Here is a 121,896-nt window from a genome sequence, read left to right as displayed (position 1 = left end):
GTTTTGAACTTCACGTTTAAGAATGTTTCTTATTAACAATTACCAGTTAGATTTCAGTTCTGCAGCACTCTGCACACCACACCGAGTCACATTTGCTGCAATTTAATGTTCTGTACTTTAGACTTGTTATTCACGTATTTTTTATATTTGTGTGTGGTGTATGAAAAAATTCCTGTGTTGTCTACTTAATATTCAGCTGATTACCAACATGTAAGAGATCTTTCTTTACAATACACCATGCCTTTTTCAGCACTCTTTTGGGGTGTAGATTTGTAACTAGAACAATCTATTCCTTGGTATGCAGGGTAAATTCTATCCTCACATGTATAGAAACACTATAAATATATTATATTAAACTTTAAAATTAATGCAAGTTGTGTGATCAACATAATAATAAAAGATATTACAGAAGAAATTGCTGCAATGAAATTAAGAGTGCAGAAGGAAAAGTAATTTTGTAGACATGTACACTTTTACCCACATACTTCTGCCTTTGTAAATGTTGGATATTATTTGTCAACTGCTAATATTTGAGAATTTTGCAGCTCAGGTTTACAATATGAACAGAATGTGAAAACAGATTCACAAAACACCAAATACTGGCGAAACAGCAATCAGAATACAGTCATTCGGAGTTTTACAGTTATTTATTGCAATATTTTTTTTCTTTTTTTTTTATACAGTGGTAAAATGTTTCAATGCATTCATTACAACTGAATTTACAAATATATTTCAATTTTTATGACATAACTGCATATATTTATAATATAATATATATATATAATTTGTATATGTATGTACAGATCACATTATTCAAAAACAATCTTACACTAGTTTGCATTTTTACATTTTTGTTATGTACAAGAGGCACAGCTAGCCCATAAATTACACACAATGCATCCAAGTACCAACGATACAACAAACTGCTGCATGACATATATATAAATGGAAGTTAATATCAATAACAATTATTGCCAGTCCCTTCTCATACAGTTTCACAATCAACAATTTAAATTATAAAACACAATACTTTTTTTGTTTTGTACAGTACACCAAGCAACACTTTACAATGGACTTAAATAATTTTTAATAAATAAATAGAATCTATAACTAAAACAAGGTTTTGATCTATATCACACATACATGTTACATGGACTAAACAGTAGTCTGTGATGCATCTACTGAATCAAAATTACGTTACCAAAAGGCACGGCACTAGAACGATCAGCTCATAATGGCCTGTTATATCTGTGGCACTGATGTATGTAGTTCATTTTGTATGAGTGTGGAGATGTTAACAACACAAATTGTGGACTGCCATTCAGTGAATTTGTACAGAAATTTTACACTGCAACAATAAATTACTATTTCATACAATAATTCATAGTATCACAAAATTCAGAGCCATACTTGATTACAAAATAAAATTCAAAATAATAAATGTCAAATATTTTTCGTACAAACTACTATTGTACGATTTAAAAATAATGTATTTTTTCAGCAGAATAGTAAAAATGCCATTGTTAAACTGCCTAGGCATAATAAAACTGTACGAAATAACACAGTTAAAAAATAAGAAATACATTTTACAATAATCTTTAATCACAGGGGAGACAAAAGAGCAATTCTACGCCTTCAATGGTTATCTAAAGTAATCCACTGAACTTTACACCTTCTAGATGACAAACAATAAAAATAATCAAAATGGACAGTTTTCCATTTCCACCTACTTATAGACACACACAGGTTTTTCGGGTTCTCTGGAACATGGTTGGTACTGGATGCACACATTTTCAGTTGGCATTGAAACAAAAATAGAATAAAAAAGTGACTGACATTTCATATGCCGTGGTAACTGATACTTTACATTTACACAAACATTTGTACAGCATCTTTAATATATTACAATACAATGGGGTTCAAAAGGACGTGATCATTCCCCCGAGCTATCGATCATGGAAGCAATTTTAATCGAATTGCTGTGAATCACACAACTTCAAAAAGACACACTTTCCATGAATGGAGTAGGGTGCAGCTCTTTGAAAATTTTAGGAACTGTTCCTACCCTTTGAGCGCACAGCATGTAGAAGCCGCCAGTACAAGTAAGAGCGCAGGTGACGTGGGTATGTGTGACAAGACTCACCAGGAGAAAACGCCTGTACCAGCTTGTGCCGTGAGGGTCACTTCTCAGTCGAACATTCAGCTTGTTTCTGATATGGAGCATAATCCAGACGATACTGGCCTGAAAATAAGAAGGAGGTGTAAATATTATCGTCAGAAATGTCACGATGGAAACAATGCTGCCTCCTGTGGTTTCTTGCATCTTCTTTTCACTTAATTTAGAATTAAAAATTTTGACTTTATGCATTTTTAATTAAAAATGGTTGCATCACCTCTGCTATAAATAATGGATGAGTCAGTTGAGGAAACTCTGCATCACGTATTTTGTACATTTATGTTCTGTTACTAACTGCAGGGCCATATTTTTACTTGGTGTTGTGTCATCTTTCATAATCATCACTCAGTGTATTTCACTTACTGAAAATATTTTGAAAAACTTCAGGCAACACTGTCTTTGCATTTGCTCTGTTATAGTTTTCTACATGATCAGGGTTAAATAGCTGTAACAGATAATGAAATCATAACTATTGCCCCTCTATTATGTTCTGTCACCACATGTATGTTATGGCTTCAATAAGGTATTCATTAGTTCTTGAGGAATATTTTGCCATTTCCTGAGACAGACAGTCTTCAGTTTCATTTGGACAATGTGTGGATCACACACAACTTAGGGCCTATGTGACCAGCCCCTCCTTTCCAACCAATTCCCCTTTCATAGCTGAGGCAGGGCTTTTAAGTGTTTTTACCTAATATACTAAGAATTTTGCGTCCTGAAGGTAAGTCATGGTCATCCGTTTATCGCCTGGGAAGGTAAAGATCAATTCTGCATATGTATTCTCTGTGTTTCTAGAATGTATACTATGAAAACAACCAAGGGACACAAAAGTTTTGGTTTTCTTATGTCTGAAACCACCACATTGCATAGACAGGTTACAAAGTTATCCAAATCAGAGTCATAATCTTACTAAGCATACTGGACAAAAAATTAGTCACTTCCAGGAGATGTCACACACTGTGACAATGTCTCTAGCTAATTTCATTGATTTTCTTCAGGTATGCTATATTGAGCTGAAGCCACTCACTTACTGACGATTAGATACTGCACAGTGACCAAAATGTGGAAATGCCGATTGCTGCATTTCACCCGCTATTTGAAATAGTTCCAGGTATTTTCTACAGGAGTAATAAGGTCATGTGATTTAAGTTGGCCCGTTGAGGTGTGGTAGGGTGTTTGGGTTTTCATCAAATCAGGCAGGAACATATATGTGCAGTAGTTGTCATCCCAAAAGATGGCATTATCCACAGCATGATCAGCACAATGATGTGGAAGAAACGGCAATACCAGATCATCAAGAACGCTGAAATAAGACCTCGGTTAGCGCGCAAGGCAAGCTGAATGATTGGACCCATGTCATGGCACGAAAAAGACCCCTAAAACGTCACAAAAGCACCTTTGGCCTGAACTACACTCTCCACACATTGTGGGTTAAGCAGCTCATTGGGCCATCGGTGCACTCACCAGTCTCACATCATCTGAAAAGGAGGCAAAATTGTGACTCATAGGACCACACCACATACCTCCAGTCACGTACTGCCAGATTATGTATTGATTTGCCCACTGCAGATGTGCAGCTTTATGTGCCTCTGTGATTAATGGCCTTCCTTGAGATACCCATCACCAAATGTCTACTGATTGCTGTCACCTTCATAATGTTCACTTGGAAATTAGCTGAGGTGGACTTGCATTCAACAACAGCACCAATGCCTGATGGGTTTGAAATCAAGTGTCACTTATAAGATGTGACACTCCTTTCCTGTCCCGGTAAGTTTGCATCTTTTTATGACCACTGTTCTGACACTGTTTTACATGACTGCCAGGGTTACAGTGTCCCTCGTAGACATGTTGGATGGTCTGCATTGATACAACAACAAATCTGCCAATTTAATGGGCACATCTCAACAACATTCTTTCAGGGTCACCCATATTACTGGATTGATTCCATAAGGGTGGATGCTCAAACTTGGAAAAAAATTCCCCGAGAATTGTCTTGTGACAGCCAGAGCGACAGCACCAGCAGCAGCGAGTAGTGTTTGTATAAAGCGTTTATTTTACATTTTGTTTACGACTTTCCACTAAGGAAGGGATTCTATTTGTGTTTATCTGCTCTGCATAGTAACTAACAGTTCTTGATAAAACTTTACGTAGTTTTCGTGTTAGATTTCTTAGTGTTTTCTTGATCGTTTAGAACAGAAAGCGCCCTAAAACCGTCTTTTGTTTGTTTCGCGGCCGTTAGCCACTAGTCACCTGAATCAGCAGTTGTCTTGTGACAGCCAGAGCGACAGCACCAGCAGCAGCGAGTAGTGTTTGTATAAAGCGTTTATTTTGCATTTTGTTTACGACCTTCCACTAAGGAAGGGGTTCTATTTGTGTTTATCTGCTCTGCATAGTAACTAACAGTTCTTGATAAAACTTTACGTAGTTTTCGTGTTAGATTTCTTAGTGTTTTCTTGATCGTTTAGAACAGAAAGCGCCCTAAAACCGTCTTTTGTTTGTTTCGCGGCCGTTAGCCACTAGTCACCTGAATCAGCAGTTGTCTTGTGACAGCCAGAGCGACAGCACCAGCAGCAGCGAGTAGTGTTTGTATAAAGCGTTTATTTTGCATTTTGTTTACGACCTTCCACTAAGGAAGGGGTTCTATTTGTGTTTATCTGCTCTGCATAGTAACTAACAGTTCTTGATAAAACTTTACGTAGTTTTCGTGTTAGATTTCTTAGTGTTTTCTTGATCGTTTAGAACAGAAAGCGCCCTAAAACCGTCTTTTGTTTGTTTCGCGGCCGTTAGCCACTGGTCACCTGAATCAGCAGTTGTCTTGTGACAGCCAGAGCGACAGCACCAGCAGCAGCGAGTAGTGTTTGTATAAAGCGTTTATTTTGCATTTTGTTTACGACCTTCCACTAAGGAAGGGATTCTATTTGTGTTTATCTGCCCTGCATAGTAACTAACAGTTCTTGATAAAACTTTACGTAGTTTTCGTGTTAGATTTCTTAGTGTTTTCTTGATCGTTTAGAACAGAAAGCGCCCTAAAACCGTCTTTTGTTTGTTTCGCGGCCGTTAGCCACTAGTCACTTGAATCAGCAGTTGTCTTGTGACAGCCAGAGCGACAGCACCAGCAGCAGCGAGTACTGTTTGTATAAAGCGTTTTTGTACTTATTTGCTGCGCTTAGCTTTTAAATAGTTTTTCTGGGAAAACCTAGCGTAGTTTTCGCGTCTCGTATTTCAGTGAGTGTTTCTTGATTATCAGAGTAGCTCATCAGAAGATTATCTTGGGAATTTGTCACCGTATAGAGTAGGGTAAACATAGTCATGTGTAGGGGCTGTGGTTGTTGTGAGCGGACGCAAGGAGAATTGGCCACTCTTCGGGGGCAGGTGGAGGCTATGTCTGTTAGGCTCATCGAGCTCGAGGCGCAGGCGTCGGCTCGTAGTGGCGTTGGGGCAACTGTGGTGAGACCTATGCCTACTTCGGTGGCCTTGGAATCACATGGAACCCCCGATGTCGCTGCGTCTTCCGGCAGTGAGCATCTTACCGGTCAGCCATCACTCCAGGGTGAATGGCGGACAGTGGTGGGCTCGCGCGTGCCTGGCCGAAAGGCGAAGGTGGGATCTGGCCGCGTGGCGGCTGCCTTACCCCTTTCCAACAGGTACGGGGTGCTTCCTAGTGGTGATGACATCGTTTCCGAGCCACCACAGGGTGCCTCGCCTGTTGGGCCAGTGGCCGATTCTCCGGCAAGGTCCCGACAGTCACAGAGGGCGGGCCTATTAGTTATAGGGAGCTCCAACGTTAGGCGGGTTATGGAGCCCCTCAGGAAAATAGCGGGTAGGTCGGGGAAGAATGCCAGTGTGCACTCGGTGTGCTTGCCGGGGGGTCTCGTCCGTAATGTGGAGGAGGCCCTTCCGGCAGCTATTGAACGCACTGGGTGTGACCGGCTGCAGATAGTAGCACATGTCGGAACGAATGACGCCTGCCGCTTGGGTTCTGAGGCCATCCTTGGTTCCTTCCGGCGGCTGGCTGATTTGGTGAAGACAACCAGCATCGCACGCGGAGTGCAAGCTGAGCTTAATATCTGCAGCATAGTGCCCAGAGTCGATCGCGGTCCTCTGGTTTGGAGCCGTGTGGAGGGTCTAAACCAGAGGCTCAGACGACTCTGCGACTATAATGGTTGCAAATTCATCGACCTCCGTTATTGGGTGGAGAACTGTAGGGCCCCCCTAGACAGGTCAGGCGTGCACTACACACCGGAAGCAGCTACTAGGGTAGCAGAGTACGTGTGGCGTGCACACGGGGTTTTTTAGGTTAGAGGGACCCCCCCTTGGGCGAAACGATAAAATACCTGACGGCTTACCAGAGAGGACATTATCATCGTTGATAAAGAATGTCCGTCCTCAGAGACCAAAAACAGGAAAAGTTAACGTAATATTGGTAAACTGCAGGAGTATCCAGGGCAAGGTTCCTGAATTAGTATCTCTTATTGAAGGAAATAGTGCGCATATAGTATTAGGAACGGAAAGTTGGTTAAAACCGGAAGTGAACAGTAATGAAATCCTAGACACAGAATGGAATATATACCGCAAGGATAGGATAAACGCCAATGGTGGAGGAGTATTTATAGCAGTAAAGAATTCAATAATATCCAGTGAAGTTATTAGCGAATGCGAATGTGAAATAATCTGGGTTAAGTTAAGTATCAAAGGTGGGTCAGATATGATAGTCGGATGCTTCTATAGACCACCTGCATCAGCAACCGTAGTAGTTGAGCGCCTCAGAGAGAACCTGCAGAACGTCGTGAAGAAGTTTCGTGATCATACTATTGTAATAGGGGGAGACTTCAATCTACCAGGTATAGAATGGGATAGTCACACAATCAGAACTGGAGCCAGGGACAGAGACTCTTGTGACATTATCCTGACTGCCTTGTCCGAGAATTACTTCGAGCAGATAGTTAGAGAACCAACTCGTGAAGCTAACGTTTTAGACCTCATAGCAACAAATAGACCGGAACTTTTCGACTCTGTGAATGTAGAAGAGGGTATCAGTGATCATAAGTCAGTGGTTGCATCAATGACTACAAGTGTAATAAGAAATGCCAAGAAAGGAAGGAAAATATATTTGCTTAACAAGAGTGATAGGGCACAAATCGCAGAATATCTGAGTGACCACCATCAAACGTTCATTTCTGAGGAAGAGGATGTGGAACAAAAATGGAAAAAATTCAGAAACATCGTCCAGTACGCCTTAGATAAGTTTGTACCGACTAAGGTCCAAAGCGAGGGGAAAGATCCACCGTGGTATAACAATCATGTACGAAAGGTACTACGGAAACAAAGAAAGCTTCATCATAGGTTTAAGAGTAGTCGAATCATAGCTGATAAGGAAAAGCTGAACGAAGCGAAAAACAGCGTAAAGAGAGCAATGAGAGAAGCATTCCACGAATTCGAACATAAAACATTGGCAAACAATCTAAACAAGAACCCTAAAAAGTTTTGGTCATATGTAAAATCGGTAAGCGGATCTAAATCCCCTATTCAGTCACTCGTTGACCACGATGGAACCGAAACAGAGGACGACCGAAGAAAGGCAGAAATACTGAATTCAGTGTTCCGAAACTGTTTCACTGCGGAAAATCGTAACACGGTCCCTGACTTCAGCCGTCGCACGGACTCCAAAATGGAAAATATTGAAATAAACGATATCGGAATTGAAAAACAACTGCTATCACTTAGTAGCGGAAAAGCATCCGGACCAGACGAGATACCCTTAAGATTCTACAGTGATTATGCTAAAGAACTTGCCCCCTTTCTATCAGCAATTTATCGTAGATCGCTGGAAGAACGTAAAGTACCTAGCGACTGGAAGAAAGCGCAGGTCGTTCCCATTTTCAAGAAGGGTCATAAATTAGATGCGAATAATTATAGGCCTATTTCGCTTACGTCAATCTGTTGTAGAATAATGGAACATGTTTTGTGTTCTCGTATTATGACGTTCTTAGATAATACAAATCTCCTTCATCATAACCAACATGGATTCCGCAAACAGAGATCATGTGAAACTCAGCTCGCCCTATTTGCCCAAGAAATTCACAGTGCCGTAGACACTGGCGAGCAGATTGATGCCGTATTCCTGGACTTCAGGAAGGCATTTGATACGGTTCCGCACTTACGTTTAGTGAAAAAAATACGAGCTTACGGAATATCGGACCAGGTTTGTGATTGGATTCAGGATTTCCTAGAAGAAAGAACACAACATGTCATTCTTAACGGTTCAAAATCTGCAGATGTAGAGGTAATTTCGGGAGTACCGCAGGGAAGCGTGATAGGACCTTTATTGTTTACAATATACATAAATGACTTAGTTGACAACATCGGTAGCTCCGTGAGGCTATTTGCAGATGACACGGTTGTCTACAAGAAAGTAGCAACATCAGAAGACTCGTACGTACTCCAGGAGGACCTGCAGAGGATTAATGCATGGTGCGACAGCTGGCAGCTTTCCCTAAACGTAGATAAATGTAATATAATGCGCATACATAGGGGCAGAAATCCATTCCAGTACGATTATGCCATAGGTGGTAAATCATTGGAAGCGGTAACGACCGTAAAATACTTAGGAGTTACTATCTGGAGCGATCTGAAGTGGAATGATCACATAAAACAAATAGTGGGAAAAGCAGGCGCCAGGTTGAGATTCATAGGAAGAATTCTAAGAAAATGTGACTCATCGACGAAAGAAGTAGCTTACAAAACGCTTGTTCGTCCGATTCTTGAGTATTGCTCATCAGTATGGGACCCTTACCAGGTTGGATTAATAGAAGAGATAGACATGATCCAGCGAAAAGCAGCGCGATTCGTCATGGGGACATTTAGTCAGCGCGAGAGCGTTACGGAGATGCTGAACAAGCTCCAGTGGCAGACACTTCAAGAAAGGCGTTACGCAATACGGAGAGGTTTATTATCGAAATTACGAGAGAGCACATTCCGGGAAGAGATGGGCAACATATTACTACCGCCCACATATATCTCGCGTAATGATCACAACGAAAAGATCCGAGAAATTAGAGCAAATACGGAGACTTACAAGCAGTCGTTCTTTCCACGCACAATTCGTGAATGGAACACGGAAGGGGGGATCAGATAGTGGTACAATAAGTACCCTCCGCCACACACCGTAAGGTGGCTCGCGGAGTATAGATGTAGATGTAGATGTAGATGTAGAATTCCAGGTCTGAGGAGGAAGTCAGTGTTTGAAACTTCGTGAGGAGATTCTGCCGCAATGAAAAACACCTTTGTTTCAATGATGTCCACCCAAATCCTGTATCATTTCGGTGACACTCTCTCTCATATTTCGCGATAATACAAAATGTGTTACCCTTCTTTGGACTTTCTCAATGTACTCCGTCAATCCTATCAGGTAAGGATCCCACACAACGCAGCAGTATTCGCAACGAGGACGGACAAGCTTAGTGTAGGCAGTCTCTTTACTAAATCTGTTACATTTTGTAAGTGTCCTACCAATGAAACACAGTCTTTGATTAGCATTCCCCACAACATTTTCCACGTGTTCCTTCTCATTTAAGTTGTTTGTAATTGTAGTTCCTACGTATTTAGTTCAATTTACAGCCTTTAGATTTGACTGATCTATCATGTAATGAAAGTTTAACAGATTCCTTTTAGCACTCATGTGGAAACAGTTTGGCAATTTGTTTTGATCTTCTGATGACTTTACTAGTCGATGAATGACAGTGTCATCTGCATAAAACCTAAGATGGCTGCTCAGATTGTCTCCTAAATCGTTTATATAGATAAGGAACAGCAAGGGCCTATAACACTACCTTGGGGACAACACAAATCACTTCTGTTTTACTCAATCACTTTCCGTCAATTACTATGAAATGTGACCTCTCTGACAGGAAATCACGAATCCAGTCACATAACTGAGATGATATTCCATAAGCACGCAATTTCACTACAAGCTGCTTGTGTGGTACAGTGTCAAAAGTGTTCTGGAAATTTAGGAATACAGAATATGTCAATAGCATTTAACACTCAGACACTGAAAAATCTGATTCAGACACACCACCTGATTGTGAAGACAATGAGACCTCTTCTGTGTGTCTCAAAAAGCTGGAAGAAAAGAATCGGATTCAATTTCATGGAGAAAAGCACATTATGCACATAGGAAGAGGGGCAAACACAACCTCATATGATGTCTCCCAGGCGCAGTCAGAAAGATAAAAGAGTCATAGACCATTCTCGAAAGATGGCTCTATTTATCTGATGACAGCATATTAGAAATGGTTGTAATGTTCACTAACCAATATACGATGGAATCCAACATGATTATTCACATGACAGAGACGCTAAAAAGAGTGAAAAAACTGAGATAAAAGCATTTATTGATGTCCTCTATATTGCTGGACCTTATATGGCAAGCAATGTGAACGTGTGAGATTTATGAGCTGGTTATGCATTTGGGATTGAGATATTCTGTCTCACCATGGGTGTCAATAGGTTTTGCTTCTTAATTCAAACTCCTAGAATTCTATGACCGCCAAACCAGAGAAGAGCAAAACGTGCGCAATCACCTTTCCCTTATCACGAAGATTTTTGAAAAATTCATCGAGAACTGTCACTAGAGTTATCAACTGGGAGAAGAAGTCGTCACTGATGACAAATTGGAGACTTTTAGGTGAAGGTGAGACTTTATTCAATATATATGTTCCAAGCCAGCTAAATATGGGGTTAAATGCTTCCTGCCATTGATTCCAGCATTATACATGCAACATGGAAATTTATGCAAGCAAGCAACATGATGGCCCTTTCTAGGTTAGTAATAGATCTTTGGATGTTGTTCAATGCCTGATTGCCACTCTTACTAAATCAGGTTGTAATATAACAGCTGGCAACCAGTTCAGTGATTTTACTCTCCTTCACACCTTATCAACAAAATATAGCCTGTCCTATGTGGGGATTTTGAAAAAGAACAAATGGCAAATTCCAAAAGAAATGAAAGATCTGAGACAGAGTGGCATTCTCCAGCATTTTTGCTTTCAATAAAGAAGGCACTATGGTTTCATATGTGCCATACGACAAAATAATAAAAAGAACATGCTCTTGATTTCCAGGATACATTTTGATGGAGCAATTGATGAAAGAAGTGGGAAGAAAAGAAACCCAGAACTGATTATGTATTATAATAAACAAACTTGTTGTGGACATGGTTGACAAATGGGTTCTGCTTACAGTACCCAAGAGGCACAAAAAGGTGGCCAATGTTAGTGTTTTCCACCATTCTAAATGTAGCAGGTCTCAAGAGTCAAGTCATTTGCCTGGGGAATGGACAAAACATTCCATCTTGCCGAGTTTTCCTTGGTGAGCTGGGTAAAGAGCTCATAGTCACTGGATTAGGCGATCATAACTCCCACACTTGCCACGCGATACAGACTTACATATTTGAAAACTACTTCCTTAAGGTAAAATACCACAAACTTTGAGCACCTCTGCAACAACTTATACTGAAGCCCGTAAACAAAAGCGAATGACAGAACTCACCAAATATACATGGGAAGGATGCGGCCAATATTTACGGCTACAACACTGTGACTATTTTTGTGTCGATGGTTGTAAAATCGATCATAACAGTAATGAAAGTCATTTAGAGTGACATTTTGTAAAAGGAAGGGTTGTTGGGAACATTTTTTGTTTGTTTGTTTGTTTGTTTTCTACTAGTCCTAGTCAGGTTTAACTCTTTTGATTGAATCTCTGTAAACTAGTTTATACAAAAAGTTTATACATAGTTTACTTAATAAAAAAACATTCTTAATTTGATATTGTATACGTACTTTTTCAACTGGGAAATGCGAAACATTACTTTTTTCAGTTAACAAAATTTGTATCTTATGGAAACGAGGTGTGTACCGGTGTCTGACCAGGTGACACGTGTAAAGTATTGTAAACACACTTCAAACTTTAAAAGTTGTGATTTATAAAACTCAATAAAATTCTGTTTCAATGCTATGTCAAAAATAAAGGATGTCCTCAGTTTTTATGAAATTCCCTGAGATTTCCCTGATTTTTCCAGGTAAAATTTAATTCTCTGAGAATTCTGGGTTTTCCAGAGGAATTGCCATCCTACGATAAAACCACTGTGATTCAGGTCAGTGGTGGAAAGTCACATGATGCCTGGCATGGTTTCCATACCATCTGCAGCTCTTAAAAAGCACCAATGTGTTCTTTTAAGACTTCCCTCACCCTCTAATCTGGCTAGCATCACTGTCATAGGTTATCAGTCACTCACGAAAAATGTAAGTGAAATACAATGCAAACAGGATTGGCGTGTCACTGGACTTGGTATACAGAATGGGTACTGAGTTATTTGAGCCCAGTGTAATGTACTCACAATAAACCAGTGATCATCTTTCAGTGGTTCAGAAGTTAGTTTTGCCCCAGTCATTTTAAGGCAGAAAAAACTTGTGAGTAAAGCACCAGGTGTCTCACAGTCCTGTGAAAACTTATGTCAGCACTCACTTAAGTCAGCCTAGTTATTTTAGCATTTGAATCAAGGTCACAAGGTCCATCAATTTTTTTAAAAAGTAAGAATAGTATTTTGTCTGAACTTCAGCTAAACCAATACTGTCATATCATTTTGTCAGCTCATAACTCCTCAACTGCAACACAATTGACTACAACAGAATAACTGACAGAAGTGAAAAACAACCCACACAAAATGGGACAACTGAGAGAGCTCTTTGAAATGGGTGAGATACTGTTCAAAATGAAGAAATATTTTTCCATTTAAATAGCCTATTATGGCAAGTAAGCAATGAACTTCAAGTAGCAACAGTCTATGAAAACTCTATTTGTCAAGCAGTACTACAGTGTCACCAAGATCAAACCTACACCAATCAAAAAAACATACTGACAACCAAAACTAAAGTGTATACTGGAAAATGTCTTCAATTACGATAGAGTTTAATATTTTTAGTGAAATGCTTTGCTTCAAACATATTCTACAAACTGATACTTTGACCTCGAATCAAGAATTCGGGCACATACTATTTCCAATAACTTTCTTTGTAACACAGTACCTGTCAGATGCCAGTACAGGAGGTACCACAGTTTTTCTGAAAGTAGATGGCAATTTAAGTTTGTCCTTGGGCATAAATCAACATGAATTATTCCATAATCAATATGGATGCCATTGTATACTGATCTGGTAACATATTTATTTTAGTATTAGATGTCTCATTTTGTTGTTTCCATCACTAGTGGTCAGCACAAGAGGATGACTTTTTCCGTATATTAATATGTTCTCTGTCCTTCACAGGCTCAACTAGCACTTGTCCTTGTGGAGGCTGTGATCCTTCAACACACAGAGGTAACAAATGGAGGCAACTGTGTATTGTTTCTCTGTATCTTTCAAATCTTAGTTCCTTAAAATGCGTCCTGATCACTTGATCGTTTACTACAATGATAAAAAGCTTTGGGAATAAAAAAGGGCTTGATGGTTCATTAAGGGCATTATTTAGTTTCAGGGAGCAGAAGGGATAGTGTGTGTTCACCGCACAATAGTAAGGTCTTTAGTGTGTGGACGAAAATAGTAGGAGACAAGGGGCACAGTAATAGAAAATAACAATAGAAATTAAAAGCAACAAAACTGCTGCAACCTTGTGTGTACCCACACTGAAGCACGAAAATATGGTATCATGTCAAGATTACAACTTAGACTAAATAAGGACAAAGATGTAGAAGATGTTAAAACAACATAGCAGCTGACTGTGGCTGGCTGACACCAGGAAGAAAAAAGATGAGCCAACAACTCCACAACACACTTTCAGTGAACAGTTATTCCCATGAAGCACTGTATGTGTTTTACTGTTTGGTGACTACTACTTCACTTCTTTTTCTGTTTACCTTTTCTCTTTAAAGTGAAATACATTAACTCATTTGTTCAAGATTTCGCGCTACCTATTACAGTTATAAAAGTTTCAATAAAGTGCAATTATTACCAGTATCAAAATAGTAGAGGTGTGGATGGGTATTCTGTGTAATGTGAAACAGGTTAATTTATGTGTTACTGGGTGAAAGTGCATATTCATATGTTGAAGGAAATTCAGTGTCTTAATCAGTGACCAAAGCAAAAACAATTTATTGATGAAAATAAAATTCTGTAAATTTTAAGGAGAGCATGTTGAGATGTTCCGGTTTCAAGCTTTTTAGTAACAGCATAATTGACACTAACATAACAAAATTTCACAAGTGATCAGCCTATGGCTGCTTGAGAAGATGACTGTAAATGGTGTTAATTGAAATTGCCATTAACATACATATCACTGGATATCACTGCTGAACTCTGATTCAGTACAGTGTGGATTATAATATTCACTTCCATAAGTCAGCTTGTTATGTAAGAATCCCAGGTTAGGAGTCAGCCTTTGCTTCTCATCCTGCCTGGTAGCCTCCCCTGACCTGAAGTTCTGGGTAACTTTTCCACAGCTTCCCTATTTCCTAAACCTCACTAGCCCTTTTCCTTCATCCCTATTCCTTACCCTCAACCCTTCTGCCAAAAGAAGGAATCACTGGCTTCAAAAGCTTGCACATTTCCATAGCTTTTGTGTTTTTTCTCCTGCCATAATTTGAGGAGAAGATCTTTTTATCCATCCAATTATATGTTGAAAAATGGATTATTTTTGTTAACGACACATAAGTTTTATTCAATTTGATCTCTACTATTCCACTGTTGTCCCATAAACTTCCACTCTGAGAGAAGCAGGTGAAGATGTAGAAGGTGAAAACGGCATGCGCGCGCGCGCGTGCACACAGACAGACACACACACGCGCCCGCGCACGCACGCACGCACGCACACACACACACACACACACACACACACACACACACACACACACACACACGAAAGAGTTGAAAAATGTATATGGACATGATATATAGTGCTGTGAATCAGTGAGCATATGTAAAAAGATTTCTTAATTAATGTGACAGCTCCTTGCCTAAAGATAGAGGAAGAGAAATGTTGAAAGGCGTGGAGGAGAAAGGCAAAAGGAGTGATTATCTTTACTAGTAATAGACAAGAAAATCTAAATGAAAGGCGAGTCAGTATGTTGTCATTTCCACTCCCTGTTTACCAACTCAGATTTAACAAAATACTAAAATCAAATGGCTCTAAGCACTCTGGGATTTAACAGTTAAGGTCATCAGTCCACTAAACTTAGAACTACTTAAACCTAACCAACCTAAGGACATCTCACACATCCATGCCCAAGGCAGGATTCGAACCTGCGACCGTAGCAGCTGCGTGGTTCCGGACTGAAGTGCCTAGAACCGCTCGGCCACCGTGGCCGGCAACAAAATGCCAATTACCAATTTTTTAACATTCAACAGGTAACACAATGAACACAAGTGTAACGGATTAATGTTGAATCTTATGGTATCGTGCAACTTGAGTGAATAATGTAATTGCTACCTGTCACTCAACAATGATGGATAGAGAAATAAGAAGCTTATTCATTTAATTCGACAGAAAAAAAAAACACACTCACTAAGCAGTGGAAGGAGAACACACACAAAAGAATGTTCTTTTATGTGTGTGTTCACCTGCTGCTATTTGGGGGGGGGGGGGGGGGGGGGGTAGTTTTTCATATGTCCAATTACATTACATTGTCATACATTGATTATCTGCATCGTTAAACTTATTCATTTGTGATTCAATAGAATGTAATAAATTTATAACAGTGTTTACAATATTTATAAGGGTGTAGCTAGTATTTTTGTAAATGACACACATGCAACAAGGCCCACTCTAGCTTATCACTGAAGCCAATTTAGAAACTTCATATGAAAACCTAAAGTAATGAGCTAGTTTGGTAACCAATGTGGAGGAATGCTGAAGAATGGGAAGCAGATAACAGAAAAGTTGTAACTTATGGCCACCACTGAGTACTTCAAATAAGTCTATAAAGCAGAAATACAAACTAACTGAACTTTATATATTTATGACCATCATTTATCTTCAGGATGCATAAATTCAGTATTGCAGATAGGCACATATACATGAAGTTAATTACACTCCGCACACATTTTAGAGAGATTTATTGCTGCTACTGGGTACTCGATTAATTCTCGCTGTTTGTTCGACAAAAACCACGTTTATTTTAAAAGAATGGCATAAAACAATTTACTTGTAGTAGTGTCCTTCATCAGCTGTAATCTTTTTCCAATTTTCAGGTAACAAATGGATTCTGCAATAAAAATAATGAAGTTTTTTGAGGTGATCCACTCATGAAGCCAGTTTTTGAGATAATTAAAAGATGTGAAGTGTTGTTCATAAAGGCCCTGTTGCATGGACCAAAACAAATGGTAATCAGAAGGGGTGGTGTCTGTTATATTTTGTGGGTGGAGTAAGACATCCCGTTAAAGTCCACTCAAGGTTTCCTTCACTTGGTTTGTAACATGTGGTTTGGCACTTATGAAACAGAATGAATTTGTCATGTCTCGGAGCATATTGTTGGTACCTGTATTTATGTGTGTGAATCAAATTGAGTAACTGTGCCTGAAAGCATTCAAGCTTTAAACATTTACCATACGTAGCGACATATGGTACACCACACCGACCAGGACATATTTTGTCACTGATTCTCATCTTTTTCTTTGAATCGTTGAAACAGTCTCTGCATGTTATTTCGACAGAGCATGTTCTCCATATGCTTCCACTAGCAAACAATGACGCTCCGCAGCAGATATTTTGTGAGAAGTTGAAGGTATCAAAGAAGTATGTTCATTTCACTCCACTCTAAAGTGACACACAGATCTGAAAGCCTAATGTTTCTACTGTTAAGTTGGTTTTGTGTAGCTGTCTGCTAGGCTGCCCTTATACAACTACTGCCCTCTCTTTGTCAACAGCGAGAATAAATTCAAGCTCTCAATACTACAGCTATTGTACCAAAGAGAGGACAACTGATTATACTTACTTGGTTTAGTTATCTCCTCTATCGTAGCCTCTTTGCAGTCAGCTGCATGGTGGTTTTGGCTTCCACAGTTGTAACAGGATACTTTGGGTGGTGGCATGACACTGGAGTACACAACTGGAGTTGGAAGAAACGTTGTGGGGTGTGGTGGAGGAGGTGGCGGCGTCTGAGGTCCATGATACTGATACACCAGCTCACCATTGTGCGAGAATGGAAATGTCGGTCTTAATGAGTAGCTGCTGAATCCTGGGAACACAGTTCCAGACCTGTGAAGACCTGCAAAGTGGCCAGTTGGCACAAAACCGGCAGTTGTTGCACCAGCAGCTGGCTGGTAGGGCACAGCACCAGTCGTTGCATCTGGCACTCTTGATGCACCATTTGGGAGGTACTGCGGACTAGTGCTGGGAGGGTATGGAGCCACATGAACAACATCTGCAGCAGTGACTGCTGGTACAGTGAAGACTTTGCGACTATCCTGTAGAGGCGGCTGCCCAGGTTGCTGCTGAGGTGGCTGCTGCTGTTGCTGGGGCTGTTGCTGCTGCTGCTGCTGCTGTTGTTGTTGTTGAGGCTGCTGTTGTGGTTGTTGTTGCTGCGGACCTATACTGACTCCGCTTCCATCACTGGGACGTGGCTGTCTTGCACCAGGCAGTCCTTTTTCAGGCACAACGGCACTTGGTCCACGGCCTCTGGGTAACGTTTGTAAACCAGGGGGATTTGAGGTTTTACCGCGTCCAACACCTCCTGGCCTTCGGCCACCCACAGGTCCCGTAACCACAGGAACTATTTCAGGCATATCTGTTTTGTCTGACTCTACAAGCTGAGGCCTTCGTTGATCCTTTTCAGAACGGTCTTCACAACCAGGACTCCACCTTTCTGCAACTCCCACATCTTTGCTTGGATAACCTGTGAACAATGCATTCCCTGAAATAGCCAAGAAAAATGAATATATTTGCATGAAGATACATTATAGCACAAGTTTAAAGGTAAAGCAAGGAGAAAATGCTTAACTATAGACAGCTGATGTAGATCATTTGATAAGAAGCTGTTTTTGTTGGGCCTCTGTCTCATTCAACAACTTAACAGAACATGTCTAACTAGGGACCACCTGAAAAATTCGCATTTGTAATAAATGCAAATAGGGATGGGAATTCTGCCTCAAAATGTGAATTTATGTAATAAATCCTATTTCACAGTGAACTGTATCCAGACGAACTATTTTATCAGAGAGTCTGAAATAGGTTATATTCTGTATCTAAATATCGAAAAAGTAACCAATTTTCATATACTGGTATTACACAACACCTGCAAAGCCCAATTTGGAAAGAGAATGTGTGTAAGAACCCATCTGCAAAATAAAGAGGTGCACCTATGAACGAAAGCAATGACGTATCAGTGCGCTCCTAACTTATGCTCTGGCCACACATCAAACAGTGGATGGTTGAATTGTCTCTTTAGGATACACACTGTGTATGGCAATGTAGGATTCAGCTGTTGGACTTAATGTTTTACAACAATGAAACTTGCACATTCAGTCACGGGGTTTTAGTGTGAATTTCACAATACCAGGGAGGCTCAGTGGTCCATGTGTCAATTCTGCTCTTGCAGACATAGAGAATATGGGTGTAACCTGGCTGATCTGTGATAGGGAGGTGGTGCTTGTTCCTACTGCACAGCTCCTCATGTATCATGCATTCAAAGTTCTCGTTTGTTAACACTTGTGGTCACCTTTTTACGTTGTACTGTCTCCATTATAACAACCACACCAAGAGTCTTCCTGTGAAGTGGAACTATCATTATTTTCGGTTCTACTTCCACTCTAATCATATTTTCGGTTCTATTTGTATCTTTGCAAAGTGTGGGTCGCATGGCCCACGAAAGGTTTCTGAAATATGGCTTCTATGCAACATATTCAAACTCAATGTTCTGCAGATTTTGTAATTATCAAACTGGGTATATAATGCTACCTGCCTACATTACAACCTGGGTAGCATTATATTAATTCTCTCCCTTTCAGAGCTAATGAAAGTGACTTCATTTACCATTCATTATTGTGATTCTTCTTATTTAAGATTGGACATGAGCAGCACTTGTTTTCTTTGAATTTAAAGTAAGTTTTACACATGATGCAAACTGGATCTATTCAAAGTAAGGCTCACAGCACATGTGGAACTATCTGCTTGTGTCTGTATATGTGTGGATGGATATGTGTGTGTGCGCGCGAGTGTATACCCGTCCTTTTCCCCCCCCTTAAGGTAAGTCTTTCCACTCCCGGGATTGGAATGACTCCTTACCCTCTCCCTTAAACCCCACTTCCTTTCATCTTTCCCTCTCCTTCCCTCTTTCCTGATGAGGCAACAGTTTGAATTTTGGTAAGTCACATCATCTTTGTATATATATATATATATATATATATATATATATATATATATATATATATATATATATCTAAAAAAGAAAGATGATGAAACTTACCAAACAAAAGCGCTGGCAGGTCGATAGACACACAAACCTGCCAGCGCTTTTGTTTGGTAAGTTTCATCATCTTTCTTTTTAGATATATTTTTCCCACGTGGAACTATTCATATATATATATATATATATATATAGTTATAATAGAGGGAAACATATATATATATATATATATATATATATATAGTTATAATAGAGGGAAACATTCCACGTAGGAAATATATATCTAAAAACAAAGATGATGTGACTTACCAAATGAAAGTGCTGGCAGGTCGACAGACACACAAACAAACACAAACATACACACAAAATTCTAGCTTTCGCAACCAACGGTTGCCTCGTCAGGAAAGAGGGAAGGAGAGGGAAAGATGAAAGGATTTGGGTTTTAAGGGAGAGGGTAAGGAGTCATTCCAATCCCGGGAGCGGAAAGACTTACCTTAGGGGAAAAAAGGACGGGTATACACTCGCACACACACACATATCCATCCACACATATACAGACACAAGCAGACATATTTAAAGACAAAGGAGAATTATATCTTAGGGTCTACTGATAGTGTTTTGGATAGCCCTTGGCCTAGCGATCATTTGTGTTGGAAGAATAGGCATACTGTGTCTATCCCACAACACGAAGTCAACATGCAAACATTACAGAGTTCCTCCAGCCCAGGTAAATTGTGAAAATTTGCTGGTTCTTTTGCAATATGTCTGGTCTAGGGTGGGCCTTAGATGGATTATAAAAGCAACATTTGTTCATCAGCACTTACTGAGCCGCCCCCAAAAAAAGAACATGATTTCTGGGTATCAAAAGTACCAATTTGTGCTGGTGGCCACTTCCATAATTTCTATTCATGGCAAATCACTGATATCTTTACTATATGTACTCATTATCTTCGGAAATTTTGAAACTTTTTCCAGCATCATAACCCATTACTGAAATCCAAAGATTCAAAAGTTACCATACTTATGCACATAATATCTGCATGAGGCATAAATGTAGTTTTCACTGGCACAGTGAACACATGTCGAGAGTTCTGGAGCCATCGCAAGGTTCTGATGTCACTGAACTATGTTTTTAGTGACTGTTTTTTAACCAATAAAATTTTGTGGCACAAGGCCTCTGTATAACGGGCACTTTATGTCTATAAAGGATTTTTTGGCCTGAAAATTACTCGACAGTGCCACCTGGCAGCATAAGCACCATACAAAAATGATTTTGCTGTACGAAATTCTTTGTACCTGCAAATTAAACATTGCATATTGTGGTGTACTGTAGGTGTAGCCTAAATATGTTGTGCATTTTTATGTAAAACAGTGTGACATGAACTTGCGTTGGATGGGAGATGATTTTGTTTTAACCTTATAGTATGCATACTTATTTATTGTTTGTGTCTTCAGAGTATGTAAATGTGTTTATGTATATAAATAAACTGTTAAAACTTTACTGATCTACAGAATTCATTTTATATAAGCAACATATCCCACTGTAGAACACAAAAGAAGAGAACCAGCAGAAAACTGCTCCTGTTGAAGTACAAAAAAGGTGATTATGCTCCTCTTTAAAAGACTCTTGACAGTGGGGGACCAGCTGCCTCAATCCTCATTCCTCACCAAAAATTTTGGCATGTGAACATATAACATATTCACACTTTTTTGCACTAAAATAGAGTAGCAGAGAGACAGTGACAGAGGAAGAGAGAGGAGACAGTGATGGTGGGGTGGTAGAGAGAAAGTGGCAGAGAGAGAGAGAGAGAGAGAGAGAGAGAGAGAGAGAGAGAGGGAGAGAGAGAGAGAGGGAGAGAGGGAGAGAGAGAGAGAGGGAGAGAGGGAGAGAGAGAGAGAGAGAGAGAGAGAGAGAGAGAGAGAGAGGGGGAGAGAGAGAGAGAGAGGGGGAGAGGGAGAGGGGGAGGGGGAGGGGGAGGGGGAGGGAGAGGGGGAGGGGGAGGGGAGGGAGAGGGGGAGGGAGAGAGGGAGGGAGAGAGGGAGGGAGAGGGAGAGAGGGAGGGAGAGGGAGAGAGGGAGGGAGAGGGAGAGAGGGAGGGAGAGGGAGAGAGGGAGGGAGAGGGAGAGAGGGAGGGAGAGGGAGAGAGGGAGGGAGAGGGAGAGAGGGAGAGAGGGAGGGAGAGGGAGAGAGGGAGGGAGAGGGAGAGAGGGAGGGAGAGGGAGAGAGGGAGGGAGAGGGAGAGAGGGAGTGAGAATGGAAATTAAAAAGAGAAAAAAAGATAAGTGGAGACCATATATAGGTTTCCCAATCAAGACATCGAAACCCACAGCAAGGAATCCCCAAGGACATATGTGGAGAGGAGCAACTGTGGTTGAAGAGAAAGACAGCAGACTGCAAGTGACAAATAAAGAGACTGTGGCAAGAGGAGAGAAAAAGAATGGGACACAGACAATGGCAGTGGGAAAAAGAGACAATGAAAGTGGCAGAAAGGAGACAGTGGTAAGGAAGAGTGAGTGAGTGAGTGAGGTGATATATATATATATATATATGAAGACTTCGACAGCAGGAGAAAAAACAGGAGAAAAATGAGATAGTGGGAGAAAGACATGTATAGACAGTGGCGGTGAGAGAGAGAGATGCTGAGTGTGAAGTCTTCATTAAAAAGAGAGACTAGGTACAAGGATTTAGAATTTTCTATGTTGAAAGAAGGTAAATATGTTTGCATGCCAGAATTTTTGGTGAGGAAGGTGGAATGAGGACTGAGGGCAGCTGATTCTCCATTTTCCTGTCAGAGCGTTTTAAAGAGGAGTACATTTGTATTGTTTGTGCTCTAACATGAAATTTTTTCAGCTGGTTATTTTATTCACAACCACTGTTTTTTTTCCAAAACAGATGCTAATTTTACCAACAGCAAATGCCACATTTCCAGGTCCCCAGTCATAACATAACCGGACATTTATATAAGAAACAGACTAATAGAATCTTAAACTATGAAATTCAAGAATGAAAACAACACCAAAACATACAGCACAAGAGGTTACTTAATTTTACATATCTTAATAATGAGCAAGGAGATGGGAAGGTATTAGTCACTGCATGATTAGTTGAGACAACCAACAAGAGGTCCAACCTGTACCTTCCTTACATTAATCATTTATCCTAGCCTTAAGTTTGTCTTAGTGATTTGCAATTAGTGTGGCACAATAAAAAGAACCACCCATTTGTTGCACTGAATCATGGCAATATTAATTGGAGTCATACTCTTACTCCTGTGTAGTAAACAGTTTCCTTGGCAAAAATCTTCCACTTGGATTTGAAAACCTATGGCTTGTTGCTTTGCAAACAGTCTAAGTTTTATGGAAGTCTGCTCAAAATGTATACTTATCAATGCTGTACATTTTTTTAAACAGTATTTTGGGATATGTTCAAAATAAAAACACTTCCTCTGCTATGTGTTCTCTGAAAGTATTCTGCTTTTCCATTTAAAGAGTTCACATTGTCTACCATCAATCCTGCAAGAATGATGGAGGGGGAGGGGGGCAAATTTTAACAAATTTTGGTTACAATCTTTTCACATGAAACATTAATATCTGCAATATATTCTCGATTATTCGGGGTAATGTGGGGGAGAAGATGCAGAATAATCAAAAAACACAAAAAACTGAGATTTTTCGAACATGTATTTGGGACGATGTCCACTGGATGGGTAGTAGCGACAGCATCAGGAACTGACGTCTGCATGTGCTCAGGCACAGCCCAGCACCTTTGCCTTCAGGCCCTTGTCCACAGACAATGAACTTCCAAAAATAATTTCTGCAAACACTTGCTGAGATGTTTACATTATAACAAAAACATACGCAACTTTGCTTCTGCAAGTTGCTTGGGCAAGTTAATTTCAGCAACTTGCCGCAAGTATCTTCAGAAGCGTTTCCACTAGAGACATGTCGTGAGATCAGCAAGTGGATGTTTACAGTGTTGTATTGAACAAAAATTATGACAAAAATCAACAAGTTAGGAAAAGAAGAAATATTTGGGTGAGGAAATTGATACAGAGGAGTACATATTTATCAAGAAACACTACTGAATGAATTAAAAGCCAGAGGACTTCGCTCAGATTAAAAACTGCCATAAGCAATTTTTTAAAATCTCTTTCTGTTGTACAATAGAATATTTGAAACCAGGATAGAAAAATGCTGCAAGCTGTGTTACCAAGAGGTTTACCTTTTAATCATTCTTCATCTTTTGAAGACAGTATTTTTACTTTTATTACAAATCTAATGCATTCATAAACAGGACACAAAAATGCTGTGAGCTAGATGATTAACAGATGGACTTTTAATTCCTCTTCAAATTTTGCAAACATTACTTATTATAAGCATAACACATTTATGTTTATGCCAAAATTAAAAATAAGCTAAAATATACAGACATCTCCACCACCATTCTACTTTCCCCTCTGGTGAAACAAAGTAGTCAGTAAATTTTATCGCACTTCCTTTGGCCGATGGTGGCCAAGTATGCATGTTTATGAGTTCCCATGGTACACACTTTCAGTTTGTTTCTGTCTTTCTTCTTTTTGACAATGACATTGTTACGCCGGTATTGAACACACAAAATTTCCGTAAGTTTGAGAAAACTTCCAGCAACTTGCAAGTTCAGCAAGAACTTACAGTAATGTGCAAGAAACTGCTTCCACTATTCTGCAAGTACATGGAACCTGTGGAGTTTACTTGCTAGTGGACTTATGCCAAGCCAGTTCCAGCTATATTATTTGAAAACAGCTGGAAGAAGAAAGTGTTAACCTCCAATTTCGGAAGGATTGGTTGGGTCACATTTTCTGTCATATGCTCACAGCAGCCGGCGACCCACTCTGCTGGTCCCCGTGTGCATGACACGTTTTTTTCCTTTCTTTTTTTAGATGCACAAGCAATCCGCAAATTGAAATAATCAGTACACAAGTAACTGGGAGTACACTGTGTGTGTGTGTGTGTGTGTGTGTGTGTGTGTGTGTGTGTGTGTGTGTGTGTGTGTGTGTGTGTGTTAATCAGTACTATTAGTAACCATAGTATGTTGGACAACTTGCAAATTTTAATCAGAGTTCTTAGCAGTAAACAAAAGGTCAAATTTTACATCTCAGCTAAACACTTTTGTTGAAATACACCTCTACCATGAGGAAGTTTTCAATAGAGAATGGGATGCCTTTCAACACCTACATAAAATCAGTTCTTGTAATTTTTAAATCAACTAAAAATATATTTGTCATATAATAAGCTTATAATGTACCTATGGATACAAGTGAATTTTTCTTCATCTTGCCCTACAATTCGACTATGTTGTTATTTCCTGCACACTACCTACAGGTTCAAAATCTAGTATTTGGTCCTTAAATTGGTGTAATTTTTAATTTGTTATCTCACAATCTGATTTATCTTGTCAGAGAGCTTCAGTATCACAATATACATCCAATATATCTTACCTTGCAGCCTTACATTTAATTATTTTGTTTATTTTTTCCAGATTACATTTCCTTTAAAATATCTTTTTGTTTTCCCCCCAATATTTTAAAGGTTTCCACGTTTCAATTCATTATTTTTTATGTTCATATTACTGATTTTCCTCTTTTTTGTCTCTCAGTTTTACTTTTTACTGCTACCTTTTTCATGCATCCTCCACTTGTGTTTGTCTATGATTCTTCATTTTTTCTGCTATAGGTCTAGGACTGTAGCTCAGAATAGATGGATTTTCATTGCTGGAGCGAAATTCACATTCAACTGCATCATTCAGTTCTCCATGCAAAGAACCAGCTACAACCATATAAATGAATAGCTTGATTATAATAACCAAAAACTAATGTGGCAGTTTGTTTAAATTTTCAGAAGGTTAGCTGTTGATACCAGCTTATGAAATCTTTGACCCAGCCAGTTCCAGCTATTTTATTTGAAACTGCTGGAAGAAGAAAGTGTTAGTTAATCTTCAATTTCGAAAGGATTAGTCGGCTCACATTTTCTGTCATACTCTGGAAAGCCTCACATGCAGTTAACAAGTAGTTCCACCAACCCCTTTGCAAACCAACTCCTTTGTATGCTTGAGCATAGCTGTTTTGCATATTGATATACAACCTGTCATATTTGTAAATAAGTAAGTCGATAGTTATATTTTTAATAATGTAATCCTATAGCTTTCATTTTTCATCTGCACTGAAAACCTGCTGACTTGTGTACTTTTAATGGTAACAATCTGGTAACCTTGGTGTCCAATTACTACCACTCATCTTAATATCCACTACATTAATGTTTCATAATATGTTATATAAAAATAGCACATCCCACACAGATCTGCAGCTGTTATAAGTGACATGACATCTTTTAATGTTTTCACGACCTTTGCAATTTTTTTCTCATTTGCTTATAGTTTAATACTCTTCTTTTTGCTAGTTCATTCTGTGTTAACCACAGAAAATAACTTACTTTGCACCTATGATTCCATATTCTAATATACTGTTTCCAAAATAAATTATCTGGATGGGGTAGGGGTACATTTCAAATGTGTAGAAGTGGTTTCAGGTGGTTTATAGTAAACTCAGATGCAGAGTCTCTGAAGGAATTCGGTTAAATCATATTTATCTCAATTAATATTAAGTAACAAAAATGAGTAGCAATCCTTTTATGCATAATAATGGAGAGGAACTCATTGTCAGTTATCATTCTGTTGTGGAAGCTGATTGTGTACCTGTTGAGCAATTAAGCAGATGTTCCAGTGGTGTGATGTTCGAACTGTGCCACCAGGTGATATGAGCCCTTCTCTTCTCCTGTGATTTCAGTGCAACAACTGCCAACTGTGTGTGTGTGTGTGTGTGTGTGTGTGTGTGTGTGTGTTGTGTGTGTGTGTGTGTGTGAGCGCGCGCACGCGTCAAAATGTTGACCCTGTCACAGCAAAAGTCACAGAACTTGACTATGAATGGACATAATTTTTCCCTTTGCTTTAGGCTATTAATTGGCCTTTTCATTCCATACACGTGAGCTGCAGCTTTATAATGTCTATATATAAGGAGAAGATCAGTGAGCAGGAGGATAAATCAAATCAAGATGACCTCCAGTCCACCTCTTCAGCAAGCTCTAAGAAACTGGTGACTGTCCGAGATTGAGACACTTGTTTTATGTGTCACAACAATCAGCAATGAGCATAACTGCTGCTGCTCCTGCTGCTGCTGCTGATGATGATGATGATGACGACGTCTAGATATGAGTTTAAAATACATTCTGTAGGTACAAACTAAATTATATGGTTTGAAATGTGTATGGGCACTTTTCAGACGATACAAGTATGAATAATAGATTTGTGAATGTGAGATTTGCAATAAGGGCTAATCCACTCTACAAATTGAGTCAAACTACAGCTTAGCTAAATTTTGAACTACATTCTTATTAAAATGACCAGTAGTTCACATCTTATGTCATATAAGTTAATCACTCAAACTGCATCTTTTTATGATTAGTTTTAGCCATTAACTTATTTTGATTTGCTGCATGTCTTATTCCATCAATTTCTGCTTAGTAGTTGACATTGCAATAGTTACATGAACAGAAAACCATGTTTATCAAGCTTAAGGAACAAAAAATAATAGCACGTGTTTCAAGATCTGGTAAAGGCACAAGCGGTCAGTATCAATGTCGAGTCAAATATGCAAGAGTCATGAAAGGACGGAAACGGATATACAGGTGGTGAAATAAGACCTTTCGCAATTAAGGAGAGAATATGCATTCTAAGGCAATGAGAAAGCACAATAGGTACAATGTACACAAACACTTCCTATGTAGGGGTTTCTTTGCTTCTATATCTACCTCAAATCTCTCTGAATTTCAATACTGAGAAAGCTCCACGCAGTTCAGCTTGCAAACTGTAAATACTAAACTAGAAAAATGGAAGTTGTCCAATTACATAAAGAAGTAAGTAATTAAGTTTGCAGCCATTTTGTATGTATTACAAAAATAAAAAGAGATAGTAGCTTACTGCGATCCCAGTGAGGTGCATTAGGTGCTGATGGTGTGTCAGGTGGTGAATGCCCATTGCTAGAGCTGTCAGATGTCCCACCACCACTACTACCACCAGATCGGCCATGTCCATCTTCAAGGACCAAAGTCTGCAATTTATGAGCCATGCAGTACATAGGCCCTGGATGATGCTGATGCAGTTGTTGTTGCTGAAACCTTGCTGTCGACGTCATTGGCACAAAACATGTCAGGCAAGGAGATGGACCATGCACCAATGGTTGAGGAGGATACATCACAGGAGCTCCTTCCCATCGTCTTAATGCATGTTGGTGTTGATGTTGCTGTTGTGGTGGCAGCTGGTGTTGTGGTGGTTGCTGCACACCTTTCCGTTCCCCAGGTACCTGTTCAAGAATGCATCAACAAGTGAGAAAACCATATGATAGATGATCGAAGTGATGGATGACCTAGCAAATTCCAGCGATTAAGTCATTTGACTCAGTTATGTATGCTTGTGAAGATCAAGAAAATGTACATTGATATTACAAAAACAAAGCACACCTGATGAGAACTGTTAAGGAATACTGACTGGAGTTATGCAATATGAAGTTAAGTGATTGTTTTCATATGCAAGAAAATACCTGCTCCTACATGATGACTACAAAAACATAATTTACAAGCTACGTGAAACAATTATTTAATAAATATTATTATGTAAATTTCAAATTTCAGGAATATTTTAAATTACTCTGAACTGAAATTGACAGCAATCATAACAAATTTATTATAAAGGAAATAACCAGTGGATACTAAACTCATCTACAACAAATAATTGCGGAAATATTTTGATGATGATTTATAACAACAACGGCACCCTGCCCAAAGAATATGTAAGTACTATTCTCACGCCAATGGAAAGGACATGAAGTTCAGAGTAAGAATTCCCAACCTTTTAAATCGTCCAATTATTTCTAAAAAAAATAGCTAACTGATGGCTGGCAAATGTTTTCTTTTACAGTTCTAGGATGGAAACCACTTGTACATTTTTTAATTATTTTGTGTTTTCTAGCCTGTGTTCTGTATTTATATGGAGGCTGCACTACACAAAGAAAGAAGTCCTCCGATTTTGCCTTGTGCAGCAGAAACAACCATATTTCATTCTCTCTCTCTGTGTGTTTTAAAATGGTATCTAAAATTAAATTAGGTACATATTATTATACTAGTAACAATACTTTTCACAGCATTATCTCAAATACAATAAACCAATACATATGATGTACAATCTGCATGCACATTCTTTATTTTGTAACATGGAAGGAAGCCCCGACTGAATGAATTCACTCAAAATTATTTTTACTAACCTAGGACTAAATGACATGTGAATATACTGATTAATTTAATTAAGTTTAAAAATTCTGATTTTTTTACTTATGGTAAACCTACTGAAGCTTCAAATGGAACACTTTTGGAAAAAAAAAGTTATGAAATAATTTAAACCCCAATGCATGTGATATACATTCATGCTCAAGATGTGCCAAGAAAAAGCCAAGTTAATGGAAGTTCTGAAAGAATAAAACCCAGAAGCATGTATTATTGCTAAAACATGATTAAGACAAGTAATAAAATGAGACTGTACACTCAACTTCAGACACTGTAGAATTCAGAAGCGCATACACATCTGTGGTGAGAGATACCACCAGTCATCTTAAGCAAACAGTTGCAAGTAACGCGTAGTCATTTTGAATGGATAATGATTTTTCAACATTCCTATTAATCAATTCTTTCTAATAACTTGAAACTGATGAAGACAGACTTATAGGAGAACAGTTCCACTAAAGCACTCCATCTGTCCATTTATAATTTTCTCCAACTTCAGCTCTACAGATGACTGGCAATCCACCTTCACAACTATCATCCTATGTACAGCCTAGAGCATCAAAATGTAATTATGTACACAATATCAACTTATTATGTACAACATGATAAAGAAAACAGTCATTGTGTTATAAATAACACAGGTTTTAATTTAAATGCCACCTATTTCTTCTAGAATCATCAGAAAATAATTCATACAAAGCTTGTGTTCTTGAATTTAAAACAATCTGATCTACAAATTTCACTAAATAAGTCAGCAAAATTCGTTAAGTTACTTTTAAAACTTTCATGCAGGTCACAGATGGATCTGTTAATCCCCCTGTTCACACATCATAAAATGTGAGTTGAGTGAGGCATAAAAATAGAGCTCAAAAATTTGATTATGTAGGAAATTCCATTAAAACAAGTAGCTTTTATATAATGGTAACGTTTATTGTACGAACAAGTTGAAAGTTTCTTCCAGCGAAATGCATCATAGGATGTCCCTGCATGGACTAGAAATATGCATGTAGTGTGGATTAGTTAAAGTGTGATCAGACTGAGGTGCTATTAACTGATGGAAGGTAAATAGTACGATAAAGAAGGTGTGGTCAGCTATTGCTAGTTAGCCCAGATGGCGGGGAGAGGGGCCAGACAGTCATTGCTTCTCTTCCGTATTATGAGATGGGAATATCAGATGGAAGCTTCAATGAAGTCACATGCTGAAGCAACTACTATTAGATCACAAAATGAAATTCCTAACAGTGCTGATGTTTCTAAGATAGTACCACAATTATGATTATCATTCTGGCAATTGAGCTTTCAGTAAGAATAAATGATGGATGTTGTGTAGGACAGCAGTAACAAACCCATACAGTTCCAGTCTCTAACAGAACATGCAGAAGAACGTAAAACCATCAAGGGTGAAAAGGGGTGATGATTAACAGGCATTGAGACAGTGAACCTCACCTGAAAGCGAAGTGCTGAATTGAAACATGAAGACTATGGCCAAAAGAAGGCAACCACTTTACCATAGACATAACTAGAGAAAGAGGAGAGTTTGATATTAACAAAAAACAAGAAAAACCTCGAACTAAGTTCAGGTCCCAACAGAAAATTTCAGTTTTTGTACATATTTGATACTTCTTAATAATCTTATTAATTTACTGTTTAACATATTATTTATTCCACTGCACCCCCCCCCCCCCCCACTTATATATAAGAGGTTTTTTTAAAACCTGACTCACACAATGTACTGCATCAAATTCTTGCACTCCCATTATCACAATTTTTTCACTTTCTCTTCACTAAAATCTATAAAACGATCTTAATATAATCTGTCAATGGAAAAACCAGGATGGAATAACAACATTATGAAAAGGACTGATTGCTAATCACCATGTAGAGGTGGTGCTGAGTCACTGACAGAAACAGTGAAATGACAAGCTAAACTTTTATCTTTAAGATAAGGAAGTCCTCCTCCTGGAGCAGAAAACAACACGTATACTCACACAAGTGAAACACACACACACACACACACACACACACACACACACACACACACACACACACACACACACACGAACAAACAAACAAGGTATTGGGGAAGGTGGATAATTTAGAGTTAGAAGAAGTGACACTCAAAGGACGTCAGAAACATCTCCCATGTCTTATCACAATATGCAAACTTAACATTCCTCTCACATCTGTTAACCAACAACAAATAAGCACCACTCAATATGCAAAAGGGGAGCTTGTGTTTTCTCCGTCAAAGATATGGCTAATAAACAGTATTCCAGCCCAGCATTTCTTAACTCATCAAAAGCAGATGCCAGAAGTAAAAAAAAAGGTCATCATGTACTGACCTCACAGTGATCACTGTACAGAACTCTTTGTAGGAATGATCATACACAAAGTATCCACTTGGATGAATAGTTCTTCACCAGCCTCCTCCCCTTTCACCCTCCTGCAACTATGTCAGCCCCAAACTGGACATTGCTTTTCTTCTCCATTCTAACTTTTTCATAAGAACCTTTCTTATCTGTTTCTCCTACAGTCAATACGATAATCTCTGAACAAATGCTCAAAGACAAAAACAGCAAACAAATGATAACTTTTTACAGCACTTCTAACGGAATGTCAATTTTACTGTGTGCATTTTGGTAAGTCAGAAACAGATTTGACCTAAACACTATGCTTTTTATAGACAAAACGGCAAATAAAGATTTCAATACTATGAAAAGAATAGACTGCTACGCACCACATTGCAGAGACGTTGAGTCGCAGAAAGGCCCAACAAAACGACTGTTGAACAAGTGAGCTTTCAGCCAAAAGGCCTCCTTCGGAAGAAGACAATACACATTCGCACAAGCACAACTCACACATACAAGACCACTGTCTATGGCCATCGAGGGAGGCAGATTTTAACAGCTGATATCCATGTGGTTCAATCCACAACAGCTGATATCCATGTGGTTCAATCCAACATTATGTTAATTTTCCACCACATTCTGGAGACTATAAAAATGCATAACTGCAAGATTCTAACAATGGAAAGGCAAGAAGCCAGCAAGATTCTACATATTTATAGCAAGCTGCCGGGATTGTTTAAAATAGTAATACTTGCTAAAAACTGTGAAATTCATTCATATGATGTGAGGAACACACTATTTCATTATTCTACAGGTCACCTTTTTTAACTTCCCGCTGCTTGAGAGACTTGTCTATCTTATCCTTTTTCTGCCATGTTATAAACATCTCCAACTGTTTTAGGAGACTTCAATCAACAATTAGTGTGCTCTACTTATACTTTTACACAGATGGAAATTTTTCTACTGCCATGTTCAGCAGGTCTTTGGAAAGCAAGAGGATAAGACTGGTTCAATGGCTGAAAATATACTAGTAATTACTGCTGAGAAATGACATTTCAATAGTGTTAATACTGACTGACCACAATATTGACTCTTGTGACCTGCATACAAGCTGTATCTTTGAAGGTATCTCAGAAAATTGATATTGTTGTGGTCTTCAGTCCTGAGACTGGTGTGATGCAGCTCTCCATGCTACCCTATCCTGTGCAAGCTTCTTCATCTCCCAGTACTTATTGCATCCTACATCCTTCTGAATCTGCTTAGTGTATTCATCTCTTGGTCTCCATCTACGATTTTTACCCTCCATGCTAAATTTGTGATCCCTTGATGCCGCAGGACATGTCCTACCAACCGGTCCCTTCTTCTTGTCAAGTTGTGCCACAAACTCCTCTTCTCCACAATTCTATTCAATACCTCGTCATTAGTTATGTGATCTACCCATCTAATCTTCAGCATTCTTCTGTAGCACCACATTTTGAAAGCTTCTATTCTCTTCTTGTCCAAACTATTTATTGTCCATGTTTCACTTCCATACATGGCTACACTCCATACAAATACTTTCAGAAACGACTTCCTGACACTTAAATCTATACTTGATGTTAACAATTTCTCTTCTTCAGAAACACTTTCCTTGCCATTGCCAGTCTACATTTTATATCTTCTCTACTTCGACCATCATCAGTTATTTTGCTCCCCAAATAGGAATGTGATATCAAGAAAGCAAATATATTGACCGTCAACAATAACTGAGAGAACATTGTTATGTCAACTTACCAATCACTAAAATAAATTGAAATGATGAACATACAAATTAGAAAGAAGAGAGGAAATATAGATATTGTCGGAAGTTCCATGCGGCTTTTCGCGGATGATGCTGTAGTATACAGAGAAGTTGCAGCATTAGAAAATTGTAGCGAAATGCAGGAAGATCTGCAACGGATAGGCACTTGGTGCAGCGAGTGGCAACTGACCCTTAACATAGACAAATGTAATGTATTGCGAATACATAGAAAGAAGGATCCTTTATTGTATGATTATATGATAGCGGAACAAACACTGGTAGCAGTTACTTCTGTAAAATATCTGGGAGTATGTGTGCGGAACAATTTGAAGTGGAATGATCATACAAAATTAATTGTTGGTAAGGCGGGTACCAGGTTGAGATTCATTGGGAGAGTCCTTAGAAAATGTAGTCCATCAACAAAGGAGGTGGCTTACAAAACACTCGTTCGACCTATACTTGAGTATTGCTCATCAGTGTGGGATTCGTACCATATCAGGTTGACGGAGGAGATAGAGAAGATCCAAAGAAGAGCGGCGCGTTTCGTCACAGGGTTATTTGGTAACCGTGATAGCGTTACGGAGATGTTTAGCAAACTCAAGTGGCAGACTCTGCAAGAGAGGCGCTCTGCATCACGGTGTAGCTTGCTCGCCAGGTTTCGAGAGGGTGCGTTTCTGGATGAGGTATCGAATATATTGCTTCCCCCTACTTATACCTCCCGAGGAGATCACGGATGTAAAATTAGAGAGATTCGAGCGCGCACGGAGGCTTTCAGACAGTCGTTCTTCCCGCGAACCACTGGAACAGAAAAGGGAGGTAATGACAGTGGCACGTAAAGTGCCCTCCGCCACACACCGTTGGGTGGCTTGTGGAGTATAAATGTAGATGTAGAATATGGAATGGTGATATGTACAGCCTTTTGAAGGTAACAAAACTTTCACACTTGCAAGAAACTTCCAATTTAACCACATTACAATGTGTGTCAGGCTTTCCCCACCCATACCTGTTTCACCAGCTGGTGTCTCCGATAAAAACTGAAATTAATTTATGACTTATTTGGAGCAAAAACCCACTGAGTTGTTGTTCAGATCACATAAACTGTAACATGTAGGTATCTTCAATTAATGAAAATGATGTGACTTACATGGTAAGTCACATCATCTTTGTTTTTAGATATATATTTCCTACGTGGAATGTTTCCCTCTATTATAACCTCTTCAATTAATGAGACGTGTGTGACTGAATTTAAAGCCATCTACTACCATCTGGAACAAGTTGCAATGTGCTCAATTTGTAGTAATGTATTTGCTGCATGATGACACAGACACAAAAGGCAAAACCTTGTTGATGTAACCATCCTTCTCCATCTCTCATTATCTTTGGCACTTGGTTGTAGTTGCTGCACTTCATTCCATTGACAACATTTTGCTTTGTAATATGGATTTTTTTTTGGCTGTCTCTTGATTTTTTCTAAGCTATTTCCTTCTAAGACTTATTTTATGAAGCTCATATGTTGCATTGTGTGTCCAGTTAATTCGATTTTTTCTTCTCTGTATCGTGTTAATCAATGTCATTTTCTGTTAAATTTCTTTCAATATCTGTTAACTGGATTTTTTTTTTTGCATTACAAGATGTTTTTGTGGCTCTTCTCCATATCCTCACCTTTATTCCTTCTAATTTTGTGTCTATTTTCCCAGGGCCCATTTTTCACAGCAATAGCCTAAAATGTTCCAAATAAATATCTTGATGAGTTTCTTTCTTGCACCTATATTAATTGTTAGTAAATTAGGACCTCAAGAGCATTAGAGTGAATGAAGAGGACATCTCTAACTGATCAAAGTACAAGGTCTGTTCAAAAAATTCCGGAACATTCATAATTTTGCGCCAATAGTGTGTTGGGAGTGAAATGCAGTTGGCATCCCTGCACGCACCTGCGTTTAATGTATAACTGAGAAAAGTTTCACTGTTGTATTTCTGTTAGTTATTGTTCAGCGTGGTATCGAGTAGAACACTGTGTCGCACAGTTTAATAATTTACAGATGGCAGAGTTAGTGGGCAAACGCATCTGCATTAAATTTAGTGTGAAACTCAAGAAAACATTTCCAGAGACACACCAAATGATGCATGAAGCCCAAGGTGATGAGTGCTTAAGCCCTATTCAGTGTTACAAATGACTAACACAGTTTAACAATGGCTGGGTGGAAGTTAAAGATGACCCTCGTTCAGGATGCCCTTCGACACCTACTGGTGATGATAATGTCAGGAACATCAATGAAATTGGGAGTGCCAATCAAAGACAGACTGTCCATGAGATTTCAGAAGAATGTAACATTTCAGTTGGATCATGTCATGAAATCCTGACACAGCATCTTGGACTGTATCATGTTGCTTCCAAGTTCATCCCATGGCTCACGAGCCAAGACCAGAAAAGCCTTTGCCTCACAATCTGTGAAGAGCTTTTGGATTGCACAGATGGGAATGAGATGTTCCTTAAGAGAATCATAACTGGTGGTGAGATGTGAGTATACATTGGACACGGATCACCAGGGGGGGGGGGAACCTCACCAGGCCAGGTCAAATGTCAAAGTCATGATGATAGTTTTCTTTGCTTTGAACAATTAGTTCATCATGAATTCATGCCACAGCAACAAACTGTTAATTGATGGTACTATGGGGACGCGCTGCAACACCTGTGAGAAAATGTGAGAAGGAAAGAGCCTGAAATGTGGTGAGACAATTCATGGTTCTTGTATCACGATAAGATGCCTGTACATTCATGCCTGTACATTCATCCCTGTTGGTACGCACTATTGCGCGAAAAACGAAATCACTGTGCTGGCTCATCTTCTTTACTCTCCACACCTGGCCCCTATGGACATTTTTTGAAAATCCTATTGAAACGATGAAGCTCTGCAGTGGTAGACGAGATAAAAGAAGATTCCCAGATGGTGCTTCACATGATCCAACAAGACATGTCCCAAGACTGCTTCTGGAAGGGGGAACAGTGTTGGGAGAATTGTACCAACTGCAGCAGAGAGTATTTTGAAGGAGTCCATGCACAATAAGTAAAAGGTAAGTGCAGAAAAATTTTGTCGACAGAGTTCCAGAATTGTTTGAACAGACCTCGCACAGATCACTGATCAACAAATTTAAGAGCTTTAATGATGAGCAAAAGCAGAACAGGGGCTTAACAGCAGAGACGATAGGAGGCCAGAGAGTGAATAAATGCTTTTGTACTGCTTCCAGAAATACCTTTTAGTTACTTGATGAGGTTCCTAATGACCCTAAATGAAAGGGAAAAAAACGTTATTAAATTACTCTTATTTCTAAAGGTTTGGTCGGCTGTTGCAATTCTTTTAATATCCACGATCTTTCTGTTGTCATCTGTTACTGTACTTTCCAAGTATCAAAACTGATTTACTTGCAGTAGTATTATATTTCCTATGTTAATGTTTGCTCTTACTTGACTGTTGGATTTATCTATAACAATTGATTTAGTCTTTTTTGCCTTTATTTTCAGCCAGTCACAAAATTTTTAATGAATATACCATGCGAAACCAGCTACACCATCAGCAAACCACACACAAAGTACTTGGTTATAATTAATTTTGATCAATGTGGTGCCACTTTTTATAAATAAATAAATATGGAGAAAATGGACAGACTTATCAAATACCTCTTCTTATTTCTGCATTAATAACACTGATACCTATTTTTGTATACATTGAGAACCTATCTTTTATCTGTCCAGTTTATTCTAGCTTTATTCAATTTTCCAAGTTTCTTCCAGCATACTTTACCGAAATCCTTGTGTAGGTCAATTCTTCTTCTTAAACTAATTCCTACAGGCATTTTAGCTACCCTAATCCCTATTTCTTCTTTTAATCCAAACTGGTTCCCCTTTAAAGGAGGGTAGGTATGGCAACAGTGTTACTTTTTATTAATTACAATGGTAGTGCTTCATACTCATAGAGACAAACTGTACAGTTGTTCTTTTGCTTTACCTCCAACATTCTTTATGTCAGTGTGTGCCAATTTTGTCAGTGTTATTTTTTCCAGTTCCAATGGTATCTTGCCAAATTCGGTGTTACCTTCTTTTGCCAAATTTGGTGTTTTTTGCCCATTTTGCTGCTGTTTTGCCAATTTTAGTGTGCTTATTGCTAAATTTTATGTTATTTTTTGCCAATTTCAGTGCTACTTTGGATGTCACGTCATAGTTTGTTATGTGGAAAATGAACTGTCAGTTTAAGATTATACATGAACCTCACTTTAAGGGCAAAACAGAGTTTCAATATTCAATAATTGTCAGTTAGGAATACTAGTAAACTGCAGCCCCGAGATCAAAAATACAGTAAGACTGTGATAATCCGGCAGTACCGACAGTCTGGCATGTGAAAGAAATATTCCCACATCTTTAGTTTGGCACTGGTGAGACTGGTCTGTTATGGTGGTGTTTGCCAAATTCAACCCTAGCAGCAGCTGAGGAGTCCAGCACAAAGGACTTCATTCTTTCAAGAGACAAAATAACTGCCTTAGCAAGTGGAAATGCTTCAGACGATCATAAACTGCTTTTTTTATGACTGGAAAATTTGGGGTGTTCAAAAAGTCTCTCCGCAGTGTTATGATTGTTAGCCAGGACGTAATTGCATTTCCTGTGTTTTCCTTTCGTTGAGGGATATGTATATGGGAGAAATATGTTGCAGAAACTATAAGAATCTATCAAAAACAGAGAGCAGGCAGTATGTGTTCTTGTTTAAAAATATATGCGTTTCCAGTTTGCACAACTAGTGTGCTATCCATGCTTCAAATATTACTTCACACACTCATTCACTTTCATACTGTTACAAAGTAGTTACCTAGTACACCAACACTTAGGTAAATGAGATGCTCACCTTTAGGGAAACTCAATAGGCAACCAACTATGAACATGATAATGTGACACAGTAGCAGAAGAATGAAGTGAGCCACTATGATATCATTTAATTTCCCTGCCACTCTCTCTACCACAGAAACTGCAATAAATGAATGAAAATTAACTGCTCCTTTCACTGACCAAGAAATTTCTGAACTATTAATCTAGATTGTAAATGCATAATGAACGAAAATTAAGAGCCAAAAACAGCGGAAGACAACTTAATAAATATTCGACAGCACAAGAACTGAGGATAAAGTGTCACTAGCAGAAACTCAGTGTGAATGTTCATGTGAGTTACATGCTAGGTAACGAAAATACTGAATCCAACGAAAACTATGTATGGCACTAACCAATGTTTTAGCATCGCATCTCCTCAGCTTAAGTTATATCATTGGCAAATATCTACGACTGATGCAACAAACAGTTACAATACTAAATGTATCCACATCGAGCGACTGCCTAACAGTCCATAACATATCTGAAATTTCTGACACTAATGATCAAAATCTGAAAACTAACACTGACTTTTTTAACAGATTTATAACACTTCAAAGACATAATGAAACATTAGAAGATAATGCAGCCATTGCCATCTCAAATCCAACTTACCTAGAAATTGATAACAGAGAGAGAGAGAACATCACATCGAATTTGCAAGTATCATCAATAAGAAATTCAGTACAAAAGTGCAAGTTGCAAGAAATATCTTAGTACTTTTTAATCAATAGTATTAAAACATCTGTATTAAAAACTGCAATATCACAGAACCTTTTTAATTTACAACACTAGTCTTTTTACCACTAGTTTATAATTATTAAGACCAATGATCGGCATTTGTAAAAATGAATAAGTAATCTCAAGTCATATGCCTATAAGATAAAAACTGAGAATGGGATAAAAACAGCAATGACACTTATGAGCTTTTCCAGTGTGAGGGGGATACCAAGGCATATTTATTTTTAGTGCTACTGACCAAAACCACTCTCAACTGAAAAAAAAAGTGTGATGCTGATTTATATAGGAATACCAAATAACCATCACATATCTTAAAACACTTTACATTTCCTCCAGATGCTTGTCACACAAGTTTCATTATATACAGCTAATGAAAGAAACATTAGACACAGTCCACATCCTTGGCCTTACTGCACAAGAAACACAAATTTGCAGTCTTTTTAGAGCCCAACCATTGTTTTAATTCTATACAAAAGAAAAAGTACATAAAACTCTTTTAAGGAATTGCTGAGGAGAGTTTTTAAGAAGAATAGTTCATGTACAGGTGACAGACAGCCCAATGTAAGTAAGAAAAGATGGGACCTCCCACCATGCACAAACTATGTACAGGTTGGTTAGGTACCCTCCAAAGTAAATAAACATTGTGTTCCTTCACCGTAAGGATAACTGCCATACCTGTTGGCTCATGTGACTAATACCAGGGACCGCACAGCACACCGGCCGGCTGTCCACCCCTGAGACAGATTAACAAAACTGCTAGGCCACTCAGTAATGGTAAAGTTATTTACAACCTACTTAAAGGTTATGAAAAAACTGAGTTACACAGATACATGTTTAGAATTCCATTACAGTAACTGAGATACGTGTGAAGTGCTTCTTAGCTATTTACTGCAAACTAGTGAAGGTGTAGACAAATGGGATGTTCTAAGATGTTATACAAACTGAACACAGTAGCCAACAAAATCATAATACATATTCACAAATATATACGGCAGGGAAAAAAGTGATTTACACACACCACTCATTTACTATGCTGAGAATGGGTCTATTGGCATATCTGATGGTTTGATAGTTATACTTAAAAATATAATTTTAAGAGGTCAACAGGATATTTATTCACTATGAACAAGTAATTCAGAGACCAAATCTCAGTTTGTTACACAATGCAGAATACTTTGTTTGGGTGCAGAACAAATTGTTTTATAATTATTTTGGATTTATGTACAGCAACAAGCTGTGGAGTGCTTGAAATCAACCAAAGTTTCACAATGCTATATGGAGAGAATTTCAAGTTAAAAGATGAATTTTTCAGCTAGAGGTGATACGTACAAGAACAAGAAATAAAGGCATTATTTAGTTGTGGTTTAACCAGTTATGATGTTACAACTGATTTGATAAAATGTTACAGGTGGCAGCTATCCAAATAACCACATGAAATGAGAGAGAAGGATGAAGTCTCATGCTCAAACTTTTAAGTATAGTCTGTGTGTACTGGGAGGCACAACAGAATTACTACTTACTACAAATTTACTATTTGCTGCCAACTTTATGCTTGAGTGTAGTGTCAAAAAGCAATACACTGTTTGTAGCAAAAAAAGAGATACTACAGTTTTTGGTGGTAGTTCAATCAGTTTTAACAATGTTTTGAAACAAATCTTATCAGCAGACAGAAGGCCTTCAACAACCACACCAGTTCCATGTCAACAGGCTCACTGCTCAGCAGCACAGCCTCATCAAACAAACAATAATTTCATGTATCGTCAGGCATGTTTAACAACAACTGATTTTTGTTCTATGTATTATTTCTGCAAAAGAAAGACCAAAGGAAGTTATTTCTCAATTTTATCTGGAACGATTCAAAATTGTACACTTTGTGAGAAAGCTTCAAAGGGTAGCTCAAAATGCAATTTAAATGTCATGGAAAGTCCTGGTAGAAAGTAAATACCTTGGAGACCACTCATCAAAAAGCAGACATGATGAGTTGTCAAAAGGCTCACACAGAAAGTAAATTTTCTAGCTTTCGGAGCAATCCTTTTTTGAAAGAAAGTAAAATACACACAGTAAACACACACACGTGCATACACATGCTCATGGTCCTACATTGGGCTGGCTGGACAACCACAATTTGCATTTAGACAGGTGACTAGATTGTATTAGTAGTAGTGTTGGGTTGTGTGGGTAGAGGGGGAGAGAGGTGGGAGGCAGGGAGAGGGCATGGTTAGGTGGCCAGCAGCTCGGAAGCAGGCAGCCAATTTGCCAGCTAGGAATACATGAGGGAGTGAGGGATGGGGTGGCAGATGCATGGGCTAGGCATGTGATGCACCGATGTCAGAGCCATTAGGTAGCATCGCACGCTCAAGGTGATGTTGGGATGTGAATTGGGAGGGGGTGACAGGACAGAGTAAGCAAAAACTGTTGCGTGGGCATTGGGGGTGCAGAGACAAGGAGCTACCAGAGACCGAGATCACGGCGATTACAGGAGTGGATAACTCCCATTTGTGTAATTCGGAGAAACTAGTAGTAGAGGCCAGCCATTCAATTTGTGCTTGTTGTGCCATCGGGTGGTCGACTTTGTTCGTGACAACAATCTGGTGGTGGTCATTCATCCTGGTGACAGCTACATGACACATCTGCAATGAAGAGAACCCCCTTATTGTCCAGTACACTTAAGGCCTCGCAAAGGTTTTCACGGACATGCACTACTACCCCAAACTTAGTCTACAAACAGATTTCCTGTGTTATATCTTCAACCCCCCCTCCCCAACCCTTCCATACCTGCAGTAATCAGCTACAAAGGAGTGTCCCCCCTTGTCACCCAATATCATCCTGAACTGGAACAATTGAACCATAACCTTCATCAGGGCTTTGATTATCACTCATCATGCCTTGAAATGAGTGACATGCTACCCAAGATCTTTTCCATCCCTCCTAAAGTGATGTTCCGTTGCTCACCCAAGTTGCGCAACATCCTTGTTCATCCATAAGCCACTCCTGCTCCCAATCCCTTGCCACAAGGCTCATATTCTTGTGGTAGATTACGGTGCAAGACCAGCTCAATCTAACCACTCAGCACTTCCTACTCCAGGCCTGTCATGGGCTTGTTCTACCCCATCAGGGGCTGGGCCTCCTGTGAAAGCAGCCATGTCATATACTACCTCTGCTGCAAACACTGCACAGCTTTTTATGTTGGCCTACCAACCAGCGGGCCACCACGATGAGTGGCCACTGCCAGATTGTTGAAAAAACTAAGTTGATCATAAGGTGGCACAACATGCTCAATTTCCGTAGCTGCTCCGCAACATGTGTTATCTGGATTCTTCTCTCCACCACCAACTTCTCTGAAGTATGCAGCTTCCATATCGTTCTAACCTCTATATCTGGTAATCCACTGTCCCCACCCACATCCAACAGTTTCCCCTTCCTTCGTCCTGTCAACCCCTCCCAGTGCACATCTCCAAGTCACCTTCAGCATGTGCCATTCCCCAACAATTCCGACAACCATGCATCACATGCCTAGCCCACATACCCATCATCCCTCCCTCCACCAGCCAGCAAACCAGCTGTATCCTTCTGGGCTGTTAGCCAACCACCCCTAATCCCTCTCCTTGGCTTCTTCCTCTCGCCCCCTCTACCCAACCCACCAATTGTACTGTTCGTGGAGCTGGCACCATGTAGGGGCATAGGCGTGTGCGTGTTCATGTGTGTTTACTGTGTGTTTTACTCTGGCTTGAAAAAGGATTACTCCAAAAGATGGCACGTTTTCTTTCTTTTTGTTTGTGTCTATCAACAACTTAATGTTTCTTCTTTTTGGGGAGGGGTCTGCTTTAATCAAAAAGTATCAAAATGCAATGTGTGTTACCACACCATGTTAAATGTACAACAGTAGTGTAGAGGAATTCAAGACAATAAATTTGATATAGGATACTTGTGATCTATGAAACTGGGAAACTCTCTCAAATTGGGGTACAAAAACTACCTAAGCTACAGGGCATGTGCGTTGTGTAAGATTTTCAATATTCTCTCGCTCTGTCCACACAAACTATTAGCCCTAGCAAAAAAATGAATACAAACTTTTTTGTAGGAAATTTAATGTAGTTTAATTTTGTTCTGTGACATGTTTTCACAAGAAGCCACGGTTTTTGAATTATAAAAGAAAAACAAACAAAAGCGGCATTAAATGTTTTCTAGCTTGGAAACCATTTGGAATTGGGAATATACGCATCTGAAGTTTTCTGTTCAGAATCGGCAATACTGTGAACTCTCAAAGCTTGCACCTTTCTTTCTGACACTTACTCTGTTTATAAAGAGTTACAATAAATGCAAGAACAAAAGCAAGAACATGAAGACTACTTATTTTTTCTCTCACAGGATGACACTGTATTTGCCATATGCAGTACAATGCCCTGTATATAAAAAAACAAAGATGATGTGACTTACCAAATGAAAGTGCTGGCAGGTCGACAGACACACAAACAAACACACAAAATTCAAGCTTTCGCAACAAACTGTTGCCTCATCAGGAAAGAGGGAAGGAGAGGGAAAGATGAAAGGATGTGGGTTTTAAGGGAGAGGGTAAGGAGTCATTCCAATCCCGGGAGCGGAAAGACTTACCTTAGGGGGAAAAAAGGACGGGTATACACTCGCACACACACACGTATCCATCCACACATATACAGACACAAGCAGACATATTTAAAGACAAAGAGTCTTTGTCTTTAAATATGTCTGCTTGTGTCTGTATATGTGTGGATGGATACGTGTGTGTGTGTGTGTGTGTGTGAGTGTATACCCGTCCTTTTTTCCACCCTTAAGGTAAGTCTTTCCACTCCCGGGATTGGAATGACTCCTTACCCTCTCCCTTAAAACCCACATCCTTTCGTCTTTCCCTATCCTTCCCTCTTTCCTGATGAGGCAACAGTTTGTTGCGAAAGCTTGAATTTTGTGTGTTTGTTTGTGTGTCTGTCGACCTGCCAGCACTTTCATTTTGTAAGTCACATCATCTTTGTTTTTAGATATATATTTCCTACGTGGAATGTTTCCCTCTATTATAACCATATATATATATAAAAACCCCATGAACCATGGATCTTGTCGTTGGTGGGGAGGCTTGCGTGCCTCAGCGATACAGATAGCCGTACCGTAGGTGCAACCACAACGGAGGGGTATCTGTTGAGAGGCCAGACAAACGTGTGGTTCCTGAAGAGGGGCAGCAGCCTTTTCAGTAGTAGCAAGGGCAACAGTCTGGATGATTGACTGATCTGGCCTTGTAACAAAAACCAAAACGTCCTTGCCGTGCCGGTACTGCGAACGGCTGAAAGCAAGGGGAAACTACAGCCGTAATTTTTCCTGAGGGCATGCAGCTTTACTGTATGATTACATGATGATGGCGTCCTCTTGGGTAAAATATTCCGGAGGTAAAATAGTCCCCCATTCGGATCTCCGGGCGGGGACTACTCAAGAGGATGTCGTTATCAGGAGAAAGAAAACTGGCGTTCTACGGATCGGAGCGTGGAATGTCAGATCCCTTAATCGGGCAGGTAGGTTAGAAAATTTAAAAAGGGAAATGGATAGGTTGAAGTTAGATATAGTGGGAATTAGTGAAGTTCGGTGGCAGGAGGAACAAGACTTCTGGTCAGGTGACTACAGGGTTATAAACACAAAATCAAATAGGGGTAATGCAGGAGTAGGTTTAATAATGAATAGGAAAATAGGAATGCGGGTAAGCTACTACAAACAGCATAGTGAACGCATTATTGTGGCCAAGATAGATACGAAGCCCACACCTACTACAGTAGTACAAGTTTATATGCCAACTAGCTCTGCAGATGACGAAGAAATTGAAGAAATGTATGATGAAATAAAAGAAATTATTCAGATTGTGAAGGGAGACGAAAATTTAATAGTCATGGGTGACTGGAATTCGAGTGTAGGAAAAGGGAGAGAAGGAAACATAGTAGGTGAATATGGATTGGGGGACAGAAATGAAAGCGGAAGCCGCCTGGTAGAATTTTGCACAGAGCACAACATAATCATAACTAACACTTGGTTTAAGAATCATGAAAGAAGGTTGTATACATGGAAGAACACTGGAGATACTAAAAGGTATCAGATTATATAATGGTAAGACAGAGATTTAGGAACCAGGTTTTAAATTGTAAGACATTTCCAGGGGCAGATGTGGACTCTGACCACAATCTATTGGTTATGACCTGTAGATTAAAACTGAAGAAACTGCAAAAAGGTGGGAATTTAAGGAGATGGGACCTGGATAAACTAAAAGAACCAGAGGTTGTACAGAGATTCAGGGAGAGCATAAGGGAGCAATTGACAGGAATGGGGGAAATAAATACAGTAGAAGAAGAATGGGTAGCTTTGAGGGATGAAGTAGTGAAGGCAGCAGAGGATCAAGTAGGTAAAAAGACGAGGGCTAGTAGAAATCCTTGGGTAACAGAAGAAATATTGAATTTAATTGATGAAAGGAGAAAATATAAAAATGCAGTAAGTGAAACAGGCAAAAAGGAATACAAACGTCTCAAAAATGAGATCGACAAGAAGTGTAAAATGGCTAAGCAGGGATGGCTAGAGGACAAATGTAAGGATGTAGAGGCCTATCTCACTAGGGGTAAGATAGATACCGCCTACAGGAAAATTAAAGAGACCTTTGGAGATAAGAGAACGACTTGTATGAATATCAAGAGCTCAGATGGAAACCCAGTTCTAAGCAAAGAAGGGAAAGCAGAAAGGTGGAAGGAGTATATAGAGGGTCTATACAAGGGCGATGTACTTGAGGACAATATTATGGAAATGGAAAAGGATGTAGATGAAGATGAAATGGGAGATATGATATTGCGTGAAGAGTTTGACAGAGCACTGAAAGACCTGAGTCGAAACAAAGCCCCCGGAGTAGACAATATTCCATCGGAACTACTGACGGCCGTGGGAGAGCCAGTCCTGACAAAACTCTACCATCTGGTGAGGAAGATGTATGAGACAGGCGAAATACCCTCAGACTTCAAGAAGAATATAATAATTCCAATCCCAAAGAAAGCAAGTGTTGACAGATGTGAAAATTACCGAACTATCAGCTTAATAAGTCACAGCTGCAAAATACTAACACGAATTCTTTACAGACGAATGGAAAAACTAGTAGAAGCCAACCTCGGGGAAGATCAGTTTGGATTCCGTAGAAACACTGGAACACGTGAGGCAATACTGACCTTACGACTTATCTTAGAAGAAAGATTAAGGAAAGGCAAACCTACGTTTCTAGCATTTGTAGACTTAGAGAAAGCTTTTGACAATGTTGACTGGAATACTCTCTTTCAAATTCTAAAGGTGGCAGGTGTAAAATACAGGGAGCGAAAGGCTATTTACAATTTGTACAGAAACCAGATGGCAGTTATAAGAGTCGAGGGACATGAAAGGGAAGCAGTGGTTGGGAAGGGAGTAAGACAGGGTTGTAGCCTCTCCCCGATGTTGTTCAATCTGTATATTGAGCAAGCAGTAAAGGAAACAAAAGAAAAATTCGGAGTAGGTATTAAAATTCATGGAGAAGAAATAAAAACTTTGAGGTTCGCCGATGACATTGTAATTCTGTCAGAGACAGCAAAGGACTTGGAAGAGCAGTTGAATGGAATGGACAGTGTCTTGAAAGGAGGATATAAGATGAACATCAACAAAAGCAAAACAAGGATAATGGAATGTAGTCTAATTAAGTCGGGTGATGCTGAGGGAATTAGATTAGGAAATGAGGCACTTAAAGTAGTAAAGGAGTTTTGCTATTTGGGGAGCAAAATAACTGATGATGGTCAAAGTAGAGAGGATATAAAATGTAGGCTGGCAATGGCAAGGAAAGCGTTTCTGAAGAAGAGAAATTTGTTAACATCCAGTATTGATTTAAGTGTCAGGAAGTCATTTCTGAATGTATTCGTATGGAGTGTAGCCATGTATGGAAGTGAAACATGGACGATAAATAGTTTGGACAAGAAGAGAATAGAAGCTTTCAAAATGTGGTGCTACAGAAGAATGCTGAAGATTAGATGGGTAGATCACATAACTAATGAGGAAGTATTGAATAGGATTGGGGAGAAGAGAAGTTTGTGGCACAACTTGACCAGAAGAAGGGATCGGTTGGTAGGACATGTTCTGAGGCATCAAGGGATCACCAATTTAGTATTGGAGGGCAGCGTGGAGGGTAAAAATCGTAGAGGGAGACCAAGAGATGAATACACTAAGCAGATTCAGAAGGATGTAGGTTGCAGTAGGTACTGGGAGATGAAAAAGCTTGCACAGGATAGAGTAGCATGGAGAGCTGCATCAAACCAGTCTCAGGACTGAAGACCACAACAACAACATATATATAAACAAAGATGATGTGACTTACCAAACGAAAGCGCTGGCAGGTCAGTAGATACACAAACATACAAACAAAATTCAAGCTTTCGCAACCAACTGTTGCTTCATCAGAAAAGAGGGAAGGAGAGCGAAAGACGAAAGGATGTGGGTTTTAAGGGAGAGGGTAAGGAGTCATTCCAATCCCGGGAGCGGAAAGACTTACCTTAGGGGGAAAAAAGGACAGGTATACACTCGCACACACACCCATATCCAACCGCACATACACAGACACAAGCAGACATTTGAATATGGGTGTGTGTGCGCGAGGGTATACCTGTCCTTTTTTCCCCCTAAGGTAAGTCTTTCCGCTCCCGGGATTGGAATGACTCCTTACCCTCTCCCTTAAAACCCACATCCTTTCGTCTTTCGCTCTCCTTCCCTCTTTCCTGATGAAGCAACCGTTGGTTGCGAAAGCTTGAATTTTGTGTGTGTGTATGTGTTTGTTTGTGTGTCTATTGACCTGCCAGCGCTTTCGTTTGGTAAGTCACATCATCTTTGTTTTTAGATATATTTTTCCCATGTGGAATGTTTCCCTCTATTATATCTATATATAATGCAAAGAAGATTGCTGGTTTCCATGTGCTCTCCCCCCACCTCCTTTTCATTTGCAAAATGTCATCTTATATAGAGTGGTTGATTGAGAAAAGACAGTAGGATACAGTTTTATGTTTGCGCTGTATAAGACAGAGATGGGAGAATGGAGAGTGTGAAAGCCAATGTGGACACAAAGCACATACCTCACAAAAGGCATTAAGTTACTATAAAATTGATAAATCATTCAAACAAGGTACCTCTGACTCTAATGTCATAGTATTATTGTAATTTAATACCTACAAGGATCGTAACTGTCCAGTAAACAAGGCAAAAAGAAGATAAAAATTTGAAGGGAAACAATACAAACAGGGCAGATTTGCACATGGAATTCCTATGTATGTATTTTGCAAGAATTAAATGATTGGTTTGGTCACGGAAAATATATGTAGAAAATGCAAATTTAATATGATACTTCGCAAAGTATATTCAGGGATAAAACAACCTGGTACAACAGAATAGTGTCACAGGAAGATATTAATGACTTCTTAAACAGATGAATCTGGATCATTGCAGCGATGAAATAATTCAGATATATGGAGACAAATGACTGGAAAACACAATGCTGAACACACTGAAGGCAGGCTCATGGAGAGTATGGTGCTGTGGTAGTGATTTCTTATGGTTTCAGTGCAGGGTGGGGAAAGAAATAGCATAGTATTGATTGCCTGATACTGTGCCACTTGTGTAGTCGCAGTGAGACACACTAACATAATTGGAAACATATTCACATTCAGTGAGTAATTTGTACGAAGAGAGGAAATTACTATTTGTGTAATCCAAGCACTTGCAACAAGGAACTGCTGCGTGGCAGAAACAAAGAACCCTTTCCTTCACGTGAGTACCATTCCACAAGGAAACACTGAAATGAACAAAACAATGTCAATCTTGAGATTGCCTTTACTTATATCACACTTCTTAGCACAGAAACTTAGATTACACACAATAAATTATAACTAAATCTTCATTCTGGAAATGAGTGAACAAATTATGTGGTACCATTACAAGGATACAAAGGTTGTGGAACATTTCCTAGCACAGTAGTCCATTTTGTACTATATACATTTTGCAGGCAAACAATAATAAAATTAAGCCAGCATGAAATTTACTACTGCAAACAACAACATGATTAACAAAGTAAACTGGAAATGTTCAAGACAGAATGTACAAAAAAATAACAGTGGAAAATCAAGGATGGAATAATGACGATATTATGAAAAGGACAGTTGCTACTCACCATATAGCAGAGATGTTGAGTCGCACATAGGCAGAACAAAAAGACTGTCAAACAGGTAAGCTTTCGGCCAAAAAGGCCTTAATTGGAATTAGCAATCCCCCCCCAACGCACACTCTACTGACCGCAGTTTCTAGCTGTTGAATTCCGATGAAGGCATTTTTGGCCAAAAGAAAAGATTGCTTGTTTGACAGACTTTTAGTTGCATCTATCTGTGATTCAGACTGTCCGCTCTATGGTGAGTTGCAACTACCCTTTTCATAATACTGTCAATGCATATAAAAAACTACATACATAGGGGGAAGGGAGGAGGGGGGAAAGGGGGAGGGGGGGAGGGAGGGAGGGAGGGAGGGAGGGAGGGAGGGAGAGAGAGAGAGAGAGAGAGAGAGAGAGAGAGAGAGAGAGAGAGAGAGGGGGGGGGGGGAGGGGAGATTATACTGAATACAATGTGTAGGTTTTCTTTTTTTCATTTTCACACTTACAGAAAGAGGAGCGAAATGCATACGTATTTGCTTAATGCAGAAATAAATACAAACTAACAACAAAAGAAGATCTAGGTGATGCCCTCGGGAGTAGATTTACTTTCTTACTGAGGTTAATTCCTCCGTTTTGGATAACTACATTATCCTGAGTGAAGTTTTTTGTTTTTATTTTTATAATTTTTACAACAACAATTATTATTTGAAATAATCACTTTATTTTAATTTTAAAATGATCAGACCATATGTGTTTTCAGTTTGAGAATCATGCTGATTTATTTTAATGTGTTATGGTTCTTGGTTCAGTGGCAAAACCTGCACTGTACCTACTATTGTTGTGCCAAGTTGTTATAAGTGGCACCATTACACACTGTTCTTCACTCACTGCTGTGTGGATTAGGACATGTTGTAAGTATAGCATAATTTTTTATATGAGGTAGCTTCACGAAGTCCAAGGGGCAAAATTAATAACACTGCTCTGCGAAACTTAAGGAAGTGTGGAATGATGTTGCCCGAGGTCTCCCAGTTGTGAATAGAAAGCTGACATCACATGATGTGAGGTCAGCATCACTATAGCACCAGATGGTGGAGGCTCCGCAACACAAGGCAATTAAAGAAATGGAGAAAGATGGTGTATGCAAGCATTTGCAGTACTACGTGGTGGTGTTCTTCATTACAACTGAGCCTGGAGACAACATATGGATGACTTCCAATGGGGAAGAATCATCAGGAAATTGGAAGAAGGATGAAATGTAATGAGTGTAGACCAGGAGTTTGGTATTGGTAACAGCACTGTTTCACATGTTTGTGGAGTGTTCCAAATGACAGGCACTCCTGCCTGAATGGGAGGAGGTGGCCAACCAAGTCCACTACAGCAGGAGATGACCACTACACTATGCAGCAAGTAAGGAAGGATCCACGTCACACATCAGGTGCAAATGCAACCACAATTAATAGGACTGCAAGGCAGAAACACTTTGAGTAGTGACTCTGAATGTACTCTCATATGGCGAGAGATGAGAGAAAGGAATGCACCCAGGAACATCGTCAAACACAATCATTTTACTGGTCCAAATGTTATGGTGTGGGGAGGCTCGATGTTGCAAGATCTTCCAATCTCGGAACATTGTATGCTCACTGGTCAATGTTATTGTGCCACTGTATGGCTTCCCCATGCTCTTATTTTCAGGGTTGTATTTATTTCTACGAGTGGCAATGTGCAACCACATAAAACAGTGCAGATGGATGAGCTTTTGGAAAGACAGGATATCTGGAAAATGGACTGGCCTAGGAGTTCTCCTGATTTAAATGTGAGTGAGCATGTGTGGGATGTGTTGGGGAAACTACTGCAGCCCATCCACATCCTCTAATGGCTATCCAGCTGTTGTCAAATGCTGTTGGAGGAATGAAATACCCTACCCAAAAGAACTCCTTATCAACCTCGTAGTCAAAGTGGAAGTACATTGCAAAGCATGCAGTGCTGTGTGTGGTGATCACATATGCTATTAAGAACAATGTATAGTCTTTTGTAACTTCCAGACAACCATCATGAATCATGATGACTTCAGTGGAATTATCATCTTTGAATAAAAGTGTCACTTCTGTTTCTCTCATAGCATACTTCTTTCAGTTATTTTTTGTGCTATGGTATACTGTAGCAGTTATTTCTATGTACAGCCCACGTTTCAACAAGCTATGTTACTCGACAGTGACAGATCATGAAAAAATTAGTTCCCTCCTTAAGTTTTGCACACCAGTGTAATTGCTAATCATGAAATAAAATACTGTAATGCACTTCTCTCAAACAATGAAACAGCTTCACAGAGAAAAATGACTATATTCAAGAACTTTACAGTGTCTGCGAACCACTGGAAATAGAAATAAGCAAAAAATAAAAACAAAGCATTATCATTCTTATATGTGAGTGCAGAACTTTCCCAACACATACAGCTGATGAAATCTGTCTGGGCTTTCATCCACATGGCTGCGTTGAAATCTGAGACACTTTGACGAGTGCCACACTCACTGAAACCCCTCAGAATTTCAATGCAGCCTGAGAAGGTTTTGTCATTATCCTTCTCTTGTTCAAGTTTGAAAAGGTGCATAGATCAACAGATCATCTTCATCAACACCTGTTTTTAATGAATCACAGTCACTCCATGTAATCACAGTTAAGACTATGGCCCTGAGACTGCAATGGCTCAGAACATTCACCGCTGTGTCACTTATTTTATTAGGTGCTTATCAACATGCCTACTTTCCCTACATTTTTCTTTGAATGCAACATAACATGTTACAAATAAAGTTCACTTCATTCAAAACATTGAAAACCAATAGCAACTATTTTTACTTGGGGAAGGGGTGATGGGGGAGGGTACGGGGGAGCAGCAGAACATTAATTTTTATATGTCAATTGTCAATAACATGTAGCTGCACAAAAAACTAATTTACGGTTTGTACCTCACTGTCCATGGACTCTGGCTTTCTCCTGTTGCTGGAGGATGTCAGATCGCCTCTCCTTTCCAAGTTACTTAAGCCATTTGTATTACTTAACTTTGTCAGAACAGCACGGAGCTCTGATATAGCTGCAGATGGAATTCCCATTTCCTTTAGTTCTTCATCACATTTCTGTTTGAGCTGGAATTCCAAAAGACTCAAATAAACAAAGAACCATACCTCAACAAATTCTGCTAAACACAGAGATGGAGACTTTATGGGTTCTAGGATTGTAAAATCAAATTTTAATGTGTTTAGCTTTCAACATTTCAGACCACAAATAGCTTCCTCAAATAAAGCAATATGTTTACTTCCCTGCATTACTCGATAAACTTCTTATCTTATTAGACCAAAATGAGACTAAAGTAAGTGAAATTAGTAAAATTCTACAGTACTGATTTTTAACGTGTTAGTAAAGATCAAATCATTTTATTCTCAGTGTGTGGGGTTGTATGAATTACAAACTGGAATAAAATACTTGTGCTAATAACAGTTCATTTCACTGCAAAAGAAAAAGTGCACATAAATGCCACGTTCCGATAAAAATAAACTGTTTTTAATCATGCACAATGAAATTTGAAGAGCTTGTGGATCTTTTTCAGATGCTTTGGTTTCTGCATGCACCTGCATCTTTTGATATACTTTTAGGTATACAATTGCAACTCATTTGTGATATCAAATGTTTGCAAAATTATGTGATAGAAACAAAGTGAATGTTGAAGACTGAATGCTTGTTAATATGCCTGTGCAAGAAAACTAGGGTAAAAGTTGTAAGTACTATAAATGGTGAAATGTGGGACCACCTCTTACAAATAAAAATCACACTAACGACTCTGACTTGACGCCAGTAGAACAACCAACTGCAGTAGAGCAACCAATTGTCTTATCAAATATTTCTGACACTCTTATAGACTACATACATTAGATGTAACCAGAATTCTTCCTCCAAAACTGTAAATAAAGTAAGCAAAGTTAAAAAATTTGGTTATGCAATTCAGATTTTGTATTTAGGAATTGGATGTATGTTTCAATCAGTGTATACGATCTTTTGAAATCTTCCTTAAACTGACCTTTTGCAGTGAAATTTACTTATTGTGTGTGTTTACAGACACTTTATCAAGATGATTAGATTTAAATGCACTGATCTGCTCCCAAAACAAGATTTTGATGCTACTTACAATCAGCCTAAGAAAACAAATGACAGTTTTTGTGAGGAATCATATAAATCCCACTGCCGCTCGTTTTACCTAACAGCTGTCTCAAGTCTGTTTTACTTTCTTGATCAAATCAAAATCACAGAGAAATTTTTGTGATCATGAAGCAGCAGATAGACCATAAACAGATCAAATCTCTCTTCTCTCAAGCTTGTCAATAGGAGCATTATGTATTACGTAACAGAAACAGAACGAACAGCGCACGCACTTTATTTACTGATCTCATTCTTACCACAAATGGAATGCAACCCTCCCCCAACACACACACCAGAAAGTATTATTTATTTTTTGGTATACCTAGTCACTTACCCTTAATAGCCCCTTTCATTAATAAAAGTAAAATAACATCTTAGCTTTGGTGACAGCTGCTTACTGGGGAAAAAAAAAAAAAAAAAAAGAACATCCTCTCACACAGTGTTCTATTAATAACCTCAAAGTTCAGTCTGCTGCCAAATACTGGTGATTTGTTTTCTATGATTGTTTCTGTCACTACAGTTCTTTCCCTGGTATTCAATTTTGTGGCATTTACTTTTACTCTGTTGCTTTTGTTCATCACTGCCCAGATCTAACCCCCCCCCCCCCCTCTCTCTCTCTCTCTCTCTCTCTCTCTCTCTCTCTCTCTCACTCACTCACTCACACACACACACACACACACACACACACACACACACACACACACACACACAGCACACATAGAGAGTATAGTTAATTACGTGAATACAGCAAAACACTACACTCAGTAAAAAATAATAACACCAGTTATTCACCTCTTCAGGAGTGTACTTCTTGACAATGCCTGGTATTTCTTTGGTAAAGGACTCCCAGACACCATCTGGTGGTTCAACACTGCCCTTTCGTGACAAGTTCCTCTGCAGCGGCAAGGGTTCAGGTGCACAATTGGACCGTGCTCTTCGTTGTACAGGAGGACCCTTGAATCCGGTAGTGCCATTACTGCTGCTACCAGGTATCCTCTCTACTGTTGCAGGACGAGAGGGGGCTGGTGGAGCTGCAGGTGATCCAGCACGACTAGGAGATCCTGACTGGGAGGGTGATGACTGCCTACTGACTAGAGGTGAAGGAGGATACTCTGCAGGGTTGGGAGCAGTGGTAGCTGGAGCAACGGGCATCTCACATACTACAATGGGGCCAGGCGCTACAGCTGCAGGATGAGGCCAAGGAATATGTTGCTGATGTGTGCTATTCCCAACTGGCGATGGGAAGGCAGCAACTTGTACATAGCCCAGTTGTTCCGGAGGTGGCAAGCCCAAACTATGGGCCACAGCCATTCCAGGAGGAACAGTGCTGCTACTACTACTGTTATTGCCAGCATTAGCGATGCGAGTTTTTGGATCACCAGCAGCAGCTGTAAGAGGAAAGAATAAAAAAAAATTAATTCCTTTAATTGTAAATTCTTTGCAACATATTATGCAATTACAAAAACATTAACAACAAGACACATGACAGCACCTAGAAGTTCTTTGTGTTACGTATAGCGTTTATAACTCCAGGATGTGCAAAATGTGAGGTTTTCAAAACTTACATGAATTGTGTGTAAAACTGTAAGAACTGAATTTCAGTACAATTTGACACTGGTCAATAGTTCTTGAAAACATAAAACAATGAAGTATCCTTTATTTCCCATTGAAAACTCATATAAAAATTGGGAATAATTGTCAAGAGGAAAATCTCATGTTTGCTACCAAGCAAATACACTATTTTTATGGCAGAATGCAGAAGTGGAATTATAATCCTTGAGCCATTTATTATGCAGGATGGCAGTGCCTGTCCAATCTGTCTCCTAACCAATTATAAACACTCAATACTAGCCAATAATGTGTCATGTCACTAGCTATTAGGTTACAAGATGTTCCCTAAACTGAGAACAGCTTACCAGCATTGTAGACATCATCTCCATTAACAGATTACTACAGTGTCATTCCATGTCAATGACATACGAGTCTCCACTCGATCATCTCCCATTTTGACGAAATTTTTACAGGGTGTAACTTACATATGGGTCTTACATGAAGCCGTATCAAATTACAGGTTGATAAGTAGTATTGTGGAGCCAGCAGCTGTGTTTTTGTAAAGGATGGTTTTTTCCCTGTAGTGACAAATATGAATATATCACCAAGTTTGCTTTACTGTTGCTCGAAATCTAAGGGGACTACCATGTTTAAGCTTTGATAATTCTGATAAACTTTTTAAATACAACAGCCTAGATGTTGAACATGTGCAAAATGTACAGCAGATTTATCACAAATTGCTGTCAAAGCAGCTCACAGAGCTTTTTGTGACAAATTTGGATCATGTTTTGGCAGATATGAAATGTCGTGTGGCTAAGGCCTCCCGTCGGGTAGACCGTTCGCCTGGTGCAGGTCTTTCGATTTGACGCCACTTCGGCGACCTGCGCGTCGATGGGGATGAAATGACGATGATTAGGACAACACAACACCCAGTCCCTGAGCGGAGAAAATCTCCGACCCAGCCGGGAATCGAACCCGGGACCTTAGGATTGACATTCCGTCACGCTGACCACTCAGCTACCGGGGCCGGACATGTTTTGGCAGATTGTAACATATGATAGAATGACTTTCTGATGCTGATTTTTTCTCCCATTCCAGCCAGCCAGCATGTCATAAGGCTGTGCAAATGGCATCGTAATTACTCAGTTACTTACAAATTTTGTGCGGTTTTCAAAAGGGTCATAATATATCTGACTAATCAGCACCTTTGAAGAGGGCTCTTTATCTGACTACTCTGCACCTTTGAAAAGAGCTCTTTAGTTTGAGTATGACGAGTGTTTCACTTCTGAGACAAACCGGTTCAAAGGAGTAAAATTGCAAAAAACTTTGACTGATATTATGAACAAAGAATTTGTGGTGTTTCTCAATATGGAAATTTGAAAATCTGAAAGTTGTTATTAACTGTTTTCTTAAAACAAAAATTTTCTCCGCACTTGACTTTTAGAAGTGTTTATATGTTCATTTAGGTTAGGTGTTCCCAGACTTTTTGCCACTGCATACCATTTGATATTTTTAGAAATTTGGGCATACCACTACAGCTTGTTCACCTTTAACAAACCCTGAGATGGGGTGGGAGTGGTGTGGAATGCTGAAGACGAATGCCACAGGGGTGAGGAACAGTACGAGGCAAATAACTTTCATCATCTTGCTCAGTGTCGACAACAGACACATGGTTTTTGCACTGTGCTGATAAACTACTATGTATTGTAGAAATGTGACACACCCAAGTAATAAGATTTCATGGAATTATTTTTTTTTAAAAAAAGTCATTCATATTCACATGTGGTACTCATTCGTAGCAAATAATATGCGCTTAAATCAATAAATGTTTTGTTTAACTGCATATGTGCCACCCCGATATGTTCTTGCACACCATCAGTGTTGTGTGTACCACTCTGGGAATTCCTGATTTAAGTTGTTTCTGTGTAGTACCTAAAAGCCATTCTACCATAAGATACAAGCGGCCAAACACGATCCAAATTTGTAATGACAAGTTTTATGAGATACCTTGACAGCAACAATGATGTACTGCAAATCTATCAGGCACATGTTCAGCAACTAGACTGTTGTACCTAAAAAGTTAAGCAGAAGCTCGAAGTTTCAGCACATAACTAAAAAGTTAAACAGAAGCTCAAAGTTTCAGCACATGAGTCCTCCTTGATCATGAGCAACAATATAGTAAACTTGGTGATTTATTCATATCAGTCACAACATGGAAAAACTGGCCTTTACAAGAACACGACTAGTGGCTACAGCATATTACTGATCAAACTGTAATTTGGTATGGCTTCACATAGGACCCACACATACATTTTGTAAAAAATTCATCAGAATTGGAGAGGTTCACGTGGAATCTTGTTGAAAAAAAACTTTGTAGTCTGTGATTACTATATCGACGAGTCACAATTGGAACTTGTCAGCTTGTACAAATACGTGGGTGCAAAAATCTGTATGAATATTAAGTGGAATGGCAACACATGTTTGATCACAGGTAAAATGAGTGACAGACTTTGGTTCATTGGTATAACAGTACAATTAGTCTGCAAAGGAGACTGCTTACAAAATGGTCATGCAACCAAGCCTAGAATAATGCTAAAGTAGTTGGGACCTATACCACATATGACTAACAGAAGATATAGAATCTACATAAAGAAAGGCAGCACAAATGGTCATAGGTTTATATGATATGGAGTAGCATTTTGCAAATCTGGATTGACGTCAGCTGTTTTCGACACAGGAAATATCTGTGCCGGACCGGGACTATCACCTGGATTTCCCAGGCTGACACAAATCTTCATGTGTCACAAACATCTGATGTCAATCCAGATTTGCAATATGCAAATCCATTTTGAACAATTTACATAAGCTGTAATAATAAGAATGTGTATGCATGTCTGAAGAATGTGAAGATACATACACTGTATAAACACTGACATTGTATTACTCGACCCTAATATTATTGCACCTGGAAGTGAGGGTGCTATGTTTAGCTTACTGTGAGGTTTTATCGTGATATTTCATCAGGACATGCTGAACCACTTGATAGTATATGTGCTTCTGTCTTGAAATCCCTCACAATGCAATGCCTTTTCCTTAGTCATCATTGTAGTTGTTTGCTATAAAGTCACTGTGTCAATGTCTACATGGAGACTCTGCAAATCACATTTAAGTGTCTGGCAGAGGGTTCACTGAACCACCCTCACAATTCTCTATTATTCCAATCTCGTACAACACACGGAAAGAACGAACACCTATATCTTTCCTTACGAGCTCTGATTTCCCTTATTTTATAATGGTGATCATTTCTTCCTATGTTGGTTGGTGCCAACAAAATATTTTTGCATTCTGAGGAGAAAGTTGGTGATTGGAATTTTGTAAGAAGATTCTGTCACAACGAAAAACGCCTTTCTTTTAATGATGTCCAGCCAAAATCCTGTCTCATTTCAATGAAACATTCTCCCATATTTCGCGATAATACAAAACGTGTTGCCCTTCTTTGACTTTTTCGATGTACTCCATCAGTCCTATCTGGTAAGGATCTCACACCACGCAGCAGCACTCTAAAAGAGGATGGACATGCGTAGTGTAGGCAGTCTCCTTAGATCTGTCACATTTTCTAAGTGTCCTGTCAATAAAACGCAGTCTTTGGTTACCCTTCCCTACAACATTTTCTATGTGTTCCTTCCAATTTAAGTTGTTCGAAATTGTAATTCCTATGTATTTAGTTCAATTTACGGCCTTTAGGTTTGACTGATCTATCATGTAACCAAAGTTTAACAGATTCCTTTTAGCACTCATGTGGATGACCTCACAATTTTCATTATTTACAGTCAATTGCCAATTTTTGCACCATACACATATCTTCTCTAAACTGTTTTGCAGTTTGTTTTGATCTTCTGAAGATTTTATTAGTTGATAAATGACAGCTTCACCTGCAAACAACCTAAGATAGCTGCTCAGATTGTCTCCCAAATCTTCTATACAGATAAGGAACAGCGAAGGGTCTACAACACTACCTTTGGAAACACCAGAAATCACTTCTGTTTTACTCGATGACTTTCTGTCAGTCACTACGAACTGTGACCTCTCTGACAGGAAGTCACAATTCCAGCAACATAACTAAGATGATATTCCATAAGCACTCAATTTCTCTTTAAGCTGCTTGTGTGGTACAGCGTCAAAAGCCTTCTGGAAATCCAGAAATATGGAATCGATCTGAAATACCTTGTCAATAGCACTCAACACTACATGCAAATAAAGAGCTAGTTGTGTTTCACAAGAACAATGTTTTCTAAACCCATGTTGACTGTGTGTCAATAGACCGTTTTCTACATGGTAATTCATATTCTTCGAACACGACAAATGTCCAAGAATCCTGCTGCATATTGACGTTAACGATATGGGCCTGTAATTAAATGGATTACTCCTACTACCTATCTTGAATATTGGTGGTGACCTGTGCAACTTTCCAGTCTTTGGGTACAGATCTTTCATTGAGGTAGTTGTATATGATTGTCAAGTATGAAGCTAATGCATCGCCATACTCTGAAAGAAACCTAATCGGTATACATTCTGAACAAGAAGAATTGCTTTTATTAAGTTATTTAAGTTGCTTCACTACTCTGAGGATATTTACTTCTATGCTATTCATGTTGGCAACTGTTCTTGATTCGAATTCTGGAATATTTACTTTGTCTTCTTTTGTGAAGGCATTTCAGAAGACTGTGTTTAGTAACTCTGCTTTGGCAGCACTGTCTTCTATGGTATCTTCATTGCTATCGCGCAGAGAAGGCATTGATTGTTTCTTGCAGCTAACATACTTCACATACGACCAGAATCTCTTTGGATTTTCTGACAGGTTTCGAGACAAAGTTTTGTTGTGGAAACTGTTATAAGCATCTTGCATTGAAGTCCGCACTAAATTTCAAGCTTCTGTAAAAGATTGCCAATCTTGGGGATTTTGCGTCTGTTTAAATTTGGCGTGTTTGTTTCGTTGTTTCTGCAACAGTGTTCTGACCCGTTTTGTGTACCAAGGAGGACCAGCTCCATTGTTTGTTAATTTATTTGGTATAAATCTCTCAATTGCTGCCAATACTATTTCTCTGATTTCAAGCCACATCTGTGTTTCCAATAACAGCCATGGGAGGCCAAGCGCAATAATACTGTGGTTGAGTAGTAACCATCACTAATGTCAAAGGTTAATTTGACCTATCAGACACTGTCATGGAGACGCTGATGAAACTGAATTGGAAGACACTCTTAAGATGAACACAAAATATCCTGAGAAAGCCTACTTATAACATTTCAAGAAGCAGCTTTACATGGTGAATTTAGAAATATACCAAAATACTGTATGTATAGTTCCCATAGGGATCATGACTACAAAATTAGACCAATTACAATACCAAAGTGGTGTTTAATCAACCACTTCACATAGGAATGGAATGGGGAGCAGCTCTAATAACTGGTAGAATGGGAAATACCCTCCGTCATGCACTTCATGGTGGTTTGCAGGGTACCGATATTTCACACTGGTTTGCAAAGTACTGATATAGATATGTGTGTGTGTGTGTGTGTGTGTGTGTGTGTGTGTGTGTGTGTGTGTGTGTGTGTGTGTGTGTAAAAATTATGTAATTTTGAGCTTTACAGATGTCAGATAACTTCACAGCAAGAAAAATTTGAGGGCATAACACTGTCTGGTAGTTCGTTTGATCTTGACTCCCAGTGAAAACACTGAACTATACATGTCGAAGGCTCTGAGTAACTGAAGTAGACTACTAACTCATATGATATTACCCACTACCAGCCCCATATATGGAGACTACTTATTGTACACACTAAGTAGTTATATTTGTACTGTATTAATTCACCATTTTGAAATGCTAAAATGATCTGATAGAAAACATGTTGAAGAAATTATGTCAGGAGAGATACTTAAAAGAGAGAGAAGAAGATAGGGAAGGCTGAATTTTAAAGCAGTGCAGACAATGAGGTGACAAGAAAGGGTGCTCGATCACAAATTATAAGTATGAGGAAGGAAATCAGTCAAATTCTTCACAAAGGTACTACCTACCTCACTCAACTCCAGTATTTTAAGAAAAGAGAAAACTTGAATATGAATGGCTTGACAGGTAGCTGAAAATTGCTCCTCCCAAATGGAGGCACAGTGTCTTAACTACGTGTCTCCTTACTATGTACTGAAGTTGTTCCAGGAAAATCAAATAGAAGAAATACACGATTGCTTCAAGAGAACTTTTACTCTTAAAAGCAGATAGAATACTGCCAAATTTTTCCACGTACATCTTCCTATCTCCGTTGTCCATAATTGCATGTAAAAAAATAACTGCACTTGAGGGCTGTTGGTGCCGCACACAAATGTACTTAGAATCGTAATTTAAAGTGGAATAATCACACCACACAAGTTATAGAAAGTACAGAAGCCAAACTCTGAAATGTAATTCAACCACAAGAGGTGTAACTTTTTAAAAGTCACCATATGATTTATTCTTGAGTAATGCTCTTCAGTTTGGAACACTCTCCTGGCAGGATTAATAGAGAAGACATGTATGTGGATTTAGTCAGTGTTAAAGCACCATGGAGATGCTCACTCAGTTTCAGATGCAGATGTTTCAAGATGGCATCCCAGGGGGGACTATGCATGTTCTCAAAGGGCTCAAAAAACATTACTTCTGTTCACAAAACAGTGCACTTGAATGAAACATGCAGTAAATATAATATGTGATCACTGATTAAATGTTTTTAAAATTACATATATACAGGGTGGCCCAAAAAGGATGGTCACATTTTAAATAACTATAACTCCATCAGTTTTACAAATTAATTTTATTCAATTACGTAACTAAATGCTCCCAGGCACCCAATTACAAGAACTAACCACAAAAAATCATGTACGGAAAATGACTTCTGGAAGATGGTGTCCTTCCTCGGTGATGCATTCCACAAGTCTTTTCTCGAAATTTTCCATCACTTTCACTACTGTTTCTTCTTGAATTGCCATAATTTCCGCACTGATTGCCTCCTTCAGATCAATTAAGTTTCGGGGCTTCTTTACGTAGACTTTTGACTTTAGGTATCCCCAAAGAAAAAAATCACAGGCTGAGAGGTCAGGTGATCTCACGGGCCAGTGGACATCTCCAAAACGCGAGATGATGTGGTGGGGGAACATCCGCCTTAAAACACACATGGAGTCATTGGCTGTGTGGGCCGTGGCCCCGTCCTGTTGAAACCAAATTCGATCTCGATTTACATGTAACTCTCGCAGTTTCGGCACCAAAAAGCTACGTAGCATGTTAACGTAACGTTTCGAGTTCACTGTGACTGTAGCGTTGTTCTCCTCAAAAAAATAAGGACCAACAATCCCCAATCTTGAAATTCCACACCAGACTGTTACCTTAGCACTATGAAGAGGCTTTTGGTGCAATTCTCTGGGATTATCTGCTGCCCAATACCTGCAGTTTTGTTTATTGACAAAGCCGTCTAAATGGAAATGGGCTTCATCTGACATAAGAAGCACAACATCATTATTAGAGTACAAAATGTCAAGCATTGATTCACAAAATCGTCTTCGCTGCTCAAAATCACGATCATACAGCTTTTGCGTGATCATAATTTTGTATGGGTGAAACTGTAACTCACGGCTTAAAATACGCTGCAACGAACTACGGCTGAGGCCTAAAGTTTGAGCACGACGCCTAGTGGAACGACGCGGGCTTTGCAGCACTGACGCTCTAACATCATCAATGTTCTGTGGAGTAACTGCCGTACGTGTACGCTCTGTAGATTTACCACTTTTGACAGACCCTGTTGTCCGGAATGCAGTCACCCAACGTGATATGGATCTGCGATCTGGAATGGGTCCATCACGCGCTACACCAAAATGTTGTCGAAACAATCGTTGCACAGTAATAAACGATTCATCATTTCTGAAAAACTGTTCCACAGCAAAAACACGATGCTCGACCGTCCACTGCGCCATCTCGTGGCAAACTGGGTGTAATGGCCGACTTGCAGACGGCCGGCAGTGGTCCCCCCTCCTCACCTTTCAATGGTACTACGCAGTTCAAATCCGACCATCCTTTTTGGGCCACCCAGTAGAAGGCGAACTGTGCTATTTCCTAACTACTATCACATGTGGAACATATTTCAGATAATTATGCCAGGTTTTATTATTAACCAGGTCCACAGACACAATCAAAAGATTATCATTTAACTGCTACATCTGTAGTTACCAGGATGTCAACTTTATGACCATAATGAACTTTTCCCCATGTACATAAATTTCATCACGTTTATGAGATACACATATGTCTCACATTTCACCCATTTTTGTCAACTATGCCTATTCATGTATAAAAAATGTTTTAAAGTACTGCCCGAAGTAACCGGGATCAAAGATTTCAACTTCTTTATTTAGGAACCTATTTGCACAGATCCTCTTCAACAGCCAATATGAGTAAACCATTTGGTCACAATACAGTTCAATTTAACTCGACCCGTTTTGCAGGCAATACGTCATGTTTTCTCAAGTTTTCCAAAGAGACATAATGGCTCATTAAATGACAAAAGGATTCATCAATGATGCAATATTTACGTCTCGCCCAGCTAGACATAAATATTCATGTACAATTAACTCTATGCACAAATATTGCAAAAGTAAATAAGCTTCACAAACTATAATATTCACGTGTGTACTTGACAATGGCAGCACTACTGAAACAGGCTTTCTGTACAAAATATAACACCACTATTAGCAGCTAACTTGAAAGATTCAATTCATAATGTAGTTGATTTTGTATACCACAAATTGTGAATACATCCCAATTTTTTTCTTAAAATAATGCAAAATATTACCAAGAGATGGGGATAAATGTACTTCTGTACAGGATGGTTATACACTGTCCAGTCACATTAATGTGATGACCTGTCAAAAGCCTAAATAACCAACTTTTGCAGTGTGGACTGCTCTGAGATGTGCAGGAAGAGTCAATGAGGTTCTGGAAGATATTGACATGTATGTGGAGCCATGCTAATTACAGTGCCATGGCCACCTGTGCTAGGTTTCAAGGGTGAGGATCCATGATGCAAACAACCCAATCGAGATGGTCCAACAGATTCTTCATTGAGTTTAAATCTGTGGAGTCTGGTGGTCAGAGGAGCATCTTGGTGCTCTTTGAACCATGCACATAAACGTACAGGAAGTAAAGCAAAGTCTTACAAGCTCCAGTCTTACGAATGTGACAAATGAGTTACTAACATAATAAGTTTTCTTTTTACCTCAATCAATACTGGTAGAACTCACATAAAAGAAAACACGAGGAATGTCCAAGAAGTTTCAGTATTACTAACAATGGTGTCATCACTAGGTGCAACTGTTGTAATACAATAGAAGTAATGGCAGTTGAAACTAGTGCAGAAAGATGTGCATTCGCGATAGACTTTGAAGTGCTCTAAAACTTTTACATAATGCAAATCAATATAATAATATAATATTTGGCGAAGTGTGAATAGGACTCGTGCTCTGAGGATTTCACCCCCCCCCCCCCCCCCACACCCACCACACACACACACACACACACACACACACACACACACACACACACACACACACACAGAGAGAGAGAGAGAGAGAGAGAGAGAGTTCATAGTTGATCTATCCTGGGAATTGAGAATCTTTGTGTACTTTCACATTCGCAATAGTAATTTCTGAGTAATTTATGAGCAAAAGGGGTCTTAACAGAAAAACACACAGACAGTCTGATAACAAATGAAAAAAAAATTATATTTTGTCACGTGATATAACTACTAATTAACAGTTGTGAAACATTGTTACTTGCCAAATTTAATGATTCTGGGTCAATGGAAAGTAACAGGTTTTGATGAGTGAGTTTGTATCAAAATATGTGATGCAAATAGCTGTATATTTTGATTGCACTGACTTAGAAGTTTAAATTTGTTACACCACCAGGGGATCGTAGACCTTAGTATGTGACAAATTTGAACTTGATACACCAATCTGTTCCTCAGGGGGAAAAAAAGAGAGTTCTTAGCCATGGGACAGACAGACTTCCACCAAAGTAATCCTGTAAAGAAGGGTTCCTTTCTTACTGAGTGAGGTATGGTATTGTGAAAACGAAAGCAAACCTACAGAGTAGTAAATCCGAGAGAGAGAGAGAGAGAGAGAGAGAGAGAGAGAGAGAAAAACTGATATGTAAGATCTTTAATATGTCAATTGAAGGCTACTTATGTGAAGGAAAATTTACTTGGAAATGAAGGAAGGAAGATTGTAATGTTTAATGTCCTGTTCAATATGAGGTAATCAGAGAAGAGCACACTCTCAGACCGAACAAAGATGGTGGAGCACAACTCTACCACGACCTTTTCAAAGGAACTGTCCTGGAAATTCCTTTAAATAATTTTGGGAAACCAAGGAATTTGTAAGAAAAATGATGCAGGAGAAAAATAACATTCAGTCGTGACATTCATTTACACCCCGAGAACTGAAGACTCCATAACTGAGTGAATGAAGTACAGACATAGACCCGACCTTTAAACTGGTTCACAATGTAAAAGCTGTGGGCATTCAAGAAATGCAGAAAACTGTTTCAAGCAGAAAAGTGGCATTAAGTATGAAAGAGTTGATTCCTCCGTTTTGTTTGTGATTCCTTTATTGGTATTCGTTTTTCATGTATTGCATCACTTTTGTATGGCAATTTATAACAAAATCCCTCAATTAGTGTGTAATTTCCTCAATTTTTTTCACAATTAATGGTGGTGTTTTTTTTTCCCTTCTCCATTTTGTTTCCAGTTCACATGTTTGCCATAACAATTAAAATCAAGACAGTCCTAGTGATGTGCTTCTATTATTAGCAGCTCATAAAGAAATAGAAAATAATAGCAAGATAACAAGAAAGCCCATCACTTTTATGTATTTATTGTTCCAAGCTATTCTTCCCTGTGCAAGCCTCTTCATCTCCGAATAACTACAGCAACCAACATCCTTCTGAATCTGCTTACTGTGTTCATCTCTCTGTCTCCCTCTATGACTTTTGGTCCCCCTCCAATACTAAATTGATCCCTTGATGCCTCGGAATGTGTCCTGCCAACTGATCCATTCTTTTAGTCAAGTTGAACCACAAATTTCTTTTCTCCCCAATTCTATTCAGTACCTCCTCATTAGTTATATGATCTACCCATCTAATCTTCCATTCATGTGCAGCACCACATTTCATAAGCTTTTATTCTCTTGTCTAAACTGTTAATTGCCCATGTTTCATTTCCATACATGGCTACACTCCTTAGAAATACCTTCTGAAAATACTTCCTGACACTCAAATCAACATTCAGTGTTAACAAATTCCTCTTTTTTAGAAATGCTTTTCTTGCCACTGCCAGTCCTCTCCCACCTACTACTTTGTCTTCTTTCCTAGACCAATTCCCTTAGAATCATCTGATTTAATTAAATGACATTCCATTATACATATTTTGATTTTGCTAATGTTCATCTTATATCCTCCCTTCATGACACTGTCCATTCTATTCAGCTGCTCCTATAAGTCTTCTGCTGTCTCTGACAGAGTTACAATGGCATTGGCAAACCTCAAAGTTTTTGTTTTTCTTATGAACTTCAATTCTTACTCCAATTTTTCTTTGGTTTCCTTTACTGCTTGCTCAATGTACAGATTGAATAACAATGCAGATAGGCTACAACCCTGTCTCACTCCCTTCTCAACCACTGATTCCCTTTCATCTCGCTTGACTCTTAACTCCCATCTGATTTCTGTACAAATTGTAAATAGCCTTTCACTCCCTGTATTTTACCCCTGCTACCTTCAGAATTTCAAAGAGAGTATTCCAGTCAACACTGTCAAAATCTCCTAAGAAAGGTTCAGTAGTGCTTCACATTTTCATACATTTCTCCAGAATCCAAACTGACCTTCCCAAGGTTGGCTCCTACCAGGTCTTCCATTCTTCTGTAAAGAATTCGAGTTTGTATTTGGCAACCATGACTTATTAAACCGATAGTTTGATAACACTCACACCTGTCAGCACCTGCTTTCCTTGGAATTGGAATCATTCTCCTTGAAGCCTGAGTGTATTTCCACCATCTCATACATCTTGCACATCAGATGGAAGAGTTTTGTCAAGGTCGGCTCTCTCAAGGCTACTAGTGGTCTTGCTGGAATGTCTTCTACTACTGGGGCCTTGTTTTTATAAATAGATGCAAATAATGTCCTGCAATGACACTGATTAGGAAACACGAGTTTTAACTTTATTCTAAAGTGAAATACCATTTATGCACGAGATGTAACATATGCATTATTTTACTGCCTTGAGGAAGGACTACTCGAATTAATGAGCTTTTAAGTATAGTGTCCCAAGAACAAATCACTTCACATCTGAGCAAAATGAATGATAACCGGTACAGAAATCACAAATAATATGTAATTTCACAGGTCATCTGAAGATGAAAACATTTAAGTTTTAAGTGGTGTTTTAAAATTGCCTCAGTATGGCCAATGTGATGACATGCAAAGAGGAAATGTGGGTAAATACCATCAGTTGACCAATTGGACTGACAGGAAGTAAAATGACAAATGGAAACACTGAATAGAAAACAACAGGAAATTACAAGTGAAGCAGTTATATTCATTTCTAAGGTCAAACAGGACACACAATGAACAAGTGAGGGGAAGAGGGTAGGAAAAGATTGGAACGATGAGGAAGGAGGGAGAGCAAATAAGTATAGGCAACCACAGTTAAATTCAAGAGAACATCATGAAACAAAAGACACTGTCCAAAATGGATGGGCAAAAGTTGACACTACTTTGCATGACAGAACTGAACAATTTCACAGTCATCAATTAACAATGGACTATCCATGAAATCACATATTTTAAGGTGAACAGCTACAGAATTCATCAGGAGTCTGTTCATTCATCAACTAAAGAGTAAGATGATACAAGAAAGTAGTTGTGGGCCACTGAGAGGTTTATTATTATAAATTAGTTACATGCAATTTGTAACTAACAATATTTTGTCAAATTTGTCTATTTTGACAAAGGTCTCTCCAATCTCTGAGAATTACTCTAAAAATTTAAGAGCGTACATTTCAATACAGGCCTAGCAAAATATGGCTTCCTCTAAAATAGGACTTGTTAATGACTAACTTAGAAAATAAAAGTAATGGGACACCTCCTAATATCACGTTGGACTTCCTTTTGCCTGGGGTAGCGCAGCAACTTTATGTGGCATGGACTCAACTTGTCGTTGGAAGCCCCTGTTGAAATACTCAGCCATACTGCCTCTATAGCCGTCTAATTGTGAAAATGCTGCCAGTGCAGGATTTTGTGCATGAACTGACCTCTCAATTATATCCCATAAATGTTCAACGCAATTCATGTCAGGCAATCTGAGTGGCCATGTCAGGCAATCTGAGTGGCCAAATCATTCACTCAAATTGGCCAGATGTTCTCCAAACCAGTCGTGAACAATTGTGATCTGGTGTCATGGCGCATCATCACAAATAAAAATTCCATCGTTGTCTGGGAACTAGAAGTATGTGAATGGCTGCAAATGGTCTCCAAGTAGCCGAACATAACCATTTTCAGTAAAGGACCCAGTCCATTCCAAGTAAACACAGCCCACATTATTATGCAGCCACTACCAGCTTGCACAGTGCCTTGTTGACAACTCAGCTCCATGGTTTTGTGGGATCTGCGCCACACCTGAAGCCTACCATCAGCTCTTATAAATTGGGACTCATCTGACCAGACCATGCTTTTCCAGTCACCTAGGCTCCAACCAATATGGTCATGAACCCAGGAGAGGTGCTGCACGCAATGTCATGATGTTAGAAAAGCACAGACATTGGTCGTCTACTGCCATACACCACTAATGACAAATTTTGCCGCACTGTCCTAATGGATATGTTTGTTGGTCTCACATTGATTTCTGCAGTTATTTCATGCAGTGTTGCCTGGCTGTTACACTGACAACGCTACACAAAAGCCACTACTCTTGGTCATTAAATGAAGGCTGTTGGCCCCTGCACTGTCCATGGTGAGAGATAATGTCGTGAATTTGGTATTCTCTACACACTCTTCACACTGTGAGCCTTCAAATATTTAATTCCCTCATGATTTCCAAAATGGAATGTCCCATGCATTTAGCTCCACCTACCGTTGCATGTTCAAAATCTGTTAATTTCCGTCATGCGGTCAAAATCACATTGGAAACCTTTCCACATGAACCACATAAGTACCAATGGCACCTCTGCAAATGCACTGTCATTTTATACATTGTGTATAAGATACTAGGGCCATTTGTATTTGTGTACATTGCTATCCCATGACTTTTGTCACCTCAGTGTATAAGGTGCACACCCTTTTTTCTTGCTTTTTCACGTTGGACTGCCATAACCTAATAAAGAATACAATATTTATTGAACAATTAGTTTTGATAATTAGTATTTTTTTTACTTAAGTTTTTCATGGAACTGATATGACCTGCATGGTAATGGCTCATATACAGGCACTTCAGTACAAGCACAGGATATAATGTGTTACACACATTCTGAGGCTATCGTGATATTACTGTGTCCTTTGCACGTGTGATGACATTCTTCTTTTGTTGATATGTAGGTTGATCTAAGAACAGTTGAGAGGCTGAAATAAGTCGTTCAACAACTGTCATATTTGTTAACATATAATGGTGGTCCACATGCTGTGCACCACTATCTTGCAATTAGTAAAATATTCTTAAGCTTTCCCTTGACGTGGTTAGACACGGCCAGGCAAAAGGTTCTCCCACATACATGATCTAGGGATTTAATGTAGAGATTGCAGCTCATTGAATACAAAAATGGAAGTAGAAATGAACTCTTACTTGTGGCTCAAATGGCTCTGAGCACTATGGGACTCAACTTCTGAGATCATCAGTCCCCTAGAACTTAGAACTACTTAAACCTAAATAACCTAAGGACATCACACACATCCATGCCCGAGGCAGGATTCGCACCTGCGACCGTAGTGGTCACGCGGTTCCAGACTGAAGCGCCTAGAACCGCTCAGCCACTCTGGCTGGCTCTTACTTGTGGTTACACATGAAAATACTAATTAGTAAATCCATATGCTATGATCTGAAGTGTGGACAATGCCATAAGTACAACATATGAAATGGCAAGTTTCGTCAGCAAAAAATATTAGTACCAGCAAGGAGTCATTTTAAAGGATACAGGGCTTCGAAAAAAGAAGACAGTTCTAGGAACTTGTAAGTAAGTTTCAAACAGATATGAATTTACAGTTAGCAAACCTACATTAATGCAAAAGAGCAGTACAGATAACAATAATCATTTCTTTCTCCACCTGAAAGTTGGTTTGAATAGGCCAGTGCATTACCAGGCGTGGTCCAACTGGGGGGTGGTACACCCTTGCCTTTCTCGAATTAATGTACCTAGCCAGATATTGAGGGAAACAATTTAATGTGGACTCAGAGCTATGATGAAACTTACATATACAAATCACTGCCACAGGTGAAAGAACTGCGAACAACAACAATCACCTTAGACAACCCCAAACCATTGCAGGTGTACAGTATGGCCAGAGTGTCACTTTACACTGTAATTAAATACACTCCTGGAAATTGAAATAAGAACACCGTGAATTCATTGTCCCAGGAAGGGGAAACTTTATTGACACATTCCTGGGGTCAGATACATCACATGATCACACTGACAGAACCACAGGCACATAGACACAGGCAACAGAGCATGCACAATGTCGGCACTAGTACAGTGTATATCCACCTTTCGCAGCAATGCAGGCTGCTATTCTCCCATGGAGACGATCGTAGAGATGCTGGATGTAGTCCTGTGGAACGGCTTGCCATGCCATTTCCACCTGGCGCCTCAGTTGGACCAGCGTTCGTGCTGGACGTGCAGACCGCGTGAGACGACGCTTCATCCAGTCCCAAACATGCTCAATGGGGGACAGATCCGGAGATCTTGCTGGCCAGGGTAGTTGACTTACACCTTCTAGAGCACGTTGGGTGGCACGGGATACATGCGGACGTGCATTGTCCTGTTGGAACAGCAAGTTCCCTTGCCGGTCTAGGAATGGTAGAACGATGGGTTCGATGACGGTTTGGATGTACCGTGCACTATTCAGTGTCCCCTCGACGATCACCAGTGGTGTACGGCCAGTGTAGGAGATCGCTCCCCACACCATGATGCCGGGTGTTGGACCTGTGTGCCTCGGTCGTATGCAGTCCTGATTGTGGCGCTCACCTGCACGGCGCCAAACACGCATACGACCATCATTGGCACCAAGGCAGAAGCGACTCTCATCGCTGAAGACGACACGTCTCCATTCGTCCCTCCATTCACGCCTGTCGCGACACCACTGGAGGCGGGCTGCACGATGTTGGGGCGTGAGCGGAAGACGGCCTAACGGTGTGCGGGACCGTAGCCCAGCTTCATGGAGACGGTTGCGAATGGTCCTCGCCGATACCCCAGGAGCAACAGTGTCCGTAATTTGCTGGGAAGTGGCGGTGCGGTCCCCTACGGCACTGCGTAGGATCCTACGGTCTTGGCGTGCATCCGTGCGTCGCTGCGGTCTGGTCCCAGGTCGACGGGCACGTGCACCTTCCGCCGACCACTGGCGACAACATCGATGTACTGTGGAGACCTCACGCCCCACGTGTTGAGCAATTCGGCGGTACGTCCACCCGGCCTCCCGCATGCCCACTATACGCCCTCGCTCAAAGTCCGTCAACTGCACATACGGTTCACGTCCACGCTGTCGCGGCATGCTACCAGTGTTAAAGACTGCGGTGGAGCTCCGTATGCCACGGCAAACTGGCTGACACTGACGGCGGCGGTGCACAAATGCTGCGCAGCTAGCGCCATTCGACGGCCAACACCGCGGTTCCTGGTGTGTCCGCTGTGCCGTGCGTGTGATCATTGCTTGTACAGCCCTCTCGCAGTGTCCGGAGCAAGTATGGTGGGTCTGACACACCGGTGTCAATGTGTTCTTTTTTCCATTTCCAGGAGTGTATGTGTGACAGTGTAAGACGATACAATATTTATGATTTGAACCATTCATCCAAACCACTGATATTGCAACAGTCCTCTTCGCATGAATTGCACAATGACTGCTATGTAACTGCTCAGGGAGGAGTATAAAGTCTGCACAGTGACTAATTCATTGTTTGCCTTTCTGTGTTTGGTGAAGAACAAAGGCAGATACCACAATGACTTTACTTTGGAGCAGCACTTAGTGATAAGTGTGTGGGTCCAAGAAAGGAAGTACGACAACAAAAATATGATACAGATGACAGAACAGGTTTCGTGACTGGTTCGGTAAGGAACCACAAAGTAATTAGACTTTAATCAATTGGGAGAAAGAAGCTCTTCACTTGGGAAATGTTTCAGATGCCCTCTGTTCTGATCATCAGTCAATCCAAAGACAAACATCAGCGATGTGGTCAACTTGCAAGCCAGGCAGGTAGCATATAATTCCAAGTCTAAATATACTTTATGGCCATCCTATAGTCTCAATTGTTCCCGTATGTTCACATGCTCCCAAAAAGCCCAGTATTAAAATTAGTGACACAAAATGATTTTGTATGTATAATTACACAAAAAATACCTTTATAAACATAACTCTAAACTTGCTTCCCCGAGTATGAATGTTACACCAAGCTAAAATCAGTAGGCCTACCACAAAAAGTAAAAATTTTTTATTACTATTATTAAAGCCAAGCACTTCAAATGGGGTGTTTTGTGCATAACTTAACATAGTGCCATGAAACAGACTTTACTGTGACTGATTTACATTATATTTTTATGATTTCTTGCCTGATCTTTATTCTTTTCAATAGAATAGACTTCTGGATGGAAAAATATCATAAAATGCCCTAGTGTTAAGTGTGCGCGCATGTAAAAGTTCACATTTTAATTCAAGGATCCTACTGAAAGCTGTAATTAACTGTTTTCTTTGCAGCAGGCAGTATGTGGTAACAACCTAACCTGGTAGAGAAAAATAAAGGGAATAAGTAGCTTCGAGTTAAACTTCACTGTTGCTTGTATGTGCATAATAGTTAAAAAATGGGCACAGAGAGAAAATAACTTCCAGTAACATACATTATCTGTGATGTTCTACAATAGAAATTCTTTTATTTAGAGACATTGTGGGCATAACTGCAAGTAAGTGTAACATAAAGAGCTGGAAAAAAACGAAGGCAGGAAACAATGACATACATGAAGGATGAATGTCACATGTGTATGGCTTTAAATAAGTGGCTGGAATGGATTAACAAAACTGATTAAAGCTAACAAGCATATTTTTACATGAAAATAGTTTTTAAAGAATTCAAATAACACTGCAGTTAACATACGAGGGACACAATGCTGGAACATTACACAATATTTTACCAAAGTGCCACAGTTTGACTGATGACAATTCAACAAATATGATCGGGAAAGTGTACTGTCCAAAATCCCTTACTGCTTGCTTGGCTTTCTTCAGAGGACAATATGGAAGCTATCACCACATGGAACAGTAGTTTCCTGGATCTTCCAACCACTCATGAATAGAATTAAGAGGGGAAGGCAAATAATAATGAATCCAATTGATCTGTCATACATCCTTTACGAGTGTGAAAGTACAAACATAGAAAATCTTATTGTTTATTAAATAGCAATGCCCATAGGTCTATTTCAGGTTAATGTGTTAACCAACATATATGCGATTATATTGCATACAGATTCACATTTCCTGATAAAGAGGGCTCTCATACACGGAATTCTAAACTAGTGCACATTAATAATCTTAACAGATTACTAGTAGCAGGTCAGGTAACAGCAGTTTAGACAAGTCTAGCATCCCTGGCACTTGCCACAGTGAATTTACAGCCAGCTGAATGCAGGAATGCAGTCTCTTACAATTTCTACTTGACTCAAAGGATACAAGCCACAAGGCAAGGATGGGGGGGAGGGGGGGGAGGGGGGGGGAGGAGGGGAGGGACAGTAATTATCACAAAAGGAACTTGCCAAAGAGACAGATGCAGTAATTTAGTATTAGCCTGAAGAGCATCACAACATGTAATAGGTACCCGAGTACTATCATGTGTAACCAGACAGATTTGCTGTGAAATCTCAAAAATTACTCAGCTTGAAACTGACACAAACTGCACCTCCAGGACAGACCCTTGGCTGTACTCATACAATAGCAACATTGAAGACTAATGGTGGTGGCATGAAGTATAAGGTTAATTGTTCTCACCAATCTTTCACCAGATGGTTAATACTGTACACTGATAAAACACAATCAACCAGATTACATCTTAAAGAACTGAGCACAATCTTTACAATGACATATATATTATCAGCAACTTGTTTGAAAGTGGTCAGTTTCAGGTACCTATGGCAATTTTAATTTACAGAGAACATATATCAATTTTAGTATACAATACCGATATGGCTGAAATCTGTTACACACATCAATTTGTACTTCAACACTCCTTGTTTCAACTGAACAGTGGTAGTGGTACATGTGCTAACTTTTTGTACAGGTCATGGCAGCTATCTTGGCAAACCCCATGAAAATGGAACTGGAAATTTTTCATATTTATGGACACAAATTGGGGTGGTTGGTGATATAATCAAGCAGCAGGACTTGGTAAGATCACACAAACAATCAGTAAACAATAATCATGATTAGTAAGCTTATGGTCATAATTCTCAATAACGTCAACACCTGATGCAAATATGATAATGTCCTACAGCTTATTTACTTGATATACTCTGTAACCCATGTAAAATGCACAAGTTTTTAGTTTACATTCAATGTAAATTGTCCACAAACGGACAAAAAATTTAATATTTTACTAATTTCAATAACATCTATACATGAGCTACAGTAAAAAATTACATATGAAGAAAAAAGTACTGAAATGTGAAACACTATGAAGACAAAGTTTAGCAGCAGTCATAATAAAAAGACATCAAACTGGCAAAGGGAATTAAAAGTCAAAATAAAACAAAATATGTTCATATTTGAACTTTTGGAACATACCACTAGACATCAAGTAAAATGAGCAAATAAATACCAACAGGGCCTTAGCACCATAAATCAAACAAATTAAGTAAAACCAAAAAGCAAAGCTGTTGAGTATCAACAAAATGTATTTAAATTCATACCACAATCAACGCTATAAGAAATAAATACCATTCTTTCATATGATATGATATCTTTTTACAGTTATGTGTTTCACAATCATGTTTCAGTGTTGATCTTACAGAACAAATAATTAAAACACAGGCTGATAATCATATTTAGGCTATCTCTATTATGAGTAATTCTACAGGAAAATGTTCTACTGTTTTCCGGTGGCAGAGATGGGTGTTTACTACCTATGTCAACAAACTACAAAAACACATGATATGTAATCATTTATCCTTTCACTGTCTGGCTCTTCAACATATAATATTTGGTACCTTCTTATTTTACTTCACTTTTTAAATAATAAAAAAACCCTCTAACACATTTTACAAACAGTCACAATCATTAAACAGGACAACTCGATGGCACACACTGACAGTCAGTACAATAACACCACGGTAGAGCACAGAAGCAATAACTGGGGAACTATAAGAACGAATCCATGGACAGATGTTTAAATTTGAAACATAAGTAGCTGAACATTACTTGTCAATGCCAGGTGAATGGTGCAAATTTTAATATGGGGGAATATCCAAAATATACGATAGTTTGCATCAACAAGAGATTCACCCATCCAGTTTATAATACGATAGCTTATTTGTGAGTGTCATGAAAGTACCATTTCACCAGGAAATTCTCACTTCCAAAATGTTAATGTGTGGTTTTCTTCACTAATAATTAATAAAACTTTCTCCAAAACTTATAGTTTGGCCTTTAGTCTCACTTGGGCTTAGATCTTGCTCTGTAAGTAGGCCTACTAAATAAAAATCTTACTTGTGGACTTAAGAAGCTTATAGTTGGAATTATATAAAATCATATCTGGTCAGATTTAGTGAGCTGAACAATGTTTCTTGATCAGAAAAAAATTGTGAATATTATAATTATACAAAACGTTTTTTCTTCAGTTGTTATGGGATAGGAGAACTTGAACTAAGTATGATGTTAATTTACACTGAACTATATACAACAGACATATTAGATAGGTTCACAATTTTTTTTTACACTTTATATGCAAAATGCTTAAGTAAAACAGCTGTCTTGGATTAAGGAAAATACCCATTATGTGAACATTCTGAATTTGTTTGCGCAATAGTAAACAACTTATTCCACAGTGTCAACTAGTATGAGTAACTGACACTTTCTGGATTTTAGATTTTTAATACATGTTATGAGTTTAGCAGTACACATACAAATACACAAAAATGTTTTTGAAAGGGTGGTGAGGGCTGAAATGTCAGTGTCAATGTATTGTTTACTATACACACAGGCAACACTGCAATTTAATCAGTGTATATCAATAACTACTGCATTAACACACTGACTCTCAAAGAGCGAGGATATTTTGGGACTTTAACACATTTTCTAAAATTCTTTCATGACAAAATCAACTATAGTTGCTGATTTCATTTTTAACGATGGAACTTAAGGCAATACGGGTTTTCGAAAATGCTTGTGTACTCTAGTAAATATTGTACACTCGCATTAGTATAATTATTGGTGGTTAAAATAAAATAAAAACAGTACTAGCTCACCTGTTGGGTGAGTGGGGGGTATTGCCATCCCTGAGCAGTGGCTAATTACATCTTGCCGATCTTCTGTTGCCGGGCAAGGGACGCAGGCCTAAACAGTGACAAAATACTGTGTCAACATTGTGTATTCATCTCAAACCTGCACGCTATCCTATTTAAATGTTACACTCCTAACCTCTTAAAACATAAACATCACGGAATTTCGATGCACATAAATCGAGTTTACCGCTTTAGTATACATTTAGCTGTTTCTAACCTGGATTGGAGGCTTCACGTAAAGCAGGCCAATTCCCACTGGCTGTTTGGCAGCGAAAATTTTGTCTTCTTCGTCTTGAAGCTTCAATAAAATATTAACAAGCACTGATTTTTGTTCGTAGGTGAATGCAGGGTGATTAGCCGCTAACGTATACAGTAGTAAAAGTTCATCAAAAGGATTTTCATCAGCACTTTCCGTATTTAAATTAAGATCACTAAAATCTAAGCTCGCTAAAATTTTGTACAGGCCATTAGAACATGCATGATTTGAGGACTGTAAAAGAGATAGGTACAACGTTAATTTCCTTTGTGTCCGTTTATCACTAATACACTGCAAGTCCGCAAGCTCGGCGACGTTATTCGCTCGTGTTTCTGTTTCCCTTAAATCATGGAAATCTCTCTTTCCAAGTTCCTCCAGACATGTGCCAAGATACCTCAGTTCGAATGGAAGGCACATATTCAGCAAACTGCACATCACATCAATACGTTTGTGACCACGTAATTCTTTAAACCATGACACAACGTCTTCCTTACACACCATTTCCAGAAACCATTGATACAATTTAGTTTAATTCTGCTGTGAATCAAGGATTTTAGAAGTATTAGCACACGACACTATGAAGCCAGAATTCTCCCAAAATCCCCATTTAGCAGCGGGCTTGGTATCGATACGCATTCGAGTGCAAGGATAGTTGCGTTTGAGAGATCGACTTTGCGCGCTCGTTTTGAATTGCGTACGGAAGAAAGTCGACCTAATTGACTTTGCGCTCCGTAGAATCAAATCTATTTCAGTTAACGATTTCCTGCTTCTCTTTACCGAAAATTTATATTTACGGTACAAATTTCGCATTTCGTCCATCCGCATAAATATGTCAGCAAAACGGATCGAAATACACTTTCACGCATACCATACGTGAGCTGTTCCTATTTTATTTTATTTTTTATTGGTTCTTTGATCATTGGACATAACACTATAAGACAAGTCTGATACATCCCAGAAATAATATATAATAATACATAACTTTGTAAAACAGATACAAAGTAGAAGATTAGACGAGAACAAGGCAAGAAGTCCTTTCGGTTCATGAAAAGCGCTTCTGTGAACTGTCAGGCGCTAAAATGAACTACAAAGTGAATATTAGAGTATGTGGAGACAAGTGCTCCTTGAATCAGAATACCTCCACTCTACTTAAATATCTGTATTTACACTGTATAAAATTTACTTCCTGATAAACGAAAAACTAGAAACTCAGGATTATTGTTTTCAGTATACAAGATATCTGTTTTTTCAACACCCATTTAAGGCTGAAATTGTTAGAGTAGAATCAGCAGACAGACAGGAAAAGCAAAAGTTTACTAAAATACGCACGAAAATAAACTGATTTCAACAGATTATACAGAACAATTTTACATTTGCACAAATTTTTTTCGGTCTTAAAAATTAGAACTAACTTGCTGTTTTAATGGATGGTTTCCTTTTACCACACACACACACACACATACACACACACACAGACTCTCTCTCTCTCTCTCTCTCTCTCTCTCTCTCTCTCTCTCACACACACACACACACACACATCGAATTCAGTGACTTCCAGATTTAAAGAGAACCTTCATTGCTATTACTAATGACTGAAAAATCACAATACTGCAGAACTGTCTATTATTTGTAAATAATTTGGTTGTTCTGTTCATACTTCCAAATACCTCCAGAAAGAAGCAGAATTCAACTAAATCATTTTTCAGGTAAAGCAGACTAGTGCTAAATGAAGACACTTAGGAGCATGAAGTGTTCTCTGACCTTCGGGTCCATTATAGTTATTAAAGTGAAATAGTTTAGTAATATGTTTGTACAAGATCAAGTGATTATACTGAATGTTCATATTACACCGGCCAATCAGACGTTGAGATATAAGAAAACAAATGGTTCAAATGGCTCTGAGCACTATGGGACTCAACATCTTAGGTCATAAGTCCCCTAGAACTTAGAACTACTTAAACCTAACTAACCTAAGGACATCACACACACCCATGCCCGAGGCAGGATTCGAACCTGCGACCGTAGCAGTCCCGCGGTTCCGGACTGCAGCGCCAGAACCGCAGGGCCACCGCGGCCGGCTAAGAAACCATTCAGGTTAGTTTAGCTGTAATCGGTTAACGGAGAATGAAGCATGTACGGAACACTCCACAGAGAGTTATCGAGGGAGATAGTACTGATGTACGAGTATTCAGGAAAAGCGGGGTTCAAATTCCCATCGCACTATCGTGACGTACGTTCTTCATACTTTCTCTGCTCCCACGTGAATACTACTGTGATATCTACATCACAACCTACATATTCCACCATCCACCAAACGTTGCATGTTGGAGGGTGCCTTGTACCAGAGCTAGTCGTTGCCTTCCCTGTTTGACTCATAGATGGGAGGGAAAAACGACTATCTACACGCTTCCGTGTGAGCCCTGATTTCTCTTATATTCGTGAGCTTTACGTGGAATGTATGTTGGTGGGAGTGGTCTTTCTGCGGTCTATCGCAAATGACGGTTCCTTAAACTTTGTCAATGGTGCTTCGCGAAAAGAACGTGTTCATCTCCCCAGGGAGACCCATTCGAGTTCATGGAACGTTTTTCTAATGCTCGTGTGTTGATCGAACCTACCGGATGACATTGGTCCGAAACAGGAGAAAAGAACGCAATAGCAGACGAATGATTGCCTTTGAGAGATGAAATAGCGAAGGCAGCAGAGGCTAGAAAAACAACTCCTAGTAGAAATCCCTGGATAGCACAGGAGACACTGAATTTAACTGACGAAAGGAGAAAGTATAAGAAAACAGGAAATGTAGCAAGCGAAATGGAATACAGATGTCTAACAAATGAGATTGTCAGAAAGTGCAAAATGGTTAGGCAAAAACTGCTAGCGGAAGAATGCAAAACGGCAGAAGCATGCATAACTTGAGATAGATAATGCCTATAAGAAAATTAAGGTGATCTTTAGAGAAAAGAGAAGCAGCTGTATGGATATCAAGATCTCAAATGGCAAGCCAGTACTAAGCAAAGAAGGGAAAGCTGCAAGGTGGAATGAATACATAAAATTTTTATATAAGGGAAACAAATTAATGGGCAATATTACAGACAGATGTGAGGAAGTAGATGAAGATGAAATGGGAGATATGATCATGCAAAATGAATTTGACAGAGAACTGAATGTCCTAAGTGGAAACAAGTCTGCTAGAGTAGACGACATTCTTTGAGAATTGTAGAAATCCCTGGGAGAGTAAGCAATAGCAAAATTATTCCATCTGGTGTGCAAGGTATATTAATCAGGCGAAGTATTCCCAGACATCAATAAGAATGTAATAATTCCAATTCCATAGAAGGCTGACAAGTTTGAATACTACCGAATCATCAGTGCAATACGTTAAGGTTGCAAAATACTGACACGAATTATTTACAGAAAGACGGGAAAACAGGTGGAAGACGGTCTCGAAGACGATCAGTTTGATGGTTGTCGATAAATGTAGGCATATTTTCCCTGGAGACGAGGTTGTACCACCTCCCAACTGTTATTCAATCTGTACAGGTGTGAAGGAAACCCAGGAGAAGTTTGTAAAGAGAATTTTTAAGTTCAGAGAGAAGAAACAAACGTTTAACATTTGCTGATGAAATTGTATTTCTATGAGAGATGTCAAAATTATTGGAAGAGAAGTTTAATGGAATGGACAGTTTCTTGAAAAGAGATTATAAGATGAACATCAATAAAAGTAAAACAAATATAATGGAATGTAGTCGAATTAAGTCCGATGATGCCGAGTTTAAATTAGGAAATGAGACAGTAAAAATAGTAGATGAGTTTTGTTGTTTGGGAATACAAAATAACTGATGATGGCCAAAGTAGAGAGGATACAAAATACAGATTGACTAAAGCAAGAAAAGGGTTTATGAAAAAGGGGAATTTATTAACACCTAAAACCAATTTAAGTGTTAGGATATCTTTAATGTAGTAGTATGGAAGCGAAACGCGACGATAAGCAGACAAGTCAAGAAGAGATTACGAATTTTGGAATGTGATATTACAGAAGAACGCCAGAGATAAGATGGGTAGGTCGATTAACAAATGAAGAGGTATTGAATCAATTTCGAAAAAAGAAAACTGTTTAAGGCACAACCTGACTAAAGGAAGGGATCGGTTGATAGGACAAATCCTGAAGCATCAATAAATCGTCAACTCTGTATTGGAGCGAAGTGTGAGGGGCAAAAGTTGTTGATGCTTGAAAACAGAAACCAGGTGCAAATGAATGTAGTTTGAAGTAGTTATGCAGAGATAAAAATTGTAAATTTGTGGTAAGATTTTATGGGACCAAACTGCTTAGGTCACCGGTCCCTAAGCTTAAACACTACTTAATCTAACTTCAACTAAATTACGCTATGGACAACACAAACACCCATGCCCGAGGGAGGACTCGAACCTCCGACGGGGGTAGCCGCACGGACAGTGACAAGACTCCTTAGACCGCGCGGCTACCCCTCGCGGCCGTACAGAGATGAAGAGGTTTGCACTGGACCAAAGCTGTCTTCGGGCTGAAGACTACCACAGTAACAACAACAACAATCCGAAGTCTACCATATGTCTTCCCTACAAACGACCTTACTTGGTAGCTCCATTTTATGCGGCTTTGCTTAGTTACGCCTAGATATTTAATCGACGTCACTTTATGAAGCAGCACTCCTCTCTAACACAGTACTCGAAAATTTCGAGAGTGTTTCTCCTGTTCATCTACATTAACTCACAGTTTTGCATATTTGCATCACACCAAATAGAACGTCCATTCAAGTCAGCCTGCATCTTTCTACAGTCATTCAAAGAAGACTCTTTCTAGTACACTACACTGTCATCGTCACACAGTCGCAGATTGCTGCTCACCCTGTCTGGCAAAACAGTTATGTGTATACAGAATAAGAGCGGTCCTGTCCACTTCCATGGCGTGCTCCTGACGATACCTACGTGTCCGAAGAAAACTCGCCGTTCAGGACAACTTACAGGGTTCCATTACCTAAAATGTATTCGAGCCACTCACATGTCTGAGAACCTATTCCGTATTCTCAGAACTTGGTCAATAGTCGGAAGCGTGACACTGTGTCCGACGCTTTCCGAAAATATTGGAATATGGAATCTACCTGTTGCTTTCCACCCATCGATTGTAGGACACCGTGCGAGGAAAGGATAAGCTTGGTTTTGCACAGGAGATGCTTTCTAAATGCGTATTGAAAGTGGATGGAAGCTTTTGTCTCTCAAGAAAATTTATTATATTCGCACTCTGAAAATTCTCAAGAATTCTGCTAACCGACGTTATGGATATTGATATGTAATTTTACGGGTCCTTTCTTTTGCGCTTCTTACGAATAGGAGTCATCTGCACTTCTTGTAGTCGTTTCGAACGCCCCGCTCGGTAAGAGACTCGTGATAGACGATAGCTAAGCGAGGGGGCAATGCCAAAGAGTACTCTGTGTAAGCCGCGCAGGATTAGCCGAGCGGTCTAAGGCGCTGCAGTCATTGGACTGTGCGGCTGATCCCGGCGGAGGTTCGAGTCCTCCCTCGGGCATGTGTGTGTGTGTGTGTTTGTGCTTAGGATAATTTAGGTTGAGTAGTGTGTAAGCTTAGGGACTGATGACCTTAGCAGTTAAGTCCCATAAGATTTCACACACATTTGAACATTTGAACTCTGTGTAAAAAAATCTGGATCTGTTGAATTATTTGTTACCGATTCTTTCAGCTGCTTTGCAAAGCCAGGAATGCCTATTTCTGTGTGAGTTTGTGTTCTGGTCAAACGATGACCGCCCGTACGAGCCTCCTGCGAAAATGACTTTTTAAACACGAACTTAAAAACTTAAGCTTTCCTTTTGCTGTCTTCGATTGCACGCCAGATTGTTTTACGAATGGCTAAATAGAAGCCTTCGACCCGCTGAGCGATTTTAGGCAGGACCAGAGTTTTTCAGAGTTCACACCATATGACGATGGAAGTTTAAAGCTCCCTTCCGAAGTTTAAAGCTCATCGGTCTTTTTAGAGAGGCTTCAGTTTCTACCAACTTTTGCTGTCGATAGTTATGCGTCCGTTCGTGAACCGAGAGTGCAGTCTCGATTCCTCAGCATTTCCCGAATTTTGTTGTTACACCACGGTGGATCTTTTCCGCTAGTAGTACACTTACTTGGCACGTTCTTCTCCAGAATGCGACTGACAATCAGTTTCAAATTTTCCCTTACATCACAGTGGAACTAAACGACGTCCCCTTCATTTTCTAAGTAGGATGCCAACAAATGCTTACCCGCTTCCTCCAGCGTAGAGCCTCCCCTAGCCTTTTTGTCAAATTTATTAATTTTAGTAACCGTAGTGGCTATTATGACGTTTTGACCACTAATCCCTATCGCTATGCTCACACTCGATATAGTAAGGCCTCTTTGTAGCTATGAGATGTAAAAATGCCACAGCGGTTACTTTCCCCAATGTCTCAAATATGTGCACTGACGACTAAATCCATAAAAATCCTAATAGGTCACTGGATGTTCATCTATACTCCGCAAGCACCTTACGGTTTGTGTCAGAGGATGCTTCTGGCACCTCTCCGTTGTTCCGTTCACGAATGAAATGTCTGGCTAGGGCCTCCCGCCGGGTAGGCCGACCGCCTGGTGCAAGTCTTTTTGGTTGACGCTACCTCGGGGACTTGGGCGTCGATGGGGATGATGAGACGATGATGAAGACAACACAACACCCAGTCCCTAAGCAGAGAAAATGTCTGACCCAGCTGGGAATCGAACGCGGCCCCCTTTCGCATGGCATTCCATCGCGCTGACCACGTCTTTTATCTCATTTTGTTCGTGATTGTTCGTTCTGTGTGTTTGGGGCGGACGTCCCAGGACGCTTGTTCTAGTCCATCGTCTTTCCATTAACTCAGTTTTTTTTTGTTTTGTTTTTTATTACAGAGGGCGGCTAACCCTCTGACCGAACACGCTGAACTACCGTGCAGGCTGCTACTCAGCTATCGAGGCGCACCATTCACGAATGATACGTCGATACAGTCGATAAACTTCCGCATGAGTTCTAATTTCTCAGATCTCTGATTTTCTTGTCGTGGTCATTTCGGAAGATTTACGTGCCCGACTTCTCCCGGAATGTACTCTCGAAATTTCAGCACCAGACGTCTGTATGATGCAGAATGGCTCTCTCGTAGCGTCTGCCAGTAGAGTTTTTTGAGCGTCTCTGTATAACAGTCTCGCGCCAAGAAACGATCCGTGACGGAACGCTCCGCTCGTCGTTGAGTCTTCTGTGTGTCTATAAATCCAACTTGGTAAGGATCCTAGAATGATGAGCAATACCCAAGAATCAGTCGACCACGAAAATGAATTACATTTCTTTAATGGTCCATCAATGATTCTCAGCCTGGCGTCTTTCTTTCTTACTATTTGTTTTATGTGGACATTCCTCTCCATGCCGCTCCGGACTGTTACTTTGAGGTATTCTACGGTAGTTACTGTTTAAGTGATTTCTCGACTGGAGAGTAAGCGAACAATAGTGAAATTATTCGCCTTTTTGCTCACAATATGTTCAGTAACGTTCAGTGTCAGCTTCTGGTCTCTGTACCAATCGTGGAACCTCTGAAAGTTTTCCTGCATTTGCCTTCGTGTTCTGGCGTTGATACCTTCCTTAAACAACTGCATAGTCTGGGAACAATCTCACGGAGTTTTGGTAAACATTTTTGGAAACAGTGATCAATAGAGTATTACATTATAACTAAAGTTCAGTCTTGATCACAACACTTTTGTCTCAATAACGTAGGTGACCGGTTTCGGTTATATTTAGACAACCATCTTCAGACCTATGCTTTCCTTGGAGGATGGTAGGCGGAGCTCTCCTCAGCTGCTACGAAGTCACTTCGTAGCAGCTGAGCAGAGCTCCGCCTACCATCCTCCAAGGAAACTATGGGTCTGAAGATGGTTGTCTAAATATAACCGAAACCGGTCACCTATGTTATTGAGACATAAGTGTTGTGATCAAGACTGAACTTTAGTTAAAATATAATCTCGTGGAGCTTCCGACGTTACTACTAGGTCCTAAGTATACACTGCACGACAATAAAAAGTAACCATAAGACATGGTTGGATGTCAATGTAACTTCGTACACGTATACACCATCTGTGGATATGTAGATGACAGGTAAATTCTTTGTGACAGGTGGAACGGCCACCAGGGGGCAGTGGGGTTGATCGTGTTTAATGTTGTTAGCATGATTGGTACGGCATTTAAGGTGCTTAAAGAGCGTCTGATGTCGAATGATCACTGTGAAAGACGTGGAGATGCCGCGTACTCGCTCGAGACAGAGTTATCAGCATCTGACAGAGTTTGAAACGGGTCTCATTGGGGGTCTCCATCAAGGCGACGGGTCGAATCGTACGTTACCCAGATTTGTGGGGCATTCAAATGTGACAATGGCCTGATGTTGAACTACGTGGGAATGAGAAATTTAGTATACCCGTCGTCAAGGATTCTGCCGATCACTTCTGACCACCACAAGAGAGGTCCGCCATATTGTGCTCCAAGTACAGTGTAACCATTTCACATCTGCTCCCGCCATTAGAGAACGAGTAACAGATTCCCTGCAACATTCTGTGTTATCCCTCACCATTGGCCGGAGACTAAGAGCAGGCAGACGGGAATTACGGTCAGATGCATAGGCTGCCGTTAATACCACAACACAAACGTCTGTTCTTAGAGTGGTTCCGTGACCGGGAAGCATGGATTCCTGATGAATGGCGTCGCACTGTGCTGAGCGATGTACCTCTGTTTTGCACTACCCTACACGACCACCGTTGGCGAGCATGCCGACAACCTGGAAAGAGGTCCCATTCTTACATTGTTTTGGCGAGGCACAGCGCTGTTGCTCGTGGTGTCATGGTGCGACTTACCATCACGTACGAATTCAGACCATGAATGGATGTAATGTAGGAAACTCTAACGTCACAATGATATGTCACGGACATTCTACGTCCTCATGTGTTACCACTCATATGACAGATCATGGTGCCATTTGGCAGCAGTATTATGCTCGTCTACACATGGCACATATCTCTATGAACTGATTGCTTGATGTTGAAGTACTCTCTTGGCCAGCAAGATCTCCAAGTCTGCCCACAATAAAACATGTGTGGGACCACCCAGGACATAGGGGCCAGTTGCTACTCTTGTGGGTCAGATTTCCTCAGGAGAGGACACAACGATTTTATGACAATCTTCCGAACCAAATTAGCGTATGTACTGATCATACACCTTTACTTGGCCCCTGAGTGGAGGATAGCGGGAGTGATAGCTTACGATCAGCTCATAGCCCAGTGGCTCCTAAGACAAGCCCCACCTCATTCTCCCAGAGGATCTAGTTTAACAGATTATTAAAGAAATGAACATGTAATCGTTTAATGCGTCTTAGAAGTGATACGTAAGTTGCTGGGGAATCGCTAGAAGGAACGGGTACCGCCTTTTCGCTCATTTTTGTAAATAATATTAACAATCGCCGGCCGGTGTGGCCAAGCGGTTCTAGGCGCTTCAGTCTGGAACCACGCGACCGCTACGGTCGCAGTTTCGAATCCTGCCTCGGGCATGGATGTGTGTGACGTCCTTAGGTTAGTTAGGTTTAATTAGTTCTAAGTTCTAGGGGACTGATGACCTCAGAAGTTAAGCCCCACAGTGCTCAGAGCCATTTGAACCATTTTGTTACGAAGCACAATACTACTGAGCAGCTATGGTTGGCTACGATTGTAAACGTTCCAGAGCGGCATGAAGTCAGCCGAGTTCCACTGATCACTGAGCGGCCAAGTGTGCTATTACTGTCCAGGCCAGAAGTGGTGCAATGTCATTCTGAAAAGTGAACTCATACTGGGAAGTTCTTTGTAAATTTGACTCGATTTAGTAATAACTGAAATAACATAACGTATCTTCTCAACCCGTGATGTGTCATTTCGTTTCCTCCTCCCCTTCTGGCTACTTCACACTTTTTCAAGGCAGTGGTTCAAATGGCTCTGAGCACTATGCGACTTAACTTCTGAGGTCATCAGTCGCCTACAACTTAGAACTAATTAAACCTAACTAACCTAAGGACATCACGCACATCCATGCCCGAGGCAGGATTCGAACCTGCGACCGTAGCGATCGCTCGGTTCCAGACTGTAGCGCCTAGAACCGCACGGCCACTCCGACCGGCGTCAGGCAGTGTATGTTGTAAACAATAATTTCACTATTACTTATCCTTGCGGTACTCTCGAAATTACCGTCAAGACGGTTTTATTTAGTGGAGAACGGTGTGTTTAGTACTCTCTGCAAGGATATCGTGAATCTAATAAGAAATTGTGTTCACGAAATGACAGTGCTGAACTTCATCGAGTATCTTCTGGAAGTCAAGGAACACAGTACCACCCTCGGTGCCTTCGTCTCTGGATCTCATGGATGAACTGTGATCTGATTTTCGCAAGATATCTGTTTAGGGAATCTACGGGATGATGACCATTAAACTTTCCCTATGTAACACGTTATAACACGGAAACTAATTACCGTACGAGGACCAAACTTGGTAGCAGTAATGTCCGGAGTATGGGGTGCAGGATTTCCATGCGTCACATCGCCACCGTCTAGTTCCAATTATAGCCACTAGATCCCCGTGATCAGTCATCGTAATTCCCACACATACCCGACCAGTCGCAGTGCACTTCTTGACGTGTCAACAAGATCTTGTACAAAAGGTGCAGGGCATTATTGGTAAGCTTTATTATCAAAACAACAGTAATGCTGCAGCTGCACTTCGAGAAAGGATTACGGAAGCGTCCTCTTTCTCCATTTGCTGAGCGGAGTATGATAAAAAAAGTTCGAATCATTCGAATCAACTGGAGAACGGGGCGTCGCTCCGGGAAGAGGCCGACGACCGGTTGTCCATCATGTGGTTGATGCAATCGCTGTCGCTATGGCAGACAATGCTGCGTGCAATTCCGTATGTCAGGCAATGCACCTGCTGTGTCACGATCCCTGTCCCGTGACCCACTGTACGTAAGATGTTTCGAACCATTCTCAAATAGTGTCCGTAAAAGATCCATATCGTACAGTAGCTTGCAGCACAGGACGCACAATGACGCGTTGACTTCCCTTTCCACTTTCTTGCAAGGACTGAAATTGACGAGGGCTGGCCCTGGACCATCCTATAGACAGTCGAAGCTCATTTTTCTCTGACGGTTGAGGTGAACACGGAGAACTGCCGAATGTGAAGATCTTCACCTCTAGTCACTGTGCGTGAAGTTCCTCTGTTCGGTGAACTTGTCACCGTGTGGTGTGGCTTCATGGCTATGTTCATCATTGGTCCATTCTTTTTTGAACAGGCTGGCGCTCAGGGACCAAAGACGAGCAAAGTGACCGGCCAGCGTTACTGCGATGTGCTTCGCCAGCATGTCATATCCGCCCTACAGGAAAGAGAAGCATTGAACTCAATAGTTTCCGTGCAAGATGGGGCCCCACTGCATATCGCTCACGAAGTTCACTTGCTTTTCCGAAACACATTTGGGAACGATCGAATAATCAGCCGATCGTTTGCAAATGCTTGGCCAGAACGATCACCTGACCTTACTTCCTGTGATTTCTGGTTGTGGGGCTACCTGAAAGATAGGGTTTGCCGGGGGAACATTCACACGTGTGCTGATCTGAAGCGCAGCATATCAAGAGAGGTAGCCAGCATACCTATGGACATGCTTCGTTCTGCTGTGCAGAAGGCAATCCTGCGCTTTCAGACTCTTATGGATACTGATGAGCGTCATATTGAGCCCCTTTAGCAGCAAATCAAAAGTGTTTCAGTTAAACTGAGTCTGTATTATTTCTCTTCCCCATCCTCTCGACATTAATGCTACCAAGTTTGGTACTCGTATGTTATTAGTTCCCGTGTTATAACGTGTTAAATAGGGAAAGTTTATAATTACAACCACCCGGTATATTGATTTATACCGAGGGAATTCTCGTTCTCTGAAACCGCCAAATGCGAGACATAAAACATGTTTAGTATTTCTGAAGCAGAGTGACATATCGACATAGGCCTGTCATCTGTACGATGCCTCGTTTTGAAAACTGCGCTTTTTTCCAGTCACTAGGTACTCTTAGTTGCTCGGCGGCCAGTCACAAACTGCTGCTAGAAGTGACTCAAGCTCTTTTGCGTAATCTCCGTAGAACCTCACTGTTGTCTCGTCCGATCCAGTTGCCTTTCCACTGTTAAAGACTTTTTGTTTATTTTCTAACTCGCGATCGTTTATATCATTACCTGTCATTACAGCGTTGGTGCGACGATTGATTTCGGAGGACTGAATTCGGTATTTTGCCCATCTCTCTGTCATCTTCCGTTTCGGTGCCAGGATGAACACTGAATGACTTGAATAGATGATCTCAACCTCTTTACTAACTTTACGTAAGACCAAAATTTTCCGGATTTTAGTCAGATAGTTCGGTAAAATGTTACCTCCGAATTCATTGAATCCCTCCCACGTTGCTCCCCTTACTATCGTTTTGACTTCTTTCCGGTTTCGTTTGCCATCTAGGATCTGACTTTGCTTAAATCGGAGATGAAGCAACCTTTACTTTCGTAGAATCTTTTTAAGACGGTTACTGAAACACAGCGTACCTTGCTCGACATATGCTTATTTAAGACATAATGAACAATGCGTATGAGTTTTAGCCGTTCGTGTTCCATATCTTCGTTCTCAGAGATAAATATTTAACATTGCTGCTACCCAGATATTCTGCAATCTACATCGTGCCACTGCTGCTAAATAAAAATATTTTCGTACCTTTCTAAACCTTGCTTGCAGAATCCATACTCATTGATGGTATCACAACCTTATGATTACTGATACCATCCTCTTAACTGATTTGACAAGATTGTGTCTGTTAGTTACTAGAAGGTCTAAAAGACTGCCCTCATGCATCGGTTCTCTCTCTCCTCGACGTAATTTTCAGACAAGGAATTCATAACAATTACACATGAATCTCTGCCTCTGGCACCAGTTTTAATCGCATATATCTTCCATTATACTGCTGGGAAGTTGAAATCTCCTCCTGTTAAAATAATACGTGGTCCAGTCAAATTAATGAGATCACCACCTATGTTAGATATCAACGTGCAATAAACCACTCAGAAAAAGCAGGTGGCAGCGCTAGCAGTAGAGAGTATGTCGGGCGGGGGTGAGGGGTGGGGGGTGCAGTCGTTGTCGTAATGCGAAAAAGAAGCGACTTCTCTGACGCCCAAAAGGGCCATTGGCCTTCGGGCCAAGGGTGGAAGCATTTCCGAAACGGCTAAGTTTGTAAACTGTTTGCGTTTCGCTGTGGTTAATATATGCTGTGCATGGCAAAATAGCGCTAACCAAAAACCAGTGCTAAGGCAACTGTAGTGCACGATGGGCCATAGATGATAGGGGTGAATGACAATTGCCGAGATGTGTATGGGCGAACAGACGTGCAACTGTTGATAAACTACCCGTCCAGATGAACCAAGGGGCTACTAACAGTGTCTCATCAACGACCGTTCAGCGAACGTATCTGCATGTGAGCCTCTGCAGCAGGTAACTGGTTCATGCACCCATGCTGACTCACGTTCATCGGCGACGAAGGTTGGAATTTGAAAGCCAGTATCACAACTGGACGTCCCCTGAGTGACGACAGGTGGACTTTTCGGATTAATCCCGTTTTATGTTCCATCAGACAGATGACTGTTGGCGTCTACTGCGTGAAACGCCTGAAAGCAAACACACTGCAACAATCGTCAGAAGGGTCCAGTCTGGAGGAGAGAGCGCTACGGTCTGGGGAGTGTCTTCATGGCATTCCTTGGGAGATCTCATCATCCTGGAAGGTTCAGTGGATGAACACCAGTAAGCGTCTATCCGTGAGGACCATGTCCAACTCTACATGCAGTTTGTATTTCCTCGGCACGATCGCATCTACCAGAAGGACAATGAAATGTGTCACACAGCTCGCAGTGTACGTGCATGGTTCGAGGGGAACCAGGATGAATTTGCCACACTCCCCTGGCCACCAAACACCCCGATCAAAACCCAATCGATAATCTGTGGGACCACCTCGATCGGGCAGTTCGCGCCACGGGTCCTCAATCGAGAAACATAGCGCAGCTGGCCACGGCACTGGAGTAGGCTTGATTCCACATCGCTGTCAATACCTTCAGAACCTCATTGACCCTCTTCCTGCACGTCTCACAGTGGTCCGGACACATTAATGATGTACACTACCACTACAGCTCCTGACGTGGGTGCTTGATAAAAGTATCTGATTACTATGTTTCACATACCGTACCTTTGATGATTAACTTCATCCAAATTGTTTTACGTATGGAATCTGTAATGTCCTCTGTAGACATTATAGCATAAATACGCCGCCACCTTTGGCGGTAGCCTATGCTTGTGACAGTCACTGACGAGCCAGACACTATAACCAAGCATAACAGTAGCGATTCTGCTTGGAATGGGATCACAAGTCCTGCACGGCATTCTGGATGTGTGTTGCACGAAATGTCTACGCAGAAGTGAGGCAGTTTTTGCAAATTATGGCCTGTGGTTTTTCAGCGCAGAGCTGGCGCCCAATAGCGTACCTTATGTTCTCCATCGGGTTCAGATCAGGCAAAATTTGGTGCCAGGACATCAACATGAGATCACTATCAAGTTTCTCAAACCACTGTAGCACGATTCTCGCCCTGTGACATGGAAAATACCCTGCTGGACGAGGTCGTCGCTTTCAGGGAAGATATTAGGCACATAGATGGTGCACAATAACATTCATGGGATCCACAGCCGTCAGTGCCCCTTTTATTACTGCTACGGGTCGCATGGAAGCCCAGGTGAATGTCTTCCTCAGCATAATACTGCCCCCATAGGCCTGCGTCGGTGACATGACGCATGTTTTGAGCAGCCTTTCATATCGATAGCAGTGTATATGATGATTGACATGCTACTTCTATTCAAGGTCATCCAGCGGAACTTCCATCGTACCCACACACTTGGTGTATTGCTGGTACAAGCCCAGATTTGGTAATAACCATATTAATGATTCACTTCTGATGTCAGGTTGTATTTGGCCTTGAGATGTGGTATTAGGTAACACATGATCAATAGTATCAGGCTACACATCATGCCCACACACTTCTACCCTCCAACCACATCTGCCCACACACCTGAGGCACTGCCGCTGTCATGTTACACTTGACGTTGAGGCGGATATCAGGTTACACCTGAGGCAATTGCTCTAGGTGTATTCACGCTCAGCCCCCACTAACCTGATTTACTGCCTCCAGAAGTTCAATCCACTTCCGGGAACTGGTCACATTGCCGCCGGGTGGGAAATTGGTGGTCACCCTTTGGGCCAATGGGATTCAGAATCCACCTCCTCCTCCACTCCTGCTTTTATAACTTGAGCACCTGAGTGTGTGGCTTCATTCTGCTGCTGGACACCACAGGGAGAGGATGAGGTTTGTCATAAACAACATTTTTTTCTTTATGGAAAGGATCAGGAAATAGGTTGCAGCAAATTAACTTGCAAAGTATTAAAAATTATATCATAGAATTTGTTAGGTTTAATTTTTTTACAACTTTTTTCAGTTTCAGCATACAATATTTACACTTTAATTGTTTTTTTCTGATTATTTTTTTCTATTTACAATGTGTGAGAAATGGGATTAGCAGCAGCAGGTGAGAAAAAAGTATTTACATGAAAACACACACACACACACACACACACACACACACACACACACACACACTTGCGAAAAACGATTCCTCCATCTATACCACGTCCACATCCACTATTTACAAATAAATTAACTCGCCACACACTCAATCGTTCAAAGAATAGTGTGAGTACAGGAGGATTCCAATCCCATCCTCATACATGCATCGTATGTCATCATGATACGACTTTCACCTCCAATGTGGTACGTACATCACGATCCATCGATAGAAAAACTACTTGACACACAATTTGCATAGCAGCTCTAACGCCCTTGAGTAAGCATCTCTTGTAATCCTCTATCGAGATAGCTTTTGAGGCTGAATGATGCACGCCATTAGCATGTTTCTGAGTGGAAACCGTATCTATTAATTTTATCGTGTGCATACATCTTCGACCTGAGTCCCACAAAATCCACAGCCTGCATACCATTCTCTTCCCTTTCATTGGGCAGATAACATTTTTGTTTTGAGGTGTTATTCTACAATAATTATTGGCTGCGTATACAGACATGTCGAATGTCTCAGGATTGTACCTAATTACTTCATACGGATTGCAGCCTTTCGCCCAAAAGATGAAACTATCTGCATTTGTATAAAATAATTTTGGATCAGCGAAGTCTGGCTTCGCAAACTCATAATGAAATCAGTACACGTGGAGTTTGGAGAGAGCCAGAACTTACATACCAATACAGATAGACTTCGTGAACTGCAATGAAATCATACCCATCTCCACAGCGACTAGTCCTTGTTTCAAGATGATAGCCTGCTCGAATTTGGCCTGGCGATGTAATCACCTGTCCACCCCAACGGTAAAGTAAATGAATTTAGCGTTATTCCTTAACGTGACCCATTGTTTTTTCGAAAACTACGTGGTTTATTTATTTATAAAAATCTTTTTCGAAGTCACGCGTCGCAAGGGTCCTTTTTTCGACGTTTAAATCAATGCACTCCTTCAACAAGTGTGATTAGTGAAAGTATATACCATGGGTGATTCTAACAAGTTTCATCTGTAACCTGAAACACTAATATAGGTTTCCATAGTACAGAAATATATGTTTGTTTCCCAGCATTGTCACTATCTTGGGGATAGAACCTTTATGTGGGATTATGTACTCTGTACACAGCAGGAAGTTACTGTGCGTGTCATGCAAATGGGCACCATATTGCAGGTCTGCCTCGAGGGCATATTCCTTATCAGAATTCTCAGACACATTTATTGTCTTTACCTTCAGTCTGATAATTTCTCCTTTGGACATCCATCGGTAATATCCAATTGGCCGAGATTCCTGCACGATGTGCCTGTACAGGTTGCTTGCATCCAAGTAAAGCATGTAACCTAAATTGTGAGTTAGCCTGTACTCCTCCTCACTCATTCAATGTCGACATGTGTTCTGCTTAACATTACGTTCCACAGAAACCCTAACGCTGTGAGAAAGAAGGCAGGACCCAGGAAGTATGCGCCCATGTATACAGCCCGGAACTTCTCAAAGATGTCTGCGAGCACGTGTACATCGGTGTTCATGTGTAATCTGGCACATTGTCCTAAACCAGGGATGTTGAAATCCTGCTAAACATTCTCTGTGTGCTCATACTCGGTAGTCATTAGGCTGTTTTTCTCAGTTTACTGGAGAATGCGGTTATGTTGGGCAATGTTGTTTTATAGGGTCTCTCCATCAAATCCAGGGATTGGTAGGGGAAGAGCCCATTCTTCATCACAAGCTGGTACTTTGTCTCATCGGAACCTGCATTTAGTAATATACATGTCCTCCTGACATATTGCCTCAGCAAGTTTTTGAAGTGCTGCGTGCGTGAAACATAGTGGATCCGGAAAGCAGAGTTTTATTGTAGGCGTGATTTTATCGTAAAATGAAATGTGCTTTTCGACGGTGTCAGGAATGACATTGATCTTATCACCCTTGAAACCGAAGTCACCCAAGTTCTCAACAATAAAGTAAGCATCATAGCTGGTCAAATTACGGACGTAGATAAGTATGTGCCATGGCAGTTGGTACTTCAAATTTCCAGCACTGTAGACTGCACTGTGGAATTTACTCGTTAAATGGTAGTGGTCTCTCTGTGGAGTCTCCATTATTCTATCCAACGGAAGGCCAGACATATGATAGTCAACTGACACTCAAACTCTGCGTATATGGCGAAGAATTATCGCTCCTGGTGGTGGGCGTTTTTGAATTTTAAGGATCTTTATCCTCAGTAGAAATGCATCGGTTCCCGGCTAGAACAGTCATTCAGATGCCTTTCCAAACACTCACCCCTGGTAAAAGAGTTAATGTGTCCGCAGTAAAAGTACATTTCACCGTCATGTTCCGATAACTGGGCAGAAAGTAGGCAGGACATGTTTTTGATGCATATGTAATGTTGCTTATGACCCTCAGAGAATAGCAACAAATCTCTTTGTTTGGGATGTTGATCAGCTAATTTTTAAAGGTAGTACAGTCCAACCACTTTTTGCTTGACTTCTTTCTTCCGCACAGTGTGCTGATGCTCACCTTCGTCTTCCAGCTTGCTATCATTAACCTCCAGGTTGTACAAGTGGACTGGATAGTCTGGGTCCTATCTCTTGAATTTTGATAGGTTCTGGAGATTTGCAGGGAATGAGATGCCTTTGAAGTTATAATGCTTCCATACATGAGATGTTTTGTATGTGCTGGTATGCTGGGCATGTTACTGCTAATTTCTGGCGCAAGTCAAAAATGATCATGTTAAGCAATATTCATCCCTCTCATCCAGATTCTGGACATTAATATACGTCTGTTTAGCGGCAATATCTTTTGGAAGGAAATGAAATTGGAATGCCCATTAACTGGGTTGCTGACATGCGAGTGGGTATCAGGGTGGAGTAGATGGCTGAGTGCCTCAGCCAACCCTCTTTCCCGAATTTTGCAAAAACAGACCAATATGACCCTCTTGCTAAAAATTTCATACCACTCTGCGATTGAATCGCCCTGCGATATTAGTTCTCTTCCAGATTTGGAATATACTCTTTTCCTCAACGGTATCACTGCCCTCTTTTGGGGGAGGCATCAGCTCACAGCACCAGGATACTGCGAGTCGTTGACAATTTCAGAGGGTACCCTTTCCAAAATGGCTTGGTGGGCAACGAGAAAAGTTATAGGATCTTGGCAGCCAACATTCGTGTTGTCAGGACGGATCTGTGAGATTCTTTCCCCAAAAGCGTCAGCAACTACAGAGTAGTCCAATGTAGCAGCAGGACTTACTTCATGATCCATAACTGAGGGAGCAGGGGTACTGATACTGCTAGGCCGAGAGTGATTGACCTGGCGATGATGGATGCTGTGAAGGTCAGTGACGATTGTGACAGGGTCCAGAGTGTGGAGAGTACGGCCGCAATGGCCAAAGGCCTGGTGTCATCAGCCCATACCACGATGATAATGACAAACAAAGCATTCAGGAGGACGACGGTTAAAACCAGCGTCCGGCTATCCTGTTTTAAGTTTTCCGTGATTTCCCTAAATCGCTTGAGGTAAATGTTGGGATGGTTCCTGTGAAAGGGCAAGGCCGACTTCCTTCCCCATTCTTCCCTAATCTGATGGAACCAATGACCTCGCTGTTTGGTCCCTTCCCCCGAATCAACCAAACCAATCAACCAGACCTCTCCAACTTAGTGCAGCTGTGGTAGCGGTACACAGGCGGTGCTAATGCCCACAGGGCCGGGTTGGAGGTCAGTTACCAAGAAATGCCGTATTTTCTGCCACTGACACTAGCAGCATCAAAATCTAATCAAATTAAACAAACAGAAATAAAAAATTTCTGGTATCCATATGGTGCCTTCGCTGCTGTACCTCCACCCATTTTTGGCAGAGAATTATTGCCCACAAATAGCCATCCTAGACAGTCCATTATACATGGCAGCAAATGGTACAACTTTCCTTGCAGATACTTTGGTCAATCCGCGTGAATACGATAATAAACTATGCATCATCATACAGGGTGTAATCATACGCATCTCAAACACAGTAACTCCTTTCTGTCTCTATGTCATGTCTCTTTGCCGACCCACCCTACAGCGCTGATCCCATACAACTAACTGGTATGTACACACCACTACACTGTTGTGTTTATGTCAGCAGTGGGGGGTCACATGGCCGCCTGGTACTAGTTCCACACCACCTGCAGTGCTTCAAACTGTGTGTGTGTGTGTGTGTGTATGTGTTTTTAAACAGAGTGCATTCTTAAGCGAGTTTTGTTTCTCATTCATCAGTGTTCCACAGTAAAGAGTTTGATTGACGTATTTTTAACCCGAACTATCTTGTCATTTATCATTCGTACTTTGACCGTTTGATGAGAAGGTGATATCCAAATAGTTAATTGCTTTAAGGCCTTTGATATTTCTGTTACAATGCTCATGTTATAAATCTCATTATGTTTTACTTACAGATATACATTATATTCTTTGTGTTTATTACAAAGCCCAATATACTACAATCGTATCCCATCGTTTGAAGCAAATATGGTTCATCTTCAGCCACACTTACTTTACCGTTGTAAAAAAAAGGTATATGGTATGCAGCAACTCACTGATATTCCCATGCTCCTATGTTTCCTTCTCGTGGCTTGTGAACTATTGCACCGTATTATTGCAATCACTTTGGGAGAGAAACTTTATTGCAATAGTATAGCCTGCATAAAATAGTTTAACTGGCGTAAAGGGATCACTATCATTCTGATCCATGTTTTAACTTGTAGAACTCTGTCGTAGGACTTCTGTAAATTCACAAAGACCAAACAAGTAGTCTCTAGACATTTTTTTCTCCACGAGACTTCTTAACACAATCTTTCTGCCTACATACTCGTATAGTCTACTACAAATTCGACAATGCTTCACATTCGATAAATATGTATGGGAATTGGATGTAAGCGTGTGTCCTAATTTCCTTCTCTTCCCTCTCTCTATCCATCTTCTCCCCCCCCCCTCCCTCTCTCACTTTGTCCGCCCTCCCCCACCCTGTCTTTGTCGATCTCCTCGTACCTTTCCACTGGTCACAGAGGCTCAGTTCGAGACAGGACTTTTCACTATACACAATTCTACTCCAGTCAATGATGTTCCAAGCCGAAGACGCGTCTAGAGACGCACTGCACAACAGTGGGACTGACTGGCGCCAGCCATACGGCCTGACAACCAGGGCAGGGCAGTGGCCTCCAACCGTCTTGGGATTTTGGCGATCTAATGACAGAGTTTGGCACAATATCCCTCAGGAGGAGACCGAGCGAGGTGGCGCAGTGGTTAGACACTGAACTCGCATTCGGGAGGACGACGGTTCAATCCCGCATCCGGCCACCCTGATTTAGGTTTTTCGTGATTTTCCTAAATCGCTCCAGGCAAATGCTGGGATGGTTCCTTTCAAAGGGCACGGCCGACTTCCTTCTCCGTCCTTCCCAAATCCGATGAGACCGATGACATCGCTGTCTGGTCTCCTTCGCCAAAACAATCAATCAATCAACCCTCAGGAGGACGTCCAAAAACTCTGTCAGTCAATACCAAGCCGAACAATGCTTGCTTAAGGGCGAGAGGTAGACCAACGGATTAGTGACGTGCTCATTTTACGAAGCTCTTTCTCTTAAATAAACCATCCATTTTTTTCTGAAATTGTAATCATTTGTTTGTCTGTACATGTACATCACATCTACCGATTTCCGTTCCATTCGGATATTTTCTACAGTATTTGGTGCATCTTTTTTCTTCATTTATTTAGAAGGTACGGTTTATTATGGAGAATTGACAAAAGTTTTTACGGTTCATTGACTTGTTGTTAGGAGATTACGACAATATATTCCCTTCACTGTGATTGTTTAATGGAACAGATTAATTGATTCGAAGTGAAGCAAGTGTTACGATGAAGTGTTAGTTGTTTATTTCTTGGAAGCATGAAAAGTTTCGCGAGAGTAAAAAATGTTAGCAGTGGCGTGTTAGTGGGAACTGTAAATCTCACGTAGCAGATGCATATAAGGTCTCAGGGCTTACTTGCTATTGAATATAACGCTATCAGGAGATTTAATTTAGAAATGTTTGGGAATTTCCACCGGGGTCGACCTTTGAACTTTAGTGCATCTAAGTTCGGATAGGTTTGGGAAGACGGACTCTCGACCTACCACCAAGTACAATTCAAGATTTCCCGACGGGCACCCTCTTCATCCCGCATGTAATGGCGAAGCTGAATGCTTCATGCATACATTCAACACGCAAACGACTGAAGCAATCACTATGGGCACAATGGGAGATGCGCTACATATTTTTATCAGCCTGTAGAAACCCTCTCATACAATATGGCGCTTGGCAGTGTGCACTTCTGACCTCCTGCAACTGGTGCTGCAACGTCTTACATGCGGCAACCCCAGTGATATGCAGTGGGTACCACATTCTGGGTGCACACGTATGGTCAGATCTGGGGATGGATTAAAGGCATCATCATAGCCAATGATGTGATGTTCGACATAGAAGCAAATAGGGTTTGCCTAGCTTAACATCAGACTCGCTCTCGCCCACTGACCACTGCGCCTGCAGTATCTCACCTTTCTCCAGTATTGGCCCAAGTACCGTACCACTTATGGAGTCTTCCCATGGCGCCATCCCTGGTGGTGACCCAAGAGAGCGACACTGCTGAGGATCACACATCGCTGATGCCGAAGATAGCGTTTAAATTGTTTTGCTGTAGTTGTCTCAGTGCATGTAGAGTTTTCAACTTAGCCCAAAGATAATACAAAAATCGTGTGATCTTGATGTCAGGAGATATTAGTGTCATTGTTACGTATTTTTTTCATCAGCGAACAACTCATAAACTCTTGTCAGTGTTGTCCTTGTAGTTTCTGCTGGATCTGAGAATGTACCAGGATGAGAAAGAAAATCACCTGCGTTCTTTTCAAAGGGACCATCCAGGCACTTGCCTTAAAATGGCTCTGAGCACTATGGGACTCAACTGCTGAGGTCATTAGTCCCCTAGAACTTAGAACTAGTTAAACCTAACTAACCTAAGGACATCACAAACATCCATGCCCGAGGCAGGATTCGAACCTGCGACCGTAGCGGTCTTGCGGTTCCAGACTGCAGCACCTTTAACCGCACGGCCACTTCGGCCGGCGCACTTGCCTTAATCAGTGAAGGTGTACAATTTAGGAAATTCGCTGATCAGTTTTTACGCTCATATGTCTGACACAAAGTAATACGTACCATCATCTGTCATGCCCAGCTCAATTCGATTCGATGACCAGTCAGGCTAGGGCGCTGCGGTTCTAGACGCTGCAGTCTGGAGCCGAGCGACCGCTACGGTCGCAGGTTCGAATTCTGCCTCGGGCATGGATGTGTGTGATGTCCTTAGGTTAGTTAGGTTTAATTAGTTCTAAGTTCTAGGCGACTGATGACCACAGAAGTTAAGTCGCATAGTGCTCAGAGCCATTTGAGCCATATTTGCTAGATATATTCCAATCTCTGTCTTCCGCTACAGTTTTTGCCCTCTACAGCTCTCTCTAGTACCATGGAAGTCATTCCCTCATGTCTCAACAGATATCCTATCATTCTGCCCCTTCTCCTTTCCACATATTCCTTTCCTCTCCGATTCTGCGGAGAACCTCCTTACCTTATCAGTCCACCTGATTTTCAACATTCGTCTCTAGCACCACATCTCAAGTGCTTCGATTCTCTTCTGTTCCGATTTTCCCACAGTCCAAGTTTCACTACCATACAATGCTGTACTCTAGACATGCATTCTCAGAAATTTCTTCCTCGAATTAAGGCCTATTTTGATACTAGTAGATTTCTCTTGGCCAGGAATGCCCCTTTAGCCATTGCTAGTCTGCTTTTGATGTCCTCCTTGCTCCGTCCGTCATTGGTTATTTTACGGCCTAGGTAGCAGAATACCTTAACTTCATCTACTTCGTGACCATCAATACAGATGTTAAGTTTCTTGCTGATCTCATTTCTGATACATCTCCTTTCTTTCTTCTTTCTTCGATTTACTTTCAACCCATATTTTGTACTCATTAGATTGTTCATTCCATTCAGCAGATCATGCAATTCTTCTTCATTTTCACTCAGGATAGCAATGTCATCAGCGAATCGTATAATTGATATCCTTTACCTCGAATTTTAATTCCACTCCTGAACCTTTCTTTTATTTCCATCATTGCTTCTTCGATTTACAGATTGAACAATAGGGGTGAAAGACTACATCCTTGTCTTACACCCTTTTTAATTCGAGCACTTCGTTCTTGATCGTCCACTCTTGTTATTCCTTCTTCGCTCTTGTACATATTGTATATTACTCGTCTCTCCCTATTGCTTACTCCTATTTGTCTCAGAATTTCGAACATCTTGCAGCATTTTACATTGTCGAACGCTTTTTCCAGGTCGCCAAATCCTACGAAGGTGTCTTGATTTTTCGTGTTTCTTGCTTCTATTATCAACCGTAAAGTCAGAATTGACTCTCTGGCTCCTTTACCTTTCCTAAAGCCGATCTGATCGTCATATAACACTTGCTCCATTTTCTTTTTCATTCTTCTGTATATTATTCTTGTCAGCAACTTGGATGCATGAGCTTTTAAGTTGATGGACAGCTCTTGCAGTCTTCGGAATTGTCTGGATGATATTTTTTCAAACGTCAGATGGTATGTCGCCAGCCTCATACATTCTACACACAAAAGTGAATAGTCGTTTTGCTGCCACTTCCCCCAATGATTTTAGAAATCCTGAATGGATGTTATCTATCCCTTCTGCCTTATTTGACGTTGTCCTCCAAAGCTCTTTTAAATTCTGATTCTAATATTGGATCTCATATCTCTTCTAAATCGACTCCTGTTTCATCTTCTATCACACCAGGCAAATCTTCCGCCTTATAGAGGCTTTCAGTATATTCTTTCCACCTATCCGCTCTCTCTGCTTTTAACAGTGGAATTCCCACTACACTCTTAATGTTCCCACCATTGCTTTTAATATCACCGAAGGTTGTTTTGACTTTCCTGTATGGTGAGTCTGTCCATCCGGCAATCATTTCTTTTTTGATTTCTTCACATTTTTCATGCAGCCATTTCGTCTTAGCTTCTCTGCAGTTCCTATTTATTTCATTCCTCAGCGACTGGTATTTCTGTATTCCTGAGTTTCCCGGAGATCTGAATGGGGGACTATTCCGGAATCTTTTGCCAATGGAAAGACCATCGTGACACTTTGTCAATTACAGGCCACATGTCCTGTGGAGGCACGTTGCGTATCTTTAATGCAGTGGTTTCCATTGCCTTCTGCATCCTCATTCCATTGATCATTGCTGATTCTTCCAACTTTATGGGTAGTTTGCCCCCCCCCCCCCCCCTAGGTCAAGAGAGTGCCCTGAACGTCCGTCCGCTCCTCCGCCATCTTTGACACAGCATTTGGCAGAATGACGGTGACTTCTCATGCCGGAAGTCTTGAGCAGTGGCGGGATTCGAACTCGGGATCGAGGACGTTTTGATTACTAATATGTTATTAAAACGGTAATTTGATTGGTTGCAGTATGATTCTACAAGGGTTACGCATGAAGTTCCCACATTTTTTTCCAACAATTATTTATCCCACGTGGTGGAAGTCACACACATGAAAGAATTGTGTTTTATGTACACATCCTATTTTTCTGCATAACCTCTCCTTCCAGTTCAATGTCCCTCCCCTAGTAAGACACATGGTCGTGTATGCACTATCGGTATCAATTGTGGGCATCACCCCTCCGTCGTCCCTAAAATGTCTTCAGCGAATGCTGTCCTTTAATGGTAGAAACAAGTGGATGTCCAAGGGTGCTTCGTCACGGCTGTAGGGTGGATGGGGAAAAATTTTGCGAGACTGTTTCGTGACGTGTTCAGAAGTCTTTGAGGCCGAGCGTTGTCGTGTCGAACCAAAACACCCCCTGGGTTGTTACTGCGCCGAAGTCGCTGAAAACGCTCGTTGAGCTTGATTAATGCATTTACGTACGATCCGCATTAATATTACTGTTTCTTGACTTTACATCGATGAGAATCACATCCTCACAGTCGCAAAACACAGTCATCATGGTCTTACTGGTGGAAGTAGTTGCTCAGAATTTTTTCTGCTGTGGATTTTCAGGATGACGCCATTCCATCGACTGTCTTTTTGTTTCGGCCTCAAAACGGTCATTTCGGGTCTCATCTGCCGTCACAATCCGGTACAAGAGGGCCTCTCCCTCAGCTTTAAACCGTTGCAGCAACTCAAAACATTATTTTTCTGTGAAATTTGTGCTCCATCATTAGATAGCTCACATCTCGTCTTTCACACACTACTGAGTGTCAAAGAACGTGGAAAACTGTATCCACACTACCTTCGCTAACTGGCATCGGCAGCTCCAAAAACCAACTCGTAATTCGTCGATCCTCGTTAGTGAGAACGTCAGTTTACTGCAACACGTCAGACGTGACAGCGGCGCATGATCTTTCCAGCCGCTGCAAATCGTGGATCTTCACGAAACAGCCTTCTGATGACCTCACGCTCTGTGCCTAGCGGCCAATTGTACTCCTGTCAACTGAAAATGCTCAGAAGACTTCACACAAACGTTTGTGAGTGATCTCCACGGCTTCTTTCTCTGCCGTACCTTCACTTTGCTTGTAACGTACATCACTTACTGACACCATTCTGAAACATTGCCGAAGCTGTGCTGTCTGTCAGAGGAAACGGAAATTTTGCGCTCGCTTTCTGGATGGTAAAAGCATGGAGCACAGAAAGTATTGCTTTGGTATGTACGTGCTCCGGGCAGTGCATCTCGATCTCTCTTGGAATGTGTCAGAACTTCCATATATTTCAGGCTTTCTAATAAGTACTTCGAAAAGTTGGCATAGCTCAAACCCTGCGGCTACCTATAACCAATTTTGTTTAAAACAACACGAGTGCAGTAGAACAATATAATGTATCGTTATCGAAATTCAAGAAATTTCTTGTTTCTTGCAGTACATTGATGAAGATATTGTTAAGGTCATCTCCCTACAAATTTCTGTAAAAAATGAATCAGTTGTTATCATAGTAACGTAAAGAAAGCACATAATTCAATCATACCGACAAAAAAATTTTCTATCCTTCAGTTTATGAAATTTTCAACGTTTCTTGCAGCTCATAGGTGAAAAAAACAGTAAACACATTCGTAAGGCCGTCGTAATGTAATACTCACTATCATTGTAAAGAGCTGTTTAAGAAGCTGGGTACTGGCACATCAAGAGAGTACATCTGCCAATCCGTGTTACATATGAGGGATAACATTGTGGTTCTACACATAATCATGGAAAAAGTGCCAGTATGGACTTACACATACCGAGGATAAACAAGCAAAAAACTTAAAACAATATTTTCTAGAAGGGAATGAAACCTGACAATAAACTTCCCCAGGAAATGAAATACAGTTGTTCAAAAAGAAAGCTAAAACATTCTTCATAACTAATGCATACAGCACAAGTGAAGATTACTTGGAGGACTCAGAGTAGTGGGTAATAAGGAGAGTAGTCAAATACATCATACGGTCGCATTTCATTACATGAGTATGGTTTACTGCTCTTGCAAGAAAATCATATGCCAGTATTATAATGGAAGCAAAATAGTTACTCGTGGAGTCGATTGATTGAGTGTACAGTACAACGTCAAATTTATTGATCAAATTACACAATAGTGACCTCAAGTATAAATAGCATAAGTAGTATAACGTAATGATTGCAAGTTAATATAAAAATGGTTAACAGCATAAAGCTACTAAGCAGCAAAATCTTATCAAAAAACAGTTTCCAACCTTTAACTTCCGTAATATAGTTTCTGACAATGAAAGCCTTAACATGGTGTTATTAAGACAATAATCCTTAAAACAACAGACACAAAATTCAAAATTATTTCTTTTATAAAACCCTAATGCAATCATCTTGATTTATCTCTTTTTATCGAACAAACCATAATCACGGAGCCCAGTGGTTTTCCAGTCCAGGTTAAAACGCAGTAGGTGAACACTTTTTACAGCATCATTTACAGAATGCAGAAATCTGCAATGAATAAAAAATAATGCTTCCCTTCTGTCGCAGCACGCCTCAACCGCTGCTACTGCCCTGTCCAGTAATTCAGCAACATAGAATTTGTTAATGGCGTGTTTTCCTTTGACAGAAGCAACATTACATAGAGTTCATTGGAGCAGACCATGCCTTCATATACGTATCACTTAGACACTGGTTTCATTAACCTGCAACAGGCATATGTTACACAACAGAAAAAAATAACACTTCATCAGCTTAACAAATGATACACAAGCTCCCGTAACGAGGTCAGTGGCCCCAGACTGCTAGGAAAACTATTAGAGAAGCACCAGTCCATTACTCTGGCCTCTTATAAGGATGGGTTTTAACGTTCCTTTTAAAATATCGTTAGCACAGTGCGAAGGACGGACCACTGTTAAATTCAGCGCCTTGTTCCCGAACCACAAATAGTACTCGGTATTTCACAACTGGCAGACCTGACAAGCGGTGAACAGTCACAAGAGGCTTCTTCAGTCAACTCCTAGCAGAGGCACTGTACAATCATACCCTGAAAGCAAAATTTAGCAGCGGACGTGCTTACATCGCCACAAGACGCAGTTATCACATTTTGCAATCAAGCCCTGATAACATCTGCAATACCACTGCTTGAGCAGAGCACTGAGCGCACCACTTGCTGCCGGCCAATTCTCTCGGCCCACCAGCCTCGCCTGGCCCGTCACTCTTCCGACTTACCCCACTCTAGTCAACAACATCCTCACTCCACTGCCGACCACAGCGCCAGTGAACCTCCGCAGCTTCGCAGACCGAAGAGCGGACATTGCGTTTGGATGCTACTAGCTGGCTGACATAGCACAGTATTTAAACTGCACTGTAGTAATGTTCTGCTGACACAGCTTTTTTTTCAGATGGACAGAGGGCAAGACGGGAAGGAAATATGGAGCATACTTCAATGTTGGTGTCCAGGAGTTTGTTGTCCGAATAGGCTGGAGTTATGGCAACTGGCCTAGCTACAACTTCATAGCCCAGAAATCATCCGCAGGTGTTCTCAGTGTGCGCGCCAATGGAGAACAGAAATAAGTTTTTGTATTGTTAGTTCTCAGAAGAGATTTGTGTGTAAATCAAGGAACATTGTGTAACAGGGGACCAGCCAAATGAGACGGTGCAGCTGTTAAGGTATCGATCTCATATTCAAGGGGATGGGATTCATCTGTCCCACCATCCTGATTTGGGCTTTCCGTGTTTTCATAGACAATTTCTGGCAAATGCAGAGATGGTTCCTTCGCCAATGCCACGGTCGACCACTTGTTGTATTCTTAAGTTATTGATTTTTATTGTATTAGCGTGAAAGCTCCTATATCAATATGAGATGATCTTTGGATAAAATAAATAAATAAAAATAAATACATAATTAGGCATAATATTTAAGTGTGAGAACACAAAAGGAGAAAACCGAAATTTGCGGATACCTTTGAAAAAACATTGCAATTCCTTCTGTCAGATTGTCTGTTTTCGCATCTTGTGAATACCTCACTGAATAAATATCTTAAAGCTTGAACACAAACAATAGTTATCCCACAATTTTATCACATATCGTAAAACTTTGACGTCTTCATAAGTGTTTTGCCATTTAAATGCAATATAGCCAGCAATGTACTTCACCGCATCTGGAAGAAAATCCGAGAATGCCAAGTCATCACACACTGTTACTGTATCAATAAATTTTCTTAGGCTTTTACAGCGTCTGTCATTTCCAGTATTTCCGACTCATCAACATCTGCTACGAGTGTAGCGGCGTAGTGTAGTGATCAAGACACATTCCTGATGTACTGAAGGTTTCGGTTCGAATCCCATTACGTGGTTTTACGTTCTTATTTCTCAATCTTTACTGAAATAGTTTTGATTATTATTTTTATTCAGTTAATTGGTGTAAACGCAATTTTGTATTTCTAATCTTTTATCGTATTATTTTAAGCATCATATAACTTTTTTATTTGATTTTTCTATTTGTGATGATTGTTAATGAAATTATCTTTATGTATTAATACTGATTTAATTTCTTATAGTTTATCGTTTTATACATTCGTCCATATAACTGCATTCATTGTTTTTAGATCTTTGTTGCTTGGATTTCGTCTTATCTATAATTCATTCTTTCGTTTAAATCTTCATCTGTATTATTCTGTCCGTAATACAACAGAACTCATGATTTAAATGTTTGCTTTACGATTTCCATCCAAAAAAGTATTCATCTTGTATCGAAAATACATTTCGTCATTATTATAATCTATACACAGTTTATTTCATCTTTTATTTTGTAATTCATATATCGGCATTTTCGAACTTTAAATACTCGTATTATGGAAATAAACAAATACAATTAAAATCACATGGATAAGGATTCCAAATGAGAAGGAATCGTAAGAAGAAAAGAATGAGAGCAGATAAAAGAGTAAATGATTAAAATGATGCAGCAAAGGATTAGAAATAAAAAATTTATTTTTACACCAATTAACTGAATAAAAATAATGATCAAATTGATTTCAATAAAGATTTACAAATAAAAATGTAAAACCACTTAATGGAATTCGAACCGACAACCTTCAGCAGATCAGGAATGTATCTTGACCATTTCACTGTGCAGGAACTTTAGATAATACTTTTATTGTTAAATTTCTAGCCTATCACAAAAAATTGTCCACCCATTTGCATCGAACTATTAAAAAAAAAAATTAAAAAAAGGTCTAATGTCTCTGACAAGGGAACCTCCCCATCGCACCCCCCTCAGATTTAGTTATAAGTTGGCACAGTGGATAGGCCTTGAAAAATTGAACACAGATCAGTCGAGAAAACAGGAAGAAGTTGTGTGGAACAATGAAAAAAATAAGCAAGATAAGAAACAGCTAGGGAGCGCCGTGGCCCCGTAGTTAGCGTGAGCGGCTGCGGAACGAGAGGTCCTTGGTTCAAGTCTTCTCTGGAGTGAAAATTTTAATTTTTTATTTTCAGACAATTATTATCTGTCCGTCCGTTATCTTTTCATCACTTTTTTGGGAGTGATTATCACATCCACCATAAAACATAAATCGGGCAAGGTAGAAGTATCTTTTTACCCAATCGTCAAGTGTACAAGTTAGGTGGGTCAACAATATATTCCTGTCATGTGACGCACATGCCGTCACCAGTGTCGTATAGGATATAGACGTGTTTTCCTGTGGAGGAATCGGTTTACCTATGAAATTTCGATCAAATGTTTTCAGTTCCCATTGGGTCAATGAACGAACGGACAGATCATAACTTTGCGAAGATAAAAAAAAAGCAAACTTTTCAATCGAGGGAGGACTTGAACCAAGGACCTCTCGTTCCGCAGCCGCTCACGCTAACCACGGGGCCACGGCGCTGCTTAGCTCACAGTGTCCTTGATGTTGCCTATCTTGCTCATGGACTACTGTTTGTATATTTTGCTTACTTTCTTAATAGTTCCACACAACTTCTTCCTGTTTTCTCGATTGATCTGTGTTCAGCTTTTCAAGGCCTATCCACTACGCCAACTTATAACTAAATCTGAGGGGGGTGCGATGGGGAGGTTCCCTTGTGAGCACTATGGGACTTAACTTCTGAGGTCATCAGTCCCCTAGTCCCCTAGAACTTAGAACTACTTAAACCTAAGTAACCTAGGGACACCACACACATGCAAGGCCGATGCAGGATTCGAACCCGCGTCCGTAGCGGTCGCGCGGTTCCAGACTGTAGCGCCTAGAACCGCTCGGCCACTCCGGCGGGCCGAAGTATTCATTCACAATGCAAGTGCTCATCATTGGAAACACTGTGATAAATAACGTTTGTCATCTTCCGTACAATATTGATGCATTGTGCCAAGGCGCATTTACAGTGACGCCTGCTCATTCTGGCCACAAAAGAGTTACTTTCCTTGGATGCACACCACAACTTCCTGTTCTGGTGAATGCACAGCCACTACTTTCCTCTGCAGGACATCACGGTACGCAAGGGCACCTGGAAACGTTTTGCTCGTCGGGGGCTGGAATGGCGTACCGCCTTTTGTGTATGCCTTGTATTTCACTGTTGTTGTTGTTGTGGTCTTCAGTCCTGAGACTGGTTTGATGCAGCTCTCCATGCTACTCTATCCTGTGCAAGCTTCTTCATCTCCCAGTACTTACTGCAACCTACATCCTTCTGAATCTGCTTAGTGTATTCATCTCTTGGTCTCCCTCTACGATTTTTACCCTCCACGCTGCCCTCCAATGCTAAATTTGTGATCCCTTGATGCCTCAAAACATGTCCTACCAACCGATCCCTTCTTCTGGTCAAGTTGTGCCACAAACTTCTCTTCTCCCCGGTCTCCAATATGTATTTCACTACAAGCAAATAATAGGGAAACAAGTTTGCGCAAACACACTGCACGAATAAGTCTTGTATCTTAACATGATTTTGTTAAGAGGAATACATTGTTATCGGAGTGTCAGTGTTCGTTTAGAAGCTGCCTCGGACAGGTTGTACATGACCTGAAGAGACGCCTCCCATCTGCTCCCGGACGGATGGAGTGAGAGATTTATTTATGCATGTGCGCCACTGGCCTAGCCCGTATCTTCGCACAGTGAATTTGGCCGCTCTATTAAAATCATTCCACATTATCTCCAAGTCGACCAGAGGCGGCAGCTGTTGGTGGCCGCTACGGCAATTATAGAGAGCACAGCAAGGTGGGGGGCGGCGGCTGTCCCCGGCTGACAGATCTTACAGTGCTGGGAGTTGATGGGGCAGGGCGGCCATGGAGCGGGACAGTGGCACTTGGGAGAGGCCTTCCAGCATGTTTCTCGCTTATAATAAAGATTGTATTGTTTCTATACTACTCCAGTGTTGGTAGAAACAGCTGAATTGGGCTGTAAACTGGATGGAGGAAATTGTTTAAATATGGAAGTATACGGTACTAGTGTAATTTAGTGATGTGTGTGTGTGTGTGTGTGTGTGTGTGTGTGTGTGTGTGTGTGTATGTGTGACTATCAGTGTGTTTTTAACGTATACATTTCAGGAGCAACGTTCCTTCATAAATACGCTTAGATATTTTTAATGCCATGAAGTTTTTGCAAGCACACTGTAATGCCATGTTGTCGGACGTATCTCAGGCAACCTGACAGTGGTGTCACAGTGTGTTGGCCATATTGTGTCATAAATTACACTAATTAAGATAAGGCTAAATACACAGGAGAACAATCTGAGTCATAAATTATAGTAACAAAGATATGGGGAGGGGGAGGAGGGGGGGCGTATATACAGAGGCAGCCATGTTACGAGGGACGCTTAGTAAGTAACGAGACACTTCTTTTCTGAATGCAGGTTGGTTTTCTACGTGATTCGAATACACCGTATTATTTCCCACTCTTTTGACTACAAAACACCATTTTTCAAGATAATCTCCGTTCAGTGCGACGGCCTTACGTTGCCTTACTGGGAGAGCCTGAATGCCCGCATGGTACCACTCTACTGCTCGACGTTGGAGACAACATCTTGCTGCATCAATGACCGCCCCATGATCCACGTACTGCTTCCCGCGGAGTGTATCATTCATTGGGACAAACAGATGGAAGTCGGAGGGTGCGAGATTCAGGCTGTAGGGTGGATGAGGAAGAACAATCAAATGAAGTTCCTCTCGGGTGCGTAATCTTGTGTGGGGCTTTGTTTTGTCATGGAAAAGGAGAAGTTCGTTCGCGATTTTGTGGCGAGCAACACGCTGAAGTTGTTTCTTTAATTTCCTGAGGGTATCATAAATAGTTCGGAGTTGATCATTGCACCATTAGGGAGGACATCAAACAGGAAAATCCCTTTAGAGTTCCAGTAGACTGTCACTATGCTGAGGGTGCACCTCTGAACTGTATGGATTGTTTCTGGTGGGAAGTGAGAACCCATGTTTCATCGCCTGTGACGATGTTCGACAAAAGTTGTCACGATCAGCCACTTAACGTGCAAGCAAGTAAGTCTGCACAGATAGTCATTTGTTGCTCTTTATGGTCTCATGTTAGGTAGCAAGGAATCCAGGAGGCTCACACCCTTGAGTACTCCAACTGGTGGACGAGTGTGTCAGGACTACTAACATAGACGTCCAGTTGAGCAGCACGGTGTCTGATTGTGATCCGCAGATCTCCTTGAAGTGAGAGTGTCCGCACATTCTATCATTGCAGTAGTCACTGCTGTGTGTGGCCAGCCGGAACGCGGGTGATCGGACAGGTTTTCCGTGACCTTGTTGTGATGATGAAGATTTCTCGCCTAACGATCCACTGAGCTTTTGCTCGCTGCCAGGTCTCTATAGACATTCTGCAGGCATCTATGGATATCTTTTTCTGCCAAAAGAAACTCAGTGATAGCTCTCTGCTTGAAATGCACCTCTGCTACGGAAGTAGTTTTGAAGGGTACATATAGCACCACCACCAGTAGGGACTTCATCAAACTATAGGGGCTGAAGCGGGGTATTCCACGATGTTCGACAATAGATTCAGCATTTTTTTCAACCGTAACTGACCGAGAAAAAAATTTTTTGCATTACTTATTGAATGCCCTTCGTAAGTGTGATCCATTTTGGCCTCATAAATTACAGTAATTAATGTAAGACTAAATAGACAGGCTGCCATTTGCACGTCAGTTTGGGTCACAAATTATAGCCAACATCTTGAGAAGGGTCGTAAGGATGATGTAAATCTAGAGATAGATATGTTTCGCTAGTGGGCCATAAATCATAACCAATAACATAATTGCATCATAAGTTAGCTGTAAATATACATTGGAGATTATGCAGTCTGTGAGAGCTCCTAATCAACAGAATAGCATCCCTTTGAATTTCCACCATTTATACTTCACCCAATTGGCCTAGAAAAGTGGAGGAGAGGGAGGAGGAAGAGTGTGGGGAAGTGGGTGGGGGAGGAGGAGTGGGATTTGGGAAGTGGGAAGGGATGAGGGTGTGGCCTTGCGCATGACCTTGGGGGAACTCCGGTAACAAAGCAGATGGTGCACACGTGTACTGTGCCACTCTACTTTCAGGTCATAGTTGGTAGTGACTGAGGGAACTCTGACAGCACAATGGTTTGTCACAGGCATCCTGCGTCCTTCTGTGTTACATCTCATGCAACAGTATCATGATGCCATTTTTCAGTGTGACCATGCTTGTCCACACAGGTTACATGTCTCTATGAACTGTCCGAGCGGCGTTGAAGTAATCCTGTCACCAGCAAACTCCCCAGATCTGGTCCCAGTAGAGCAGGCATGGAACAACTCGGATATCAACTCTGACCCAGTGTCAGTATGCAGTACATATAAGATCAGTTACAACAGATGTGGATCATTGTATGTAAACTGAAGGTGATCACTACTGCGAGCTGCAGCGGGACATTACGCGGAATCAGAGGTCTCAAGTGAAAATTTGTACCTGACCGGGATCTCCTGCTCATTGGGCAGTTGTGATAACGCCCACTTTTTTTTTTTTTGACATGTCTAAAAGAACAGGCACTATGCATTCACATAAAAGATGAGGCTCGGTTTGCCTTAGGAGAGGATACCATAGTTTTATGACATGCTTCTCAACTGAATGAGTGCATGTATCACTGCGAGAGGGGTGGCAATGTCATGTTGATAGGTAGGCTCCTACTGTCAAATACTTTGTAAATTTGACTCGGTACATTAATCACTGAAATAACATTAAATTCCCTCTCAATCTGTGAAGTTTAATTTCGTTTCATCCTCCCCTTTGGGTGCTTCACATTTTTGTCAGACAACGTACGAGTTCGTTCCACCTCAAATCCTCCTTGACAGACACCCCTAGATACTTGAAGGTTGTGACTGATTCGAGTTACTAATCACTGATCTTGTAATGAAATAATATTGTATCTTTTCCTCTATTTAGGCGTTTTACTTGACATTTATTTATGCGAAAAGCTGACTACCAATTTTTGCACCAGGCAGTAACATCTGCAAGAGTCTTCGCGTTGTGTAGCAACTATCTAACGATGCTATCTCCAACTACGTTGACTACGGACAGCATCCTAAGCTTCAGACGTATGTCTGGTCCTTCATATCACGAACGGCCGCGGATCTTGAGGAACGCCATATGCCACATTTTCTTCAGAGGCCTCACCATCAACGACATACTGATTTTTTTTTGTTTTGAAATATTCAATCCAATCACCTAGCTGTTTGGATGTACAGAATGGATTTATTTTGTTTATCAAGCGATGGTGCGGAGCTTTCTGGAAGTCAAAAAACAGAGCAGCAACCCGAGCACCTCTATCTGAACGAACAGAGCAAGCTGGATTTCACTCAATCGGTGCTTCTGGAAATTATTCCTTCATACGAGTTGTCCCGTCTACAGAAAAGTAATCGTACGTGAGTACTGCTGCACTTACTCGGTGCGCGGTGTAATTAATCTTATCTTCACGAGCCATGTATGAAAAATACACTATCTGATCAAGTATCCAGTCGCCCCTATGTAACATGGAAGTGATCAGTAAATTTAACGAGACTGTATCTACCAGTGTTAAAGCAAGTGGGGAAACTTTGTTGTCAGTAGAGAACCAGAAACAACAGAATGACTTGGTCAGGAGAGCTCAGTGGCATTGAACGTGGACTAGTCATTGGATGTCACCTAAGCAACAGATCCATCAGAGACATTTCAACCCTCTTCAGGCTGTTGAAGTCGACTGTTGATGCTTTGATAGTGAAGTGGAACGTGGACTAGTCATTGGATGTCACATAAGGGACTTGTCAACTCTTCTAAACCTGTCGAGGTTGACTGTTGATGCTGCGACTGTGAAGTGAAAACGCGAGGGAACAATCACAGCTAAATCAAGACCAGGCAGACCTCATGTAAGGACAGGCAGGGCCGTCGAACATTGCGAAAGGTGATTATAACAAGTCGCATGCAGTCACGGAAGGAATCACCCTTAAGTCAACCTAGCAGAATGACTGTGAGTAGGGAGCTAAAAAGAAAGAAGTCCAATGGCCGAGCAGCTCCTCAAAAGCCACACATTTCAATAGTCAGTGCTGAGCGCCACCTGAGGTGGTGCAAACAGCAGTACTACTGGACAGTGGATCATCGGAAACGGATGATTTGGAGTGAAGATTCACGCTATATTCCGTGGTAATCCAATGGAATGATTCAGGTTTGGCGAACGCGTGGAGAACGTTACCTGTCATCACGTGTAGTGCCAACAGGGAAGTATGGAGAAGGAGTGTTACGGTATGGTGATGTTTCTCGCGGTTGTCTGCAGAACCCTTATTGTACTTTAAAATATGCTAGATGCGGAAGGATAGGAACACATTTTACAGTATTGCGTATATCATAGGGTAAGTTCGTGGACTTTGATCATTTGCATCAGCATGACAGTGTGGTTCAAATGGCTCTGACCACTATGGGACTTAACTTCTGAAGTCATCAGTCCCCTAGAACTTACAACTACTCAAATATAACTGACCTAAGGACATCACACACATCCATGCCCGAGGCAGGATTCGAACCTGCGACCGTAGCGGTCGCGCGATTCCAAACTCTAGCGTCTAGAACCGCTCGGCCACTCCGACCGGCCATGACAGTGTACGCTTTTGTAAAGCAGCATCTGTGAGGCAACGGTTTGTGGACAATAAGATTCCTGAAAGAGCATCGCCTGCCCAGAGTCCCGCCCTAAACCCAATGGAAAAAATCAATACTGCGCAGTAACAACGGTGAAGTCACTGATGACAGTGTCATTAAAGCAGAGTTATTAAACATGGTTTTCCGAAACTTCTTCACCAAAGAAGACGAAGTAAATATTCCTGAATTCCAATCAAGAACAACTGCCAAGATGAGAAACATAGAAGTAGATATCCTCAGTGTAACAAAGCAGCTTAAATCACTCAATAAAGCCAAGGCCTCTGAGCCGTGCTGCGGCTCGCGTTGGTGCTGTTTGTACGTTTCCGCCCTCTGTTGGAGTCCAGACCGTGTCGTTTAGTTGGCATGGTTGTGGTTGTTTCTCTTCTTCTCGTGTTGACTGGCGCCACTTCGTTTCGCGAGCGTTGCCTGTCCGCTATTGGCAGCAGCGGCGTTTATCGATATGTAATAACTGTTGCCCTATCTTTGGGGCGACGTCGTTGTTCTTCCGGGTCGTGTGAGTAGGCCATTTCGGTTGGGGACTCAAGAGCCGCCAGGTCCACGCAGTGAAGTGCCGGGACTGCTGGCGGCACGCATGGACTACCAGATGGAAGGGCTGTGGTCACGAGGGTGCACGACCTCGTCGTAAACCGGATCCAGCAAGCCCTAAGATGAGTGCATTTCAAATCAAAGTAGAGCGGAGTCAGTCACCTATGTGGACCCTGTAGTACGTTTGTGAATATGTGACAGATTACCATCGCGCCGTATGTGCAGTTTGGTGGATCTGCGTACCGCTTAGTACTTTTGAAGAACCTACTGTGTTAAAAGCACTTGGCTCAGTGATTAGACGGTGTGGTTACTTAACTGTGAATTAATAAAGCAGTGAAGAAATTTGTTTCATTCTGCCAGCTGTTATCAGTGAGTTCAGTGTGCGTTTGTGTGCCTAATGAATTTGATGTCACTCATTTCGTACTCCGTTTTGGCACGCTTTGTGATAGTTTCCGCAGTGATGTGTGTTTGTTGATTCTGGTTTGTTACATTTCAGTTTTGCCTAGCACACAAAGCGAGTGGGGCTTTAGTTACTGTTAAGTTGTCTGATGTTCTGTACTGTGACTTGTTTGTTCAGGTTTTCGAGTGTGTGGAATCGGACGGAAATGTGGTAGTGGTTCCTTTCTCGTTCTGGGTGCTCTGAACAGTGTTCTGGGGACGCAGTGCAGACCGCCGGTTCCAGCTTTGGCGTACTGTTCCATCATTGCATTTGGTTTATTGGGCGTCAGGTAGCTGCAGCAAGATTATCATTAGTCATTCGTTAGACTGCCACTAGTGTGTGTTACCATATTGTGAAGTGAATGCAACTCTTGGCTGCCTATCTCATCGCTCGCGAAAGTGTTTGTTGCCGGACTTTCTCAGAGGTTGATTCCTGGAGCATCGTCTGGATTAGTTGCTTGTTTTTTTTTTTAACTAAGTTTTGCTATGTATTTGCTGTTTTACAGAAGGTTTCAAAATTTTTTTTAATATTATTGCCGTTCCTGGCGTTTAAGGCCTTCAGCCGCGATCACAGTGGCTTGTTTTTTTAAACATTATATGTATCTGTATTTTATGGTGATTTACTAAATTGTAAGGCACTGAAAACACAATTATTTACACAGCTGTTTATTCCTTCATTAATAACGTGTGATATTTTTTATTTATTGTTGAGCTGGAATTACTGTCTTAAAAAGAAGTGTGTGTAACTGAAAAAGGCAACCAGTAGTAACTGATTACGATCCTATCCACAATCGTAACCGAGTCCTACTTTCCTTTGATAACCAGGTTTCAGCCTCTGGTCCAGATTGTATACCAGTCAGGTTCCTCTCAGAGTATGTTGATACAATAGCTTCATATTTAGCAATTATATACAACCGCTCGCTCACAGAAAGATCCTTACCTAAAAACTGGAAAATTGCTCAAGTCACACCAATACGCAAAAAGGGAAGTAGGGGCAATCCGCTGAATTACTGGCCCATGTCACTAACGTCGATTTGCTGTAGCGTTTTGGAACATATACTGTATTCGAACATTACGTATTACCTCGAAGAAAACGATTTATTGACGCATAGTCAACACGGATTAAAAAGCTATCGTTCTTGCAAAACATAACTAGCTCTTTATGGTCGTGAAGTAATGAGTGCTATCGACTGGGGATGTCAAATTCATTCCATATTTTTAGATTTCCAGAGGGCTTTCGACACCGTTCCTCACAAGCGTCTTCTAACAAAAACTGCGTGCCTATGGAAATGTGCGACTGGATTCGTGAATTCCTGTCAGAAAAGTCACAGTTCGTAGTAATAGACAGAAAGTCATCGAGTAAAACAGAAGAAATATCCGGCGTTCCGCAAGGAAGTGTTGTATCTCCTCTATTGTTCTTGATGCATATTAACGACATAGGAAACAATCTGAGTAGCCGTCTTAGATTGTTTGCAGATGATGCTGTTATTTACCGTCTTGTAAAGTCATCAGATGATCAAAACGAATTGAAAAATGATTTAGATATCTGTATGGTGCGAAAAGTGGCAACTGACCCTGAATAAAGAAAAGTGTGAAGTTATTCACATGGGTACTAAAAGAAATCCTCTAAATTTCGATTACATGATAATTCACACAAATCTGAAGGCTGTAAATTCAACTAAATACTTAAGGATTACAATTACAAATAACCTAAACTGGAACGATCACATAGATAATATTGTGGGTAGAGCAAACCAAAGACTGCGATTCATTGGGAGAACACTTAGAAGGTGCAACACGTCTACCAAAGAGACTGCTTACACCACGCTTGTCCGCCCTATTCTGGAGTATTGCTATGCGATGTGGGATCCGTATCAGGTGGGACTGACAGATGAAATCGAAAAATACAAAGAAGGGCAGCTTATTTTGTATTATCGCGAAATAGGGGAGATAGTGCCACAGACATGATACGTGGAAGGGCAGTAATTAAAACAAAGGCCTTTTTCATTGCGACTGGATCTTCTCATGAACTTTCAATCACCAGTTTTCTCCTCCGGTTGCGAAAACATTCTGTTGACACCCACCTACATAGGGAGAAATGATCATCACGATAAAATAAGAGAAATCAGGGCGTGCACAGAAAAATTTAAGTGCTCGTTTTTCCCGCGCCGTTCGAGAGTGGAACGGTAGAGAGACAGCTTGAAGGTGGTTCATTGAACCCTCTGCCAGGCACTTTATTGTGAATAGCAGAGTAATCACGCCTATGTATATGTAGATATAGCATCTGAGATGCTTTAGAACTTTGACTGCTCCAGAATCCAGCATTCAACATGAGTACCTGCTCTGTCTTCAGCTGTTGAGAGTGAGCTGCGATTCCTCCATAGACATTCAGACACCTCATTGAAAGTGTCAGCAGAAGAATTCAAGCCGCTATAAAGGCGATGGATGGACACATCCCAGACTAATATTCACTGATATGTGCCCAGATACTTCTGATCGGATGTAGGTGTATAGTCCTGTTCATCCAACTCACGAGCCTTCTTGTATACTGTGAACGATGTGTCACTCGACAAGCTCCACTGTTCCAGAGAAGTACGATAAACTGACACGCTTCATTGTACCAGTGACGTACGGGAAACGGAAGAGGAATCAGTTCCTCAACATAATTATACAGCACAAAATCAAATGGGCACCAGATCACGACTTGTGACCTTCTGTCTGTCGAGCGATTTGACCTGTTTCTCATTTTCGTGCGTACTTGTTTTTATATCTTCTTTCTCGCATCCGTGTGAAGATGGAACGTAGGAATTGCATTGCAAGCGTCTTTGGTAAAACTGTTTCTAAAGGCAGAGTCAATCTTTTCGGCCTCCTTTTTGTCTACCATTTGGTGTTGTTATGTTCAACGAGTATGGCTGGTTCTGAGCACTATGGGACTTAACTGCTGCGGTCATCAGTCCCCTAGAACTTAGAACTATTTAAACCTAACTAACCTAAGGATATCACACACATCCATGCCCGAGGCAGGATTCGAACCTGCGACCGTAGCGGTCACGCGGCTCCAGACTGTAGCGCCTAGAACCGCACGGCCACTCCGGCCGGCGTTCAACGAGTATTTGGACTTTTAGCTTTGTTCCATTTGCTGATTTTAGGTAGGACAAAAACCTTTTAAGGTTTTAGGCAGGTGCTTTCGAATTCATTGAACGCTCCTAGCATAGCTGTTCTTACGCTATTTGGCTTCATTCTACTTTTTTCAGCAAGTGTTCGGTTTTGTTTCAATGTGATATGCAGCTCTCTTTGCTTTCTTAGCAGGTTCCTAAAACTCGTGAGTCCTCCCGATCCCCCACTGTCTGCCATGGCACCACCTTATTCAGCATATGATGTACGAGTACAATACGATCGAATTTCGGGCAGAGACTCTCCATATTCTGCTCTCCAGAACCGATTTCTGTAGCTTTCTCGGACAGTTACTAACAATTTCCCTATTACACTTGTTAGGCAGAAAAATGTTTATACGAGGGCGGTTCAGAAAGTAACCTCCGATTGGTCACAGTGCGGGTTGTGGGGGGAGTAGCGACGCCATCTGTGCGTTCACGCACTCAACAGGTCAGTCGGCATCAAGCCGTGGTCGAGTGAACGTCGTACCTGCGCTAGTTTAGTTTTTGTGGCAGTTTGAAATGTGTGCTGCAATAGAAAACCCCGCCAAATGTGAAGTGCGTGCTGTCATAAGGTTTTTTACAGCCAAAGGATATTCTGCAGCAGCTATTCATCGTGAGCTTTGTGCCCTGTACGGACCAAGAGTTATGAGTGAAGGAGTTGTCCGTGAATGGGTACGTTTATTTAAAAGTGGACGAGAAAACGTTCATGATGAAGAGAGGAGTGGTAGACCATCATTGGTGACTGACGAACTCGTTCAGACAGTTGATTTTCACGAAAATCGACGTTTCTCAATGTCGGAGTTGTCTACTGGTTTTCCACAGATTTCTAAGACTCTCTTGTACGAGATAGTGACAGCAAGATTGGGTTACCATAAGTTCTGTGCACGATGGGTGCCCAAAATTCTTACCGACCATCACAAAACTCAAATAATGGCCTCTGCATTAGACTTTCTGTCACGTTATGAGGACGAAGGAGAACCATTGTTAAACAGAATCGTGACCGGTGACGAAACCTGGATTAAGTACGTGAACCCTGAGACAAAAGAACAATCAAAGATGTGGGCACATTCAAATTCGCCTACCAAACCAAGAAAAGCCTCGCAAGATTTTTCTGCCAGAAAACTGATGGCAACGGTGTTTTGGGATGCCAAAGGGGTGTTGTTGGTTGAATTCATGGAACGTGGTACGACCATTAATCAAGACCTGTACTGTGAAACAATAAAAAAGTTACGACGGGCTATACAGAACAAACGCTGTGGTATGCTGACTTCCGGTATTGTTTTTTTGCACGATAACGCCCGTCCTCACTCTGCTCGCAGAACAACGGCCCTTCTTGAGTCCTTCAAGTGGGACGTTATCAACCATCCACCTTACAGCCCAGACCTGGCGCCAAGTGATTATCACCTCTTCATGCATTTGAAGAAATGGCTCGGGTCACAGCGGTTTGATGACGACGAAGAGCTCAAAGATGCGGTCACAGGCTGGCTCCAGGCAAAAGCGGGTGATTTTTATGCAGAAGGAATTTCAAAGCTTGTGAAGAGATACGATAAGTGCCTCAATCGCTATGGAGACTATGTAGAAAAATAGTGCAAAGATGTAGTTGTAAGATGTATATATTAAAATATTTTTATTTAACTTGGTGTATTTTTTTAAATCAACCGGAGGTTACTTTCTGAACGGCCCTTGTACCTTCCATAACTTTTCGTCAGACACCAGTGATCAGTGCTGCTATAATAGCCTTGTCTTCGCTGATTCCTACTTGTATGTTTATTAAGTCGAAAAGGTCGGGCATTTTTCATTTCCAGCATACACGACACATTTCACTCCCGGATGGGATATTTCACCAGCTGTTCTAAATAATTTTAGGAGAGTATGTGCAGTACAGCGGTAGTAGATTCCTTATCTCTGGCACCCGTTTCAAATGCGTGCGTCTCCCCGTCTACAGATGTCGGTCCGAAATCCCCCCCCCCTCCCCCCCCCCCCCAGCTTTATGACATCACCGGAGAACTGACGAGCAACATCTTCTCGGTTAGTTATTCTGGTTGACCAGTTATCGCCATAGCATTGCGATACTGACCAAAAAAGTTTAGAGATTAGTCTTTTGACAATGCGTCAAATACATCTGGCTGTTGCAACTGTCTTCTGGTGCCTATCGTCAATATAAAGCAATGTCAGGGTTTGACCAAAAATATGGAAACACCACGAGAAACGAATGCTTGAACATAAATGTAGATGCTAGCCAAACCTGTAGGGCTTCCAAATTCAGATTTAAACGATGTCAGAACGATATTAAGGTTCAGAAAACCGGAAAAAAGGTATGTTGGCGTGAGCGATAAAACTTAGGGAGGAAGAGTAACACCAGAAAATCTGTAAGTCCTTGCAAAGCCGTCATCAGCACAGCAATTAATAATCTGTACAGTAGTCCATAGTAGAATCCAGCAGAGAGCAGCCAGCTTTCAGTAGCGTGTCACGAGGATGATTTCAATCGACTTCACAGGCGAACGATGTGTCAGTCGCCCGACTCGTTGATCCCGAAAAAGATGATTGGAAGAGCCACATGGCCTTTGGCCCATCTGATTCCCTTCTTGCTAGAGACGAAAGAAAATAAGGGTATATGACTGTTTAAAGTGTAACAGTTACAGGGTACCAACGGAGCTAGAAACCAGAGCTGGGTAAAAAGAGTCCAATCCGCCTGGATCTGCGTGAGCCAGGCAACTCCCATGACCCCAACTACCTATCAAATGTGTTACGCAATGGAAACGCTAATGATTTTAATGGAGACTAATTGCTTAAATGGGATCAAGCAATGCCGAAGTAACTGTGATAATGATGATATTTGGCTTGGGGGGCGCTCAACTGCGCGGTCATCAGCTCCCGTACAAAGTCCAAACTTTTACGCAGTCCAGTTTTTTTCATAATCCAATCGAGCCACTGTCACGAATGATGATGGTGGTGATGAAATGATGAGGACAACACAAACACCCAGCCCCGGCACAGAAAATCCCCAACCCGGCTGGTAATCGAACCCGGGGCCCCGTGATCTACAGGCAGCAACGCTACCCACTAGACCAGGAGCTGCGGACCCGAAGTACTTGTGATATGGTGTTGGTCCCTGCATATACAGTACCTAACGTGATGTATTACTTAGTCACATGACAGCAACACGGTACTATAATTCGACGTCACGAAATAAAATTGGATAATAACGTACTTCTATGACAAACAAACATTGATACAATTACTTGATGTTCAACAGAGCTGGCAAGAAAGCACTAGAAGGATGAGGATATTTAGGTGAAAGCATAGGGTATTTGAGTGACAACTATAGAAACGACCTTTTTTTCACTTCATCCATTCTTACTATGAGAGACGACAGGACGAGAGACGATATACATACAACCAGCAGCTGTATTTTCGTCTCTGATTTATTCCAGAGGCAACTGGTTCCGGCATTCCGTTATGCCATCATCATGTCCTCTATGGTAACATGGTGGCTGAGCTTGCATCGCCGGACCAAATATCATGGAACGCCTGTACACTCGGAAACAGTTTGAGCGCACAGATTGCATACGGCTGTACAATCATTTTACATACGCTGGGGCGGTTACTGGTTCGCTCTAGCATGATATTTTCTGTAGCAATACAAGCGCAGCAACTA

At 40.7% G+C, this 121,896-nt stretch overlaps 1 protein-coding gene across 2 annotated transcripts; it reads right to left on the bottom strand.

Annotated features, from left to right (window-relative positions):
* Nucleotides 1-676: 676 nt before the first annotated feature.
* Nucleotides 677-77,316, bottom strand: LOC126457758 (atrophin-1-like). Of its 2 annotated transcripts, none has more exons than XM_050094318.1 (7): nt 76,671-77,316; nt 76,418-76,505; nt 53,887-54,482; nt 51,870-52,046; nt 27,579-27,960; nt 17,159-18,076; nt 677-2,242 (listed from the first exon to the last, which is right to left on the bottom strand). In XM_050094318.1, the coding sequence occupies exons 1-7, from the start codon at nt 77,208-77,210 to the stop codon at nt 2,181-2,183; spliced, it is 2,763 nt and encodes a 920-aa protein (XP_049950275.1). In that variant the 5' UTR covers nt 77,211-77,316; the 3' UTR covers nt 677-2,180. The 2 variants fall into 2 exon arrangements, with proteins under 2 accessions (XP_049950275.1, XP_049950276.1); XM_050094319.1 differs by having other exon boundaries at nt 678-2,242; nt 17,159-18,058.
* Nucleotides 77,317-121,896: the final 44,580 nt, after the last annotated feature.

Source organism: Schistocerca serialis, chromosome 2 (assembly GCF_023864345.2).
Source record: "Schistocerca serialis cubense isolate TAMUIC-IGC-003099 chromosome 2, iqSchSeri2.2, whole genome shotgun sequence".
Classification (NCBI taxonomy): domain Eukaryota; kingdom Metazoa; phylum Arthropoda; class Insecta; order Orthoptera; family Acrididae; genus Schistocerca; species Schistocerca serialis.
This window is presented reverse-complemented; position numbering and strand designations above follow the sequence as displayed.

Bases quoted from the DNA above. Each gene is read 5' to 3' on its own strand.
- LOC126457758 (XM_050094318.1), bottom strand. From the start codon at position 77,210: ATGGTGTGTAAGGAAGACGTTGTGTCATGGTTTAAAGAATTACGTGGT. The intron at 18,077-27,578 runs GTAAGCTACTAT...TGGCTATTTCAG, and splicing joins TGCACCTCACTGGGATCGCA to GGAATGCATTGTTCACAGGT. The intron at 2,243-17,158 runs GTAAGTATAATC...TCTTATTTTCAG, and splicing joins AGAGGAGATAACTAAACCAA to GCCAGTATCGTCTGGATTAT.